Source organism: Oryctolagus cuniculus, chromosome 1 (assembly GCF_051225735.1).
Source record: "Oryctolagus cuniculus isolate XC-2025 breed Fujian yellow rabbit chromosome 1, ASM5122573v1, whole genome shotgun sequence".
Taxonomy (NCBI): domain Eukaryota; kingdom Metazoa; phylum Chordata; class Mammalia; order Lagomorpha; family Leporidae; genus Oryctolagus; species Oryctolagus cuniculus.
Window position 1 is genome coordinate 99,527,439 of NC_142867.1, and position 144,179 is coordinate 99,671,617.

The following is a 144,179-nucleotide window of genomic DNA, read 5'->3' on the forward strand; positions in this document are numbered from 1 at the left end:
GGAATTGGCTAATGGGCTATAGTTTGCCAACCCCTGGATACTCTTAACTCTGTAATTGAGAGCACATTCTCACAGTAAGGTTAAGATTGGCCCCACCCTCAAGTGTAAATGACATGTAAATTAATTTAGTAAGATTAACCAATACTACATTTTAAAGCCTTCAAATGTAGAGTTCCAGAAACTAGGGCAAAGAACAACATATTTAGAATTCCTTTACATTTATAATAAGAGAAACCTGGACTAATTCCTTAAATAAATATTTATTTTTCCTCAATTGGCAAGCCATCCAGACAAAGGCAATCACTGGCACTGGTTCTGCTGTTCAATGTAACAGTCCAAATGCTTTTCAGTTTCCTAATCCGGCTTCCTTGGTTTATTGACTTTTTATCCTCTTCTTGATGTCTCCCGGTTACAAGGTGGCTGCTACAATACCAGACATTTTGTCACTCTATTAACATTCCTACCTGAAAACAAAGGAGCACTGTCTTTTCATCCAAGAAATGAATTCCCAATGAACTTCCTCTCATGTTTTTTTTTTTTTTTTAGTATGTGTGTGTTTTGACTGTCCATAGATCACATATGATAATGGGCAGAATAATGGACCTCCAGGGATATCCACATTCTAACCCCTAGAACTTGTGAATTTGCAGATGTAATTAAGTTTGCAGACTTTAAAATAAATTATCTTAGGGACCAGCATTGTGGCATAGCAAGTAAAGCCACTGCCTACAATGCCTGAATCCCATATGAGAGTGGGTTTGAGTCCCAGCTGCTCCACTTCCAATCCCAGGTCGCTGATAATGGTCTGGGAAAAGCAGCAGACAATGGCACAACTGAATGGGACCCTGCTACCCATGTGGGAGGCCTGGAAGAAGCTCCTGTGCTGCTGGCTTTACCTGGCCCAGCCCCGGCCACTGGGACTATCGGGGAGCAAAACGGCTGATGAAAGATCTTCTCTGTCTCTACCTCTCTCTGTAACTCTTTTAAATAATACATACATAAATACATCTTTTTACCCAAATTGTCTCCAAGTGTGACAGATTTAACACTCTTGCTGGCTATGAGATGTAAGGATCCGCGTGCAAGGACTGGAGAGAGGCATTTGGTTAGCTAGAGGCACCCACAGCTGATAGCCAGCCAGGAAGTGGGGCCTTTTTCCTGCCAGCCACCTGAATAAGTTCAGATCCTCCACAGTGCATGTTGATTAACAGCCCAGCTGGCTAGTTTCTTAATTTTGTCTTGATGAAACTCAAAGAGAAGCCAACAAAACCAACTCAAACTTCTGACCTAAGCAACTTTTCAAAAAATGTTACATAGTTTTGAGCTGCTAAATTTGTGATAAAATGTTACTGCAGCAACCGAAAACAAATACACAGGCTTACTCCTGACTAGTTGGCTACCCAAGGAGAAAAGAGAGATGTTTGTTGGAGAGACAATTAATAGTGTGCTCCTTGAGGGCCATGAAAGGCTGAACACATATTTTTGGGCAGATTATCATAAGATAACCTATCTGAAAACCTAAGAGAAAGGGGTACTAGAAAGATGAGCAGTCTCATTAACTAATAAAGCATCCAAAGATAGACTACTAACAGCACTTGTATTCCTCAAGACTCTTGAATCACAAAAAATTAAAAGCTGCCCCAACAGTTCTTGAAAACTGTTCTATTTTTACTGTGGTTCCAAATTGTGGTATCTTTTACTATAGTTAAGAGGTTTCCAACCTCTCTTCTCTCTTTCCCAGCCTCCACTTGTTTTCTGGCTAACTTCTGGTTTTACTTCCATTTGTGCGGGGGGGGGGGGAAGCTTGGGGAATTTTCCTTCTGCTACTCATTGTATCCCTCCTGGGACACAAGTAGGTATCAAGTTTTCTTCCCAAACTGTGTTTTCGGTGCTGCTTCACCTATTGTTGGCTTCTTCACCACCTGCAATGCAGGCATCCCATATGGGCATCGGTTCTAGTCCTGGTTGCTCCACTTCCAATCCAGCTTTCTGCTGTGGCCTGGGAAAGCAGTGGAAGATGGCCCAAGTCCGTGGGCCGCTGCGCTCATGTGGTGGACCCAGAAGAAGCTCCTGGCTCCTGGCTTCAGATCAGCCAGCTCCAGCCGTTGTGGCCAGTGGATGGAAGACTTCTCAGTCTGCCTCTGCCTCTCTGTAACTCTGCCTTTTAAATAAATAAATAAATATTTAAAAAATGCATTATATAAAACCGTTTGATGTTCACTGTGACATTTCCAGACTGAATGCATTATTCATGCCATGTTAATAAAAATTCAATGAAAAGTTTGCAGTTTATAAGTCATATGGTGAAAATATTACCTGTGCAGTCATTAGAGACAAAAAAAAATCACACACACACACAGAAAAAGGGGGGAAAGGTCTAGTCTTTAATTCATAGTAATAAACGTAAAACTCAGCTTGGAGGATTGTGTTCTGGTTGTTTGCAAATGTAAGATTTTATCTGAGAAACATTAACCTCCCCAAATAGTTTGTTTATTCTTAAGGCTAAAGATCTCCTTGCTTTGCAGAATAATATTTTTCTGTGATGTATTTATCAAGCCAAAGAGAATAAAAGAGTAGCAGACAACTCAAGGTGCAGGGAAGTCTTTGGGGTGGCTGGAGGAAAGGGCTTCTGTCACTCCCCCTGTTCGTGGAGGAACGACACAGGACCCTGCGCTGTTCTTTTGTCTGCTCGGCCCTCCCCGGGTTGGCTACCGTCCTTCCACCTCCGTGGAAGGGCGGTTCCCCCTGCCACTTTCCCCACTTCCGCGGGGGAGCGGCACACCGCCGACCGGCTCTCTTGGGGGCTGCTCAGGTGTTCCTTCAGATAGATGTTCCTGGTGCATGTTGTCTCTCTCCTCCTTTATAGTCCTCTTCCACCAATCCCAACTCTGCTACCCACACGCCAAGTACGCTGCTCTCCTCCAATCAGGAGCAGGATCAGCTCCTGCAGCTCAGTCAATCAAATTGGCGAGAGGCAGCTGCGTAGAAGTTGTTACTCCCTTCTCAGCGCCATATTGTGGGAGAGCAGATGCATAGAATAAGTCTTAATTCCAGTAACTTAGTCTAGTCCGAGTTGCTCCCCACAGGCTTCATGCATTTTTTCCATTTTATTTGAAAAAAGGGGGGGGGACAGTGAGAGAAGGAAGAATAGAGAGGGAGAGATCTTTTAATCTGCTGATTTAATCCCCAAATGCCCACAACAGCCAGAGCTGAGCCTGGCTGAAGCCAAGAGCCTGGAACTCAGTCCAGGCCTCCTGTGTGGTTGGCAGGGACCCAAATACTTGAGCCATCACCTGCTGCCTCCCAGGGTGTACATCAGTAGTAAGCTAGAATTAGAAGCAAAGCTGAGGCTCCAATGCACTTATCAATGTAGGATCTAAGTGTCTCAAGTGGCATCTTAACCACTAAGCCAAGCACCCACCTCGGATTTGTATTATTTTAAATAAGATAAAATTATTTTTTAATGTTTTCCTTAACTCTATGGGAGAAAAGTATTCTTTAAAAATATGTGGGATCAGCACTGTCGTATAGTGGGTTAAGCCACCACCTGCAGTGCTGGTGTCCCATATGGGCACCAGTTTGAGTCCCAGATGCTCCACTTCCCACCCAGCTCCCTGCTAATGCACCTGAGGAAGCAGCAGAAGATGGCCCAAGTGCTTAGGTCCCTGCACCCACATGGGAGACCCCTGGAAGAAGCTCCTGGCTCCTGGCTTAGGTCTGGCCAAATCCTGGCAGTTGTGACCATTTGGGGGAGTGAACCAGCAGATGGAAGACCCCTCTCTCTGTCTCTGTCTCTGTCTCCCTCTCTGTAACTCTGCCTTTCAAATAAATAGATCTTTAAAAAATAAACAAATAAATATACACATACTTCCGTTTGAAAGGTCTTCATATGGCCATTAAATCTCTCAAAGCCCCACAGATGTTTGTCCAAAAGGGAAAGTGTGTTCATTAACTATACTGGATGTGAATTCACATTTCATGCAGCTTTTGTGATTGTTTCTAAATTTGGAAATTGTACTTCTTGTCAAATCTGATTAGATAGTCTTAGTGTAATTGCATTGTGACTAAGATCCCTTACTGAGAGCATCAGTTTTGCCATTTTCTGGGGGTTACTTGGATTTGAATGAGTACTTTTACCTTTGCTGTAGGGAATTTGGAGTTTTCTAACCCACTTGTCCATTTTACAAAGAGAGTGTTGGCATTATATAATCCAAATAGCCACTTAGCAGTCACAAAAGCCGTGTCTCACTTAGTGCAACAGTGAGTGCCAGAGGCAGCTCTCCTGCCTGTGTACTCCTGTCCCCTCTTCTTCTAGAGCAGCTCTCATGAAATCTGTGACATGGTGACAACACAACTTGCAGACCTAAGAAAGGATCCAATATATGAAATGCGAGTGGATATTTGTTTTAGATAAAACTGTAACATCCAATAAAGTCTTCCACATCCCTTAAGGCAAACACACTTCCTTTTGGGGCCACTGCACGAGGGCATGGTCCTCAGAGGGCAACTCCAGGATAACCTATGTCAGATTCACTGTAGTACTTGCTGAAAAATGTAGTCTGTGACTCCACCTGACATAATAGTCAACTAAAAGAAAATAGAAATTTTAGTAATTTCTCCAAACCCCAGTGGGTTATATAGTGTGTGCTCCAAAATCTCTTGGGCCAGGATCCAGTGATTTGCATGTCTAACAAGAAATCCTGCTGCTTTTGCAACTGTTCAACCATAGAAGAAAAACACTGTATATTATTCATTGACATAGATCCCTTCCAAGAATCTTCCCCAGAGTGACAAACATTTCAAGTGAAATACTGTAATTTTATAAGGTACAAATGATCAAGAAGGCAAATGATCCAAAGGTTAGATTATTAAATTATTAAAGAATCTATAAAACTTTATCTCAAAACAATTTTAATTACTGGCACCCTCATCTTATTTTACATATGTAGCAATGGAGGCTTAAAGACAAAATGTATGAGTTATTTAAGTGGGAGCCATTTTTAAAGAAACATTCATGTTGGTGTTTTCACAGGACTGAAAGAGATGAGTTCTGTGCATTAAAGCTAGATTTCTTTATCCACAATTATCTTTTATTAAGATATTGAGTACTAAGTTCCTAACACAGAGAATTATTGAATCCTTTAAAAGCCCACAAATTTTATTCTCACAATTTGACAAGTGAGATTTGAGTCTCAGAGGGGTTAAGCAACTTTCCCAAGATCACACAGTGAGGGAGAGTCCAAGCAAAAGTGCCTACATTATTGCTGAGGAACACCACTGCAGCAAAGATACTTTTTGATACTTTGTCCAAATACAGACATGACAGAAATGGAAAGTGCTCTAGGTGGGTACATTTGTTGTGCGGGCATATACAAAAGTAACTTTCACAGTATAACTAAAACCTTCACCAAAAACAGTGTACACAGAATCTTAGTTGAAAGTTTGGATGCTACGTCATTTCTTGGCCCAGCTTCAAAGTTAGATATAAGCCTGGATAATAGCATTATTAGCATTTTATCTCCTATTTAAAATATGACATAGGGGACCATGTGATCTGTGGAAAGGTAATAAGACCTAGAATTTACTTCTCAACATCTCCAGGAAGACTACTGACATTCTCGGGCTCAGGAATTAAAAGTTATCATTGATGATCGTGCTCTTGTTCATGAAACTCTTTTTTTTTTAATTTTTTTTTTGACAGACAGAGTGGATAGTGAGAGAGAGAGACAGAGAGAAAGGTCTTCCTTTTTGCCGTTGGTTCACCCTCCAATGGCCGCCACGGCTGGCGCGCTGCGGCTGGCGCATTGCGCTGATCCGATGGCAGGAGCCAGGTGCTTCTCCTGGTCTCCCATGGGGTGCAGGGCCCAAGCACTTGGGCCATCCTCCACTGCACTCCCTGGCCACAGCAGAGAGCTGGCCTGGAAGAGGGGCAACCGGGACAGAATCCGGCGCCCCGACCGGGACTAGAACCCGGTGTGCCGGCGCCGCTAGGTGGAGGATTAGCCTAGTGAGCTGCGGCACCGGCCTAGTTCATGAAACTTAACACATTGCTATGGTCTGAATGTTGGTGTCCCCCGAAACTTCATAAGGTGAAATTTAACCCTAAGGCAATCGCAAGAAGAAATGGGGCCTTTGAGAAAGTGGTTAAGTCATGAGAGAGATGTCTTTGTGAATAGAATTAGTGTCTGTTTTTTAAAGGAGGGGGAGGCCGTTCGGGGGCACATTTTCCCTCTTTGCTCTTCTGCCCCATAAGGACACACCAAGAAGGTGCCATCTCTGAGAATCAGACTGTCACCAAGCACCAAATCTACTGGTGTCTTTTTTTTTTTTTTAACGATTTATTTATTTGCAAGTCAGAGTTACACAGAGAGAGAAGGAGAGGCAGAGAGAGAGAGGCCGCAACAGTTGGAGCTGCACCAACCGAAAGCCAAGAGCCAGGAGCTTCTTCCAGGTCTCCCATGTGAGAGCAGGGGCCCAAGGAGTTAGGCCGTCTTCTACTGCTATCCCAGGCCACAGCAGAGAACTGGATCAGAAGAGGAACAGCTGGGACTCGAACTGGCACCCATCTAGGATGCCAGCACTGCAGGCAGCATCCTCATCTGCTACACCACAGCGCTGGCTCCATCTACTGGTATCTTAATCTTGGACTTCCCAGTCTGCAGAACTGTATGGAACAAACTTTTGATGCTTAGATTGGGTAATATATAAGGCATTTTGTTATAACAACAAGTTCAAGGTAGTCAGTGAGGTTCTTGACCTGGTTTATATAGGTAGACCATGATTTCATGTTGACAAGTGTTTTCCATTCCTGTGATTACTGTATGGAGCTCATAAGTCTGACTTATTTCTCATATCATCCCCTGTGTTACAGATTCTTCTGTAAATTTAAATGTTCTTTTAGTCCAGTCAATTTAAGTAGACATTATTGGCAACAATGGCTTCTTATTAACTGGTTCTGCTGTAACCTAGGGATATTGGAATGAGGTGGCTAGACAAGTCTTGGCTGAGAATTGAGGGAACAAAAGATTTTAGGGACCAGCTGTTAAAGACAGAATTATGTAGTCCCTAAGGAAATACAGGAAGCCCCTAGCTGTGCTCTGTTCCATGTAGCAGGCACCTTTGGCCAGGAGGTGGCAGCAAGGGGAAACAATCCTGGAAAATCAGGATCCTGTCTCAAGAGCTCTGGAATCATTAAAGGAGGCACATCTCTAAAGAGATCCAGGAGTCTCCTGTTCAGAGTCCAAAAGGGGAGGATAGGTACCAAAATCAAGGGTTAGGAATTTTGAGCAAATTTTATTTAGCTATAATTACAAAGTACCTCTCAAAAGTCAGCACAGTTTATATCAAGAAAAGTCAAATAGAAGGAACAGATACATCAGAGCGTCAAGAAGCAAAATGAGGAACTAGGAATTCAGCCATAAATCACAGAACATATCAAATCTGACCAAAAATGTTGGCACCAGTGTCAGTGATCTAGCCAGGCCTCTGGTTCCCTGGTCATTAAAGTAGTGTTGGGGAATGTAGGGCAGGCTTCCTGGGAATACAAGACCTGGGTATAGGGTGGTGCTTTGACAATGTAGAGACATCACCTAATTAGGGAGAGTGCAAATTTTTTTTTTTTTTTTGACAGGCAGAGTTAGACAGTGAGAGAGAGAGAGAGAGACAGAGAGAAAGGTCTTCCTTTCCGTTAGTTCACCCCCTAAATGGCCGCCACGGCCGGCGTGCTGCATCGATCCAAAGCCAGGAGCCCAGTCTTCATGCGGGTGCAGGGCCCAAGCACTTGGGCCATCCTCCACTGCACTCCCGGGCCATAGCAGAGAGCTGGACTGGAAGAGGAGCAACCGGGACAGAATCCGGCGCCCCGACTGGGACTACAACCCAGGGTACCGGCGCCGCAGGAAGAGGGTTAGCCTAGTGAGCTGTGGTGCCGGCCAGGGGTGTGCAATTTCATGGGCCATATGAGGTGACTGTGAGAACAGGTAAAATCTGGTAGCGTAGATCACAAGTGCCCCCCTTTTGTTAGCTGTTCAAGGAAATAGCAATTAGGAATAAAGAGTGTGGAAATTAGATTTTTAGAAGAACAATTGCAGGACCAGTGCTGTAGTTTAGAGTAAGACCACTGCCTGCAGTGCCAGAATCCCATATGGGCAGTTGTTTGAGTCCCCACCGCTCTACTTCTATCCAGCTCTCTGCTAATGCACCTGGGAAAGCAGTGGAAGACGGCCCAAGTCCTTGGGCCCCTGTACCCACATGGGAGACCCAGAGGAAGCTCTTGGCTCCTGGCTTTGGATTGGCCCAGCTCAGGCCATTGTGGTCATTTGGGGAGTGAACCAGTAGATGAAAGATTTCACTCTATGTCACTTAAAAAAAAAATTTGAGGGGCAGGTGTTTAGTGTAGCAGATAAGATGCAGAGATGCTGCCTGGGATGCCTACATCCCATACTGAAGTTAGTGGGTTTGAGTCCTTGCTCTTCTCCCAATTCCAGCTTCCTGCTAATGTGTATCCTGGGAGGTAGCAAGGGATGGCTCAAATTGTCGGGTCCCTGTTGACCACATGGGAGACCTAGATGGAGTTATTGGTTCCTGGGCATTTGGGGAGTAAACAAGAGATCTCTATCTCCTCTCCCCTCTCCTTTTCAAATAAAATTCAAAAAATGTTAAATGTAAAAAGCCAATGAGTAATTTTCCTAGCATCTTAAAGTGTTTGGGAAGAAGAGAGTGACATCAGCCCTCATCCCCACAAGGGGGCGAGATACTACTGTAAGAAGTGAACTTCTAGTACATTCTTGGTTGTGCTGGTTTATTAAGTATGGCTTGGCCTCAAAACCATCTAGATTTGTCCTTATTTCTTCTAGACAACTCTGTAACAGGGATGGTGGTTGGAACTGTAAGTATCTAGGGACATTGGAACTGGAGAAATGGGGTCAAGCTGTACTAAAGAAGAGCAGGGAACTTTTGTTTGGTGTTCCAAAACAACCAGCTGGGTTTGTAAGCTCCATTTGCTGAAGGAAAATGTGCTTTGGGAACATTGCTTCCATTAGCCACACTGTTTAGGTTTTATGAGCAGCGATGAGATCAACATGGATGGAGTTGTTCATCTGGAAGTGAGAATCAGTCGCCTATCCTCCTATTAAGCTCTAGGAAATGGTGGGAAAAAATGAGATAAACAGGGCAGGCTTAGGGCAGCTTTGCTAAGGCCAAACACCTCCTTCACATCAAGCACCAAGCTCACATTCTCCTTTCTAGGTGAGGTTTGGGACAAAATTAGAGTACTCCACAGCCAGAGCACACTGGTTTTGTTTACCATATAAATGGGACAAGAGAGCCTCCAAGGAGGTCTGATACATAGAAATCCCTGAAGGATTTGGGTTTCAAGCTCTGATTACCACAAATAGGTCTGCAGGCCATGGAATAAATGGCAGGAGTACCCTAACTCCTGAAGCAACAAGGGGAAGCTGCGCATGTTGTCCATATCTGATGAAATGCTGGTCTCCTTACTGTATGCTCAGAGACCACAAAAGTGACAGCCTTCAAAGGCAGGCTCAACTCTCAGGTGTACCCAATTAGAATTGAGCTATGCAAAGCTAAGTAAGGACTACTAAGACAGTTGCACACACCTGAGAAGCAAGGGCCTACCAGGTGAGGATCCTATATGGAACCTGGAGATCGAAGCGCCAATCAATAATCTATCACTACACAGATAACAAAGGTTGACAAAGATCCAGTTCTACCAAAAGAGAAAAACATAACTCACATCCCTTCAAGCAAGGTAGTTTCTATACCGAGCACTGACCAAGAAGCAGGGTTCCTGGTTATGTGCAGGTGTTGGAAGCAGACAATCTAGAGGAGACCAGACAGCAGAGGTCTGTCAGGCCTTTAATGTGGAGCTGTCCCATCTCCACCTTTGGTGTGCACTGTGACTAGAAGACTCTCGGTTCATCCAGCATGGATCTGCTCTCAACAGCTGGGGCTTGAGTTCCCTTCTGGCACGATGCACTTCAGTTTGCATTGGAGAAAGACGTGTAGCTTAGAATTAAGAAGCTGGATTACCATTGCTGTCTGCTCCCCCCAAGTTTGTGAGGGCTTATATAAAAATGTTCTCATAGAACAATCAATGGAGATTCTTCTACAACAAATTCCTTGCTCCTAAGACAGACCTTTAGCCTGATTTTCCTGTGGACAGTGGAAAGTCAATGACTAGATTCTTGGCCATAGAAAACCAGAGAAAAGCAAGTTCATACCAAATAGCTAGACAAACTTCTGAAACTTCCAAATGCATCCAGCATCCTCCAGCAACTGCTGCTCTGGGTGCCACAGAACCACAGTTTTACCAGGGTGAAAGGCACCGCTGTGACTGATCACCCATCCATGTTATTCTCTGCAGATTAGATCGTTGAAGACAACTCCCCAACCCCTTAAAGGAGATAAGGGCCTAAAGGGCACCGAGGTTAGCATAGGGTTTGTTAAGCTGGTTGTGTGGCAGCTAAGACCAGGAGAAGGCTCCAGCAGGACCTCTTAAGCCACTGTTTACAGTGAAACCTAAAGGTTAGATTCTGAACCACACGTGCAACTATATATCAGCTAATGAGGTTGGGAGGTTTTCTCCAGAAAACAGAATATCCAAAAAGCATGACACAGTCCTGTGGCAGGCAAGAAACATCATGTAACAGAGTCATCACAAACAACAAATCCAACAGACAGCAATTCTTGGAACTACCAGCAAGTATCTTCAGGAATGCGCTTTTGTAGGTAAAAAGGCTCAGTCACCAGAACTCAGGGTGGAGTTCACTCCCTAGGAGAAGAACTCCCAAAAACGAGGCAGGGCCTCACTTCTCAGGAACAGCAAGCTCCCATGCCATGGGCTCAGGAACATAATAACATGGGGTGGGAAGCCCTTCTGAGGACCCTACAAAGCAACAGAGACAGGTGCTACACAGGAGATTTCAATCACTTCTGTTTGGGTCAGGCCTCAGAATAGCAGCGAGTCAGGTTTGGTGGAGTGACTCCAGGGAGGCTCGCAAGGCTCCCACTGTGGGTCCAACCCAAGCCCCCAGGGAATAGAAATCAGGGGTGGCCTGACTTATATCACACCAACTGTGGTCACATACATACCACCTCCTGGTCTCCTTCAGCTGTTTAACTTTTACATGGCGATTCCATTCTCACTAAATAAGCTATAAACTTTTTGATGGCACAGCATGGGCTTTTGAGGCCTACAGTATAGTGTGCAGGATCAAGCATTGCATGCAGATAGTGCTCAATATGTAGTTTTGACTTTCTCTGTTCATTGATTTACAGGCAGAGTGATACAGCAGAGAGCACACTGCATGGGGACAGAAGAAAGAATTTGATGCTGGCAAATCCTATCAACTTTTCCACACCTCGTCAATTTCTCTGCAAAATGACATAGTTAGACCTAACCATTCATTTTCAAATTGTTCTCCTCTCCACCTTATTGGGGTTTCTTAGAGATGCTTCAGGTAGTCACCACACACAGTGGAGGGATTTAACGTTTTGGAGTTCATAGTAGGTAGTCATTTATAAGGATTCCGTGGCTAACATTTTACAAGAATACCTGACTCTGCCATTTTAAAGATCCCTTTCACTCTAATATTATCTGATTTTGTCATTTTGTTGACATTTAGGTGGGATAAGTGGTCCATCTGCATCTAAGAACCCAGTTTCCTCTTTCCTTCACCAGACCCTGGGACACCTCCCAGTTGTGCATAAATGTTGTTTATGTCTGACTCTTTTGTTCTGCTAGGCTTAGTCATGTCAAATGTGTAACCTCCTCCCTCCCCTCCAACCTTCCTGTGACACTAATTGCTGTCCTAATTGTTGGGAGAACAACATAGGGCACCTCGCTCCTTCTACTCAGAGTGGATCCCTTCCTGTTTTATTCTGTCTTTGTTCTCTATAAAATTTTTTTAAGCTTTATTTGTTTGAAAGGCAGAATTACAGAGAGGAAAGGCAGAAGGAGAGACAGAGAGTGCTCTTCCATCTGTTCTGGCTCACTCCCCAAATGGCTGCAACAGCCAGGGATGGACCAGGCCAAAGCCAGCAGCTTAATCTGGTTCTCCCACATGGATGCAAGAACTTTTCCAGGCTCATTAGCAGGGAGCTGGATTGGAAGTAGGACAGCCTGGACTCTGACCAGCGTCCATATGGCTCAGCCCACTGTGCCACAACACTTGCCCCATCCATAGCATTCTTAACTCATGCTTCTCACTCTTTCTCCTTTAGGTATACTGTTGCCTTTTTAACCCTCTCCGACTGCTTATAGCTGAGGATCTCCAAGAATCTGTAGACTAAGGGCCCAAGCAATGCAGAAGAGAAATGGGCAGGGGAACAATAAAGAGAAAAAAAATAAAAGGAGAGCAGAACAAGAAGAATGAAGTGGGGGCTGGGGAGGGTGCACATGGTGACAGCCACTCTTCCCTGTCCCTTCTCTAAAATACATCTTAATTTCCACTACGGATGGAGCTACTGTTGACTCACAAAATCTAATAAAAAGTAAGACCAGAATAAACAGAATTTGCAGTCTCCATTCTTTCTCATCAAATAGTAGTCAACTAATATAACCTTGAGAGACAATATCACGTGTAGTTCAAATAACAACCTGGAATCTTGCCTTCCCCATCTTAACTAGCTGTGTGAACTTGACCTCCCTATGCCTCCGGTTCTTTATCTGTATGTCAAATGGAGTTGTTAACAGAATCCACCTTTAAGACTGTTATGAGAGGGGCTGGCATGCTGTGGCCTAGCAATTTAAGCCGCCACCTGCAGCATTAGAATCTCATATTGGCACTGGATCAAGTCCTGGCTGTTCCACTTCCAATATGTCTCTCCACTAATGTGCTGGGGAAAGCAGTGGAGGATGGCCCAAGTACTTGGGCCTCTGCACCCACGTGGGAGACCAGAAGAAGCTCCTGGATCCTGGTTTCGGATTGGCCCACCTGTGGCCATTGTGGCCATGTGATTTAGAGAGTGAACCAGTGGATGGAAGATCTCTGTCTCTGTAACTCTGCCTTTCAAATAAATAAATAAATCTTTAAAAAACAAAAAGACTGTTATGAGAATGCAACAATAGAGGTAAAATGTTCTGAATAAGGCCTGGCACAAATCAAGGCCCAATAAATATTGGTGGCCATTCTAAAAAAAAACATGTTTTACTTTAAGAATATCCCCTCCCCATCTCTGCTACATCATGCTTCCTTGTAAACAAATTGGCCCCGTCCCTGATGGCCTTCCCCTGCCTACCACAGCCTAGTGAATGTTATGGTAAAGGATGGCAAGTTCTGGGGCTGTTGATGCTCTTGCCTCTCTCTCTCTCTCTGGAGTGCCTATTAAGGCCTCTCACTATTGGGTTAGTAATGCACTAGTTTCACTTAGGCAAAGAAAAATAAAAACCACATCAAAATCTAGGCACACAATAGCCTGTTTAGAATGTTCAGCCTGGGACAATATATAAATTTTACTAGTTTGTTATAAGAATATAATAAACAGTGAGCTTTAGTTGCTGCTCTTATAGGACTCAGCTCATCTCCTGTGTGGTTCTTAATCATCTGTGTGCATTAGAATCACCTGGGGAGTTTTCAAACCCTGGTAGCATGGGCCCCATCCCCAAGGATTCTGATTCATGATTCTTGATGTTCTGGCATGTTTATTTGGAAAATATTTACCCAAGAGATTCTGAGGCAGAACTATAATTGCAAGTATTCCTGGCCCTTCTTCTCCCATTCAGCAAAAACTCTACCTCAACAAGAACATAGAGCCCATCCACAATTTTGACAGCATTCTCCATATGAGCCTGTTGGGTATACCAGACATTTCTTATCAAATTCTCCGCTCACAGAAGAAAATGTCTTTGGTTCACGTTCAAAACATACCAGAAAGTTACAGATTATGTTCCACTAGGGTTGAACTACTAGCAACTCTTCCATTGGGTTTTCCTGCCATTTTAATGAGAACAACAACAACAAAAGCCTTGGTGGATAATTTGTTGACTCACTTCTGTTACCTCAAGCTGACTCTACACTGGGATATTGAAAGGATAACACTGCTGTTCCAATTTCTGTTTTTCTCTTGCATACTTTTCCCCCAATTTCGAGTCTACTTTCATATGAGAGGGACCTGAATCCCTCAGAACATTGTCTGGATCTGGAGATAAGAGTGGAATAGGTAACAGGGAAAATGTGATTGAACAAATGTTTTTCAGTTGCATAAAAATAATAAATGTTTTGAATAAAAAAGACATTGGTTCACCCACTGGTGGCTTCTGAGGCTCCAAATTTCTGTGATCATTGGCTGCCTCTCTGCCTTTCAAAATTTTGATGTTCTTGCCATCTGTAGTAGTCTTTTCCACACTGCCTCTGAAGGAACACTGGCTGAAATCATCTAGCAAATTTAAAAAAGGGATTTAAAAGGATGTCTTATTTCTTTGATATTCAACACAATTTCTCTTCTCCTTTGTTCTTAATTCCACATTTAATAGGAGACTCATGGGCTCTCTATGTCATTGTCATTGAGGTAATATGTAAAGTGCTTAGGATAGTACTTGGAACATAGTGAAAGCATTTGTGCTTTTTCTTATTATTTTTTTACTATCTTCAAGTAATTTAATTATCATCCTTAGGCTACAACAAATTTCTAGTACCTAAAAATATGGAATATTTTCTAGAAATATGCTTTATTTATAGTAGGTACTCAAGAAAAGATTGTTGAATTGAGGTGAAAGGAGTTAATGGGTTGTGGATTCATAAATAATATTTTTGGGGTCTGGCTCTGTGGCGTAGTGGGTAAAGCAGCCGCCTGCAGTGCTGGCTTCCCAAATGGGCACTGGTTTGAGTCCTGGCTGCTCCACTTCCAATCCAACTCTCTGCTATGACCTGGGAAAGCAGTAGAAGATGGCCAAGTCCTTGGGCCCCTGAACCCATGTGGGAGACCTGGAAGAAGCTCCTGGCTCCTGTCTTCGGCTTAGCCCAGCTCCAGCCATTGCAGCCATTTGGAGACTGAACTAGCAGATGGAAGACCTCTGTATCTCTCTCTGCCTCTGCTTCTCTGTGTAACTCTGACTTTCAAATAAATATATAAATCTTCCAAAAAATAAATAAATAATATTTTTGAGTTTCAGAGTTGCTTTATAGAAGAATTGCCCTTTCTACAACAACAAAAGAAAGAACAGGTACTCTGAGCACAGCTGTTATGTGGGATTTCAAGAACTGAAAAATCAGACTTTCAAAGACACATTACTCCAGGCTGCTCTTTCTTATGACTCATACATTTAAATACATGACACCATGAGATGTAAAGCCACAGGCATTTATATGACCTAAATACCTGCACTGCATGAGTAACAGGGTCCTGTTACCACATGCTACAAGCTAAAAGCAGGCATGCTCTTTGTTGAAGTGTTTTTATTATGTGTAGGAAATCCCGAGGCATATTACAGAAAGGTGGATCACAGGGACTCCTTCCAGTGGACTCCCATTAGAAAACTACCTGTATCTCTATCCCACCAGTTACTCCTTTGCATCAAGCTTATCAGTTTCCATGGCTTTTTCTACTAGAATACAACCATGTTGAGGGCAGAGTCCACATTATCTATCTTCCATCATCCGTGCTCACCAGAACCTAGTACATAGTGCTCAACAAATGTTGAATGGAGACAGGGTGTCACAGCAATCTTCATCTTTTCCAGCTTCATATTAAATTAGTAGGAGAAATGTCTTCTGGCATATGGTAACACATTTTATAAATAAAAAATTTAGACACATCTTCTGAAACACAAACTTGTAACAAGAGAAGACATTTGAAATCTAGATGGTCTCAGAAAATTCTGTGCAGATGAATGTCTTACCCAAGTGCTAATTATGTTCCTCCTTCATTCTTCCCACTCTCTTCATCTATCCACCCATTCATCTCCTTGTCTATCCCTCATCAATCCACCTATCCCTTATTCAAAGTCATAACCAGCTCATACTTCCAAAACTAGGGAACAAATGTTTTGCTTTGGACTTATTAAAATAATTACAGTGATAAGGATTACTTGTTCTTCTTAGTATAGAACTTTTTCATGATGCTCATACAATATGGGGTTTTATTTAAATTAATAAACATACTTTAAAATCTTTAACAAAATTTAAATAAAAACCTAAATCAAATTTTCCTTGACCACAAAAATAAACCTCATGGAAAAAAACACACGTTGTTGGGGACAGGGGAAGGTGGACATTTGTCCTAGCAGTTAAGACTGTGGGTTGGGAAAACTGCATTCCACAACAGAGTACCTGGGTTCAAACTCTGGCTTCTAACTCTGGCTTCCTGCTAATGGGCACCCTGAGAGGCAAGTGGCGATGACTCAAATTATTTGGGTTCCTGCACTGACAAACGGGGTTGGGTTTCTACCTCCTGGCTTTGGTCTGGCCCAGCCCAGTTACTGCACATATCTGGGGATGAACCAGCAGATGGGGAATCTCTCTCTCTCTTTTTCCCTGTCTTCCTTCACTCCCTCCCTATCTCTCAAATAAATATTTTTTGAAACACACTTTGCTACATTTTCCTGTCTTTCTACTATAAGCTGGTAGATTCTAAAGACAACTTGCTCTGTAGTGTTGTCTCATCTGGAAATGCATTAATTACACAGATTTTCAGAAGAATCAGAATTTCCTCAGTTTTGAAATAAAAATGAAAAACTTACATTCCACAGACAAAAGACTTTTTAAAATTTATTTATTTATTTGAAAGGCAAGGCTACAGGGAGGGAAAGGCAGAGGCAGAGGCAGAGAGAGAAGTCTTCCATCTGTTGGTTCACTCCCTAGATGGCTGCCAACAACCAGGGTTGGCAAGGCCAAAGCTAGGAGCCAGGAGCTTCATCAAGGCCTCCCACATGAGTGCAGGGTCCAAAGTATGTGGGCCATCGTCTGCTGTTTTTCCAGGCCAGTAACAGAGAGCTGGATTGTAAGTGGAGCAGCCGGGACACAAACCAGCAGCTGGGACACAAACCAGCAGCCATATGGGATGCTGGCACTGCCAATGTTGACTTAACCCACTATACCACAGTGCTTGTGCCAAGACTTTAGGTTCTATGTTTATTACAAGGTAAACAATGCATTCAAGATGAAGTCTAATGATAGGATACTTATGTGGGCAGCAAACTCATAGAATGACAATGCTTTAAATAGCACTCTGACCTCAGAATGAGCCCTTACTTAAGGCATATGGTCTGGCTGAAAAGCCCATGAGAGCATTTCAGGCATGGAAAGCCAAGACCCTGAGGTAAAAAAAATGTCGTACATGAAGGATCTTGCTGGGTGCGACCCCAGTGGAAAGAAATGGTCATCAAAGAAGGAGGTACTTTTTTCTGAAGGGAGGAGAGAACTTTCACTTTGCTTATGGCCTTATCTAAATACTGACAGAGTTTGGATTCAAAAGGCTTCCATAGCCTAGGTAGCTCATGTCAAGAGCCTCAGGTGATCACTGACTTCATACATAAGAATGCTAATTACTAAATTAACAACCAGAGTCACTGTGGGGGCCAGCGCTGTGGTTCAGTAGGTTGAGGCCCCGGCCTGCAGCACCGGCATCCCATATGGGCACTGGTTCGAGACCTGGCTGCTCCTCTTCCAATCCAGCTCTCTGCTATTGCCTGGGAAAGCAGTGGAAGATGGACCAAGTCCTTGGGCCCATGCACCTGCATGGGAGACCAGGGAGAAGCTCCAGGCTTTGGATCGGCCCAGCTCTGGCCATTGTGGCCATCTGGGGAGTGAACCAGCAGATGGAACACTTTTTTTTCTCTCTGCCTCTGCCTTTCAAATGAATAAATAAATCTTAAAAAGAAAAGTCACTGTGCACTAACTTCCCATGCAGGACCTCTGTCCTCAAAGAGTTGTATTATAATATATCTAAGTGCTCACAAAAGATGTATCTTTCTTGGGTGCTTCTTTAAAGTTAATTAAGTTTCTAAAAAAAAAGTGAAATTTTCAAGATGTAATGATTTTGAACAGTCCTGTCTGTACTGTTGAAGAACAGATTTTTTTGTTTTGCTTTTTGTTGTTGTTGTTGTTGTTGAACCCTTAATATAGAGTTGGTCTTCTGTGTATAAAATTAATTGAAAATGGATCTTAGTAGAGAATGGGACTGGGAATGGGAGAGGGAGGAGGAGGAGGGGTGGGAGAGTGGATGGGAGGGCGGATATGATAGGAAGAATCACTACATTCCTAAAGCTGTACTTATGAAATACATGAAGTCTGTATTCCTTAAATAAAAGGTTTCTTTGGGAGAAAAAATAAATAAATAAATGAATAAATGAATAAATAAAAGAATACTTATGTGGGGTATAAATGCGAATTTTGCAATAGAAAATACTTTGAAATAAAAACAGCCCACAAATTGACTATATGCATTGGAATAAGGCAGTTGTAGTGGTGGACATTGTGGTATAGCAGTTTAAGTCACCATTTAGAATGCCTGCAAACCATTATCAGAGTGCTGGTTTTAGTCCCAGCACTGGTCTGTTTTTGATCCAGCTTCCTACTAATGGGCCTAGGGAAATAGCAAATGATGGCTTGTACCCTGCCATCCATGTGAGAGATCAGGATGGAATTCCTGGTTCCTGGCTTCAGCTTGGCCCAGCCCCAGCTTTTGTAGCCATTTGGGGAGTGAACCAGTAGATAGACGATTTCTCTCTCTCTCTCTCTGTCTCTGCCTTTCAAATAAATATTTTTTTTAAAGATTTATTTTATTTATTTGAAAGAGTTACAGAGGTAGAGACAAAGAGAGAGGTCTTCCATCCGCCGGTTCACTTCCCAGATGGCTGCAACGGCCGGTCCGAAGCCAGGAGCCAGGAACTTTTCTTCCGGGTCTCCCACGTGGGTGCAGGGGCCCAAGGACTTGGGCCATCCTCCACTGCCATCCCAGGCCACAACACAGAGCTGGACCAGAAGAGGAGCAGCTGGGACCAGAACTGACACCCATATGGGATGTTGGCACTTCAGGCCAGGGCTTTAACCCACTGTGCCACAGCGCCAGCCCCTCAAATAAATAATTTTTTTAAGTGAATGTTTCAGTTGTGTTCTTTCAATAATTTAGTAAGACCAAGCCATCTGTTTTACATGTAATTTTGTCTGAGATTTTGGTCTCATTTTTTTATTATCTGAACAAATGTCCTGCAAAACTCTCTTAAATACATTATATTCAAATATTTCATCAAGTTCATTTTTTGGTCATATAGATAATGCCCAAAAGTCAGCAAAGTGCTTCTACTGACAGATTTACTATGATAAAGAACATAACATGAGAAAAGAGGCCATTGTTTTAATAAAGGCTACATGAAATCAGGACTGTTTATGCTTTCTTGGTATCTATTCCTGAAAAACAACAGATTCAAGATTTTTCATTATGGACCACTGACTGCTGGCCCTTTCCCTCTCTTTTCCTTCCCAAATGAATAACTATTTTTTTTCCAGGGACAAGCTCCATCCCTTTTCCTAAGCTGTAGATTTCTTTCCCCAGTAGATAAGGAAGAAGAAACCATTTCTTAGCCATGCTGGCCACAATCTTTTAAACTCCAGGTTGATGCAAGAAGCAATGGGGAGTTGAATGTTGTTGCGTACTTTCCAAGACCTCTAGACACAGATTTTTTTTCAACCTGAGCTGCAGAGAGGCCGTGAGGTTCAGTTCTCAGCAGTCTTTGATGATGCCATTGGCAGTCTTAGTTAAATTCACACAAATTGTATCTAAAACAATATTGAGGATGGCTTCGAACTTAGGAACAGAAATGAGCAATTTATATGTTTAGCAAAGCTGAACTTCCTGTATACCACTACTGAGATCTCAGAAGTTGGTGGGATTTTGGCTACTAGGGAAAAATGATGTCACAGAGAGCCACATCCAACCCAGCACCATTTACAGAATAAGTGCTGTGCCCACCCAGTTTTGTGTATTTTAAACTACATCTGGTTACTTCATTTCCAATAGATGCACTTTTAAACTTGTCCATGGCAAATATGTCTTTGGGTAGCTATCTCGTATTGTCCTCAAAGCTTATCTTGGCATCAAACTAGATAACTGTCACTCCAGAGTTTCACTGCACGTTCTCACTTCAAGCTATGTGACATCAATTTTCAGGAAGAAATAATACAGCTTCTTAATTCCATCTGTAGCCTAATTTTCTCCCACTCACTATGCCTGACTATTCTTCAATGCCTTAAAAATAAATTTTGGTGGAGAGGCTGCCGCCTAGCAATGTTAATGTCTCGCTTAAAAGCTGCCCCTCAGTAAAGGCCATGGCAGGAATTGCCCATTAAAATTTCCAAGCAGAAACATTGGCGTCAGTGTCAGTGCCAGGCACAAGATTTTAAAACTCTTACCATGCTGTCTCTCATCAAGTCTCGTTCTTAGATTCTTGCAGGAAAAACCACTTTTTAGAGATTAAACTCCCTTGTACTTGGCTTACAGGATTGGGGTTGGGTACCAGGACACACAGGAGTGTTTGGCTTGTATTGTCATACAGGAGAATGATATAAAAAACAAAAGCCAGACACAGAGAATACTGGCTGAGCAACTGAAATGAGATGAGAGAGTCTTAATACAGATCGAATTCTATGCTGGAAACAACCCTGAGAAAAAGTCCATATTGTTTGTGTGTGTGTGAGTGTATTAAAGATTTATTTATTTATTGGCCGGCGCCGCGGCTCAATAGGCTAATCCTCCGCCTAGCGGCGCCGGCACACCGGGGTTCTAGTCCCGGTTGGGGTGCCGGATTCTGTCCCGGTTGCCCCTCTTCCAGGCCAGCTCTCTGCTGTGGCCAGGGAGTGCAGTGGAGGATGGCCCAGGTGCTTGGGCCCTGCACCCCATGGGAGACCAGGAAAAGCACCTGGCTCCTGGCTCCTGCCATCGGATCAGCGCGGTGCGCCGGCCGCAGCGTGCTGGCCGCGGCGGCCATTGGAGGGTGAACCAACGGCAAAGGAAGACCTTTCTCTCTCTGTCTCTCTCTCTCTCACTGTCCACTCTGCCTGTCAAAAAAAAAAAAAAGATTTATTTATTTATTTGAAAGGCAGAATTACAGAGAGAGGGAGAGAGAGAGAGAGAGAGAGAGAGATCTTCCATCCACTGGCACTCTCCAAATAGCTACAACAGCTGGGGCTGGGCCAGGGCGAAGCCAGGAGCCAGGAGCTAGGAGCTTTGTCTGGGTCTCCCACATAGGTGCAGGGGCCCAAGCACTTAGGCCATCTTTCACTGTTTTCCAGCAGGGAGCTGGATCAGTAGTGGAGCAGCTGGGACTCAAACTGGTTTCCATACAGGATGCTGGAGCCAAAGGTGAAGGCTTGACCCAATACACGACAGGGCCATCACCAATGTGAGTATTTTTATGATTCTCTCCAGATATGGGTTCTTAAGGACCACAGACAATGGCATATCTATATTTGTATCCCCAGTATCGAATAGCATCTTATATATTCCAGTTGCTCAATAAATGATTATTAAGTGAATTATATTTTGGATTTATGCCACTGGGAATCCTCCTGTAGATCATGTTTTGAGAACTACTAGGATAGCAGCACATCTAAGAATCTTGGTTGGTTTTGCTTTTACAGAATTCTTGAACATGAAGATTATCTCTTATGTAGCTGGCCATGATTTTTCATTATAGATATTAATACATATGATGAGCCCAACTGCCATTTTATTTATTTCTGTACCCAGAACTCCATAGTCTCATAAAATCTACTCTATGGGAAAAGCATGGAGTGGTCTTCCATGAATTTCTAAACTCAACAATTAAACCAAATTGGACAAGGCTTAGTACTTTTTAAATCCAGAGGTTTCCTTTCTACTTGTATTACAAAGCAAATACGTCAAAGACAACTCCTCTACTCCGAATTTGTCTAGTCATGTTACTTAACACCAGAGCTAAATTAAAAATAAATAAATGGGCCATTAATTCTACTTCACCCACAGGATGATCCAGGCAGGAAATTCCTACTTGCCCATTGCTTAATCTAACCTTGCTAAATAAAGAAGTCTCTGGGTGGGGAAATTTTTAGTCAAATAAATTCCTAAGGATGATGTTCAGTAAGAGATCACCTGAGCAAGAAAGAACATCCACCTGTCCAGAAAAGCCCCAAACTCTGTCATCGTAATGGGATGATACGGAGTCCAAGCGGATGAGACAACCCAGCATTTCCTCTCTCTTCCCTATGGAACATTGGGCAGGCTTTCATGGCACAGCCTGTTAAAGAACTCTGTGAGTTCTTTACTCATTCCTTGTAAATATTTAGATCACATAATCTCAGTTTATCAACTATTTTCTCTGTTAATGGCATGTTAATCTGCTAAGCAAGTTTTTTTTTTTTAATCCAAAAACCATGTGAAAGCCCTAAGTGGAGAAATCTATGGATTTGTGCCTGGAGGGAAATTAATAGACTAGCAAAGGAAAACTTAAGTAAATCCTGGTGAATTGAGTCCAGGGTTAGTAGGAAGACCAGTTAGGAAAGAAAAAAATAAACTATAGTCTAAGGAATCAAATAGGATTAAGAATCTGCACAACTTATTCACTCACTTCTCAAACTGTCAATGAGGTTCACTTACATATTGGTCATCTGCTAACTTCTGTAATACAGCAACGAATGCGATCTTATCTTGGAGTAGCTCACATTAAACAGTGGCAAGGTTGTTGCTGAATGATATGAAACACATGCATACAAACATGCTTTGGAGAAATTGGTCTGAGTTGGTACCAAGTCTGTCTCACATTCAAACAATAAAAGCATCAGGGAAAAGCTTGTTGTTCAGACAGTAGGTAGATCCAACGAGGCAGACAATATAGGACAAAGTATAACTATTGAGAGACCAAAGGTAGTGAGATGGTTATGGCTTGAGAGTAGTGCAAGATCTTGAAAGAGATGTTTGGGAAGCAGGACATCTGGGAATCCAGATTGAGTCTGGTAGTTGGAGAAACATTGTTCCTTGAGGTAAGCGACAGGATATACACTACAGAAGAGATTAAATTCTCTGGCCCTCCCCTATCATTTTAGGATTGCACTTGCCCACCTAGAGTGTTTTAGGATTAGGACAGTTTTAGATGAGAGAATCAAGTGAAAGAACTATAAAATCACTGGTTGAGCAACAAACTGGAAGGGATCCATCCATCAGTTTGGTTGATCTGGGACTAACATTAATTTTTTTAAGATTTATTTATTTATTTGAAAGAGTTACACAGAGAGAGGAGAGGCAGAGAGAGAGAGAGAGAGAGAGAGAGAGAGGTCTTCCATCGATTGGTTCACTCCCCAATTGGCCGCAGTGGCCGGAGCTGTACCAATCTGAAGCCAGGAGCTATGACTTCTTCTGGGTCTCTCACATGGGTGCAGGGGCCCAAGCACCTGGGCCATCTTCCACTGCTTTCCTAGCCCATATCAGAGAGCTGGACTAGAACCAGCGCCCATATGGGATGCCGGCGCTTCAGGCCAGGGCTTTAACCCGCTGCACCACAGTGCCGGCCCCAAACATTAATTTTTTATTGATGTGCTTTTGAGAGGTAAATCAAGATTCTATAGATTGATTTGACAGATGAAATAAAGACAAAAAGTGCTTGACCTTGCTCCTTGTGATTATAGTTTGGGTGTTTGTTTCCTGTCTTTTCCAAATTGACTGTACGCTCCATGAGGCCAGGAACCTTGTCTATCTTGTTGGTTGTTATTTTCCCAGCACATAATTATGTCTGCACATAATAACTGTTCCGTAAAGAGTTTTTGTTGCTTAAACAGTAATAGACTGTGGGCCAGCACCATGGCTCACTAGGCTAATCCTCTGCCTGCGGCGCTGGTACTCAAGGTTCTAATCCCACTTGGGGCGTCAGATTCTGTCCCAGTTGCTCCTCTTCCAGTCCAGCTCTCTGCTGTGGCCCGGGAGGGCAGTGGAGGATGGCCCAAGTGCTTGGGCCCCTGCACCCGCATGGGAGACCAGGAGAAGCACCTGGCTCCTGGCTTCGGATCGGCGTGATGCTCGGGCCGCAATGTGCTGGCCATAGTGGTCATTTGGGGGGTGAACCATTGGAAGGAAGACCTTTCTCTGTCTTTCTCTCTCTCACTGTCTAACTCTGCCTGTCAAAAAAAAAAAAAAAAAAAAAACAAACCAGTAATAGACTGTGGTTAATACTGTGATGGCAGTACACACTGGTGCTCTGACAGCACAGCATTAACTCTGCCTGGGGATAATCCTTCAGGAAGGAGGGGTGTTTGAGCTGGAAGGCAGAGTAGAACTTCATGAAGTGGAACAGAAGGAGAAGGGTATTCCAGAAGGGTTAGAACATCATAAGTAAAGCAGAGTGTCAATGAAAAACTTGTTTTTTGAACACTGGTGTCTTAAAAAGTGGACAAACTTTCCCTCTCTCTCTCTGTCTGTCTAACTCTGCCTGTCAAAAAAGAAAAGAAGAGAAGAGAAGAGAAGAGAAGAGAAGAGAAGAGAAGAGAAGAGAAGAGAAGAGAAAAGAAAAGAAAAGAAAAGAAAAGAAAAGAAAAAGTGGACAAACTGAGTGAGGAGTAAATTTTCTTCTCTAGCTGCCATATATTGCTTCCTGCAGTTGCTGTGAAACAAGGACCACATGGGATACCAATGAAGACTATGGAGTGAAAATCTTTTGTCACATGGATAAACTTGTCCCTAATGAATCTCTCCAGAAACAACTTTTTCCCCCAAAGAGGACTCATATATAGCCTTGGACTATCTTTTTCTCAGAGGTTTATTCATGGGAGCATGAAGACACTGGAGAGTTAGACGGAAAGTAGATGGTGTCTGGTGTTTTTATTCATAATAAGTCAGAAAGGTTAGGGCTTCAAGGTCACTTAAGGTAAGCCAGGAACATGATAAATGTTTACCATTGAAGGATTATCACTGATGGAACATTTCATAAGGGCAAAAAATACAAGTGGAACCCAGACTTTAACTCTGTGAACATCAACTATGTGGCAGGTGCTTTGCTACAGGGCTACTCTCTGTTGCATTCTCTCAGCCACCTGCCCCACCATCCTCACAACTGCTAATGGGATCGGGGCATCATTGCTGTGTCTGCTGGGTTGGTACATGAAATCCAAATCAACACCTACCTGGAAGCCCATCCTCTTTTCCTGACCCCCATACTGCCTCCTAATACAAGAAGCTCTTTTGATTAGCAATCAAGCACGAAATTCAATCCTGAAGAACGGTAAGGGTAAGGGTGTGTGTGTGTGTGTGTGTGTGTGTGTGACCCCAACTAACCCCAGATCACAGTGTCTATATTTCACCCTCTTACGATTAACCCCGGGGTTAAGATATTATTTCTGAAGCCCTAGTTGAAATGTGGATAAGGACCTGGGAGGATTGACATGATCTCTCAATTACACCTAATTAAAGAGTTGGCTGTTTAAGAGCTTGACCCGACAGGTCCAGGAATGGGGTAGGGGGAGGGGCAGTCTCCAGGTACCGGGGGGGGGGGGGGGGGGGTGGTGTCTAGATTGAGGGAGTCCTTGGTGCCCAGCCAGATGCTGGAGGTTGGAGCGGGAGTGAAACCACGGGAGTGAAACCAAACTTTGACTTTTGGACAATTCTCCAGAAGGGGGTGGGAACACACCTTGCCCAGGACTCCTCAGGAATCCCATTGACAGGTGTGGACGTGGGCGAAATTAAACTGGGCCACTGCAACTCAACTTCCCGCTCTCGACCCACAGCAGCCGGGCCCGCAGAGTTAACCCTTTGTGCTCCCAGACTCCCGAGCTGCGGGCCACGATCCCTCCCCGGCACCGCGCCGGCGCCCCCGGCTCCCTGACTGGGCATGCTCAGTCGCCGCCCGCGTCGCGCTCCCCGGGAAACCTCTGCACGCCCTCGCCGCCAGCTCGCCGCCCGCCGCCCAGGGAACATCCCGGCTTGCTCCGCTCCACGCGACCCAGATTCCCGCCCCGCCTCCGCCCCTCCCGCGCCCGCAGCCGGTGCGGCAGCCCGGGCTGCCTCTGTCCAGCCTTGGCGCCAGGGACGACCGCGGCGACCGCCTTCGGGAAGCGCGCGGCCGGTGCGCCCGGGCCAGGCGGAGATGGAGACCGCAGGGGCGCGCGCCGGGAGCCGCTGAGCCTGCTGCGGCCGCCGGGGTCCAGGTGAGTAGCCACCCGACAGGCGCTGAGGGGCGAGGGGGGATGCCCTTGGTGAGGAGAGAGGCGGCCGCGAGGACGCGGGGCATCTGTGCGAGCCGAGAGATGCGAAGGGCCGGGGGCAGAGAGGGGACGTGAATGAAAGTACACACTACCTGGGTGCAGGGGCTCTGGGGTCACTCGGAACAGTAGTCCCCCTCCTCAGCCTGCCCTCCTCCCCCCAAAGCTAGCAGCCGCGGGGCTTGCAGCAGGTCTGCGCGAGAGGCCGTTTGCATCTCAGCCCGGGAGCTCCTAGCAACTGAACAGGGGAGGGCCCCACGGCAGAGGCCAAAATGGGAGGTGGGGACGGAGGGCTGCCTGGCTGGGGCGGCCTACGGGTCCGGGTCCCAGGGGACCCCCTGCCTTGCCGGCTTCCGGCGGTACGTGGCAGCCAGGTGGCGGGGGCGTGGGGCTGGGGGTCTTCTGTGCTTCTAGCCAGGAAGAGCGGTGTGAGGTGCTCCGCGCCTCCTCCAACTGCTGGGGAAACTCCGCACTGAGAGCCCCCGTCTTCCCGGGGCAGGTGGAATCGAAGAGACGCGTGCGGGAGCGACAGCTGACAGAGCTGTAAAAAGCAGCGCAGCGCAGCGCAGCGCAGTGTGGTGGTGGGATGTGCAGTTGTGGGTGCCTTTTTTTTTTTTTTTTTTTTTTTATCCAAGTGTGGGTACGGGTTGCCCCTACTCCTGGTGTTTCTGCTCAGCCTGCAAGTGGCGAGTCCGGTAACACACCTTATGAATATTTCAGGAACGACCTCACTGGCTCGCTTGCTTCAGATCAAGTTTAATGAATAGGTTTGTCAGCCTTTCTGCTCCGCGCAAGCAGGTAGAAGCCCCAGCGAGTGCCTTGGGCTTCCCAAATCACACCCCTTTCCCCCACCACCTAGGGAAAAGACGCTGCTAACTCCCAGTGAGCTTTGGAATGGTACCATAAATTGAGTCCGTCATTTGGAGAGACCGATTTTGGGCAGGCATCCAGGCATTGTTCTGCATCTCTGCAGTGTATGCGTGTTGTGCGGGTAGCTTGACAACCGTCCTTAAGTGGTGCTGCCAAAATGGTGGAAAGCAGGTAGTGTGTTTGTATGGGGATAAACGTCTTAATTCATTATCATCTTAATGACAACGGGTAGTTCCAGCAGACTTAATACAAGTTCTCTCAGAGGTCAATTCAATTGAAATTTTGGCAAACATACACTCTCGAATCCCTCTACACTGAGAGGTAGTTCTCTTTTTTTAATTTATTCCATGGAAATAAGAAATGAACATCTTCTCTGTAAGATATCACTGTCAAAAACAACGCAAGAACCAATTCATCTAGGGAACTTTGAGGCCTGGAGCCGGCTCTGGGCATCTTTTCCTACACTTTGGGCTGGAACTTCTATTGCACCATCACCAGTTCATCAGTAAACCCACACAACAGCTGTCAGTCCTCTAAAACGGTACTTTGTGCACAAAAAGCCTGCCCCCCCCCATTCCCTTGGCGCGATAGGTACCTAGTTTTCCTAAGGATTCCTCTGTTGACCAAATTCTCAAGTCTTCAGTACAGAATGGTGTAAGAGGCAACTCTTGCCAGCCCGTGCACAGTGACGCTGTGGCGCTTCTCTTTCCAGATGTTTCACGTTTAGGGAAGGCTCTTCCAACAAAGACTACTGCAGTTACATCACAGGCTCCACCCCCGCCTGCCAGGCTGCTTCTCCTGGCCTTCAGGAGGCAGGATGTGTTGCTGTGCTTGATTCCTGAGAAAGAGAGATCCCCAGAAGATTTTCCAATTTCCTCTTGGTGTTTTGCCAATTTATTTGCAGATATGGAATTTTCAAAAATTGTCCTTTATTATTGCAAGTAGCTAGGACTTAGCCATTGTAATAACTCTGTAAACATGAGCTTTTTAAGAGATATTGAGCAATATTATGTGGTATCCTTTATGATAAAATTATTGAGATGGTGTTAAAAGGCAATTCTATAAAATTAACAGAGTAAGTAAAAGCATTATGTAATAAGTAGCCTTTCCTAAAGCATCTCTCTGAGATGTTTGCAAGAAGAAATCCAACTGCATGAACAGACATAGAATCTGGCTGATTGAGAAGTTTGCAAAGCTTGGATGCAAACCACCAGGTGTCTTAAGGAATTGTAACCTGAGTCTGCTGAGAATTTTTTAAAAAGTCACTGGTAGGGTTGCCTCCCCTGTTAAATTTGAATTTCACATAAATAATGAATTGTTTTTAACTTAAATATGTGCCATATAACATTTGTACATACTGATGCTAAAAAAATTATTAGTGTGTATCTAAAATTAAATTGTGGCTGAAGAACTTTTTTTTCCCAACAACCCTAATTTTTTAGAAATGTTTCATTCCTCTTTTTTTTTGGGTCACTTAGAGGTTGAAAAAATAAAGTGGAGCAGAAATCATATGTGGTTCTGTAATCTGGGACAAGCTCAGTTCTGGTTCACGCTTTTGAAAATAACTTGTGCTTGGGAGTGAGTGATTTTCAACTCAACACAAATTTGTCATGTAGCTCTGCCTGCCAGGCTTTGTAGGAGACGCCGAGGATGCAAAGAAGAGAAGGGGAAGAGAGGTGGGAGTGGGGCCTACATCATGAGACGTGGAACTTGCTATGCCAGAAGTGCGTGTGTGTTGCAGTGTAGGAGCCTGGGAGAGAAACTGAACTCTGCTGGGCAGCTCCAGGCATGCAGTGAGATGCCCAGCAGTTTTGAGAGCTGACCTTGGGTAAGTGTGTGTGATCTTAACCTGGGACAGAAGGAGGAATGAAAGCCATCTGTAGATGGTGGGTGGAGCTGACAGTTGAAAGATTTTACCTGATGGTCTCAGTTAGTGTGCACAGTGGTCTGCTGAGAAAGAAGCCATAAGAAGGGGATTCTAAATGGATTTTCAATAGTTGCCAAGAAGGATGGAAGAAGAAAACTGCAAAGGGACAAGTGGGGCAGGTGTTTGGCACAGCATTTAAGATGCCACTTGGGATGCCCACATCCCATATTCAAGTGCCCGGTTCAAGTCCTAGCTCTGCTTCTTTCTCCCTCTCTCTCTTTCTGTGTCTACTTTTCAAATCTAATGAAAAGAAATGAAATGTTTATTTATTTTCATCTCCTTGAAAGGTAGAGAGACAGGGAGAAAACTTCCATCCATGGCTTCACTTCACAAATGCCTGCAACAGCCAGGGCTGGGCAAGACCAAAGCCTGGAGCCCAGAACTTTATCTGAGTCTCTTTGAACTCCAGTATGGCATGCAGGTGTCTCAAGTAGCTAAGCCATCATCACAACATCCACCCCTAAATTTTTTTTTTTAATAACAAAGCAATTGCTCTGCCCTTTAACTAATACTTGAAGTGCTTCTTCACTATTCCACTACCATCTCGGTTTCCTCAGATTAAAAAGTCATCATCACTTAATCTGGAATATACTTGTATTATTTAAAAGTTTTATTGTGTATAAAGGTAGATATTTAAATGTAATATTTGCAAGACTGATCAATATTCAGTTGCTTCTGGCCCAAATTCCTGAAGTAAGATAAGCAGATGTTTTGCTTTTAGCAAATCTGTTGCTTCAAGTAGGAAAAGCATTAAATTATAATCATTTTCTGATTTGGTTTCAGCTTTCTTTAAGGAAGCAGATTCTGATGCTGGGGAGACTGTACATTTTACAGAAATAGCCCCATATGGAAGTGAGCATAATTCCCATAGTATTAGAGAATACCTACTTTATGTGTTCCCTATGCAGTTAATTCTAAAAACATAGCACACCACATACATTTGTGTTTGTGAAGACCCAGCCGGTACTTTCACAATTAATCAGCATGGAAAGCATCCAGAGAAGTTGAAAATCAAACCAGTGCTTTCTTGGCAGAGAAGAATTGCTCATTTCCTGAAGATTCCAATTTGCAAAACTGATAGAGTGCCATGCTAGATTAAATCTAGTTATCATAGGGACTATTTTTTCAGAAAAGCCTCATGGATATGTTTGAGTATCCATATGTGTCATTAAGTTTCTACTTTGTATTTTACAATAAATTCATAAAGTCATAAAAATTACTCATACTTAACTATCATGGAATAGTTCATCAGAGTCTTTCTTATCAAATAATGATTCTTTAGAATAGAGTGAAAAGCAGTTCTATTTCAGGTATTTGTACTATTCCTTCCTGCAGTGTCTGCCAGACATGTCCTGCTTTAAAATTCTGATAATATGAGAAAACAAGTGATCAGGGACATAGTGAAGTTGCTAAAATTTCCAGGCAGTTAGACCACGGGTTTTATTTTCAGTGAGATTTCACACGGACGCGGCTTATTAAGGAAAGGCTTACGCAGTGATCTCTAGTGACGGCTTATGTGGACTATCACCCAGAAAAATCCTTGACTGAAACTGTGTGCTCAATTCACAGTAAATGCTCTGAATTTAAATATTCTGCAGACAGCATGGTCTTGTATCCTGGGAGCTTTTAACCTTCTAGCTCACTTAGCTGACCATGAGAAAGTCATAATTTACATCAGTTTTTATGCTGTAAAATGGATGATATGCACTTTTTTTTTAAAGCAGAGTATTGTGCTAACCTCAGTCTCAGCATCTATAAAATAAACATTGTATTGGTACAGTTTTAAGTGGTGAATAATTTTATTCTCAATATAATTAGACAATTTATGTCATGTCTGTGTACTCTCTATGATGTTTCAGAGGCCACTGAAACAATTCACAATTCGATTTTTTGCTTTTCTAGTGTAAAGCAAGATGATTGTGTTAAATGCCCAAAAAAGAGCTCATTAAGCTCTTTTTTAAAAACCAGTCTCAAGCAAGCTAATGACTATAGATTCAAAGGTTTTTACATAGCCTTTAAATGGAATTTCCATTTTAATTATTGGGATTACAATTTGGTTGATTAGAATACTTGGTATAAGAGCTTATTTCAGCTGCTAGAATTCACCTTCCTATTTTCTCCTGTACAAGTAGTTGATGAAAACCTGCAGTATGTTTTGAGGGTTTTATTCATGGCGAAATTAATAATTTATTTATCCCACTGCTGTCTTTTGGTTTAACAGACTTCATTAATGACATCATAAATTCAGTTCCCTAAATCTTTTTTACTTCAGCAGTTGGCATTATGAATATTTAAAGCACAAATCAATCTCTGGAATGAATTTACTACACAAGTACATTTCTCCCTTTTCCTTTTAAAGAAGAATAGGAATATTCTACTCTTCAGAATTTGGAAGCAATTCCTGAAGATTTTATATTCCATTAGAATATTTACATTTTAATTTCAGATATCTTTGGCCTTGGAATCCATTTAAATTAGCAAAACACTTAAACAATTGCAATTAGTTGAGAAAATTAATCATTCATTCCCTTAAAATGGCATTTATGAAAGCTTCTTTAATTAAAATACCTTTATTATAATACCTAACATAGAATTTTGATCTTCATATTCTGTCTCATGTATGTGTGCAGCTCAATATATGAATCCAATATATGAAAATCAAGACTTTCGAAACAGATGGATCATGTTTTTTTCTTTACAAAACAGTTCTATGCCATGCCAAAAATCTCCCTTACTCTTCCTTTAAATTGTAGATAACCTGGAGTATTTAAAATAAATCAGTCTCATTAAATTTTTACATATACACAGTCCATCTGGGACTCATGTAACAACTAGGCTCTTGAGCAATCTTTGTGGGTGAGAGGAAGAAAATGTGTCTGGGATATGGTCTCATAGCTACTTTGATCAGCTGTACCCAGAGCATGTTCATAGATGTAAGAAGCTGGCTTAGAAGGTGGTTTCTGTTGGCTTGTTTAGAGCTAATTATTTGGCAATGATATTTCTACAATTTTATCAATGACTGAAATATATGCATTGATCATGTTAAGCTCAAAGCAGTAGTAAATTTGTGTGACAATCAGGATTAAATTTGATGTCTTTTAGTTTAGAGGAAGTATTGAAACTAAGATTGTATCATATATTTAGGTTCCAAAATCAGATGCCAAGGACATAGTGTAGAATTCTTAGTTTGCCAACACTTTAGTTGTGAAAAATAATTTTATTTCATTTGAATATTAGCTAAGAGTAAAAAGAAATTAATGTGATATCTGGTTGGGTTCATAGATGAATAGTCTAGATCAAAAAATGTAAAAGAGTGACACATCTGAGGCCACCTGCCAGGGATTTAATAAGAGAGAATGCCCTTACTGGGCAGGACTTTCACCCAGCTGACTTTAAGCACCTCCGAAATCTCATCATGCAGTTGAAATTGAGTCCCAGTCACTTATGTAAGAATCTGCCAGTTCCTAACTTGGTTTAGAAACATTAATAACTGAGGTACTACTGTATGTCATTTCCTTGGTTTATGATGAATATATAGCCTTATCCTTTCCCACTTAATAATTATTCCTTAGGCAATTAATCAATTATAACTTAAAGTAAATGCATCTACTCTGTGACTACTGTTAGGTTAAATTAAAGAGGCTATTTCTAGTTATTCTGTAATTATCTAAGATCACACATGAAATTCATGGTTCAAAATGATAAGATATACTTTGAATAGCCATAAAATAGACATGTGTCCAAGATTTAAGATAAAATCTCACAGGATGCCTGATCAAATTAGACCAAAAGGAAAAGTGAACATGTGTTCACTCTGAGGGTACTGTGTGTGCTCTGTCATTACTCTGTGTTGTGTTTGGGCTTTCAATTGTATTTGTTTAGAGAGTGGACACTTGTCATTCCTTTTCAATGCTGCCATTTGAGGTCCATTTTTATATTAATGGCTGAGTTAGTTAAGGTTTCCCAGAGAAACAGACCAATAGGAGGTGTGTGTGTGTGTATGTGCGCGTGTGTGTAAAGAGATTTATTATGAAGAACTGGCCAACTCAGTTATAGAGGCTGACAAGTCCCACAATCTGTAAATTAGAGACCCAGGAAGCTAGTGGTACAATTCCAGTCTAAGGATAAGGAAAAAAAAAAAAAAAAAAAAAAAAAGATGAGTTTCCCAGCTCAGCAGGCAGGTAGGAAGCAAAAAGGGATTTATTCTGCATTCTTTAACCTTTTTGGACTATTCCTATTCTCAGTGGATTAGATGTTGCTCTCCCATGTTAGAGAGGGCAGTCAACTGAGGCCACCAGTTTAAATGCTGATCTCATTCAAGAACACACCCAGAAATGGTTCACCTGGGCACCCCTTGGCTTTGTCAAGGTGACACATAAAGTTAACCATCACAGAGGTTCTCCTCTATGATGAGATAGAGCCCGTTCCCACGGTAGGAGCTGAAAGTGCCAGATACTTCCCTCCCTTACACCATAAGCCAGTAACCCGGACTCTGCCCCAATGGCGGATGTCTCAGCAGGCAATGCCCCTTCACCAAGAACTGGAAGGTCAGAGGCACCAGTTCTGGTCTCTACCTGGTGGTGGCAGTAGCAGTGTCTTTTATTGGATTGGTTTGGTGTGGGGAGCAACTCGGACTAGACTAAGTTACTGGAATTAAGACTTATTCTATGCATCTGCTCTCCCACAATATGGCGCTGAGAACGGAGAAACAGCTTCTACACAGCTGCCTCCAGTTCAACCAATAAACTGTAGGACCTGCTCCTGATTGGAGGAGAGCAGTGTATTCGGCGTGTGGGTAGCAGAGTTGGGATTGGTGGAAGAGGACTATAAAGGAGGAGAGAGACAGCATGCACTAGGAACATCTAAGGGGAACATCTATGAGGAACACCTGAGCAGCCCCCGAGAGAGCCGGCCGGTGGTATGCCGCTCCCCCGCGGAAGTGGGGAAAGTGGCTAGGGGGAACCGCCCTTCCACGGAGGTGGAAGGGACAGTAGCCAACCCGGGAAGAACCAGCAGCAAACCCGGGGAGGGCAGGGTCCTGTGTCGTTCCTCCACGAAGACGGGGAGCGACAGTTTGGTGTCATCATTAAGCACTGGTATTTAAGTGCAAGCACACCACAACCACAACCATGGCAAATAAATGCCCTCACATGTCCTCCACTGCTTCTAGGGTTCCTTTCCACATTACAGGATATAGTTTGATGGATACTGTTGGGTCTCAGCCTATCTCTGAAAGTTTCTTTTATTAAAAATTTTGAAATTTAACTAATGTAACATCTACATGAGTTGCCTAGGCTATGGAAGCCTTATGAATCCAGGGACTCCATCAGTATTGAGACAAGGCCATAAGCAAAGGGGAAGTTCTCTCCTCCTTTTAGAGAAAAGTACCTCCTCCTTTCCACAGATGTCTCACTCACAGAGATCTTTCATGTAGAACATTTTTTGCCACAGTGTCTTGGCTTCCATGCCTGAAATTCTCTCACAGGCTTTTCAGCTGGACCAGGAAGCCTTAAGGGATGATTCTGAGACATGTATTTATGAACTACTGCCAGGGGAACAAGTGAGAGGAGATAATTTATTGATTTTTAGAGACTCTTAGTGTGACAATAAGAGGTGGGATAAGAAAGGATACTTTTCAGGAAAATAAATACCATATTTCATCAATTCCAATGGGTAGATTTTTCCTACAGTTTAACATTTATAAAGTTAGGAAGCATATGTCATATTTTAAATATCACTTTTTACTGCTCAACTCATCTATCATATTTCACTGGATCTTTGATGTCATTGTTGTATACAACTGTATTTTGCACCACTAAGAAAAAAACTCATCAAATAATTATTTAAAAACAATTATTCCTAATAGTTAATTAGAGGTTGTAGACTAGAGGATTCAAAGAGAACTAAATCAGTTATGAAAATGATGTGGGTTAAATATCAAATTGCTTCTTGTTGTTTCAGAGTTTCCCAAAGCTGTTAAAGAGGATTTACCTGGGACTTCTGTTATAAACAAATTTAGACACTAATCATCATAACCTTACTGGATTGTTAAAAAAATTCCTAGTATATTTATAGTGATTCTGAGTTTTGTGGATGGTACATTTTTAAAAATAGCTTTTTACTTGGAAAATTTCATATGTATACAAAAGTAGGCATGTATTTTTTAATAGCAGGTATTTTTAGTAGTATTTTTAAGATATTTTTAAATAGTAGGGTTTTTTAATACCAAGTATTAAAAATATCAACAATTCATGACCAAATGACCAGTAGTGTTTGATTTCTAGTCCTACTCTCTATCTTTTTTATTTTAAAGCAAATCTTAGATACTATATCTTGTCATTTATATATATTTCAGTATGTATCTAAAATACAATGTCTTTTATTTATTTTTTGTTTCAACCAGTTTTTATTTACACAATATAAATCTCTTCAAAAAGATACATTTCTTTATTTAGTCAATGGTAAAAAACCTTGTTAGAAAGAAACAAAGCCTAAACATCAACACTTGTATTTAAACAGAAATACAGATCATTAAAAGTATATGAATGGGGCTGGCGCTGTGGCACAGTGGATTAATCCTCCACCTGCAGCGCTGGCATCCCTTATGGGCACCGGCTGCTCTTCTTCCAATCCAGCTCTCTGCTATGGCCTGGGAAAGCAGTGGAAGATGGCCCAGGTGCTTGGGCCCCTGCACCTGCGTGGGAGACCCGGAGGAGGCGCCTGGCTCCTGGCTTTGGATCGGCTCCGCCCTGGCCGTTGTGGCCATTTGGGGAGTGAGTCAGAGGAAGGAAGACCTTTCTGTCTCTCCCTCTCATTGTCTGTAACTCTACCTCTCAAATAAAATCTATAAAAAAAAAAGTGTATGAACACAGAACATAAAATACAGTTTTTACTTAAGCAGTTGCATGAATGAGGCTGTTTTTAAGTTTCTTCAGTGACAACCTCATTTTAACCATTGAAAAAATTGTACTTAAATTAACAGTAGTAAAAATTCAAATTTAAACATGAAAATATGGAACAACAACAAAAGGACAGGAATTATCTTCATTACCAGATTAACAAATTTGTGGGTACTCAGATACTTTCTGAAGCATATCAAGACCCTACATCAAAGGTTGCATTCATTTGAGAAGTATCAATATGTGTTCAGTGCTGAGACTATTTGTAGCACTTACAGTATATACAAAAGAGCATTAGACTACTATGGTTCACATTTGAGAAACAGATTTAAGCTTTATGCTACAACTTGGCAATTTAACATTATAATTAATGCAGTAACAATTACTCATTTCATAAGTTTTCCTCTGAAACACAATAAGCATGTTATTATTTAAGCACATGGAATAATGCCATGTCTTCTTCCTTATAATACTAAATTTTAAAATCCAAATACTTTGTATCATGGAAACTTTACCTAGTTGTGCAAAGACTCCCAAATACAGTATAGTCATAACATTTCTTCTTTGTCGATTCCATTAATTTATAGTTATTTTAGCACAGAGATAGTTATTTTAGTACAGATTATTGGGCAACACAAATGTCAGTGTGTCACTACCTGTATTTAAGTACAAGTACACCACAACCACAACCATGGCAAGTAACTGCCCTCACAGGTCTTCTACTGCTTCTGGGGTTCCTTTCCACATCACAGATAATGGTTTATTGAATACTGTTGGGTCTCAACCTATCTCTGAAAGTTCCTTTATTAAAAAGTTTGAAATTTAACTAGTGTAACAACTATAGTCTCAGTAAGCTGGCCTTTTTTCTTACTCTTCACTAACTAGTTCAAATATAGTGTGTAATGTTTTAAATTTTTATTGACACCTTATTAAAATGATTAAAGGTATCTAAAATACCATTAGTGGGTAAAGTATTAACCAAAAAAAAAAAAAAAAACTCACTAAGAGTATTTTTGAGACTATTTTTTTTCCTAACTAGAAGAGCTATAGGATTCATAATAAACACAGATATAATGACACTTCACCTTGCTGTTTTACAACATCAGTAATAAGAGTAAATGCATGAAGCATAGAAAAGAAGAGCAGAATTTCAGGAGAAAAATGTAGTAAACACTTAAATTTTGGAAGCCTCAAACACAAAAGTGTCCATAGTACTTATAAGGACTTATCATTATTTTCATCCTGTAAGTAGTTCAAATCTTTATTTTACTTCTAATTTTATCCAGAAATAAAAACCTAATTCATTACATAATGTATCATCAATTTCAGTTTTCAGGTATTCAAGTAATGAAAACCCAAGTATTGTGGCAGCAACACACTTATGGACTGAGTTTCAAAGTCAGGGAAAAATTCATTTAAAATAACTGATAACATTGGCTGGCGCCGTGGCTCACTAGGCTAATCCTCCACCTGCGGCGCCAGTACTCAGGGTTCTAGTCCTGGTTGAGGCGCTGGTTCTGTCCCGGTTGCTCCTCTTCCAGTCCAGCTCTCTGCTGTGGCCCAGGAAGGCAGTGGAGGATGGCCCAGGTCCTTGGGCACTGCAACCGCATGGGAGACCAGGAGGAAGCACCTGGCTCCTGGCTTTGGATCGGCGCAGCACGCCGGCTGTAGCAGCCATCTCAGGGGTGAACCAATGGAAGGAAGACCTTTCTCTCTGTCTCTCTCACTGTCTCACTCTGCCTGTCAAAAAATAAATAATAAATAAATAAATAAATAAAATAACTGATACACTCTTCTGTCCAAAGATATAAGAACTAAAACTTAACACTGTAATCACACAAATGATATATACTAAGAGAAGGGAAAAAAAAAAAAAAGATGGTCCAATATAATCAATGTCTTCTTTCTAAAAAGATTCAAAAAAGATGGCCTTAGTGTGTGACTAGATTCCCAGTAACAGGATATTCTGAAATCTAAGGAACTACAGAAGAAAAAACCAGAGTAAGTTAAATTTCCCTGCTGTTTTTCCATAAATGTTCCTATTGTTTACTTGGGATTTCCTTTGTACTTTTACTGGGAGATTTTCTGCCTTCAACTTCTTTCATAGTGATGACCATGTTTCTGTATGTAGCACATCCTTAAGCATCTTTTGTAAGGCTGGACAAGTGGTGACAAATTCTTTCAATTTCTGTTTGTCATGGAAGGTCTTTATTTCACTTCCTTTCATAAATGAGAGCTTTGCAGGTACAGTATTCTATGTAGACAGTTCTTTTCTCTTAAGACTTGGATTGTATTTTGCCATTCTCTCCTAGCCTGTAGGGTTTTTGATGGGAAGTCAGCTGTGAGTCTAAGTGGAGATCCTCTGAAAGTAATCTGATGTTTCTCTTGTGCACATTTTAGAATCTTTTCTTTTGTTTTACTCTGGAGAGTTTTATTACAATGTGTAGTAGTGCAGATGTTTTCTGATCATGTCTATTAGGAGTTATATGTGCTTCCTCTATTTGAACATCCCTTTCTTTCTCCAAAGTGGGGAAGTTTTTCTGTAATTATTTCACTAATAGGCCTTCTAATCCTGTCTCTTTTTCCACGCCTTCAGGAACTTCTAAGACCCATATGTTGGGTTGTTTGTTGGTATCCCATAGATCTCCAACACTGCTTTTTAGTTTTCTAATTTCGTCTCTCTCTTTTTTTTTTTTTTTTTTTTTTTGGCCTGACTAAAATTTCCAGAGATTTGTCTTCTAACTCAGATATTCTTTCTTCTGCCTCACTGAGTCTGTTGTTAAGGCTTTCCACCGCATTTTTTAATTCAATCTATTGAATTCTTCATTTCCAGTATTTCATTTTGATTTCTCTTTGTCCCAGAGGGACAAATATCATATGTTCTCCCTGATTGGTGACAACTAACCGAGCATCAAAAAGGAAACCTGGTGAAGTGAAATGGACACTATGAGAAACAGTGATTTGATCAGCCCTTGTCATCAATGTTGATGTACAATTTAATGTTTTATCCCTTTTAGTATTTTTTTGTTCTACTTAATATTATTGGTTGAACTCTGTAATTAATACACAGTTATTCTTAGGTGTTTAAATTTAACTGAAAAGGGATCCCAGTTAAATATAAGAGTGGGAATAAGAGAGGCAAGAGATGTACAATTTGGGACATGCTCAAGCTGACTTGCCCCAAATGGTGGAGTTAGAAATGTGCCAGGGGATTCCAATTCAGTCCCATCAAGTGGCATGTACCAATGCCATCTCACTAGTCCAAGTGATCAATTTCAGTTCATAATTGATCACACTGATAGGTCTAAGAGTCAAAGGGATCACACAAACAAGACTAGTGTCTGCTAATACTAACTGATAGAATAAAAAAGGGAGAGAACGATCCAACATGGGAAGCAGGATACACAGCAGACTCAGAATGGCAGATGTCCTAAACAGCACTCTGGCCTCAGAATCAGCCCGTAAGGCATTTGGATCTGGCTGAAGAGCCTATGAGAGTATTTTAGGCATGGAAAGCCAAGACACTCTGGGGGAAAAAAAAAAAAAAAAAACCTAAATGAAAGATTTCTGTGAGTGAGATCCCAGTAGAAAGAACAGGGCCATCAAAGAAGGAGGTACCTTTCTCTGAAGCGGGGAGAGACCTTTTCTGAATAAGATTGAAGTCGGCAAACTCAAAAGGCTTCCATAGCCTTGGCAACTCATGACTAGAGCCTAGGGAGATTTCTGACGCCATAAACAAGAGTGTCAAATTGTTAAGTCAACAACAGGAGTCACTGTGTACTTACTCCTCCTGTGGGATCTCTGTCCTTAATGTGTTGTCCAATGTGAAGTAATGCTATAACTAGTACTGAAACAGTATTTTACACTTTGTGTTTCTGTGTGGGTGCAAACTGATGAAATCTTTACTTAATATATACTATATCAATCTTCTATATATAAAGATAATTGAAAATGAATCTTGATGTGAATGGGATGGGAGAGGGAGTGAGAGATGGGAGGGGTGCTAGTAGGAGGGAAATTATGGGGGGGGGGAGCCATTGTAATCCATAAACTGTACTTTGGAAATTTATATTTACTAAATACAAGTTAAAAAATTTAAAAATCTCAATTTCATAGAAAAAATATTTATTCATGTCATGTATAGATTTCTTTAAATCATGGATTTGCTTCTGATTATTCTAAGGAATCCTATGAGCAATTTTTTAAATTCCATTTCCAGCATTTCTTCAATCTCTTCATTTTTATATTCTAGTATTGAAGTATTGTTGTGTTCCTTTGGGGGCATCATGTTGTCTTCCTTATTCTTGTTTCTTGAGTTGCTGCATTTATTTTTGGGCATTTGTGGAAATGCTTGCTGGTCCCCCCCCGTGATGACTTTTGTCTTTAGTCTTTGCCTCTGTGGCTTAGTAGAATATCTGCTCTCTCTTTGAATACCCTAGAGTGTGTGCTGGGTGTGACCAGGGAGCTCTGTTCAGTACTCCAGGGTGAGGGGAGTATTTAAGATGACACTCAAATTGGGTGTGGGAAGATTCTTTTTTTTCTTTTTATCAGAGGGGAGGATTAATCTGTTCTGTTGGTGTAGTCTCACGCTCACTTCCTCTCCTCCAAGGAGACCAGTGCCTGATTGCTAGCCCCAGTGGGTATACTATTTGTTTGCAAAGACCCAGCCACACCCTGAGCCCTCCCATGCAGCCAGAGTTTTCACAGACCAGCACACAAGGCTCCCACAGTTTGAGCACCCAGCCCCTTGTCAATTCTCCCAGCCAGACTCAGGCTTCTCTGCTTGGCTGGCGCAGTTATTACATATGTCTAAAATGGTGCTTGCCCTCATGGCTAACTACAGGACACTGGTGCCAGGTGGTCAGGGAGAGAGAAATGTGCCACCCCCCCCCCTTAGATTGGCAAGAACACTGTCCCACACAGGACTCCAAGCTGTACTCACGCCAGGCTCTTCTCACAGCTTTATCTGCAGTGGCTTAGTCTGTTGCAGCCTGGTCTCACCTCACTCTCCAAAGCTGGTGCTGAGCCTCTCGGCTTCTGGGGTCCTGAGTTGTGCAGGTCTTCACCTTCCATGTAGGTCCACAGTGTCCCTTTAATTTGTGTGGCATTTCCTCTGCTGTTTTCTCCTTAACTCTTCCCTGAGATTGGGCTCGCTCCACTTTTTTTTTTTTTTTCCTATCTTCTCCTAGACTAGAGCATTAAGCTCCCTCCCTATTCCATCATCTTGGTATCTCTCTAAAATACAATGGCCTTTAAAAAGTACATAATTGCAACATCATTATTATACTCTTGGAAAAGCTACCTGTAATTAGTGGCAACTGTTTTTTAGTAAACAAAATTTTTATTCATTTTAGTTAGGCTTTAAGTTGCTTTTGTCTTTGGAGATTTTGAAAAAGAAAATTAAATCAGGGCCACTTTGATGTCCACTGATTTCTTCTGCTGAAAGTTGGATGATGCTGACAGATCATATCTCTGCTCTGCTCTGCAATAATATCAGTCTTGATTTTTCTTGCAGCTTTCTCTATTGCTATTGTTATTATTATTATTAAGACAGAGACAGAAAGACAGACAGAGATCCCATCTGCTAGTTCACTCACCACATGTCTGCAATGACTGGGGCTGGACCTGGGCTGCAACCAGGAGCCAAGCTGTAAACACAATCCAGATCTTCCACATGGGGGCAGGAACCCAATTACTTCCCACCTCTGCCTTCTGCATGAGCAAGAAGCTAGAAGCAGGAACCAGAACCAGGACTTGAACCCAGGTACTCCAGTATGGGATGCTAGTGTCATAACCACTAAGCCAATACTTGTGCCTGCAGCTTTCTTTTGAATATATGCTATAGTTCAGGATTTGTGTAAAGAAAGTTCTTACCGTGTTCAATGCAGTCTTCAGTAAGCCACATTTTCCTCTTTATTGTTTTGGTCCAAAAAGAAGAATTCACAATTAGTCTATCAAATAACTTGGATGTTCTCTTAGCTAATAAGCACACATCACACTGAACCATGTCAGAGTTTAACTCAGACTCTTCCATGTTCCTGTTAAATATTTTCCATGTTTCTTTGTGTCAAATCAAGCACATACCCACAATGTATGGTTGGTTGGATACCATTCTAGAAAGAGCTTGGGTTTTATGAATCCATCTGCTAGTTGCAAACCACTCTCTAATTCCTGAAGCGTTAATATTTTCATTATTTTTTGATGTATTTATTATTTGAAAGTCAGAGAATCTTCCTTCCATTGGTTCACTCTTCAAATAACTGCAATGGCTAGTGCTTGGCCACGTTAAAGTGAGGAACCAGGAGCTTCATCTGGGTCTCCCATGTAGGTGGCAGGGGACCAAGTGCCTGAGCCATCTTCCACTGCTTTTCCAAGGGCATTAGCAGGGAGCAGGATCAGAAGTGGAGCAGCGGGATTTGAACTGGCACCCATATGGGAATGCTGGCATCACAGACAGTGGCTTTACCCGTTATACCACAACGCTGGCCCCTTTTTTATTTTTTATTTTTTTGACAGGCAGAGAGGACAGTGAGAGAGAGAGAGAGACAAAGAGAAAGGTCTTCCTTTTCCGTTGGTTCATCCCCCAATGGCCGCTACGGCCAGCGCGCTGCTGCCAGCACACGGCACGATCCGAAGCCAGGAGCCAGGTGCTTCTCCTGGTCTCCCATGGGGTGCAGGGCCCAAGCACTTGGGCCATCCTCCACTGCCTTCCCGGGCCACAGCAGAGAGCTGGACTGGAAGAGGGGCAACCGGGACAGAATCTGGCACCCCAACCGGGACTAGAACCCAGGGTGCGGGCGCTGCAGGTGGAGGATTAGCCTAGTGAGCTGCTGTGCTGGCTGCCCCTTTAACTCAGGGTTTAATGGCACTGATTGTGAAGAAGTGACCAGGGCTTCTGCCTGGGCTGGAGGCCAAGAACACACAGTTCCATCTGAGTCTCCCATGTGTCAGGGATCAAGTACTTGAGCCCTCACTGCAGCATCCCAGGATGTACATTAGTGGAAGCTAAAACCTGAAGCAGAGCCAGGACTAGAACCCAAGCACTCTGATATGGGGTGCATACTAAGCACTGTGCCAAATGCTCACCCTCCATGGCATCTTTTTAAGTTTTAAGTTTTTTTTTTGTTGTTGTTTATATCAAAGTAACACATTTAAGACACTATAGTGCTATGAGACTTACAATGGAAAATCAGCAATTCTCAGGCCCTAATTCATCTCTACTCCAGACTTCTGTCTCTCAGGAATACCTGCTTAAAATTTGTTCAAACTATTTCTTCTGATATTTTCCACCGTACTCCTAAATAAGTGTTTATACTAACCACTGCTTTTCATTATTTTAGAAGTGCTAGGTATACTGATTTTCTACTGTATAAGTGAAGATAGAATATTCATACCTAATGCCTCTCCCCTTGTACACATACTCAGTTAACTCCTTAGTCTCCTCACTCAGTTCTCCCAATGTCACCATTTTTGATGTAATAAATATTTTTATTTTGACCATGGAATTCACTGAGGAAGCATCTGTCAAGCTGTGCATTGTCAGATCTAAAGTGAGCTTAAATCTCTGCTTGTACTAACAGTTGTTGCAGAAGCCACCCCGAATGGTCTACTTCTCAGAAGCCAGTGATGGCGCCTCTGCTGTGTGACCAGAATCAGCAGTGGCCATAGCGGCAGGGTACCCCACTTGCCTACAGGCCCTGGAAATGTCCTCATTGCCTTGGAGTTCCATGTTGAATGTCTCTTGATAAATGCCTTCATGATAGTCCCATTATATGAAAGCAAAAATTTTGCCAGAAGCATCTGGTTAAATTGACAAAACTGTATCCATTAAATTTGTTTAAAGATTTATTTTATTTATTTGAAAGACAGAGATACATGGGGGGGGGCGGAATATATAGAGTGAGATCTTCTGGTTCACTCCCCAAATGTCTGTAAGAGCTGGAGCTGAACCAGGCTGAACCCAGGAAACAGGGGCTTCTTCTGGGTCTCCCACATGGATGCAGGGGCACGCGGACTTGGGCCACCCTCCACTGCTTTCCCAGGCGCATCACCAGGGAGCTGGATCAGAAGTGGAGCAGCCAAGACTTGAACTGGTGCCCATGTTGGATGCTGGCATCTCAGGCAGTGGCTTAACCCATTACACCATGATGCTGGCCCTTATCCATTTATTTTTTAATGCAAACCTAAATTTCCCATTCTTTTATTGTGATTTTAATTTAGAAATTTAGTTTTTTTAAAACTAAAATATATCATTGAAAGTATACATCCATATTGAGCATTTTTGTGTCTAAACAAATTAACATTGGGTAGGGTATTATGGCACAGCCGGTCAGTCTGCTGTTTAGGACACCTGTATGCCATGTCGGGTGCTGGCACCTCTGCTTCCTTCTAATGCATCCTGGGAGGCAGCAGATGACCCAAGTGCAAGACCTGTATAGGCTTCTTGACTCCTAGCCTCAGTCTGGCCCAGCCCTGGTTATTATGAGCATTTGGGGAGTGCACCAGCAGGTGGAAGACCTTTGCCCCACCCTCCTCTGTGTGTGTGTATTTGTGTTGCTCTGCCTTTCAAGTAGATGAAAATTAATAAACATTTCAACATTTTAAAAATAGATTAATATTTATATTTTGAAATCTACTTACTCTATTGTAGATTAGAAAGAAACTTCATCCATCCTGCTTCCCCCACCCTACTTGCTGCCTCCACGCAAACAGTGCCTAAGATGTAGGTGACCACAGTGAAAGCCGGAAATCTCTCTGTTTTTGAAGCAGCTCATAAGTATATTTGCAGGCATCCTTGAATTCTGTGCCTGGCATGGACTTCTAGTGCTATAGATCACAAAAATAAACTCTGGATGAGTGCTTTATTCCTGAAGAAGGGGGTAAAAAACCCTTCCAAGTTGCGATTTTAGTAAGTGCCAGCCGAGCATTTTCAAGCAAATCACGGAAGGAGGAAAGGAAGGTTCCAGACTGTGGCCTTAGGGAGGTCATTATGCACAAGCAGTACACCTCAAAATGCTGTAGCAGAGAGCATGTGCTAAATGTAAATGCGTAATTTGAAAGATTGTTCATTTCTCCAGAATGGTGCTGTTTGCAATTGCTTGCTTCCTGTCCTCGGGCGCCTGCCTGTAGAAGACGGGCTGATGGAGGGATGTCAGCACTGAGGTTTCCTCACACTCTAGGAGGGCCGCGAGGATGTGCTGTTAGACCAGGCAATGTGGGCCTGTCGTTAGGAGTTAGGAGTTGCCAGGTACCTGCCGCAGGCTGCCTGGGCGCTGTTAAGTTTTGAGGTACGGATGTATATCCAGTCCTAGGTGATCCCCAGCTCGTAGTTTAAAGTGAACGCACCCTACATTCTTTTCACTCTTATATCAGTGAAGAATTTTACCTAAGTGGTTTCCAGAAGTAGCACAGGGGAGTGATGACTAAACTGCTTTAGGAGCCTGGCTGCAAGGGTTTGAGTCTTAGCTGTGCCACATACTCACTGTGTGACCTTGGAAGTTTCCGTAACCCTCTGTGCATCATTTTCTGCAGCTATAAAGCAGAGATAATAATTGTTATTCACTGAGGACCATGGCTAAGATTAAGTGCGTTAATCCATAAAACCCATTGAATTTTGTCTACATGTAGTAAACACTTTATAAATATTAGCTGTTATTAGTTTCACAAAAGCTTATGCTGAGATTTAATTTTAAAAATTGAAATTATAGTTTTAAACGTGGCTTAAGTAGTTTTTAAAATAATTTCTATAATCCTAGACAGGTTGTAACAATGAAACATTACTTACTTTATGGATTATCTTTCATCAATGTAGTCAGTTAAAATTTGAAGGGCTACACAGAAACTTTTTTTTTTTTTATCTCATATAGGAATTAAAATGTTAAAGAAAGGTGTTCTCTTCCCTCCAGTTGAGTCTCTAATTCCTCCCCTGGGGTGTGCATAGATAGATGGACTTCTGAGAGGTAGGGTTACCCCCAGGTACTTTTCAAAGAGCCTCAGGGGGCTGCTTGTTCAAGGGAGGCTGAGCCAGAGTGCTTGATCCTGCTGAGAGGATGAGTTTTCCGAAGCAGCGGACTGCATCCTGCCCCTTTCCTCCCAGCTGGGAAAAAGAAAATATTAAAAAGAGGTGGATCACCCCGCGGGCACTCTGAAGTGTCAGCTGATCCCTGGGGGTGTTTGATTCAGCAACTCCAATCATTTGATCCTTCCCTTTAGATGAGTTCAGGGCAAGGTCTCTGTACTCAGATACACTGATAGGGTTAGGGAACCCTGGACTATAAACATATTTTAGTTAAAAAAGAGATCTACAGATTTTTTTCCCAGGTGGGAGATTTGCAGTTTGTTTCCTTAGTGCTGTTACTGAATAATGCTGTTAAAGAAGTGCATTTCTCTGTAAGGGTGCAAAGTTTATTCCAGCCATTACAAAGTGAGTGCTCAGTGTGCCAGACATTGTCTCAGTCCAGAGCCCCATAGGGACATGTGATCCAGGGGCGAAGCAAACGTGAAACCAATGACTTCACAACCACATTAGAGATCAAGAAGACTGCAGGTAAATTTCTGTGTGACTCATTTGAAAGACAGAGAGATTTCCATCCATTAGTTCACTCCCCAATGCCCATAGTAACTCAGACCAGGAACTCCATCTGGGTCGCCCATGTGGGTGGCAGGGACCCAACCACTTGAGATATTACTTGCTGTCTTCCAAGGAGCAAATCCAATGTGGGATGGATACATCCCAAGCTCTGTCCTAACCACGAGACCAAATAAATACCTGTTCCAGCAGTTGATTCTGCTATCTACCCCAGGTTACAAACTCCTCTAGAGAGGAAATCATCAGGCCGGGACAGCGCAGAGTGGCTTTCATGTTCCCCTTGATTCCTGTGAAACAGGTGACATTAAAGTTAATGTCTGACCAAAAAGGGGTGAACTTGTCTATATGTAAGTAATACTTCAGTAAGCCTGATTAAACACACACATAGTTTATGTCTGCATGTTTTCAGTTAGAGAACCGGATACAAGCCACGCAAGTAACTTGTGTGTAAGAATTCTTGAGAACTCTGTGGTGGCCGCCTCTTTGTGAGAACTCTGTGCCTCTGAGAGGTGGATTCTCTTCCTCCTGAATCTTGCCAGCCACTTGGCTACAAAGCTGGACTAGTATAGAGGTGATAATGAACTCGGCACTCCTCATAGGAAAACAACACCCAGGACATTTCTTATCATGCCTGGCATACTGACTATGATGTCTTACAATGCAGATTACCTAATTAACAGTAAATAGGACATTAACATTCAAACTAGGCTAGACTTTTTCTATATAAAACATTTAATGAAGTTAATCTAATGAATACCCAGTGTGTGATGAATTAAATGGCATTTGCACAGGCAAATTTCTAATACCCAAAACCATTTTGGGTGTTTTTCCTCTTTGGGGGGATACATAATGACATCTAATTGTTATCTTTGTTTCCTGTTTGGAGGACAGATAACTACAACTAATGGTTATTTGCCTTTCCTTCATTTTCCCATCCCATTAGTAAGTCCAATTTATTCTACCTTCTAAATATTTTTTACTTTCTCCCATACCACTCTCACTGTCCCAGTTCAGGTCACATCAACTTGCCAGAATTTAACAGTCTCCATAGTGAATCTTTGCTTGACAAAATAATCTTTGCTTTAAAGGGGGATATAATAGGCCGGTGCTGCGGCTCAATAGGCTAATCCTCTGCCTATGGTGCAGGCACCCCGGGTTCTAGTCCTGGTTGGGGCACTGGATTCTGTCTCGGTTTCTCCTCTTCCAGGCCAGCTCTCTGCTGTGGCCCGAGAGTGCAGTGGAGGATGGTCCAAGTGCTTGGGCCTGCACCCAAATAGGAGACCAGGAGAAGCACCTGGCTCCTGGCTTCGGATCCCACGGTGTGCCGGCCGCAGCACGCCAGCCGTAGCAGCCATTGAGGGGGTGAACCAACAGCAAAGGAAGACCTTTCTCTCTGTATCTCTCTCTCTCTCTCACTGTCCACTCTGCCTGTCAAAAAAAAAAGGGGGGGGGGATATAATAAAAAGGATAAAATTAAAATATTAATAATGAGTATCACTCCCTGAATGCATATTCCTGTCACTGTGCTACTGTGCACCTTACTTGCTTTGGTTCATTTAATTTTTAGATTTTTAGATTAACTACATTACAATGTAGTTATAATTACTTCCTCACCCCCACTAAGCTCTACAGAGGTTAATCAGTTTGCTAGGGCTACCATTTGGCTAGTGGTGGAACCCAGTTCAGAACTCTCTGTGTTCGAAACACACTTTTAACTACCATGCACACTTATGCCATCCTTGCCAAATTTTGTTTCTTAAATGCTAAGCTTCCCTCACAGTATTAAACATCTTGTATTTCTCAATACAGTGATGGGTAGTTAAGCATTCAAGAAATTGCTTCAGTGGATAAATTCAGGAACCACTATGTAAAGAATAGATTTTGCATTGTGAAATGAGTTTTTTTGGAGAGGTAAACCAATTGTCTAACTGAAATTAAACCATTTAAGGGTAAAGTTCTTTAAAAAATCTAGGGAAATCTTTCTAAGCAGTAGTCCATACTTTAATATATTAGTAGTATGAGAATTCATATTTAATATTACCCTAATGACAAATAACTATTATGATGAACAGTGCTGTTTACTTAGTAATTCCTTGTGGGCTGTGATTTTTGTTAGTGCCTTTATGTCAAAGAACCCTAGATCTTTGCCTCCAACCTAGATTGTTCTCCTGACCTTTGTAACCTTATATCCCCACCCTACCGTCTGGCCCTAAAAACTCAAAAATGCCCCCAAAGACCTCTTGTATGCCCAGAATCCCTAAACTGCTACCTGAAAATTCCATATCTTAGTAGATAATTCCACTTTATATGTAATTGTAAACCATTAATGTGGACATAATATTTATCTCCTCCTTTTCTTTCACCAATCCTAGTGTCAATAAATAAGCAAAAGTCCTATCAATTCAACCTTCTGAATACCTCTCAAATTCTTCACACTTCTGTCTATCCATGGGCTTATCTTACCATGATTATTGTTGCTTGGATTATTTCAACAAGTTTTTCAATGGTATCTCTACCTGTAATTTCATCACAGGACAGTTTATTCTTTAGACTACAACCAGACTATACTTTCAAAACTGAACATCTGATCTTTTCGCCTCTGAGCTTGAAAACTTTCCATAGGTCCTCGCTGCTCATGGACTTAGTTTCTAACTTATTTAGCATCACTTTCTTTTTGTTTGTTTTTTTTTTAACTTTTATTTAATGAATATAAATTTCCAAAGTACAGCTTATGATTACAATGCCCCCCCATAACTTCCCTCCCACCCGCAACCCTCCCCTTTCCCGCTCCCTCTCCCCTTCCATTCACATCGATTCATTTTCAATTCTCTTTATATACAGAAGATCAGTTTAGCATATATTAAGTAAAGGTTTCAACAGTTTGCACCCACATAGAAACACAGAGTGAAAAATACTGTTTGAGTACTAGTTATAGCATTAAATCACAATGTACACCACATTAAGGACAGAGATCCTACATGAGGAGTAAGTGCACAGTGACTCCTGTTGTTGACTTAACAAATAGACACTCTTGTTTATGGCATCAGTAATCACCCTAGGCTCTTGTCAGGAGTTGCCAAGGCTATGGAAGCCTTTTGAATTCACTGACTCTGATCATATTTAGACAAGGTCATAGTCAAAGTGGAAGTTCTCTCCTCCCTTCAAAGAAAGGTACCTCCTTATTTTGTCGCTCCCCCTCTTCGTGGAGGAACGACACAGGACCCTGCGCTGTTCTTTCGTCTGCTCGGCCCTCCCCGGGTTTGCTGCTGGTTCTTCCCGGGTTGGCTACTATCCCTTCCACCTCCGTGGAAGGGCAGTTCCCCCTGGCCGCATTCCCCACTTCCGCAGGGGAGCGGCACACCGCCGGCCGGCTTTCTCGGGGGCTGCACGGGTTCCCTTAGATGTTCCCCATAGATGTTCCTCGTGCATGCCGTCTCTCTCCTCCTTTATAGTCCTCCTCCGCCAATCCCAACTTGGCTGCTCTCCAATCAGGAGCAAGTCCTACAGTTAATTGGTTGAACTGGAGGCAGCTGCGCGGAAGCTGTTCTCTCCCAGCGCCATATTGTGGGAGAGCAGATGCATAGAATAAGTCTTAATTCGAGTAACTTAGTCTAGTCCGGATTGCTCCCCACAGATCCCCCTTTCTTTTTATTTTTTAGCGTTGATACGCGCCTGTCTTCGGTGTCCCGCGGAACACACTCTGCTCTACTTGCTAGAGTTGCCACAGGCTCTTACAAGTCCTATCAATCAGGAAAACCGAATCCGGGTCCTCTCTTCGCCATTGTGAGGAGGTTTTTAGGCGCTGATGCGTGCCTGTGTTCGGTGCCCTGCAGCGCATACTCTGCTCTGCTAGAACTGCCTGCAGGTGTTTACAAAACCTATCAGGCAAACCGAATCCAAGCCTTCTCATTGCCTTATTGTGGGGGAGACTTATTAGTGTTGGTTCGTGCCTATCTTCGGTGACCTGCAGCTCATACTCTGGTCGAGCTTTGCTGGCGCTTACCGCCTTAAATCAGGCAGACCGAATCCAAGCCTTCTAATTGGCATGTTGAGGGGAGGCCTTATTTTTCTCTATTTCTCTATCTCCGGGCATTTCTATTTCTCCCATTTTACTTCTGTCTGCCAACATTCCTATTTCTCTTTTACTTCTAAACTTCTGTTTCTCTTATCCCCGCAGCTTTCCGGCACCTCGCCCCGCCGGCGGGTTCCCGGCTCTGCGCCGCTTCAGCCCGCGCGCCTCTCTGCGCGGCTTCCCGGCTTTGCGCGGTCCGCGGTCTCCACGCTTAACCCTTTCGCGTCTGAACCACGGCCTACGCCAGCGTTCCCTATCTATTCACGCCCCGTGCTCTCTCTGCACGCGGCGGCTTCCGCGAGTAACACAGCGTAGCTTGCGTCTCCGCCACTAGGATTCAATCTAAGTTCCCCGGGCTAGCCTGGCGAATTCAACCCAGCGTACGTCTCCGCCCCACGGTTTGGCTTCCCGTCCTTTGCTCCCCGGGCTAATCAGACGGATCCCAATCTGGCTTGCGTCTCAGCTTCTGGTTTCAACTTTTCGCCCCCTATTCCCGGGCTAACTTGAGAACCCCAAAGTGGCTTTCGTTTCCGCCTTGGCCTGCCCCCCGCGGCTTCAATTTCCCTAACAGTTTTCTCTACCCGGTATGTTTCCCCAAGCTTTCTTCCAACGATATTCCTCCCTCATTTCTCCTGGCCTCTCCCCACAGTCCGCGTCCGAGTCTGTTTGTTCTAGCTTTCACTTTCGACCTTAAAGATTTCTCCCAGCTTCCCCCCGTAGTCCGTATCTGAGTCTATGCCTAGGCTTAATAGCTTCTTCCGGCACCTTTTTCGTCCGGCTTTTCCCTAGGCTGTTTGCTAGTCTCTCTCTCCGGTATTTTCCCAATTCTTCCCGTTTCTTCCCGTTTCTTCCCTCCTAAGTTTGCTATCCGTCCTAGGTTTCCTATCCGAGTCACGGCACCATTATGTCGCTCCCCCTCTTCGTGGAGGAACGACACAGGACCCTGCGCTGTTCTTTCGTCTGCTCGGCCCTCCCCGGGTTTGCTGCTGGTTCTTCCCGGGTTGGCTACTATCCCTTCCACCTCCGTGGAAGGGCAGTTCCCCCTGGCCGCATTCCCCACTTCCGCAGGGGAGCGGCACACCGCCGGCCGGCTTTCTCGGGGGCTGCACGGGTTCCCTTAGATGTTCCCCATAGATGTTCCTCGTGCATGCCGTCTCTCTCCTCCTTTATAGTCCTCCTCCGCCAATCCCAACTTGGCTGCTCTCCAATCAGGAGCAAGTCCTACAGTTAATTGGTTGAACTGGAGGCAGCTGCGCGGAAGCTGTTCTCTCCCAGCGCCATATTGTGGGAGAGCAGATGCATAGAATAAGTCTTAATTCGAGTAACTTAGTCTAGTCCGGATTGCTCCCCACATATTTGATGACCTGTTCTTTCCATCTCACACGCGGAGATCTTTCATTTAGGTTTTGTGGTTTTGTTTGCTTGTTTTTTTGTTTTGTTTTGTTTTGCCAGAGTGTCTTGGCTTTCCATGCCTGAAATACTCTCATGGGCTTTTCAGCCGGATCCGCATGCCTTGAGGGCTGATTCTGAGGCCAGAATTTAGCATCACTTTCAAAAGCCTTCCAGGGTCAGACTCTTATTTGCTTTTCCATATCTTGCCATCATTGCTTTTACCTTCCCTTCTCACTAAGCGCCAACTGAAATCACTGTGAACCTTTTTCCCTATACACATTGTGCATTCTTTTGCTTTCAAGGTTTCATGTGTGCTATCTGAGGAATCCTCCCCCCATTGCATCTAAGAGAGAATCTCTCCTACTCACTGTCACATTGTCGATTTCCACTTCTCACTTGTGTTAAAGCCCCTATTCATTGTTCTGTATCATCCTGTCTCCTCTCATCCCTGGAGAATGTTGGGTGTGCAAGTTAGAACCAGACCTTCTTGGGCACCCTGCATCCCTATTACATTACTGTGTCTAGAGCATAGTAAGCATCAATGTATTTTAATGAACTTTTTATTTTAGAGTCATTGTAGAGTTACAAATTACAAAGATAGTACAGAGAGTTCCAATGTTCCAGTGCTATAGGAGTATATGCCTCAATTTTTATCCCAAGTCCTTGCCCCCACAGAGAAAGGAATTCAAAACAATTACATAAATATAGTACATACATGAGAACAGGATTTATTCAAAAGTAAGAGAATGAATATACATTCATGCATGAGTATGAGCAACTCCACACAAAGAGATTCCTGTGGAGTGGACCAGAGAGTTGCCTATGAAAGAGAATGTGGGAGGAGGCAGGAGAAGGAGCCAAAAGCAAAAGCCAGAAGCTAAAAAGCCGAAAAGGCCATTTCCACATAGAACAGTCACTTTAATGGAATAGAGGTGGTCCCTTAAATGGGATGGGGTCTGGGAGGGGTTTAGCATGTATGAGTTTTTTGGGAGTTTCATAGCACCTCTGCAGGGAACTTAACATCCATGTGGCTATAAAGGTGGCTCTTCCTTCTTGGTCCTGGATGAGACACTGGTGTATCATGGGAAAGTGGCATACTAGATTGACAGGTAAGGGGTGTACAATACAAGACTAAAGGCAGAAATTATTAGGAACCTCTTCCAGCTCATCTGTTCCTACCTAATCATCCTGCCTGGTTCTCCTATATCATTAGCACCTCCATTTCCCTTTTTGTTAAGATCTTACATTAATACACTACATTTGTCGCAGCTACTGAACCAATATTGATACTTTGTTATTCACTGAAGTCTATTGCTCTATTCAGATTTCCAAAGTTTTTACCCAATGTCCTTTTTGTGTCCCAAAATCTCATCTAGGATACCACATTGAGTTTTGTAGTCATAGCTCCTTGGCTGTGACAGTTTCTCAGCTTTCCTTGTTTTCATGATCTTGAGAGTTTTGAGGAGTGTTAGATTTTTCATGAAATGTTCTTCCATTGGAGTTTGATGCTTTTCTCACAAATAGACTGGGGTTATAGGTTTTTGATAGGAAGATCACCTGTGGCCTTCATATCCTATCAAGGTTGTGTGCAATCACCATGAAATTTCACTGGTGATTTTAGCCTTGATCACCTGGCTGAAGTCATGCTTCCCTGGGTTCTCTGCTCTTCGCCCCAATCTCCCACTTGGCACACTGTACCCAGGAAGACACTAAGTCCAGCCTACATTTAGGGACTAATGTTACACCTTCTTGAGGGCAGGATATCTACTTAGACTGTTTGGAATTCTTTTGCATGAGAGATTTATAGATTCCTCTTCATTGATTTATTTGTTTCTTCAGTGATTTACTTATATCAGCATAGAACCATGGATACTCACATTGTGCTTCAGGTTATAATCCAATGCCACTTTATTTTTGTTACTCACATTGACCCAACTTTGGCTTTTGGGAGCACTTTGTTGGCTACTGTGTTTATCTGACATATTGCTATTCCATTTGCCTTGAGCGCTTCCTGGCTTCCTGGGACTGCAAGATCCTTTAAGCTCACTTTTTCCTGCTCTGGCTCTGGCATCAACTCTTTCTCCAGGGATCTCTGTTTCTATTTTTTGTTGAATGTATTAGAAACCATGATCTAAAGACTGGGAGAACACTAACCAAATAGTTTATATTTTGTAAAGTATTTATTTTATTCATTTGAAATATATATACAGAAAGAAATAAATAGACAGATAGTCATATCCCATCTGCTGGTTCACTCCCCAAATGCCTGCAATGGGCCAGATAGAAGCCAGGAGCCTGGAACTCAATCCAGATCTCTTGCATGGGTGGCAGAGACCCAAGTACTTGAGCCTGCCTCCAAGGGTATGCATCAACTAGAATCTGGAATCAGAAGCAGAGCTGGGACTCAAATCCAGGTACTCCAATATAAGATGGGAGTTGGTGGGAGGGTGCCAAGTGATGCCTTAACCATTGTACTGCAAGTCTGTTCCCTTGGATTCAATTTCAAAAGCCACGAAAGTACAAAAAGTAACATGTTCCCACTTCCTGAAATGAAAATATGTTCTTTTCTCCTTTGTTTGGTTTCATATACATTTTAAGAAATAAAATACTTGTAAAGTTGAAGACCATTTTTCCCTCCCCACTCTTCAACCTGTCCCTCTCATCTCAGAATCAGCATCTTAGCCACTTGTCCATAGGCTCCCTTCCCCGGTTGCTCTTGCAGCTGGTGTCCTCTCCTGAGGTCACTTCTCTCTGCTGTTGCTTCCAGTGCCTTTCTCTTCTGTAGTCTCATCCTGGCTTGCTACTTTGTAGGCTACCCCTAGTGCCTATGAAAGGAAAGCAAATTGTAAGCTGAAAAGTGGTATACAACTATGAAATCTTTTTGCGCTTCACAGATGAAGCCTTGAATCAGACATTTAGCCTAGCAGTTAAGATGCCTGCATCCCATGTTGGAGTGCCTGGGTTCAAGTTCCTGCTCCGGCTCTCGATTCATTTCCTGCCAATGCAGATCCTGGGAGGCAAGAGTGATAGTTCAAGTAATGGGTTCCTGCCACCCACATGGGAGACCTGGATTGAGTTTCTGGCTTCTGCCTCTATTCTGGCCTAGTCTCAGCTTTTGTAGCATTTGGAGAATGAACCAACAAATAAATTTTAGAAAGGAAATGAGGTCTGAACCATTGTTTGTTTGGAGTACCTGGCTCTTTAACACTATTTTTGAGCTTAAAGACGTTACCAGTTGCTTCCAATTATTTTTAATTGTAGTTCTGGAGGGTTGAGTATTCTTTTTTAAGAATTATTTATTTCATTTGAAAGTCAGAGTTACACAGAGAAAGAGAGGCAGAGATAGAGAGGTCTTCCATCTGATGGTTCACTCCCCAATTGGCTGCAACAGCCAGAGCTGTGCCGATCCAAAGCCAGGAGCCAGGAGCTTCTTCCAGGTCTCCCGTGTGGGTGCAGGGGCCCAAAGACTTTGGCCATCTTCCATTGTGTTCCCAGGCCATAGCAGAGAGCTGGATGGGAAGTGGAGCAGTTGGGTCTTGAACTGGTGCCTATATGGGATACTGGCACTGCAGGTGGCGGCTTTACCCACTACGCCACAGTGCCGGCCCTGCTGAGCATTCTTAATTTAAGACCCCCAATTATTTGGAAATCAGGATAGTTAATTTTATGATTCTTCATTTTTATATTGTTTTAAATACTGTTCCTCAATTTGAGGAATAATACCCAAAAGTAAAGGAAAAATACTATTAAAGGGGTTGCCCATGAAACTAATAATTTCTCCAACAAGTGACTTAAAATGAAAGACTGAAAGACTAATTGTATAATTATAAATGAAAGACTATATCTGTCTCTAGCCATTCAAATGTGTTTCTGTATGGTCATTTCAGTTGATAATGTTCTGGGTGCATAGAATATTGTTTTCTTAATAGGTACAAATTTTTGGCTTGTGGTTTCAAACTCCCATATAGCAAATATATCTAATTTCTTTCCACAGCTTATACTTACTTTGACAAAGGCAAATTAGGAAGTAACTACTTCAGCACGGTTTGTGTAGCATCTGGACTATCAGCTCAAGCACCATGAAGCACTTCCTGCGGTAAGTATTTATAGTTCCCTGGCTGAGTGCTTTAATGTGGACAAACTTCCTTGCCAATTAAGGTAACATTTACCATCAGGTGACCAGGTTTGTTGACACTGCATTTGACTTAGAATAATTTGGTGTCCAGGTTTGTGGGCTAACTCCATGTACATGTTGATGTTAAGAGAGAATACTTGTAGAAGACAAGAGGTCATGGACACAAAAGCACAAATCTTTTAGACAATCCTGATGCCATGTGTCTCTAAAGAATAGTAGACCTGCAAGGAGTTAGCAGGCAATGAATCAGCAACTACAATTTGTGTAAAATCATTTTCCTGAAATAACTGATTCTAAATATACCTTAATTTAGATTTTGGTTTGCTGGCTAATCTGTACAAGGATTTTAAAATGTTCCTTTTTTGGTCAAAATATGTGTTCTAAGCTTCTTCTTGTGCTGTCTTAGTGATGTCTCTGAAATCTGTACTGATTATGAGTTCCCTGAAGATTATGCTGGACAGAGTATGTTATATATTATTTATCATCTTTGGGATGATCTTGTTTTTGTTCTGGAAGCCATTTGGTGAGACCGATAATTATAACTATTTTCAAGAGTATTTGTTGAAATTTCCCAGAAATTTCATAGCATATTAAAAATATGAAGAATGAAGTTAGTCCAGTCCTGAATGTTGGCAGAGTCAACACACTTTCCAGAAGATTGGTTCTTGTCCTCAAGAGAGGGACCTACCTCTGTCACACATTCCTGTCCTTTGTTTTGGCTTACTTTCACTAATCAAATAGCTAATGGGCTTGCTTCTTTTAGAAAATGATTTGGTTCTTTACGAGGATGCAATTTAAGATTTTCTTTTCCTGGTTGGTTTTGGTTCCATCATTGTTTCTAGAGCATCTAGATTCATTTGTACAAGATTCACTGTGCCTTGGTGCAGCTGCTGCTTTTCCTGGATCTTAGAATAGCTGAAAGCTCAGGCCACTATTAAACTGTTTATATTGCTTATTGGCATCAGAGTTTGTTTTCTTGTGTAGACTGCCCTCTAACCTGTTTATCTCAGCTGTGTACAAAGATGGAATTTGAAAAATCACTAAGACATTTGCCAGCTCAGTATTTGACCTGATATGTTTTTGGTTACCATGGTAATTAACTCATCTGTTCACACATTCCTAAAAAATTGGTATCTAAGAATGCCTCCTGAATGTCTACATGATGTCTTTTAGCTGTAGCATGATGTTAACAGGAAGCTTCAGTGTTGATGTAGCATCGACATCAGGAGCTCCCTTTGTGAAAGGGTGGTGGTGGTAGTGAGGTTTGTGCCAAGCCTTGTCCTTCTGACTTCTTCAATGTCTGTTGTTTTAGGAGAGCTTGAGTAGCCTCAGGACCAGTGATTTCAGGAGAAATAGTAGCCATTGCTTCTGTTAGTTTTATTGTCGAATTGCATAGGTGCAACAGTTTGCTTAGAAAAGATTATAATACTGTATTTTAAAATTAATTGGTAGGTGGTGATTAAAACTGGTTCAGTGAAAATGTACCACTGTAATTTTGCACAGAACCAGCACATCCCTATCAGTTATATGTTCTGATACAAGTATTTCTCTTTTAATTTGACATATGTTTTATAAATAATAGTTGGTATTGATTATGAGAAACCAGAGCTAGAATGACAGATTTACATATCAAGCAAAAAAACTTGATAAAATTTTTATTAAGATTTTTTTTTTTACTCACTTCAAAGGCAGAGAAACACAGATGTTCCAGTTGCTGGTTCACTCCCCAAATGGTTGCAGCAGCCATTCTGGGCCAGGCTGAAACTAGAACCAGGGACTCTAATCTTGTCTCCAATATGGGTGGCAGGAATCCAAGTACTTAGGCCATATTCCACTGTTTTTCCAGGAGCATTAGCAAGGAACTGAATGGAAAATAGGACATCCAGGACTCAAACCAGCACTCCAATATGGAATGCTGATCCCAATTTTTATGTTTCAGTTTGAAATTTAAAAATCAAACGATGTTGTGGGAAAGAATGAATTTTAGTCCACACTTAAGATGCATAATACCTATCTTAGTTTATTTTCTGTTTTATAGTAATCCCTGAGACTGATAATTTACATAAAAATATTTCTTAGCTTTCTTGAGGCTGGGAAGTCCAAGATCAAAAAGACCACATCTGGTAAGGGTCTTGTTGCTGGTGGGACACTTTCTAGTCTTGAGATGGTTCAGGGCATCACATAATGAGAAGGGACCCATGCAAGAGGCAGAACCAAACTGGCTTTAATAACAGACCATTAACCCATAAATCCATAAATGGATTAATCCATTATGAGCTCAGACCCCTCATGATCTAATCACCTCTTAAAGGTTCCATCCATACCTCACAATGAAGATTATATTTCAGCATGAGTTTTGAACGTGGGGACATTCAAAGTATAGAAATACCCAGCTGCTCCAGCTCACTGTTGCCATCTGAGATATTAATGGTGTAACTATTCAGAGCATAAACAAATGGGAAAAATATTTTATGTGTGTTTAAAAATTTCCATGAAATGTAAGAAATAGATTCTATTACGTTGGTATACAAAAATGCTACTGGATTGGTCTACCCAGCTAAAGAGTATGTTTTAAACAGTGTTGAAAAAAAGCTTAATATTGGGTAGTACCCTATAGTCACCCACCCAATCTGATGATAGTGTTGTCTGCTTGAAAAGAAAACAAGAGATAAAATGGATAAGAAAATGTGCCTATATGTGATTAGAAAAAGAGGGGTGCTTTTTGAGGTCTTCAAATAGCTAAAGCTTAGCATTTCATTTTTATAATATAAGCTATTAACTTTAATTCTGTTGGTGTACACTGCTGAAGGAGTCCAAGATTGCACTGAAATCTTTTCTTCCCCCATGCTAGGACTTAGCACACGATCCCATTCCATGCTGTAGATTTAGAACACTATTAACTTTTGGTAAATTCTAATAAAGGGAATTTTTGAAGTCACTTCATGTACATAATTACTTTCACCTGTTCCAGCCTCAGAATCTCAGTTTCTCAGCCATGGACCTCACTGAATATTTTCGTTCCTCAGGCAGAAAAGAGGATAACATCTGCCAAGCTCAGCTCCTGTAGGAGGAACTGAACAATGCCAATATAACAGACTTGTCCCTATGTCCTGGCTTAGAGTGACTGAGGGAAGAGAAGTCTTTTACTGTTACTATTACATAAATAAAAGGCTTGCAATTCATAAAAAAAAAAAACTAAGTTGATTTTAATTAGTCATTCACATTTGATCTTGGCCCACTGATTCATTTATTTATTTATTTATTTATTTTGACAGGCAGAGTAGACAGTGAGAGAGAGAGACAGAGAGAAAGGTCTTCCTTTGCCGTTGGTTCACCCTCCAATGGCAGCCGCGGCCGGCGCACCGCGCTGATCCGATGGCAGGAGCCAGGTGCTTTTCCTGGTCTCCCATGGGGTGCAGGGCCCAAGCACTTGGGCCATCCTCCACTACACTCCCGGGTCACAGCAGAGAGCTGGTTTGGAAGAGGGGCAACCGGGACAGAATCCGTTACCCCAACCGGGACTAGAACCCGGTGTGCCGGTGCCACTAGGCAGAGGATTAGCCTATTGAGCCGCGGCGCCGGCCCCACTGATTCATTTATTAAACATTTAGTGCTAGTGTTTTACCACTGATTTCAAAAAGACTTATTTAATTTGAAAGGCAGAGTTACAGAAAGAGAGAGATCTTCCATCCACTGGTTCACTTCCCAAATGGCCACAACAGCCATGGCTGGTTCTTGCTGAAGCTAAGAGCCTGGACCTCCATCCGGGTCTCCCACATGTGTGCAGGGGCCCAAGTACTTGGGCCATCTTCTGCTGCTTTCCCAGGCATGTTAGCAGGGAGTTGGATCTGAAGTGGAGCAGCCAGAATATGAACCAGCACCCATATGGGATGCTGACATTGCAGGCAGCAGCTTAACCTGCTGCGCCATAACACCTGTCCCAGTATTATACCACTTTTTATTTTCTCTTAATATCAATTGTAATAAAAAAGATTCAATGTGACATCTTATAGAGGACAAGGAGGCTTAGCAAATTAAGTAGCTTACTCAAAAGCATACACATATTTGAGTGCAGGCCTATCTGATCTCAAAGCTGTTTCCCATAATTTGTACAACTTGTTATCCCTTACTATAGGCCCACAGCAAGGCATTATAAGAAGTATAAAATAAATGTGAGGTAGTTTCTGTTCCAAAGTAATGTGGCACCTGCTAAGGAGATGCAGTGTATGCATACAAAACTCGGGAACAGGGAGGTGGTCAGTGGTAGGTTAAAGGATTTTGTGAAGGGATTATTCAGGGAAGTTTTCATTGAGGTGATGCTGAAAACGTGGGAGGGCTAAGATTTTTAACATTTAAAATAGGGACAGAGGATGCAGAGGTGGAAATGATGCTGTGAACATAGTATGACCAGGTACCACCAGCACAAGTGGTCCAAGTTTGTTGTTGGATGCAGACCCAGTTTACAGTGAATAGAAAAGATGCAACAACCACCTTGAGGCAGCTTTTGGACAACTTTGTAGGCATGGTGTAAAACAGCCCAGAAGCGTAGTAATATTTTCACCCCAGACTGTCCAGTCAAACTTTCCATTCAGTCCCAACCAATTTTCGATGCTTTTGAATGGCAGAAGGCACAAAGAAATGTTGTTTTCCCATATTTTTTAAAAAGATTTATTTATTTGAAAGGCAGCATTCATGGAGAGAGGGACAGAGAGACAGAGAGGCCATCAGTTCACTTCCCAGATGGCCACAGCAGCCAGGCCTCATCCAGGCTAAAGCCAGGAGCCAGGAACCCCATCCTATTTTCCCAAAGCGGTAGCAGGGGTCCAAGCACCTGGGCCTCCTCTGCTGCCTTCCCAGGTGCATTAGCAGGAAACTAGATTGAAAATGGATCAGCCAGGATTTGAAACAGTGCACTGATATAGGATGCCAGCTTTGTAAGCAATGGCTTCAGCTGCTGTACCACAATGCCAGCCCCAGAATTTGGTTATTGTAGCTTGAGATATTGACTGAGCTTATGAGATGCAGAACTAAGACCTAAAAGGAGGAAGGTTTATGGCCTGTGCATCCAAATACCTGTCCATAGACTGTACTTAGACTGGCACTTATAGCCACAATTTTCTCTCTTTTAGGAATCATACACATATAATATATATGATATGTGATACATACATATATACACTATACTTGTGTATACACACACACACAAATGTACATGTATCTATACACATATAGACTTTAAATTATTTTGATCCCTGCATTAAGACAAACAAAAATGTTTCCGCACTCCTGTTAAAATATGTTAACCTGCATATTTTTCTAGGCAGTTTTCTGTAGGTGACCTCCCCAGAGCCTGCCTGTTGCCATCACACTGCCCACGAGACCCTTGGAGATGGTCTGCAGGCACCTCTCCTGCCCTTTGTTTCCCCTTGGCTTTTTGGGGCCAACTCTTCGCCACCTTATTGTTTATCGGGCCTCCCTATGGAACATGGGCAGGATGAATGAAAGCCATGAGTACTCAGTAAATACTGCCTTGGATTTCATTCACTTATCTGTTGGAATTATCAGTTCTGAAGTGAGTAAGGATACTGATTTTCCCCTGCCCTGGCCTCATGTAGGATGAGCCAAGCATGGCTTTCCTCTCCAGTTTCAGAGGAAGGTATATATTTTCTCCCCTCTGCCTCCTAAACACCTGAGTATTTTCTTTAATAGAAATATCATACTGGTGTCCAACTTTTTGTTTTATTGTCATTTTTTCCTGCTAGACTGTCAGTCCCTCATGCACAGGGATGTCACAGAGCTTGTAGTACAATTAAATCCTTGGCTCATGTTCAGTTTTTCCAATGCCATAGTCCTCACTCTTTTTGTTTCTATACAACAAGGCCAGTCTCATGTGTTTATTCAGTTTCATTAAACTCTCTTTTAATTATCATTTTCCATTCTCCTACTCCAATTCATTTACAATCTCTTGCCTTCTACTCTTCCAGGTCTTTAACTCAACAGACATTAATTTGCTCATAATACTGTGAATATCCTTAAACCTGGTATGGTTTAAATTAAGATTATACTATTCAGTGAATCTGTAATAATAGCTAGCTCATCTCTTATCCCCTGTGGGAGACTTTTTAGGCCTATAATGGATGATGGGGCATTAATGATACCCTTTGATGACTTTGTTTATATATTTTTCTAATTTTGATTGTTTTAAAATATTTTTATTTACCAATACAAGTTTATATTTTAGATTACATTTAAACATGTTAAAGCATAATATGAACATAATGATATTTCCCATCCTACCCTCCCTCCCTATTGAGCTCCCACTCTCCCTAAAACTGTATATATAAAATGCATGAAATTTTTCCCTTTATATAAATAAATTTTAAAAGCATAATGTATTTGCCACTTCTCCCTACAAATAACTCAATAAAACTATTATGCAAAAAGCAAAAACAAATTTTTTAAAGCATCAGTTTTTAATTAAATGATATCTTTAATAAATTAAGATAAACCCATGTCTTCATTTCTTTTATCTTTTTTAAAAGATTTACTCATTTATTTGAAAGTCTGAGCCACAGAGAGAGGGAGAGGCAATGAGAGATCTTCCAACCATTGGTTCACTACCCAAATGGCCACAAAAGCTGGGGCTGGGCCAGGCCAAAGCCAGAAGCCTGGAACTTCGTTCACTTCTCCCACACGGGGCCATCTTCTGTTGCTTTCCCAGGCACGTTAGTAAAAGAATTGGATTGGAAATGGAACAGTTGAGACTTGAACTGGCGCCCATATGGAATGCTAGTGTCACAGATGGCAGCTCAACCTGCTGAGCCACAATGCCAGCTCCACCTTCTTTTCTTTTAAAAGAAATAGATGAACTATTAATTTATTATTTTAATTACCCCAAAATCAGTTATTGCTGTCTAAGCCCTCAGTTAGAGATTTTCTGGAGGTTAAAAACAGTACCCTTTGCTACAGCAGAATTTTTTTTTTTTTTTTTTTTTTTTTGGACAGGCAGAGTTAGAGAGAGAGACAGAGAGAAAGGTCTTCCTTCTGTTGGTTCACCCCCCAAATGGCCGCTAGGGCCGGCGCGCTGCGGCCGGTGCACTGCACCAATCCAAAGCCAAGAGCCAGGTGCTTCCTCCTGGTCTCCCATGCGGGTGCAGGGCCCTGCACTTCGGCCATCCTCCACTGCCTTCCCGGGCCACAGCAGAGAGCTGGACTGGAAGAGGAGCAACCAGGACAGAACCAGCGCCCCAGCCGGGACTAGAATCCGGGATGCCGGCGCACCAGGTGGAAGATTAGCCTAGTGAGCCGCAGTGCCGGCAGCTACAGCAGAATTTTTAATAACATTGATCCATGGTGGATACATACCCACCACCCTCCTTAATTTTTTCAAGAAGGCAGTGCTATCTCTTTAGATAAAGACTAATAGAAAGACCATGGCCCCCCGCTCTCCCTTCCTGGACATAGAGTCCGTTCTCAAGGCCTTTCCTTTCCTTTATGGGAGGGCAATGTGCTTATTTTTCTAGAGGCCCACAGATGATTTCTTTGTATGATTTCACATTTCCAATTCAGATCAGATCCTATACAGCCTCTCTTCCTAGGACACAGCTCATTTTAGAGACAGCCATATTTTCTAGGCAAAACACCTAGTGGTTGTTAATTCCTCCCCAGCTGCCAATGTCCCTAATGAGGAGCTTTGATGGAGCAACCAAAACTTATTAAATGTCACCCTAGAAAAGGTATGTCATGCTCCCAACATTGAGCAGCCTGCTCTTCTCTATCACCCTTTAGATGAAAATGGTTTCCTTTGGGCAACTGTGGTTTGAACCAAGAACTGTGATCATTTTGGTACCGAGCTTTCCTCACCAACAGGTGTACTTCTTGTTTATTACAGGATTTCTTCAAGCAAGAATTAACTTTCATTAGTACATGCATTGAAACTGTTCAAAATGAGCCACTTTTCTCTTAATGTTCCAAAAGAAGACATCAAAGTAACAAATTTAAGATGATGGAGTAGTGTTGCACCGCAGGTACCCACACCCTCTCCCCCTGCAGACAAGGGGCTCCTGGTTCTAGGCGCAGCTCTCCGTTCAGAAGCCCCGTCCCTGCTGAATGGATTCCCCTAGTAAAAGTGCCGCAGACAGGAGCTCACTTTTATTTGGTAGCAGAGATATGATCCCTTCTGAATAATTTACATGGGTGGCTACTCTGATTCAAGGTAGAGAATGAATGTTAAATAATAAATATAATCATGATCGCTTTAAGGAAGAACACTGCTGTGAACTCAGCCATAAACTTCACTCTGCAGCATATTAATACATGGTGGTAACAGAAAATATTGGAAATGGGATTCGTGTATTCCTCTAATTTTTATTGAATCAGGTTTTCATAATTATGCAAGGCACTCACACTAGGCAAGTTACAGTCACTTTTTGGGAATACTATCAAAAAAATCCATGATTAAAGAAACAAATAAATATAAAAACTGCTGCCTATATATCTACTGATTAAAAATATGAGATGGTGATCAGTATTTTCTCTTCTTAGTCTTGAGCATTTTATTGTTATTCCTACAAAATCTAACAAATCCTTTCAGGGGTGAGTTGGGAATTTTTGATCATAATGAAGAAAAGTAAGTCAAGTGTTACAGAAAAAGAGCAAATTTTCCCCTATGAAAACTAAACTTACTGACTCGCTGATTCCGTCTGAGAGGAAAAAGGAGCAGAGCTATAAACCTCGTGGAAAAAGGGCTCAGATAGTGGAGAGCATGGAGTTAGTGCATTTCAAGAGGAAGTAACTGAGATCTCAGGGTACTTTTGGGGTGCCTCCTCTTTTTTTAATATTTTTTTAATTTGACAGGCAGAGTTAGACAGTGATAGAGACAGAGAGAAAGGTCTTCCTTCCATTGGTTCACCCCACAAATGGCCGCTATGGCCAGCACGCTGCGCCGATCCGAAGCCAGGAGCCAGGCGCTTCCTCCTGGTCTCCTAAATGGGTGCAGGGCCCAAGCACTTGGGCCATCCTACACTGCCTTCCCGGGCCACAGCAGAGAGCTGGACTGGAAGAGGAGCAACCAGGACAGAACCGGCGCCCCAACCGGGACTAGAACCCGGGGTAGTGGCGCCACAGGTGGAGGATTAGCCTAGTGAGCCTAGTGGGCTGCGGCGCCGGCCAGAAGTGCCTCCTCTTAATTAAAGGAGAAAAAGGTGCAGGGAATCTCAAGGCTGTTAAATTCAGAAAAGAAACAGACCCACCCTTTCTTCCTTTCTTCTCCCTTCCCCCTTTCTTTCCTTCCTTCATTCCTTGCTTAACAAAACACTGATTAGCTCAAGATTGTTTACAGATCTCTCCCCTAATTTCTTCCTTTTCAGGGTTAATATGTCAAACCAATTTATTATTCTCTCAAAATACTTAAACATTTTTATTATTCTGCTTTTGACCCCTCAGCAGTTTTTCCATAAACTTTACGTTTTGAGGATGTGAAGATGGCCAAATAATTTAAGAAGTGAGCTCCTGGCAGTGAGAGTGTTGGGTGGTGAACAGCCATCCAGAGTCACTCCTGTTGGGGGTTTGCTGATCCTTTCATAAGGAGGGAAGTCATCCTAGGAAGGCTTCCACAGGGGTAACACTGAAGGTTCCATCTCTGAACATGCCTTACCTATACAGGTTCATGATCTAAATGTAAAATAAATTATGCCTGTCAACACATTGTTTGATCTGATGATCTGGATTGAAAAATAAATATATAGTACCTAGACTTTTTAATGAAATATTTGTGGGCATGGTGGCTCATTAGAAAAATAAACCAAAAATTAAAATATATTTGGATAATAAATATTAACAGGACTGTTGGTCTATTTATTACAAAAGAGTTAGCAGTATGTCAGTGTTATTTCATATTTGAAATGATTCTCTCACGATCTATGCTATTGCTCATGTGATTATGTGAGAAGGAGGTGAAGCATTTCAGAGTTGTGAGCTCTAAGAAATGATTCTTGGGATTGGTGTTTGTCACAGTGGTTAAAACACTGCTTGGGATGCCCACAGAACATATCAGAGTTCCTGGGTTCAAGTCCAAGCTCTTCCTTCAGTTCCAGCTTTGTGCTTATGTGCACCCTGGGGGGCAGCAGATGATGGTTCATGTACTTAGGTCCCTACCAAAAACATGGGAGACCCAGGTTGAGTTCCTAGCTCCTGACTTTGGCCTGAACCAGCCATAGCTGTTGTGAGCATTTGAGGAGTGAGCCAGGAGAGGGAAGGTCTATCTGTCTTTGTCTCTCCCTCTCTCCCTGCCTTTCAAAAAAAATACAATTTTTAAAAAAGAAATTAAGAGAATTGATTCTTCATACCATACTCCTACTGCAGATTTCTTTTGGGTTTCTCTATCTTGGGCAGTGTGAATATTGTCAGGAGAGTTTAAAAAAAACATAAAAGCAAGCAGAATGTGATATCTTTCTCTCCTTTTATATTAGCTTGTCTTGATGCCAAACAAAAACAGGTATTTTCTCATGTGCAGGGAGGCCAGGGAGAGAAATTACAGTTGGGCTGGAAGCTGCTCTACATTCGGATACTTCTGCCGTCCAGGATGGCATTTCTGGTCTCAAGCTGCATCTTTATGTAGACCTGATAAAGAAGGCACTGAGAAAACTTTCTCAGGATTTATTTAACTATAATCTGTTTAATGTCTTGTTCCTAAGTAGGGTAACTACAAAGATACTCCATAAACAATCACCGGAACCTTCCCTAGGCTGCGAGGGCCTGATTGGCAGATGCTTCCACCTACAATAGCGTCCTGACACTAAGACTAGAAAGGTGGCTTCATTGGAGGCAGGGGCCCACTCCTGAGGTCAGCTTCGCAGAAAGTTGTACATGAAGTAGCTATCATGGAATGCTTTTACACCTCGACTTAACACAGGAATAATGGCTCCCAGGAATTAATGTAATTACCATTTGGCTGGGGATCAGTTAATAAAGATAATGCTCAGTCTTTTTTTCTGGCATGGATTTCCAAAAGTTTGGAAGTGAAAACAAGAGAGCAAGTTGAGGTTTTATTATAAATTTTCTCACTTGTCTCATTAAAATGTTCCACTGAATTTATTTTTAGAGGATTTTTTTTTTTTTTTTGGTGGGGGTGGATGGAAGGCAGGGGCTGTTAACCTAAATCTCACAAATCCTAGAACATATTTGACTGGAACAGTTGAATGTCAGGCTTTACATTGTAGTAAATCCATTTTTTGTCTTTCAGGAGAACCTGGTTAATTTCATACTAACCAGCTACACATAGACATTTTATAAATACTTTTGGTAAGGTTTTGGTGCATTTTACACATTTTGATTTTTGCTATAAGTTTGATTTTTTTAAATAAAGTATATACTTATTATAGAAAAAGAAAACATACTTAATCAACAAAGAAAATAAAAGTTACTGGTGATCCTATTAGTAAAACAACTGTTAACATTTTTGTTGCGTATCTTGCCAATCCTTTTTTTCCTTGTTAATGTGTCACTATGAAAAATTTTTAAAGGAAAAGTATATCATCCCACACATAGTCCTTTGTAACTCTTTTCTATGTGATAAACATAGCCATTTTCATGTTATTAGATATTCTGGGACATAACTTTATTGACTGTAAACTAGTCAATGATGGGATCTTAATGAAGCAATTTAGTTGTTTGCACTGTTTCTTTCCATTCCTTTACATTTATAAGATATAGACCTCATCCCTTTGTACAAGTCAGACGGTTATAATTTTTATTTTTAACACAAGGCTGTTGAAGATATTTGAATGAGAAAATTTTGAGCAAAGTATTGGATCATTTTCAAGGATGGATCACGTTGTTAAGCCTATTAGTTAACTAATTTGTCCAAGTGACCCTGGGTCCATCCCCTGGATTCCCCTTGAGGGAATTAGTGAACATTTGAGAGAAAAATGAAAACAGACACCTTTAGAAATGACATTGATAGGAAGGACTATAAATAGTTCTTCCCCCAGGAATGCATAGTATAAAGAGAAGACAAGTTGAACATAAGCTCCTGGATGATAGACTCACGTTACATTTAAAGCTGGAATCACTCTGAGACTCTGAAATACCAGGAAGTAGTTGAAACTCATATTTTAAAAATCAGAAGTCAGCATTAAAAAGAAAAATTTACTTGTGAATAAGTACACAGTCAGTTACAATGGAGTTTATAATTTATTGAAGTATTACTGGAACAAAATAGACTTTATAGTGAAGAAAATTTTCTTTTGTGAGAGCCAGGAACGAACTTCTCGAGAGTTTTTGAAAAGTTTACATCAGAGAATGTTGTCATCTCCAAGGAGGCTCCATGGTCAATGGTGCTTGTCTAGTGGGTTGATGAAGAAGCATCCAGCAAGCCTAGGGAGTATTGGAATTGGTCAGCAGAGGAGGCAGTGGCTACACAACTAGTCCTCAAGGAAGAAACCAATGCCTAAGGAAAACGGAGGGAGGGAGGGCAGATAGGGAGCAAAGGAAGAATCCAAATACAGGTAGTGGCAAAAGAAAGAAAGAGAAAAGGCATTAAGGAGGGGCCGTAAATGAACAAGGAAGAGCTAAGAGGTTGTCCAGGCAGGCAGAAGAAGCAAGTATTTCTTTCCCCAAGTCTACAGGAATCAGACAAGTCCTAAACATGAGCAGTGTTACAGCATTGTTTTCCCCATTCTGATGTGTTGCCAACATGTTTTTAGGCAAAAATGGGAAAATAAAGGATCCAGTGTTTCATCCTCGACTTGTTGGAATGCCATATTGACTCGAATAGGACATTCTGGAGCTGCATCCAGTTGTAGCAATCATAGCTCCAGCAAATAAAGTAGTCTAGGATTAGCAACACACACTTGCAAACCCAGAAATCTAACCGCACATTTCCTTCCTCGCTTCCTTCCTTGCTGGTGGTGGTTGCTTTCTGTTCTCTTGCAGAGTTCTATTGGAAGGGTGCTGTCTTTTGTTTTTCACAGAATGTTGATCCAGGTGTGCCTGTATTTTTACTGTAAATTTTTGTGGCGCTGCCTGAAATTTGTAATGAGGAAGCTGACTGGAAGATGTGAACTGCAGCGGATCTGTTACAGCACCAAACCTGGAGCTTCCAGAACCATGAAAATTGGTAAGCATGAAATACACAAGGAAGCAAATGGTAGAAACAGTGGAATTGGGGATGCAGTGTTATTATTTGGGTGCAGTCATTTAAAACCATTTGCAAAGGATAATTTTTAATGACTTTTTGTTACTCTTTTTACAGAAACATCACTGAGGGATTCAAAAAGTAAGGTAAGTAAAATTGTTTCTTTTTCAGCAACTTTTTGCTTGGAGGCTTACTTCTAGTATAAAAAGCGAAAAAAAAAGAAAAACAGAAATAAATGGTTGGCTATGAAAATTTATGCAAACAGAATTGTTTGCCTCTCACAAACTACTACACTTTCTACATGAGGGCAGCCACTGTATGGGACTTTCTAGTCAGATTTGTGAAATGCTCTGACTTCGTTGCTGAATTACCCCTTTTTTATACCTCTTCCCAAGTCATAAACATTCCATGAAAATAGGAGCAGCGTCAGCTCTCTAGTATTTTCTCAGTAGCCAGATCATCTCACTTTATACCCAAGATGTTGTAACACAATCACAGAAGCTGCTGTGCCAGCTTTTACAGCGTGTAGCTGAGCATCCACGTACCCTAGTAGTTTTTCAAGATTCTTGATCATTTTATTTTATTATTTAATTCAGGCATCCTTAAGAGTGTATCCCCCTGGGCTTTCACTCTTAAGTGGTAGGCACAAAGCCCATCAACAATGGAGACTATGTTAGGTGAGGAAAAGAAAACATAACATTTCCGTATTCTGATAAGTAGCTTGAAACAGGTAAAAATGGTCTGAAAAACAACTTGTGTATTTCTGCTTTATGTTAATTACCTTGATCAGGAAAATTGCACTATCGCAATTATGAAGGTTTCAAAGTTCTTAGAATTCAAATACACTAGATCCGTGTTTGCTTGTAGCTTATATCTTCATGCAGAAGCTTAAACAATACCGGAAGCCCCCTCCTAGGTAGGCACTGATTAAGTCCCTGGTGGTGATGAAAAGGAACTGACTGAAACATGTTTTCCAGCTGTTGCAGACATCAGTGAGTGTTCACCCTGATGCTATTGAAAAAACTATAGAAGACATCATGGAACTGAAAAAAATTAACCCTGACATAAATCCACAGTAAGAATGTTTCTTGTCTGGGAAATTTAGAACACATCACATAGCCACATATTTAGTTTTCTCCCTCCCCTTCCTCTCTCCCTTTCTTCTTTCTTGCTTCTTCTCTTCCTAAAATAGTCATTTGCAATGTTTTAATTTGCAGTTGAAGAATAAAGAAAAAAAAGGTCTCTTTTCTTGCTTGTAACTGGCAGCCACTTTCTGTTCCTCCTGTGGTGTATGCTTGTGCTTCTGAAATGCAATGAATGTAAGAAATGTGGCAGAGGTCCCTGATACCAGCAGATGAGATAAAGGAAGCCCATTCCTCATCAGTCACTCTATGCGATGCCTGTTTTCACATTAGCAGTAAATGCTCAAATCATGAATGCGCCTGGGCTGATTTAACTCCAACTAGAATATTCTTCAGTTACTTCATGAATATTCCTTCTTGACAGGCTGGTAATCTCAGAGACAGTTCCTACCTGCTTGTCAAAAAGACAGGCGTGCGTGGGAGGGAGAGATGAGGAGTTTTTTCATGAAGACTTTAGAACTTTATAATTTATTCCTCTTGGAAGTATTAAAATGCATTTGGCAATTTTCGTGACATTTAAAATTAGCTCTATATTTTCCAATGAGAACAGCAATTTTTTAGTAAAATTTTGGGTTAAAGACATTGCGTAGAATAAACTTCAAATGCAGATATATTTAGAGACATTTTTAGGTTGGGAACAGTCAAACTGTCTTTTAGTTGTGCATAGAAAACTTCAGCTGTTCCCACGGAGAAGAGCTTTTCATTCCCAGAGACAGGGAGCTGTGGCTGGAAGGAATTTCTGGACACATTCTGCATATGTTGGGGGAATCTAGGTACAGCTATCCAGGGGCTCATCACAAAAACACCTGGTCCCTATGGCATTCGTCCGCAGCTGCTCCAGCTAATTAGTTGCCTTTTCCTTATTCAGCCATGAAGTGTTGGTTTAATTTTGTAGAGAAGGTATTTTTGAAATCTTCTGACATATATTTCATCCCTGTGGGGAGGTGATAAGGAAGCAATTCATTCTAAATTAGGTTGAACCAAAAATTTAAGACTACAGCTGGGCATGAGGGATCTATTAGTCTTATAATTATATTTAGAGATTAGATTAGATTAAATAGCAAATTTTTTTGAGGTCTGTTCTATGAAAGTTATAAAAGTTGCACTCAAAGCATTTCTTTTCCATTCATTCTTGATTTTCTTTTTAAAGTAAAAATAGCCTTATAGATAATAGGTTTTTTTTAACATCCCAATGTGGACTCTGCTGACTCGTTTTCAGTATTAGCAAATTCTGATATAAAATATGCTATACTTTTTTTTAAAAAAGATTTATTTATTTATTTGAAAGTCAGAGTTACACAGAGAGAGTAGGAGAAGCAGAAGGAGAGAGAGGTCTTCTATCCACTGGTTCACTCCCCAGTTGGCTGCAATGGCTGAAGCTGCGCCAATCCGAAGCAAGGAGACAGGAGCTTCCTCTGGGTCTCCCACCCAGGTGCAGGGGGCCAAGGACTTAAACCATTTTCTATTGCTTTCCCAGGCCATAACAGAGAGCTGGATCAGAAGTGAAGCAGCCGGGACTTGAACCAGCACCCTTATGGGGTTCTGGCACTGCAGGCAGTAGCCTTACCCACTACGCCAGAGCACTGGCCCCAAAAGTGATATACTTCTTTTTTTTTTTTTTTTTTTTTTTCCTTTTTTGACAGGCAGAGTGGACAGTGAGAGAGAGAGACAGAGAGAGAAAGGTCTTCCCTTGCCGCTGGTTCACCCTCCAATGGCCAGCGCACAGCGCTGACCTGAAGGCAGGAGGAGCCAGGCGCCTCTCCCGATCTCCCATGGGGTGCAGGGCCCAAGCACTTGGGCCTTCCCCCACTGCACTCCCTGGCCACAGCAGAGAGCTGGCCTGGAAGAGGGGCAACCAGGACAGAATCCGGTGCCCCGACCAGGACTAGAACCCGGTGTGCCGGTGCTGCAAGGTGGAGGATTAGCCTGTTGAGCCGCAGCACCAGCCCAAAAATGATATACTTCTATGAGGAAACAAAGAAATAGGTGGCTAAGGATGGGGAAAATATAGCTTACTCAGTTATTACTACTATTAATCTCATTTTATTTTAAATATATTTCTTAAATGCTGCTGATGGTGATACTAAAATTTACTGTAGAAAAGATTTAATTGACTTTTTTTGTTCCTTCCTTTTATTTCTCCATTCTATTCTTTCCCTCAAGATTAACTCTCTTCTCAATCCTACATTGGTTTTTTGGGTGACCAGTGCCATTGTGACCTTTGCTGAACTTAAATATTTGATTTAGTTTTTTTTTGGTGCTTTGGCAACAAGTAATTATAAGACATATAATGGCACATAAAATTTATTTAAGGTCAGTATTCCTGAGCTGTCTGACACTGCCCTCTGTTTTTGTAGTATGTATCCAGTCCTGAGACCTGTTGCCCCCAAGTCTGGATTTAAATTCAGTGATTTTTTTTTACCCTCAAAGAAGAAGATGACAAGGTCATTGTCATTGTGGTTATAATGGTCACAGCAGAAATGTTCCAAGTGAATGAACTAGGAAGAATAATATGTTGGACAGTATCATATGACATTTCCAATGTTCAGTCACAACCACACACACAAAAAACATGGCTGTAAAGAATTTAGCAAGGATAAATAAACATGAAGTAATGTCTTTAGATTTTAAAATACCATCAGATGAGTACAGAATAGAATATTTTATATGACAATAATTTATATGAAAAAAGAATCTTGATGATCAGTCACCTGGTTAAAAGACTTGACATGTTACATTGCTGCTTAGAAAGATCCTATTTTACCTTGTAAGTTATAAGAGGAGAAAATGGCAATCTGATTACAAAAGTGTGGGGCTCTGGGTGCTTTGCTAGCTAGACTGTGTTCTGGTCTGGGGATGTGTATTTAGGGGCTGTTAGGGGCATAATATGCATTCAGAGCAGACTGAGCCGCGTATCAGAGCATCTGGGAAGCTTTCCCACAAGAGGGCATTGAAAGCATGAATGATTTCCCACACCAACCCTGCCCTTGCCCGCACCAACCTCTGGAGATAGGACCAGAAGAAGGAATCACTATCTTAAAATATACAGGCACGACCGAGCAAGGCGGAACTAAACGGGTGCTCAGAGGACAGAATTGGAAGCACTTGAAAACAGGCCAGGCGGATTTTGTTTCAGCCCAAGACAAAGTGTTGAGGGTGTGGTGGGAAAGGACACAGTGGGGACTCTGCAACAGCTGTGGGCTCTCTTGGCACCGCCTAAGCTGTTGGGGAGATGCATAAGTACAGGGGGTTTTGTTTAGTTTCATCTCATTTCATTTTGAAATGTTTCCTTCCCTGAAGCCCCTGAGCTTAAGATGGATCTCTCTCTCTCTCTCTCACTTGCTCTCTCTCTCTCACTCCCTCTTCCCCTCCCTCCCCTTCTCCCTCTCTCCCCCTCTCCTCCTCTCCCCCCCTTCCTCCTTCCCTCCCTCCCTCTCCCTTCTTCTCTCTCCCTCCCTCTGTCTCCCTTCTCTCTCCCTCTTTCTCCCTTTCTCTCTCTGCCTCTCTCCCTCTCTCTCTCCCTCTCCCTCCCTCCTCCCCTCCCCCTGTCTCCCTCTTTCCCCTCTTCCTCTCTCTTTCTCTCCCTCTCTCTCTCTCTGCCCCTCTCCCTCCCTCTCTTCCTCTGTCTCCCTCTTCTCCTTCCCCCTTCCCTCCCTCCCTGCCCCTCTTCCTCCCCCACTCACCCTCTTGAGCACACCCTTCTGAAGTGATTCTGATGTACCCATCTAGGGGGCCTACATCATCCCTAGGAACTCATTACTACCTGTATTCTCTACATCTTCCTTTCAAGTCAGCCATGTAAAGAAATCCCTTGTGTTTTTTTTTTAAGCCACACGTTTGCAGTTTACCTTAAGATAAAACCAGGATTAGAGGTCAGTCTTAGCAAGGTTGTACTACTGTCTATGTGGAATTCCAGTAACAATTGTACTTCTATTACATAGATCACTTTGAGCCATTTCCTGAATATTATCTACATATGAAAAATTCCATCATGTATACATCAAAGAAACAAATGCCAAAAGCACGTGTTTTGTTCTCCCTCCTGTGTGTTTCTCTTGTTTTTGAACACCTTAGGCTGGGAATCTCGCTTCAGGCTTGCCTTCTGCAAATCGTTGGGTACAGAAACCTCATTGCAGATGTGGAAAAACTGCGCAGAGAGCCCTATGATTCTGATAATCCCCAACATGAAGAACTACTTTTGAAGGTTAGTTCTTGAACAGTTTCAGTCCTTAATTCGTTTGCTAAGGGCCTGCCTTGTGCCGGGCACTTCTCTGGATATCGGAGGTTCAAAGATTAAGAAGCTGTGTGTGCTGAACCTGGTTGGGAAGGCTGGGTTTTCCTGCTGGTTCAGGTGTTGAAGGTGAGTTTTCTATCAGAAAATTCATGTGAGAAGTTCAGAGGCAATTTTCGTTTGTCAGCTGAGAAAGCGTCAGAGGTGGTAGCTGTGGGCTCTCACATTTGGCTCCAGTTTAGGTGGTTTCACATATGTGGAAAGTCAATAGGAGAAACAGCACTTGTCAGAGGGTCCTGTGATCTTCATTATGACATTTCGAAGAAGATGAAATTGATTTCTCCTTCAGATGTCTTGGGAGATGACCCAAGATCCTAATGCTGACAGTTTGTTCATGTCACTTAGAGAGTATTAGAAGAGGAGGTAAAGGCGTTTCGGAACTGTTGGAAAAATAGTATGTTCTTGGCTGTCAAAAAAACCTTAAAATTTTTATTGGATCTTATGGTGTATTAAGAAACATCAATACAATTTTTCTTCAAAGTGTTGAATTTTCAGTTAAAGAAGTTAATATAAAAAAAACCTAGGGCCAGCCTTTAGAACAGTAGCAAAATTGGAAGAAAACATTTGTTTAGCTGCCTTAACTTTATTTTATTGAAGAATGTCAATAGAAGACATACTTGTTAAATGTATCCTGTTGTATATTTGTATGTGTAAATACTGAAGCAGGTGACTCATCTGTCTCTGCTAATTCATGCTGGATCTGATACGGATTATTAAAAATTAAAGAAGCCTCATTCTTCGCGATACTATTTTTCTTTCTCTAATTGTAATTTTATTTTACCTACCACTGAGTTCCCGCTTCACTTCTTGCCCTTTTTTTCCTTGACCATTTTCTGATGGAAGTATTCAAGGTCAACAAAACAAAGTATGGTAGGAAATAACAGGTGAATGAAAAGGAAAAAAGTAATATAATTAGCAGACTGGTCAGAAGCACCTGAGATGCCCTCAGAATCAATGAATGACGTATGCACCATCTTTAGCTGATCTAATGTATGTTTGCTGACACAAGGTTGATTTTCAACAAATGTGGGTGGATGCATTGAATTACTGTGGTTCATTAGCTACATGTAAGAATATTTAGGATACGATGTTTTAAATTTTATTTAATTAGCATATAATACTTGTACATATTTATGGGGTACAAAATGATAATTTGGTACCTGTATAAAATATGCAATGATCAAATCAGAGTAATTAGCATTTCCATGTTTTCAAATACTATCATTTCTGTGTGCCAGGAGTCTTCAAACCCTTCTACTTTAGTTATTTTGAAATGTGTAGTTAACTGTTGTAGCCTATAGTTGCCTTGTGGGGCTATATAATCCTAGAACTGCTCCCCCATCTCACTGGGTTTTGGTATCCATTATCCACCCTCTCTCTGCTCCCTCCCCAATCCTTACTGCCTCCTTGTGTCCTCTATTCTGCTCTCTACTTTTGTATGATCAAATTTTTTTTATGTTCCACAAATGAATAAGAACATGCATTGTCTGTCTTTCTGTGTCTGACTTATTTAAACTAATCTACTGCAGTTCCATTTAGTTGCCACAAATGACAGGATTTAATCATTTTTATGTCTGAGTAATATTCCAAAGTATATAAAAACCACATTTTCTTTTCTATGTATGACTTTTATCTATGGTTATTCTTTGAGTATGCCTGTGTTATCATTTGGGTTAACTAAACAAGATAGTAATTATTGTCTTTATTTTAGAAGAAAGCTATAAACCTTTTAGTCTAAGCTCTGATTCATACAACTACTAAATTATGAAACCAGGACTGTCCACTACTGTGTTAGGCACTTTGAGACAAAGCATCTTTTCTGTCCTCACATAAATTTCAATCTAATTGGGATATATTCTACATCTATAGAAATCACTAAATCATATCCACAAAGCACCCTCAAAATATCTCCCAAATGTATTCCATGCCCACTGCCTTATGTAGCCATCATCTTCAACTTGGGATATTACAGCCTTTTAATTCTGCCACTAAGCCTTAGATATTTTTTTTCTTCCATCTTCCAAAATACTGCTGGAGAGATTTTTCTAAAATATAGGTCTGTGATTCCGTAGATTAAAGACTTCAGGCTCCCCAGGTCCATCGTGGAAAGTCTGTGCATTCTCCCATGGCATTTTGGACGCTTTCCAGTGTTCACTGTTTCTCTAAGCTGCATCTCTTGCATCCACTTCATATACAGCACATTCGCCATTCACCATGAGCCAGAATAGGCCATGCCATACCATATGCCCAGGAATTTGCTCTTAGTGTTCTCGCTGCTATCCACTATTCTCACAGTGGAAGCCAGCTCATTTTTTTAAATTTTTTTTTAACTTTTATTTAATGAGAGCCGGCGCCGTGGCTCACTAGGCTAATCCTCCGCCTTGCGGCGCCAGCACACCGGGTTCTAGTCCCGGTCAGGGCACCGGATTCTGTCCCGGTTGCCCCTCTTCCAGGCCAGTTCTCTGCTGTGGCCAGGGAGTGCAGTGGAGGATGGCCCAAGTACTTGGGCCCTGCATCCCATGGGAGACCAGGATAAGTACCTGGCTCCTGCCATCGGATCGGATCGGCGAGGTGCGCTGGTTGCAGCGTGCCGGCTGTGGCGGCCATTGGAGGGTGAACCAATGGCAAAGAAAGACCTTTCTCTCTGTCTCTCTCTCTCACTGTCCACTCCTGCCTGTCAAAAAAAAAAAAAACAAAAAACAAAAAAAAAAACAACACTTTTATTTAATGAATATAAATTTCCAAAGTACAGCTTATGGAGCCAGCTCATTTTTAAAATCCTTACTGAATTTTAACATCTTCGCTAGCCTCCCCAGGGTAACTTAGGAGGGAGATCTTTATTCTCCTCTTCAATTTATTCAAATTTCAAGTATAATTATAAGAAAATCAGTAATAGAAAATATCTACTTAGTGTTTAATATGTACCAACTTTTACACTAAGTGTTTTATAGCATTATTTCATTCAGTTGGTCCAACTACCTTGTGGCACTGGTACTATTTCCATTTTTCAGATGAGGAAACAGACTGAGCAAGTAAGTGACTGCAAGCTCACATAGTTAGAAAGGGCTCTTAACCTACTACACAACACCGTGTCTCAGGAGAGAACCATGTGTTGTTCACATTTGGTTCTCAGAGGCTGACTCTTGGTTTGTGTTTGACTGCTTGAGTTTAGGCACTTTCGTATTTTAAATGAGTATTAACCCCTTTGATTCCCTACTACCCAAAATTTTGTGGAGCAAGAGTCAGCAAACCAAGACCTGTGGGCCCGATTTGGCCTGCCACTCATTTTTACAAGTAATGTTTTATTGGAACACAGCCACATACACTCATTTTCATGGATACTTCAAAATGTTCACAGGAAAATATAATTAAAAGATTGGGGGGTGGGGCTGGTGTTTTTTAGTCTTGCAAACTAAGCATTCTCCTAATGAGTGGGATTTGTAACCTATCTACAGAAAGGAAATGCTTGCTTTTGACAGTCTTTACCCAACTCACTGGATGATACCAAAGTTTTTTAATTGTGGAGGACCCTGGGATTACTTAAAATCATTTTTTTTTATTATTTTTCATTGTGGCAGTAACCAAATCAGTGCCTAGAGGATGTTTTGAACTTTTTCTGACTGATCACATGTCTTTCACTAGTCTCTTCCATGAACTCACACATTTTCTGTTTGAATGCAGGGCACTGGCAAACTCTTGTCTAGATTATATAAAAAGGGATATTTTATACTCAGGTTTTATATTTTGCTTTCAAGCATGATTTACCTTCATTCCTCTGAAGTCTTTTTCACTCATCCTTTGATAAAGTAAATCCATCTGTGTGACACTAACATAAAATACTATGTAATGTGAGTAATAAGTGATTTTTAGATTAGTGTTGAAATTAATACTAAAGTAGTATGAATTACAACTTTTTATTTGTTACTATTTTCTGTTATTGAATATTATGTTTTATAATGTGTCAGATTTGTGACAGTTCATTCTAAAGCAACGTAATTAATGTTCTGCTTTACTTTAAAATATATAGAACAGCAATTTATAAATTTACTTCTAAAATAATAGTAAAATTTGACACTTATATTTGTACCCTATCTATAATAAAGATAAAATATTAAATATTAACAGTCCCAAAAGTTTGCTTACATGTCTGTCTCTGTTAGTAAGAGCTCTGTAGTTTGACCGTTACATCTTTATACAACTGTACATCTCAATTTCTGTCTCCTCTTTAGTAATAAATGCAGTATCTTTCTTTCTACAGAAAACTTAGGAAAGTAGAACCAATTTATTATGCAGTAAAGAGCATAATATTTCGAATTTGTATTTGTCAATATATAGTTGATTTTAATTGAAATTCTTTTATTCAACTCTTTAAGATGATAATGTATGTTAAGTTTGTTCATGAATAGTACTGATGTTTCTTTTTCCAGACATGTTTATTCTCCCTCCTGTTAATGGGTAAGATCTAAGAAATAAAACTCAAGTCAGCCCACTTTTCTTTTTGCTAATAATGCTGTGAAAAGTCCTAATACAACATTAGGAAAACTTTTCTGATGAGTTGGATAATGGGTGGTCCCCAAATTTTCCTTGTTTTCACTTTCTCTGTATACACTTAAATATTTTTGAGAGCTCCAAAGAGCCTTTTGTGAGATTATCTACCTAGTTTCTGATTATAAATTCAAACAGAAGTCTTTATAAAAATAAAATATACAAATACACATTTTACTGCCTTCGGAGCAATGCATTCTGACATGCCATACATGGAGCTTCTGGAAAATCCCAGTGTACTACTCATGAGGGTGCCAAGGCAAATAACCTCTTATTTTTACTTAAAGTAGGTTTGGTTTGGTTTTGTCTCCCAGGCCCTCTGAAAAGGTCTTGGGTACCCCAAAGGAATGTTCAGACTATACTTTGAGAACTGCTATCACAGATAATTAAAATATCACATCTTTAATTGCAGTACATTTGCATATATTCAGCTTTCCAAATCCTTATAACAAAATCAGAGTCTATAGGAAAGTGAATTGTATGTGAATATCAACAGGGTAATTCTCTTTTTTGTCTCAAGTTATGGAAATTCTTGAAGCCCAATACTCCATTGGAATCTCGGATTTCTAAGCAGTGGTGTGAAATTGGTTTCCAAGGTGATGATCCTAAAACCGATTTTCGAGGAATGGGACTTCTGGGCCTGTATAATTTGCAGTAAGTAGAAGGAGGAGTAATTATATGTTACAGTGGTGTTCTGGTCTTCTCATTAAAATGTCAAAGTTATTAGTCCCAAAAGTCACTTGCAAGAAAACATTCAAATTCTCTGAGAGGAATTCAGGTACATAAAGCTTATACAAGCTACTAGCATCTTCCTTCTTTTAGATTTTATGGATTTTTTTAAGAAAATATCAGATTTTTACAAATTTTATTATGAAAAGTGTCAAGCAGTTGCAAAAAGAGGGGAAGATGGTAAAGAACTCTCCTACGGATTTAGAGATTGTTTAGGTTTTGAAATACTTCCAACACTTTGTTGGGCAAGAGTGTCATTGAAAGTCCTGTACTGCTTATAATTTCATGCCTCCTATTTCAATATGTAGCTCTAAAAAATGTCAGTGTTATCTTACATTAACTACAATGCTACTATGACACCAAAACAAAATTAATAATGATTGCTTAGTGTCATCTATTTCCAGTCCACATTCAAATTTCCCAGTTCTCATAAGAATGCCGTTTACAGCTGGTTGTTCTAATGCAAGTCTATATGAGATTTACACATTGTGCTTAGTTAATATGGCCCTGGGGTCTTTTTAAATTAGATCAGTCTCTCCCCTTCTGCCTCTCCTTTTGTCTACTTCCTCCTGTCATCCTTCCTGTAGAAGATTCTAGTCAGTTGTTCTGTAAAATGTGCCAGGAACTGGGTTTGTCTGTTTCCACTTGTTCGCATCCCCTGTATTTCCTGAACATTGGAGACATTTGGAAAGACCTGGGGAGATTCAGGTTGACAACACTGCTCTCAGTCTTAACACTGAGATGAGTCAGAGGGATCAGAACCTGGTGGCTCCATTGTGAAGTCCTTGATAGGCTTTCTTCCTTCCATGATCTTCCCAAAACTAATTAATTCACTGTGCAAAAAGTGCTTTTTAAAAATAAGTAAAGATTTATTTATTTATTTGAAAGTCAGAGTTAGAGAGAGGAGAGAGAGAAGGAGAAAGAGAGAGAGAAATTCTTCCATCTGCTGGTTCACTCCCCAAATGGCCACAACATCCAAGGCTGGGCCAGACCAAGCCAGGAGTCAGGAGCTTCATCCAGGCCTCCCACATGAATGCAGGGGCCCAAGCACTTGGGCCATCCTCTGATGCTATCCCAGGTGCATTAGCAGAACGCTGGAAGGGAAGTGGAGCGGCCGCACCTCAAACCTGCACTTGTGCTGCTGCCACAAGAAAAAATGCTTTTATAATTCTGTTATTCTTTCCATGAATTTTGGCTGGAATTCTGTAAACTGTTTCCTTTGTCAACTATAGTAATTTGTTTTCTGTAAAGTACAGGAAGGACAGATGCTCAGTTTTTCTATCTGGTTACCGGTTCTCAGGAGTAAGAAGTTGGGGTCCTAGTTCCCATGCTAGTGATCATAAACCTTTTATTTATTTATTTTTGTTTTATCTCTCTATTTTTCTAATTCTGTCAATTTCTGTGTTTTCGCATGTGTGACTCAACTAATTGTACTTTTTTTTCACACTCAAATTCAATCATTTGAAAAAAAAATTTTTTTTTTGAGCCAAAGAGAATCTTTGTTCTTATGTCCTTTGACAATATCTTGTTGGTTTTTAAAAGAAATGAAGCCTTAGTGATTTTGGGTGGCACCCTATCTTCCCCCTAGATCTTTCCCTTTATTTTAAACATAATCACACTTTATTTTATAAAATGTTTTAAATGTTATGATATCATGTGATATGAATGAATAGAAAGTCAAATTGATGACAAAGGTGGTGTTACAAATAAGTGGATAATGGCTGAGCTTTTAAATAACTGAAACTGGGACAACTGGCCTTCCATTTAGAAAAAAAGAAATAGAATTAAATGTCTTCCTCACTGTAATTCCCAAGCTAAGAGTCAAACGCATTCCTCCCAACTTTGAGGGACAAATCTTTTTTTAAAAGAGATTTATTTATTTACTTGAAAGAATTTCAGAGAGAGACGGAGAAGGGGAAAGAAGGAGATCGATCTTCCATCTACTGGTTCACTCCCCAGATGGCCACAACAGCCAGGCCAAAGCCAGGAGTTTCTTCCAGGGCTCCCATATGGATGGCAGGGGCCCAAAAACTTGGGCCATTTTCCACTGCTTTCCTAGGCACATTAGCAGAGAGCTGGATCAGAAGTGGAGCGGTAGCACCTTGAACCGGCACCCATATGGGCTGCCAGAGTCACAGGCAGCGGCTTTACCCACTGTGCCACAATGCCGGACCTTAGGAGAAAATCTTTAAGATATCTGAGTAAGGATCTCTTAAAGATACAGACAAATAACAAACAACAACAACAAAAACCACCTTCTACTGAAAAAGAAGAATCAATAAATTTCACACCTTAAAATTAAAAACTTTTATAAGATAAACCACCATTAACACAGGGAAATGAGACAAGACTGACACTGACTGAACTATAACAGATCCATAGCCAGGATATTATTTCATGTAGGGTTAGTTGTCTTATTTATTAAAGGATGTTTTTAGATACGCTGGACCAAGAAATATGAAAGGCATAAAAGAGGAAACAAGATAAGACAAAAGTATGAAATGAGACTCAATTACATTAATAATCATGGTCTGTATTGGAATTGCTTACTCTGGTTTGAAATTTTCTCAGTGGAAACTGAAGAGCTTGATTTACCCATTGGATTTATGCAGGAAATATATACACATCACATTAAAGAATACATACATGGTTTTTTTAAGATTTACTTTATGTATTTGCAAGGCAGAGTACACAGGCAATGGGAGAGAGAGAGATCTTCCATCTGCTGGTTCACTCCTTAGATGGCTGTAATGGCTGGAGCTGGGGCAGGCCAGAGCTGGGAGCCTGGAATTCCATCCTATTCTCCAACTTGGGTCATCCTCCCCTGCTTTCCCAGGCACATTAGAAGGGAGCTGGTTTGGAAGTTGAGCAGCCAGGACTTGAATTGGCACTCCAGTGTGGGATGCCAGCATTGCAGGTGGCAGCTTAACCCACTGTACCACAACACTGGCCCTAGTGCAATAGTTTTATAATGCTCTCTTTGAAGCCCTTTTTATGACTGTTTTTGAAGGCACGCAGCTTTGTACATTTGTGATAGGAAACTTCATTGCCTCTTTCCCATCAGAACAGAGTTGTATGTTTTTTTTAACTTCTCTAAGCTCTATATTTTCCATTCACCTAGAATTCAAATGCTCGATGAATATCCCCCAAGAAAAATACATCTTAAATGTGTCTTCCTCACCTACTGGAGTCTGTTTTATCTCTGCCCTTGGGCTGTCCTAGCCCCTCACCTTGACTGTTCTCTGGGCTTCCACCTTTTGGGGATTCTCAAATGCTGAGCTATTCAACTCCCTTATCTATAGTCATCTGGTTTTTATTTAAAATGTATTTGTTTATTTATTTGAAAGGCAGAATGACAGAAAGAGAGAGCAATCTTCTATTCACTGGTTCTAGTTCACTCCCCAAATACTCACAGTAGCTGGGGCTGGACCAAGCTGACATCATGATGGAGCCAGGAACTCCATCCAGATTTCCCACAAGGGTGACAGAAATGCAAGTCCGTGAACCATCGTCAGCTGTCTCCCAGAGTGTTCAGTAGCAGGAAGCTGGTTTGGAAGTGGACCCAGAACTCCATCCCAGACACTCAGATATGGGACGTGGGCTTCCCAAAGCAGCAGCTTGGCAAAGTACATAATTATGTTCCCAAATCCACTGGATGCATTCCTAAGTCTATGTGGGTTGTGAAACTACACTGCCACATCATTATATTTGGAAAATTTGAATATGAAAATCTTTTTCTGGAAGAGCTGAAGCAGGTGAATATCTTCTGACAGTATCCATCTCTAAATCCAAAATGGCCTCAAATTGGGCGAAAGTGGATCTGTTCTTCAGGGGTGGAGTCATGGCTTGCTTTCTCTCCATCTGCAGGTATTTTGCAGAACGGGATGCAGCAACAGCTCAGCAGGTCCTCTCTGACTCTCTCCATCCAAAATGCAGGTAATTGTTGAACAGGAAAGATTGGTTAGACTTGATGGATTCAGTAAAATTAACTTCTTCTCTTACGTGGGTCTGTTGCTGAGAGCCTTAGGAGAGTCATCCCACCATAAGTGAGGCTTAAAACTCTTTCAAACAAGCCCTTTTGACAAATGCCAAGAGAAGAGTTAGAACTTCAGGTACTTGTTCCAAGATTCGGGATGTAAAGTGGCACCGTTCACGTGAGATGTGAATTTAATGGCACTGCCAATGTCACTAGTGTCCAGGAAGGTGAAGAAGTAGGGTTGGAAGAAGGGAAGCTGTGGGACAGAGTTCAGAGACCAGCGAGAGTGATGGAGGGATAGAGGCAGAGTGGAAGTCAGGGACTAACTGAGGTCTGGAATTGTCAAGGCGGCTTTTGTTTTTGTTCAGTTTTGGTTTTTTGGTAAAAATCTAGATTCTACATTATTTACATTTTCATTTACCTTTCTGAATTTTTTTTCTTTGACTACATGAAGGGATATCACTAAAGAGGAAATAAGGTATTTTTTTCTTTGCTTTTGTGTGTTATTACTTTAATTTTACTGTAGACTAAGTCTGGGTAAGAAATATAATTTCATGAAAAATATTCAAAAAGGAAACATTTCCCAACTTTTTATCTAATATGGTTAATGATTGGTGGCTGTGTCTTAGTGAAACAGATTATATTAACCTGATGGAAAATATGAGAGCCTTTCTACAGCCATGACCATAACCTGACTGGAGGAACATTTTTTTATTTGCTGCATTTTTTTGTAATTTTATTTAAGTTATACAATTTTCATGTATTTCATGTACACAGATTTAGGAACACAGTGATGCTTCCCACCCCACCCTCCCTCCTGCCCATGCTCCAACCCTTCCTCCTCCCTCTCCCATTCCCACTGTTCATTTTTACAAAGATCTATTTTCAGTTTACTTACTGATCATAATGATTACTACACTAAGTAAAAGTTCAACAGACAGTATGAAGAAATAAGCCACTTCTGGAGGAACATTTTGAAAACTTCACCTAAAGCTTCTCCACACACCTGTGACTACCCCACCCCCAGGAGGACATTTTATGTGGGAATATTGTTGTGCAGAGTAATTTTCTCTTTAATTAATATTTCTAATATTATTATAAATAGTAGTTATGAGTGCTTATGCATGTTAGTCACATTTCATATAAGGAATTCCAATACTTTGTAATCAATATTTTGCATGTTTAGTTGCTAGTGTTCATCTTTGCTCAATAAATCCAAAATTTTATAACATTCTCAGAATTCAGGAGTAGGTTGACTTGGGTTTTTTCTACACCTTACTGTTTCGCTCATTCTAGCTTCAGTTGGCTAAAGTGCATTAAATTACATTACATTTCCCAAATTTGTAATATTTAATAAGATTAAAACACATTTTTTGGCATTCATTTTAAGAAAAACACTAAAACCACTAAGCTCTTTCTTTATATGTTACATGGCTATAATCAAGCTATTTTAATTTTTAACTACATTTTCTAAACAGCTTTTGTCTGCCATATGGAGACTCTGAACCCCCTCAGGTTAAATGGACTTAGGAGTCTGTGAGTACACTCAGGTGGAATGTCCTGGAGGAACATCAGGTGGAAAAAATGAATCCTTCAGGATCTTTTAAAAGTCGCAAGGAGCTTGAAGTATCTTTTGATTAACCATTGAAGGGGGCTTAATGTTGTCTATGAGCCATTCTCCAAAAAAGCTTTACAGTTCTGTCTCCTGTGAAAGGCATCAGAGAGCAAGTACTCCAGGGTTTGTATAGCTACTCTTAAGAAACTGACATTTGTGAGTGTGCTGTGTTGTGTGTGTGCATATAGATATAATTATTGTGCTTTATCTCTCAAGCTACAATGAAATTGAATAGATGAAACTCACATATGAATAACTTAAAGTTGGTAGAAAATGTCCCTGGAAACAAATCAGAATGCTTTGAAAGTGCCACTGCTGTTCTTTACCAATGTCTGAATAAGCATATTTTATTAATTATAATGTCAACTACATGAAAGAAGTGTATTACCAATTATGGTGTCAACATCAGTCTTATGTAAAAGAAGTACATATCACCAGTTATCATGTCAAAATAGTTACTGGTAGGGCCTGAATATTCCAGGTGTTGAACAGGGAGATGTCAATAAACACTAAAGAAAGCTCATTCCTGTCTGTCCTTCAGCAAGCGTGGTACACCACTGCTCTTGGACACATCCGTCCGTTGAGTCCTGAAGCAACTTGAAGGGTGAAAGTGGATTCAAGTTCAAGAGCAGAGTTTTGACTTGTGTGTGTGTGTGTGTGTGTGTGTGTGTGTGGTATGTTTTCATCTGTTTGAGCCAGGATATCCTATAAGTAACCAAATGAGTGCAGGTCATTTGGGCTTTTATATTTCCATTGCTGATACAGATTTAACTTAGCAAACTCTAGAGATAATGTATGTTTATAAAACTTTGCTGAAGAGAAAATAGCTGGTTATAAATTTTTATACAAAAAACTTCAATTTCACACAGAACTCATTTTTGTTTGGGTATGAGTCTTTTAAGGTAAAAATATTCTGATGTCTCTGGCTGTTTGGTTTATAAGTTAGAATTATACTTTAAAAACAGGTGTCACATTTGAACATGACTTCCAAGTAGCTCCTTTATAGCCACTTGTTTACAGAATAGGAACTACACATAGTTAAATATTAGTGTTGCATGATGTCTTTGTGGTTGTGTGTATTGTGTATCTGATGTTTGTCATGTAGAGAGCTCTCTCCTACTTAGATGGAGGCTAAGTGTCCATAATAGCTCCAGTCTTAAGTTTTTATTTAGCTCAAATGCTAACTGTAGTTTTTAGTGTAAACCACTGAATAAAGTTTACAGGAGTCGCAGATAAAGAATAGAACATGGTTTCTGCCTGTTGCGAGACATCAGCAGTGTGGAGGGGAGTGCAGATGGGACAGAGAGGTCAGTCTGCAAAGTAACAGAGGTGAGGCAGTGTTTTCAGAATGCTTTGTGACAGGACCCTTTTCTTCACATAGTCCTATTCAGAAGCTCAGGTTATAAAACAGATTAAAATGGGGCTGCTATGGCTTAGCTGACTCAGCTCATCCAGAGAAAATGCTGCAACACTTATTGGAACAGAATTTTTAAGAACTAGACTGTACATCTTCCCTCTCTTCCTTCCTCCTTCCTTCCTTCCTGCCTTCCACTAACCCAATCATTTATTTAGCAATAAACGTTTATTTAACATATGTGAATCAGGCATCACAAATAAAGCTAAGTAGGACAAACAGCATGAGATAAAACATAACAAAATTCAGTGGGGAACCATGAGACTGTGAAATAACATCTCATCAGAGGAAAGACAAAAGCCAGGCAAAGTTTCACAATGGAATTGCTGTTTGGTAATTGATGATAGTGTAGAAGCATATGTTCATGTTTGGCCTTTAGCACTGTCTCCCGCTGTGGTACTGAAGTGGATGGGGGTAAATAACTTGGCCTTAAATAATTCCACTTTTGAGCTCCATATAAATTATATTTTGACTTTTAAGATTATTGAATTTAAATTTATTAGTGTTGGATATCCAAGGTGTGGACATCTTTCCATATGGTTAGTGATTTTAACATAAGCATTAAAAGGGAGAAAGTACCAATTAGAGAATAAATATTATGTACTCATTCATTCATTCATTCATTCAGCAAATTCAGCAAAGCAGAATGGGAGAAGAAAAGGATGGATAAAGCAATTGGGTGAGTGTGAGATTTTGTATATAAAGATTGTCAGTCTGACCAGAGCCAGGACAAAAATACCCTACGAGTACTGGGGAAAAGATGATAAGGATGAAATTGTATTTGTCATAATGGAATATATTATCCCATTCAGTATTTAAAGGGATGCTGCTCTATGTTTTTGTCTCGTTTAGTAGGTTTTACTTAACAGATTTCTATCAGTGTTGGGCCTTTAGGTAAAACCTTACTTTAGATATTTTTATTATAACATCTATTTTTTCCAAAAATATTTATGAGCAGGAAACTCATTTTTTTTTTCTGTGCTAGGTTTATGTTAGCAGAGAGGATTTAAGTACTTCCTTCCTTTTGATTTTTTTTTTTTTTTTTTTTTTTTTGGACAGGCAGAGTGGACAGTGAGAGAGAGAGAGAGAGAGAGGAGAAAGGTCTTCCTTTGCCGTTGGTTCACCCTCCAATGGCCGCCATGGCTGGCACGCTGCGGCCGGCGCACCGCGCTGATCCGATGGCAGGAGCAGGTGCTTTTTCTGGTCTCCCATACGGGTGCAGGGCCCAAGCACTTGGGCCATCCTCCACTGCACTCCCGGGCCACAGCAGAGAGCTGGCCTGGAAGAGGGGCAACTGGGACAGAATCCGGTGCCCCGACCAGGACTAGAACCCGGTGTGCCGGCGCCGCAAAGCAGAGGATTAGCCTATTGAGCCACGGCGCCAGCCTTGATTTTTAATAGATACAAAAAAAAGGGATTGGGAAATATACTCTATGTTAAGATACTTCTTAAATTTTTTTCTCATTTTAAAAGTAATATACAGCTTCTTACAGAAAATAAATGAAACTCATTCCCATTGTATTAATCTAATATATCCATATTAATAGCTTGTGACATTTCATCCTATTCCTTATATACTAAAACTTGGCTTGCTTTGTTCATGTGTATTATATCCTACATAGATAACCCCTAGACTATAGTTTTAATCAGCTATCACATGTTATAAGAGATCACCCTGATTTATTTCTCTGATCATCTTTTTTTACAATGTTTGAATGATTTCTGTTTCCTTGCCATTATAAACAATGCTGTAAAGAATATCTTGTATATAAAGCTTTGAATTTTTTCCTATCATGTATTTGAGAATAGAATTACCAAGTCAAAGCATATAAGCTCTCAGTTCTCATGGTACACACTACCAAAATTTTCTGGACAATTTGCAAAAGTCAAGATTTTGATAGGGTAGAAGGGGAAGGGCAACTGCCACTCTGATAATTTGATAGGAATGTAAAAATCCATGCTATCATTTTTGAAGTGCTTATCTCCCATTTGTAACACACTGTTGGCTTTGTGCTTTGCACTTTACAGGTACTCATTTGCAATCGTGGGCATCAACATAACAGACCTGGCGTACAATCTACTGATCAGTGGAGCTCTGAAAACCCATTTCTATAACATTGCCCCAGAGGCTCCAACATTGTCTCACTTCCAACAAACATTCTGTAAGTGTCTTTTTCTGTAATTATCAATACAGTTTTTTTTTTTTTATAGAACATTCCAGGCAAGGATTGAACTTGAGTTCTTAGTCATTTGGCTGTTTGGGACCTTCAAACTTCTTCCTTTGGTTTTGATTTTTGTTTGTTTTCTCATTAAGGGGAAAAAAAAAAACTGCACTTACTGTTATCAGGGGTCATGGTTTTTTCTTTTTCCAAGCTCTTGCATAATATCAAGTGTGGTCTGACTTAAAGACATCATGGATGCCTATCTCCCTCTGATCTGGCATATATAATCCTTACAAACACAGATATATTTTAAAAGATCCATGAAATGTGCTGGCCCTAAGACAGCCTGAGTTGACTCTCAGATCTATGTTTTAGCAGAAATGAAGTCTCTGAGATTAGAAGATAAGGTAGAGAAAGTTCTCCCAGAAAGTAGAACAAAAAGGCAAATATGAAAAATAGAAAACAAAGGTTGAACAATCAAAGGACCATTCCAGGAAACCTTATATCTGAAGAATAGGAATGCCTGAAAATGAGAAAACGTAGGGGAGGGCATCAAAGAATAAATCAAGAAAAAAGATGTCAGAACTGAAGGATTACTTTTCTTTTTTAAAATATGCTCCAGGGGGCCGGCGCTGCGGTACAATGGGTTGATCCTCCGCCTGCGGTGCCAGCGTCCCATATGGGCGCTGGTTCTAGTCCTGGCTGCTCCTCTTCTAATCCAGCTCTCTGCTATGGCCTGGGGAGGGCAGTGGAGGATGGCCCAAGTCCTTGGTCCCCTGCACCCACATGGGAGACCAGGAGGAGGCACCTGGCTCCTGGCTTCAGATCGGTGCAGCTCCGGCCATTGCGGCCATTTGGGGGTGAACCAGCGGAGGGAGGACCTTTCTCTCTGTCTTACCACCTCACTGTCTGTAACTCTACCTATCAAAAAAATAAAATCTTTTAAAAATAAAATAAATAAAATAAAAAAGTATGCTGCGGCCGGCGCCGCGGCTCACTAGGCTAATCCTCCGCCTAGCGGCGCTGGCACACCGGGTTCTAGTCCCGGTTGGGGCGCCGGATTCTGTCCCGGTTGCCCCTCTTCCAGGCCAGCTCTTTGCTGTGGCCAGGGAGTGCAGTGGAGGATGGCCCAAGTCCTTGGGCCCTGCACTCCATGGGAGACCAGGAAAAGCACCTGGCTCCTGCCATCGGATCAGTGCGGTGCGCCGGCCGCGGCGCGCCGGCCGCGGCGGCCATTGGAGGGTGAACCAACGGCAAAGGAAGACCTTTCTCCTCTCTCTCTCTCTCTCTCTCACTGTCCACTCTGCCTGTCAAAAAATAAAAAAATAAATAAATAAAAAATAAAAAAGTATGCTGCAACAAAATAGATGAAAATTGACCCACACTAGGTCCATATCATTGTGAGATTCTGTGACACTGGGAACAGATACTCCTCAAGATATCCAAAGCTGCGTCATAAAGAATTGGGAATCAAGATAATATTGGACTTCTCCAAAGCAACATTCTATTCTAGAAAACAGTAGGATAATGTCTTCAGAAATGTAAGATAATAGTAAAGAAAAACCTAAGGTAATAGGATTTCCTTCTTAGAATTCTGTATCACATCTAACTTTTCATTTAAGTATGAGAAAAGAATAAAGACATTTTTTAAAAAAAGCAAGCTCTTAAGCATTTACCTCCCTGCACCTTTCTCAGGAAGCTCCTGAAGGATCTGTTTCCATAAGTCATTCTAAAAGGAATAACGGGATTCAGAAAAGAGGAAATATATCCCAGGAAAGAAGCATCGGGAAAGCCCAAGAGAATATCTGAGCAATAGGCTGCAAACAATCAGGCTAGATTTCAGCAGACCTGAGGTCCAAAAAGAGACTCTTTGAAGAGTGTGAAGTGATAGAGTGTCTACCATGGTTGAACATCTTAAGAGGACATTGACATACTTAGGGGATAGTTAAAGTTAAATGAATTAGAAAATTAAAGTAAATAAAGAAGGCCAGTAAAGAAAAGAATCGGTCAAGAAACCTTGTGTCTAGGATAGGTGAAAGGGAACTAAATCTTCATCTATAAAGAGAAGTAAAAAAAAAAAATAAAGCAGTTGAAAACACGTTATTTAGAGCTATGAAGATCAATAATCAAAATAACCAGCCGAAGGAGTTGAAATGCTGCTTTGGAGAAGCAGGAATTGGATCTGGAGATGCTGTTATTTGTTTTGTTTTGTTTTGTTGTTTTTGATTTTTTGTTTTTGTTTCTGTAACAAAAATTGTTAAGCTGTTTGAACTGTATGACCTAGTTAAAAATAAAAAATCCAGAAAACTGTGTATGGGCATTCTAATGGAAGGTTCTCGAGCTCTGAAGGGGCTTAAGCTACAGATTTGGGGTTGCTCAGCACTGAGGAGAAAATCAGAGTCACACAGTAGAGGAGTTCATCCAGGAATCAAAGGTAAAAGCCTGAAGCATTGACGTGGAAGGGGAGAAATGTCTGTTTTGTTCGGGGTCATATCCTCGGCACTGAGCCTGATTCAGACCAGGTGCTCGGTGACTATTGGATGGATAGGTGGATGGATGGGAGGATGGGAGGATGGGAGGATGGGTGGTTGGAAGGATGGATGGATGAACTGGAGGCCAAATGGATGATGTTCTTTGCAGGGGGAAGAGGAGTCTAGTTTCACTGGAAAAATTGAGACTTGGCCTAAATTGATAAGCTTCCAAAAGAATTCTAGCCCTGATGAATAAGCATGCAATAGGATTACTTATTTCCCAAGACTCTCAACACGTTTTGAAACTAGCAGCAATCCCCCAGTGAGTTGTGTCATAGGCAGAGGGACTCAGATATCTCTAGGGGAAGCAAATTGTGCCCTAGATTCACTATTCTGCCATTTAGTGTGATCAGTCCTGCACGTCTCCTCTGTAATATTCTTGCAATTACCTGTGTCCTTGCAAATGTCTCTGCTCCCTACTAACAGAATGCAATGAAGTAAAACCAAAACACATTTGCAGCAGCAAATGGGCTGCAGGCTTGAGTTGAAAAGCCAAATTAGTATTCCAAACAAGTATTTCATCTAGGTGGAAGAATATAAGAATGCAGTAGCTCTATCACTGTGATTTTACAGTGTTATTCATTGAACACTGAGCTGCCAAGACAGTATGTTAGAAAAATCACGTTCAATCTAAAGCTCTGTTGAACACACAGGCACATTGAAATGAAGTCAGGTTAGGTGTAGTGAGCAGAAGGCAAGTACAATGGTCAGGAAAGGAAAAGGAATTATCTTTTCTTTGACCTTCAAAAGAAGAAATTATTCAGTAAGATTAAGCACCGGAGGAGCAGAATGCACCGAATAAAGGCGCTTGTCGCAATTGGTGAAATGTCAGCAGGTTTCAGGTCCGGCTTCCAGCTTCCAGCTGTAATTGTGTAATTGTGCAGCATTCAAGCATCTTGCCTAAGCTCAACATCCTCCTCTGTAGTGGAGACAGAATATCTGCATTGCATACCCCCACAGATATAAGAATTAAATGAGAGACTATAAGCAATACCCTGGCCTGTTTTCTCCCTCTCCTTTAGCTTCCTTAGCTAATACATCCTCAGCTGAGGTTGCAAGCCTGCCTCCCTCTCCCTGAGGGTCCAAGAACTGAGGAGGCCAGGAGCTCCACCTGCTTCTGGAACTCAGTACCTAACACTGTCTCTGTTATAGATTTGTTAATTGGCAGGTAGTGAGTCAGTTAACCAACTGACCAAATGAATTTTTGAATTCTCTGTAATTTTATATAAATGAATGGAGTCTTATGATTGTAATATGTTCCTTGGAAGCCAAGCCACCATTTCTATTTCAGTTATGAAGATTGTGTTATTTTGTCTCTAATTATTTTACTGATGGTGCTGAGGAAAAGTCCCAGGGAATCAGTCTGCAATCTTTCAAGTTTGGCTTTTGTATTTTAAGGAAGGATCCTGAGAAAGGGGCAGAAAACAGACCACCTTCCCGTCAACGCTTACCATAGCCCATTGTTAGAGATGTTCTTCTTTAATTCCATGTAGGAAAGAATAATGGAGAAATTGAATGGATGTGCATTCTGCTAGAGACTGCACTACACGACATCACATTTAGAGTGAGTTGCCAATATCCCTGCACTTTGCGGAAAAGTGAATTCTTCATTACAGATTGTTCACAGAGCCTTTTATCATTGTCAGTAGGAGTAGAGAGCTGTCGCTCTTGGAGTACTAATGACATCATCATGGCTGATTTTAAGTAATAATACTAGAAACCTGACTTTCCTTCCAGAATAGCTCAAGTATGTTTATGTGAGCTTAGAAACCAATCAAGAAAGTTATGTATGTATTTTACATAGTAAGGAAATAAGAAATTATAAATTTTCATAAATTTCTTTTAGAACTACAAAAACTATAATATTTATAGGGAAGCCAAGGGCACCTAAAAAGATAGGATATTGTATGAGTTTGTCCAATCACCAAAATCAGATTATTTAATTCTTTTGCTGAAATAAGATACCAGCTTCAGAGGAAATGGGTTTCTGTCATTATATACTAAACAACAAAGGTGACAACAGACTCCAAATCATGGCTGGTGAGAAATGAGGATGCTTCACCTAGAAAAGAGATAAACGTGGGGCATAAAGAACACTTCACATAGTTGGGCTGTAGAAAGACTGGGTTTTTTCCACACTCAGCTTTTGGCTGAGTGTGAAGAACCTTTTAAGTGTCAGCTGAGATCCCGTGGAATACTCAGTGTTGTCACCAGACAAGTTCAAGCCTGGAATCCACCCACGGGAGACAGAGGAGAGGGCTCCTGGGGTGGTTGATGCCTCTGATCTGGAGCTTTGCTGATATGTGGTCAGGTTTCCCCTGTGTGTAGCCCAGAAGCTATTTGGGTGAAGACGGTGGTCACCCATCAGAAATGTGAAAAGCAGTCATATCAGTCATTGAGAGTCCAAAGACAAACTAGTCCTCAAAGAAATAGAACAATCACCTCAAATGTAAAATAAGTTTCTCTCCCCCCTTGTATCTATATTTGTAGGGAGACTCAATACTAAAGCTGTATAAGCATACTTAACAATGCAGTGAGACCAGGAATCAGGGGAGTGAATCTGTGGAAGCAGACCAACATCTGCCAATGTGTGTTGGTGGCAGTCACTTCTAATTTTGCATTATAGTGAGATGGGAATAGAGATTTCTAAAACTTGGAGTGTAGAAGCATGTTGAGGGGCTGGCGCTGTGGCACAGGGGTTAATGCCCTGGCTTGAAGCACCGGCATCCCATATGGGCGCCGGTTTGAGACCTGGCTGCTCCACTTCCAATCCAGCTCTCCGCTATGGCCTGGGATAGCAGTAGAAGATGGCCCAAGTCCTTGGGCCCCTGCACTCACATGGGAGACCCGGAAGAAGCTCCTGGCTCCTGGCTTTGGATCGGCTCAGCGCCGGTCGTTGCGGCCAATTGGGGAGTGAACCATCAGATGGAAGACCTCTCTCTCTCTCTGCCTCTCCTCTCTCTGTGTAACTCTTTCAAATAAATAAATAAAATCCTAAAAAAAAAAAAAAAAAAAAGAAGCATGTTGAAAGTATCCCTAAGCATAGCTAGTTACCAGAAAAAAAAAAAAAGGATTTTTTTTTTCCCAGTAGAACACTGATTGTCTTTGTTCCAAAGTCTTTTCCTGGGGCCCCCATCATCTCCGCTGCTCATTTTTCTCCATTTTTGTTTACACACAGAGGAGGAAGCACAAGGATTCAATCCAGGTTTCTGCCTCTGGAGTCCTGACTCCCATTTGCTACCACCTTCTTACATGAAGACAAAACCTTGCATAATCTTCATTTTTCTTTTTTTAAAATTAAGATTCTTTCCTTACTTTTGCTAATATATAAAGACATCTGAACTTTCAATGGATTTACTGCATTCACATACCTAGTACTATCCTTTTTAAAAAGTCGTATTTCAGTTTTAAATGTGGTTTAAAAAGAATGGCAGTAGAAGGAGGAAACACGGTGGGGAACAGATGTAATGAGTAGGTTCTTCAGTCGAATTCTAACATTTATTCCCCAAATCTCCCCAGTCCAAATCATTCCTAGGAAACATTTTTGAGATGCAAATGTATTTGACTATAAAACTATGCTTCAGAGCAAGGAAGTCTTATTAACAATTTCATAGAGTTTAAGGACCAGTCTGTGTTGTTCAGAGTTAATTTACAATCCTTACTGTCTCATAATAGATTGTCAGAATGCATTTGTTTGATTTGTCAGGGTAATTTAAAACTTTGAACCGAATATCAAGAGAAAAAAGGCGGAACAAAGTAATTTTGAAAAATCAGACCATTATGTTAATTCAATTAGGAGGCAGAGGATGAAGTGGCCTTGCGAATACATTTCTGATGTGATTCATGTTCACGAGATGGCAGAATTGATTTGTCTTCCTTCTTCCTGGAATCAAGAATCATTTCAGAACCAGTTTCAAAAATCGTTCCTATTGGTAGCTTCTCCTGTGCTGGTATTCAGAATCATTGCAAGCAGTCGTATTTGCTGACTGTTGATGTCTTCTGTGAACCCGTGTTTACTGTTGTTTTGCTCTAGTCTCTCCTTCAGCATTCAGGATGATTTTGAATGTGTTAAGATCTTTCTTCCCCCACGTTCTTATCACAACCTTATTCCAACAGGCTATTTGATGCACGAGTTTCATAAATTTTGGATTGAAGAGGACCCCATGGACATAATGGAATTCAATCGTGTGCGGGAGAAATTCCGCAAGAGGATCGTAAAACAGCTGCAAAACCCAGACATGGCACTCTGCCCACATTTTGCTGCCTCGGAAGGTTTAATCAACATGTAGTCGCCCACGCTGGTTTGAATGGATTCCCTGGAACACTGCCTCATTGTCGTGTTAGGTCTCTGCCTAGGTCACAGCTCACACACTGAATGCACACAGTGATTATATGCATGCCTTTTGGTACAGTATTTTCATCTCTTGGTCATAATTCCAAGATCCCCAGATACTACTGTTTCTGGAGTATCCACCCTCCAGTGACTGCTCATATTGTGGCATTATGCAGTGTTACATCTTGCCTTGACACCCAGGTATGGAGAGAGTTTTCTATTTTTTTAGATTGTTTTCCTCTCCCTCATAATTCAGCAATTCAGAATTGTTATTTCTCTAGCTGTATTTTGTATGTAATTCATTTAGCTGAATCTTGTTCTGTGAAAGCCTTTTAATTTATTGATAATGTTTCATGACTATTGCTGCTAGCTTTTCAAGCCAGGTTCATGCTTGGACCTCATTCTGATAAAATATAAGTCTTTAAAATAATACAGACAGATACATGATAAACCAAACTGTTAATGCAAACAGCCACGCTTCTCAAAAATGTAATGAGGCTTAGAAGAAGTAACTTTAGGTAGGAGCTGTTTTTGTTTGGAGTGACGCTGAATTATATTGTAACTTACCCCCAGTTGCAATTGTGTCAGTCATCTAGATATCACATTATTTTATTCCCGTAACTTCATGGGTGTGGATGCCTGTTTATGTTTAGGATGCCTAGAGCCTCAGACGTGAAGTCAGCATATATCAAAAGTTGCAAAAGGTTTTTCACCACCTGCCTCTTGCTGAACTCTGAATTACCCCTCTCAGCGCAGTTCAAATCCAGGTTTTTCGCTTGGGGAACTGAGTGCTGACTGGCTTGTTTTCCATGTGAAGGGGCAATGTTAAGAACAATCTGCAAGAATATGTGTCACAAGAGAGAAACCTAAGCTATGTCACTCTAATACTTCTTGAGAATAACGATCTTGTCTTGCATCAGTGGAAGAAGTAAATTGCTTGGAAGAAGAAAAGACAAATCATACTGACACTATTTAAATCATCTTAAAAGATCGTGATTTAGTTTGGAATTATGATTGTAGTCTGTTGAATAGTATTTACCATGGCATTTCATACCCATGGTATTTTATACTTTCTGACTATCAATTTTAGTATATATTAGATGTTTGTGGAATCACTTGCTTACTGAAATGAATTTTGAGTACTGCCTAACTGTCGGTTATATGAATAAATAACATGTCATTCTACTGTAACATAGAGTGGATTTCATTTAATATTTTTGTGCTCATATAGTTTCTGAAAATGCAAGTGTGTGAGCGGGTAGAATGTCAAAAACAGACAACCTGGAGCTGAGTGTAAATTGCGCCATCATCCACAGTTACCAGGTGCAAGTTAGAATGCATTATGTTTCAGAGACTTGAACTAATCTTAAGGCTTGATGGTGCTTTCATGAAAGAATAAGAACCAACTTTTTATACATAAATTTATTACAAACCTGGTTGGATGCTGCCAGACAGCAGAAAAAAAGGGGAAAAAAAGGTCAACTGCACATTGTTTCCTTGTGCATGCTGCTTCCTCTGGTTTTGTGCTAGCCCTTGCCTGTGGCAGTGTCCCAAGTGGCCTCATTTTGCCTTGTCTCTGTTACAGCCCTGTGCCCTGTCATAGAACAGGGAAGGGAAGGAGTTGGTTGACACATGGGATGTATCATGAGTGATGACAAGAACATACATTCCTTGCCAGGGTGAGAAATCGTGAGCCTGTCTGAATTCCCCACCACTGCTGCAGCGACTGGAGGTGAGGGTATTATTCCGTAGGCAGTACAGCCCTTGTCAGCCACGTGTATACATTGTCTCTTTCTATCCACTGTGGTCCGTGTCACCGACGTGGTCCGTGACACTGATGGCTTGACAGTATGTGGCACTTACAGCAGCTCACGTCTCTTCTGTTCAGGTAGAGATCGTTGATGTTAACAAAGCGAAGTGTTCCCTCCCAGCTCCTAGAATGCTTTCTTTCTGTTGGATCTTAACTTGGCTGCACAGTTTTAGGAAGAACGAGCTCTGCCACCCCCTTCTAGTTCTGAACGTTATCAGATTTCTCATTCACACCTCTCTGTGGAAGATGCAGTCTGCCCAGTAACACAGTGAGGTGAGAAAAAGAACAGGAGAAGGTTTCACAACCATCAAAAATGTGTGATGTCTGTGTGTGTTTCTCTTGGTTATTTTTAACTTGCTTATGTTTATGCCATCGAACTAGAATTGACCACATAAAATGTAAATTGTGTAGCAAGCTTCCTCAAAATTTTCCAAAACACTATTTGTGATGGTAAAGCACACACACACACACACACACACACACATTCTGGTTTGCACTACAGGAAGAAATTCCTTGGAGGCACTATTTCTGAAGCTTGAGACTTCAATCAGACTTCCCTTCTCGAAATTCTTGTTTTTCTACTCTGGTGAAAAAAATGCCTGATAACCCACCATCTTTTCTGCATTTGAAAAGAGGCTTACATATATTCCAATCCCAAGAGGTAAAGCGGTCTTACAATATATCTCCCATTCTAGGACACGTTTGAGACAGAAAAAATTATGTTAACAATTTCTCTCGGACAACAGGGTAATCTGGGACAGTTTGAGGGAACAGAGATATGAGGTGGCAAAGAGACAGACATCAGCAGGGATTGTCTCCTGTAATGCTAGGCAAATACAGCCCAGTGCCTTCACTTCCTAACCTCTGGCAGAAGTACATACGTCATGGAGCCATAGGAAGAAAGTGATGTCTGTCGGTTCTGGGCAATATCTAAAGACCGGGGAGGAATATTCATGCTTCTCACTTACCTTCTGCCATGGTGGCTCCACTCACCTGGGTCCCAGAGTGAGGGCAACTTGAGCCAGACACACCATGGAATGGTAATACAGCCAAAAATTAAATCTTTGTTGTTTTAAGCCAATAAGATACATGATGCTGTTTGTTACAGTAGCACAACTGTGTCCATCCTGACTGATGAAAGTCTCAGTTTCCTCATTTGCTAGATGGTGGTACAAATATAACATCCTTAAGAGGTTGTGGAGTTTAGAAAAGATAATTCATGTTACTTTAAAATTATTCATTGTTCATTTATTTTAGTTAAAAGTTGGTGGGGGGGGGGAGATCTTCCATCTGCTGTTTCATCTACCAAATGTCTAAAAGAGATGGGGCTGAGCTTGACTGATGCCTACAGCCGGAAACTCAATCTAGGTCTCTTATGTGGGTGGCAGGGATTCAAGAATTTGAACTATCTCCTGCTTCCTCCCAGGGTGCACATTAGCAAGAAGCTGGACCAAAAACAGAGGTAGGATTTGATCCCAAGCACTCTCATATGGGATGTATCCCAAGAGGCATGGTTACCACTGCACCTAATGCCTGTCCCAAATGGACATCTTGATATCTAGGATACCACCTACCTCAGATCTTAGAAACCCGTAGAGATGTGTACTTGGTCTGAGCTGAGAATTTCAATTACATAGACTGAGCCAAAGTTGCTGATAGAGAAATAAATCTGGCAATCAAGCTCCATGATGCAAAGTATCTTGATCCATCAGATACAATTTGGTCAAATACAAATTGAATGAGAGTAAGGAGGGGATAGAATGTGGGGACAGGAAATGAGAAATAATGGGGAGAAATGGAAAGGGACAGACAAAAACAAAAGTGTTAGCAAGCATTTCTAGGAAAGAAAAACATGCAAGACTTTGGGCATGCCGACCCTTCAGAAATAAAAGATTCTTTTTGCAGCTGAGGTTCTTATACTCCATGAATCTGACATAGCCTCCAGAATGCTACGTGGTAACAGGAATCTGTCATCTGTTAACATCCCTGGGATGCTTGGCAGAAACCTGACAGGTGGGGTTAGGACAAAGGACAAGGTGACAGCAATCTGTTGAAATTTATTAAGCTATTATTTAAATTTTATTTGGGCCGGTGCCGCGGCTCACTAGGCTAATCCTCCGCCTAGCGGCGCCGGCACACCGGGTTCTAGTCCCGGTCGGGGCGCCGGATTCTGTCCCGGTTGCCCCTCTTCCAGGCCAGCCCTCTGCTGTGGCCAGGGAGTGCAGTGGAGGATGGCCCAGGTGCTTGGGCCCTGCACCCCATGGGAGACCAGGAAAAGCACCTGGCTCCTGGCTCCTGCCATCGGATCAGCGCGGTGCGCCAGCCGCAACGCGCCGGCCGCGGCGGCCATTGGAGGGTGAACCAACGGCAAAAGGAAGACCTTTCTCTCTGTCTCTCTCTCTCACTGTCCACTCTGCCTGTCAAAAAATAAAAAAATAAAAAATAAAAAATAAAAAAATAAAATAAAAAAATAAAAAAAAAATAAATTTTATTTGAAGGGGCTGGCGCTGTGGCACAGCGGGTTAATGCCCTGGCGTGAGGCGCCGGCATTCCATATGGATGCCGGTTTGAGACCCGGCTGCTCCTCTTCCCATCCAGCTCTCTGCTGTGGCCTGGGATAGCAGTGGAAGATGGCCCAGGTCCTTGGGCCCCTGCACCCGCATGGGAGACCAGGAGGAAGCTCCCGGCTCCTAGCTTCGGAACGGCACAGTTCCAGCCATCGCAGCCAATTGGGAAGTGAACCAGTGGATGGAAGACCTCTCTCTCTCTCTCTTTCTCTCTCTGCCTCTCCTCTCTCTGTGTAACTCTGAATTTCAAATAAAAAATAAATAAATCTTTAAAAAAAATTTATTTGAAAAGCACAGAGACAGCAAGACAGACCAAGACTTCCTGTCTCCTAGTTCATTCTCCAGATGCGTGCAATAGCCAGGGCAGGGCCAGGATGAAGTCAGGAACCAGGAACTCAATTCATGTCTTCCACATGGGTGGCAGGGACCCAACCACTTGAGCCATCATCTGCTGCCTCCTAGAGTGTGCGTTACTAGGAATTTGGAATTGGGAGCAGAGCTAGAAGTCAAATCCAGACACTCTAATATGGGATGTTGGGATGCAGGCATCCCAAGCTGTACCTTAACTCCTGCACCAAATGCCATCCTATGACCTTTTTGAGAAAAATCTGTATGTATCTTGTACCATGTTTTGCTTTGGGAATCCCCACAGAAGAAAAGTTTCAGGTGAAGGAAAGTGCGACAAAGAGAAGAAAGCTGACATTAAACTTGTAAAGGCACAGTTAACCCCCTCTGCCATGCAAGAGAAGTGGTCCTTTTCTGAGAACCACATACACTACAAAGGCTCAGATGAACTCCACAGCACCACAAGGCATGGGTTTTGAAATAGCTTCCCCGGGGAAATTTATAAAGGCAGGAGCAGCAAGAAAGAGCATATGAGAGTTTCCCGTAGTCCCAAGGCACTCCAGGGCCTGAATGCTGCACCAGATATGAAGTAGGTCAGAGTTCAGGTGGAGAGAACCCCCATTCAATCCCCACCCTCATTCTTTTTCCAGAAAAAGCATGAAAGGCTAAGCAGAGGGGTGATAATCTGGTCAGACTACTTTCCAGCAAGGCAGTATGGTGCTACTTACCAACTGGCTTGGAGCAGAGAGCCCCAGCTGCCCTGTACCTGTGTCTTAGGGTCTGTAAGAAGCTGCCCTAGGGCAGAAATCTGTATTGATAGGGAATGCTTAGAGTTTGGATGCAGCCCCTCTGCTGAGAGAGAAGGAAGACTTCAGTTGCACTTGGTTTGCCCAAGCAGCCCAAAAAGAGATCATGAATTATTTTTTGACAAATTGTCACCTCACATCACTCCCATATATTTATTTCTGGCATATGAACTCTTTTGGACCAAATGTATAGCGATTATAGAGGGATAGGAATATCAAGAGCCTCAAGCTAAATGATGCTAAGAATTACATGAGCCACTTGGGGCCAAGTTTTTACTCTTTCTGCAGAGTAGAGCAGGAAAAAGCTAGCAGTTGGCCGTCTCATGTTCAGTGTATGTGCTGCTGGCCTTCCTTAGATCAATGATGTAACCTTTCTGCTTTGTCTCTTCCCACCCATAACATAAAAATAAGACAGACAGCTCCTCTTCTAAGGATTGTTGTTGAGAGTAAAAATCAAATAACTTTTTTTTAAGAAAGATTTATTTATTTGAAAGTCAGAGTTACAGAGAGGGAGAGATAGAAAGAGAGATCCTTGCTGGCGCCGCGGCTCACTAGGCTAATCCTCTGCCTACGGCGCTGGCATCCCGGGTTCTGGTCCTGGTTAGGGTGCCGGATTCTGTCCTGGCTGCTCCTCTTCCAGGCCAGCTCTCTGCTATGGCCAGGGAGTACAGTGGAGGATGGCCCAAGTGGTTGGGCCCTGCACTCCATGGGAGACCAGGAGAAGCACCTGGCTCCTGGCTTCGGCCCGGCATAGCGCGTGGGCCGCAACGCGCCGGCTGTAGAGGCCACTTAGGGGGTGAACCAATGGAAAAAGGGAGACCTTTCTCTCTGTCTTTCTCTCTCTCACTGTCTAACTCTGCCTGTCCAAAAAAAAAAAAAGAGAGAGAGAGAGAGAGGAGAGAGAGAGATCTTCTATCCATTAGTTTGCTCCCCTGATGGCTGCAATAAGCCAGGACAAAGCCATGAGCCAGGAGCTTCATCCAGGTCTCCTACATGGGTGACAGGGGCCCAAGCACTTGTGCCATCTTTTGCTGCTTTCCCAGGCCATTAGCAGAGAGCTGGATTGGACATGGAACAGCCAGGACACAAACATCAGATGCTGGTTTCACAGGCAGCAGCTTCACCTGCTACACCACAACACTATCCCCCCAAATAAGCTACTACTAACTTAAGGTGCTTAGGAAACTCCAGAGTACCAGTTAGACATATGATTAATTATGGTTTTATTTTTATCCATTTGGTTTGTGACTATTACTCTAACAGAAAATTAAACTACTAAATGTGTCCTTGTAGCCAGTGTCCCCATTAATTCAATTCAGCAAATATTTATTGAGAACCTCTTTTAGTGCCGGGCATCATGCCAATCCTGGGGATTGATGAGAAAGGAAGCAGTGGCCTTGGTGCATGGGAACTCGTAGTCCAAACGTAGGCTCTTGCTTCTCAAAAGTCTGGCCTTTGGGCCTCCAGCACAAGCATGGTTAGAAGCGCGTGATCTTAGCCCCCTCCCGAGGTCTACTGAAAAGATCTTCATTTAGCACTCTGTCCCGGTGATTTGTGCCTGCATTAAGTGGGAAAGCACTGCTCCAGGGGTATCGATCCAGCTGCTTTCCACTGAAACCTGACAAGGTTTAGTGTCAACTGTTAATGGCTTAGAAAAATCAAACATTTCCTTTGTTTTCCCTCAACTCATTCTGATAGTAAACTTGACCCTATGCCCACCTCTAACAAAGCACTACATGCTCTGTTGTCATTCACCCAGCAGTGCTGCAAACAGGAGTTCCCATGGCGAAGGAGGAAGGCCAGCACCCTGGAGAGTAGGACGGCCTGCCCTCCTACCCGTCTTGGGAAGCATCCTACAGTAGCCTACAGAAGCATCCTACACTACCCTGGGTGCAGACTCCCACTAACAGCCTTTTTCAGAGTTGCTGTTTCTCAAAATGTCTTTCAGAATGCTCAGCCTCCTACATGCCAGAGAAAGCAAATAAATGGACTTGACTTGTTAGCCAAAGGTTTCCCCTTACCAAACAGAAGCACCAAATTGCAACAAGATACCCTAGACTAGGGGGTGCAAACATTCCCACCATTCTGGAGGTTGGCCATCTGAGATCAGGGTGCCAGTTCGATTGAGTCCTGGTGAGGGCCTTCTTCCTGGCACACAAGTGGCTGCCTTCTCATCCTGTGCTCATGTGGCTTTCCTTGGTGTGTGCATGTTGGGGGGTGGGGAATTTTTCTCTAGACCACCACCCTATTAGATCAGGGTCCCACCCTTATGACCTCTTTAATTAAAATTAAAAAATATTTTATAAGTGGAATCATACAGCAGTGATTGCTTTTGGTTTGGCTTTTTTGCTCAGTATAATCCCCTTAAGAGCCATCCAAGTGTTTGCAGATATCCATAGTTCATTCCTTGCTATTGCTGAGTAGTAGTCCATGAAATGAACTCCTGGAGCTGACATTGTAACACAAAGCGTTAAGCTGCCACCTACAATGCTGGCATCCTATTTTGGAGTGCAAGTTCAAGTCCTAGCTGCTCCACTTCTGATCCAGATTCCTGCCAATGCACCTGAGAAAATAGCAGATGGTTCAAGTTCTTGGGCCCTTGCCACCCTAGTGGGAGACCAGGACTGAGTTCCTGGTGCCTGGTTTCAGTCTGGCCCAAACATGGCTGTTGTGGCCATTTGAGGAGTGAATCAGTAGATAAAACTCCTCTCTCTCTCTCTCTCTCTCTCTCTCTCTCTCTCTTCCTCCTTCCTCTCTCTGCCTTTCAAATAAATAAATTTTCTTTTCTTTTAAAAGAAAGAGATGTACATACCCCACTTTGTTTAAACGTTCATCTGTTGAGGAACATTTGGGTTGTCTTCAGTGTGGGTTCATTACAAATGAATTTGCTCTGAATATTTGATACATATTTTTGCAAACATAATTTTTCATACCTCAGGAGTGCAATTGCTGGGTCATATGAAAACTCACATTGGTTTCCTAAGAAATAGTCAATGTTCTTAAATGTGTATATATTAAATACATGAAATTTGTTTACCTTAAATTTAAAAAATTTTTTAAAAAGAAACAAAGTGTTTTCCAGAACAGTTTCTCCACATTTTCACCAGGATTTAATGCTATGACTAATTTTATTTTAGCTTTCTAATATACAGTGATCTCATTATGGTTTTAATTTACATTTTCCTAATTTTTAACATATTTTCATATGTTTATTTGCCATTTCATACCCTCTACAGTGAAATCATGTCTTTTCCCATTTTCTAATTAAATTGTCCATATAGTTTTAAGAGTTCTTTAAATATATGATATACTACTGCTTGTCAGCTATGTACATTGCAAGTATTTTTTCCCAATCCATAGTTTATATTTTCATCCTCTCACCAGAGACTCACAAAACAAAGAAATTTTGATGAGGCCCAATTTATTAACTTCCCTCCTATGGTCTGTGATTTTGGTGTCAAGTTGAGGACTCTTCACTAAGCCCCAGACCCCGAAGATTTTCCTCTATGATTTTTTTCTAGAAATTTTACAGTTTCACACTTTGTATTAAATTTTATGCTCAATTTTGAGTATATAAGTTGTGAGGCTCAGATGAGATTCATGTTTTTTGCCTATCAATGTTTCATTGCTCCTGTATCACTGTTGAAAAGGTTATGCTTACTCAATGGGATCACTTTTTAAAAATGTTTTTATTTCTTTAGGTTTTTTTTTTTTTTGAAAGCTAGAGAGAGAAAGAAATATTTGATTACTCCCCAAATGCCTGCAGTAGCCAGGACTGGACCAGGCCAAAGTCAGGAGCCCAGAACTCAATCTAGGTCTTTCACATGGGTGGCAGGGACCCAAGTTCTTGAGCCATCACCTGCTGCCATTCAGGGTGAACATTAACAGGGAGTTGAATCGGAGTGGAGGAGCTGGGACTTGAACTGTGCACTCCCACATGGGGCACAGACATCCCAACTGGTGTCTTAACCACTGAGCCAAGCGCCCACCCCTCCACTGAGTTGCTTTTTTTCTTTTGTAGAAAATCATCTGGATGTATTAATGTGGATGGTTTTTAAGAATCACCTTCAGTTTCTTGTCTGAAAAGTGATAATTCATTCAGAAAATAATGATTGATTATTATGAGGCAGAGAGTGTGCTAGGCATATGATCTTCAACCTTACATTTGATCAGTCTTGGAAGTGAATAAACAAAGAGATCACAGTGAGAGTTAAAACTGTGCTCACGGAGTTTTGAGAACGCTGGCTGAGGCTGAGGGTGCAGGAGCTCCCCAAGAAGAGCGCAGCTTAGCCCATGACTCAGCAGAGAAATAGAGGCCAGCAGTGGCCTGGAGACTGCTAGGCCTTCCGCCGTATCTGACCAGACCCTCTCTCATGGTAACAGAATCTTAATTTTAAGCTGGGGCACACAGATGCCCAGAATTACGACATCTATTTATTTTCTGGCTGCCCTTGCCGGAGATATGATCATTTGACTATTCTGGCAAAGAGTATGTAAATCAGAGTGCTGTTGGAAGCATCTGCCTCCTTTGTTCCTTGGTTCTTCCTGCTGCTAAAAATCAGATGCCATCTTGCACTGGAAATGCAAGAGCCACATGCTATGGATGTCAGAGTGATGGGCTGAAAGTGGCCTAGGTGCCTGAGGACACTGGCAAACCTATCAGCCCTGGACTGTCTTCCTCCAGACTCAACGTAAAACTGAAATAAAATTATCTTGTTTAAGTTACTATTTATTTAAATGCCTTGATCTAATTCCAATAAATATACCAGGTACAAGGGCATGGAGACATACATGGCACCTCCAGGGAGTACCACTAGCCCAGAACAGCTGGAGTACAGATGCGTGTTGGTCCCTAACTTGAAAGGATGCAGGAGCCAAAGACAAAGGCAGGGGCCAAGCCCTGGAAGCTGTGGTGCTGATGTTCAGACACAGATCGCATTCAAAATCTTGCCTGGAGGAAGATCCGGACTTGGCCACAACACCCTTCGGCCTGCTGCCCACTGTGGTTCTGCTGGGCAGCTCAGCCCTCCTGACGCCTTAGGTGACTCTTCAGCTGTGAGTCACACAGAGGCTGTGACAGGTGATCTGGGCTCCCCGGATTGCAGGTGCCTGCAGCAGCACTGCTTGTAGCTATAGCCTCTTCCAACATACTTAAGAAGACACTGCCTTAAGACTCTGGCCCAAACCCCTCTCCTCATCAGGGAGAACTGGAGACCAGACAGGAGCTCAGACACTATTCCACCCTCTTCACCCTTCTGCCCGAGCCACGGCACAGAACCCTGCCCCTCACCCTTACAATCCCCATACACACACACTCAGTCTCCCACACAGGCTGCATGAGCCTCTGCATGTGCGCACACGTCCAGCAGCCCTGCGACTATCACAGGGGTAGGATGTGGTCAGATCTGTGTTTCAGAAAGTCTCTGTTGCCCGTGTGAAGCATGATTTGGAAGGCAACTCAACAAACAGAACTCTGGTGCCTGAGCAAAAAAATCCTGAGGTCCTGCACCAAAGCAGAGCCTGAGAGAAGAGGGGGATTTGTGAAGGGCCTTCAAAAAGTTCATGGAAATGAGTATCATGAGAAACTATTCATGAGTTTTAATTCTTTGCATAAAAATAAACATCTTTTGATTCCATTTCCATGAGGATTTTGAAGTTCTCTCATATTTGAGTAGCACAAAGGAAGTAAAAAATCAACAGGATTGGGTAACTGGGTGAATGTAGGGGTGAGTTATGGGGAGGAGTGTAGAAAAACCTTTGGGACTATACGACTTAAATTATGAACAATACTGATCCCAGCAATAGCTACTTAAGACTGGCTACCTATTGCTTGAGTTGAGGGATTTACGTTTATTGTCTCTTTTAACCCTCAACTCTGGTAGATTGTATTTATCGATACTTTACAGACAAAGAAATTGAGGCAGCTTTGCTCAATATCTTCCAGTTAGAAACTGGCAAGAATGTGCTGCAAAACCCATTTTTCTGGCTTGGTGCAAGTCTTTATCACGTGGCCATTTGCTCTATACCATTAGTTCAACATTAAATTCTATATTCTTTAGAAGAAGAACTGAATGCAAATATACTAAAATTATATCTTTGGGAGATATGATTAAAGGTTATTTTATTTTATATGTGTTTTTCATATTTTCTTCCATGAGTACGTATGGTAATTATCTGAAGGATGTGATGCATGTTTCAATTTAAGTAATAAAATGACACTCTGAGAAAGAATGGCCCCAGGAGTCTGCGATTATGCATGGAAAGAGGAGACTGTCTTAAATAATCAGGCCCGGGTTGCCACTAGGAGCGAGAGCCAACTCTAACAAGGTTCCCAAGAAGCGTCTTGTCAGATAACCACCCCAGGGCTGCCACTCAGTTTGACTTAAGACCTTGAGAGTTTCTCGTCATCTCACTGGCTCTCAGAGAACACTGGATTTCAGCTTTTTAAAAAAAATTTTATTAGTAATAATTTCAGACACTGAAGCAAAAATCCCAAACAGTATATCCTCTGCCAAACACCTCACAACTCTCTGAATAATGACTCTATGAATATTTATGTCCTGTTATTATCGCTGCTGTAAGAAATGACAGTTTCAGCTCAAGTGACCATATTCATTTTCCAACTCACTGCTCAACCCTGAGTATTCTTTGTTTCCTCCCACTCATCAGCTGCACACACCTGGGGGCAGACTGCCTACAGGCCTGTTATATAGGCAGAATAACCCTTGAAGAAGTGTTCATTCTTCCTGTTCTTAAGCAGAGAACTGCAGTGTTTCATCCATTCATTGCCAGATTTTCATCAAGGCCATGCTGCATGCCAGCCCTTGTGCCAGGGGTCAGGGTACCAAGATGACTAAGACACGCTCATTGCCTCTTCAAGATGAGTTGGGCAATAGACATATAAACAATCTACTATACTACAGTGAGACGAGTGAAGTGGTTGACGCTAAGTGTTGGGTGCTGTGGGAGAAGCCGCTCCTGGAGACAATGTGAATGAAGGCACTAAGATGAGAAAGGGCTTGTCTGAGCAGTACACCCAGTTCACTGGTGTCAGCGCATAGGGAGCGTGGTTTAGAGATGGCATCTAGGGGCCTGCGTGGTGGCACAGTGGATTAAGCCTCTGCTTGCAATGCTGGCATCCCATATTTGAGAGCTGGTTCAAGTCCCAGCTGCTCGGCTTCTGATCCAGTTTCCTGCTAATGCACCTGGGAAAGCAACTGAAGATGGCCCAAGTGCTTGGGACCCGGTGCCCACATAGGAGACTCAGATGGAGTTTCAGGCTCCTGGCTTCAGCCTGGCCCAGCTGAAGTCATTTGGGGAGTGAACCAGTAGATGAAAGATTCTCTCTCTCTCTCTCTCTCTCTCTCTCTCTCTCTCTCTCTCTCTCTCTCTTTCTCTGCCTTTCAAACAAGTAAAATAATCTTTAAAAAATAATTAAAGAAGTGGTGTCTAGATTCTGAATAATGGCTCTGAGTGCTTTGTTGAAAGACTAGGAATTGAGGGTGAATCTGTGACAGCAAAAATAAGTCAACAAGATTTTTGAAAGATTGGTAATGTAGTCCAGGTGATAAATTCTGGAGCCCAAACTGGAGTTGTGGAGAAGGACATGTGGAAGAAGAAAGAAACATATTAGAAAATACTTGGAAGGTTAAATCAGGAGTAATGGTTTCAAGAAGAGGAAGAGCTGGGTAGGAGTATCAGATCTTCAAATCTTCTGGCCCCACAAAAACCTTCCATCATTTTCCTCAGCAGGGTCTTATTTACTTCTCACTGTGGATTGTGGGGTTTTTAAAAAATTTTTATTTGCTTCTCTAAATGGACTCTCTTTTTTTTTTTTTTTACTTTTTTTCTCTTTGTGCATAGCAGTTAGGATTCTTTTGGTTACAAATGACAGAAAATCGATTAAATTTTATAAACAAGTAATAGCACATATTAAGTGCTGTTATTGATAGACATTGATCTGAGCACTTTGTATGTATTACCTTTCAACTCATTTAAATAAAAAGATTTTTTGATTCATGACTGAAAAAGTAAGTTGTACATCTGGCTTCAGATACAGATGGATCCTGCAGCTCAAAAAACATCTCCAAGGCCGAGTTTATCTCCACCTCTTGGCTCCACAGCGGCAAGGTAACTGGAGCAGTTCTCATACCACACCCTTTTAGATTCAGGCCCTGCAGTAAGTTTGGTAGGAGAGGCTTCTTCACAGAAAGGCCTGGAATTGAGTCTCTTACTGCTCCAGCTTGAGCCACAAACCCTTACTCTTGCTAAGGGGAAGTGGTACTTCGGCTAAATGTGATCGTGTGCCGCTCTCCTGAAACTACATACGCTGAGGGAAGGGGAAGAATCACTTGACTCTAAAGAAATCAGGTACTTGTGTAAGAAGTAGTAGACATGGCCACTCCATTGGTACTCCATTAGTTACTACTATTACTTTGGACTGTAACTATACATACACATGTACTGTGTATATATACATACATTCCCAAACCAGCTTGGCTAGTTTTTAAAAATCCATTCATTTATTTATTCATTTGAAAGAGAGACAGACAGAGCTCCCATGCTCTGCTTCACTTCCCAAATGTGCACAATGACCAGGGCTTACGCAGGTCAAATCAGGGGGCTGCTAACTCTATTTAGGTCTCACCTGTGGGTGGCAGGAATCCAATTACTTGAATCATCACTGCTGTCTCCAAGGGTATACATGAGCAGGAAGCTGAAATCAGGAGTGGAGCCAGAACTTGAAACCAGGCACTCTGATTTGGGATGCGGGCATCCCAAACAACAGACTAACCACTAGGCCAAACATCCACCTTGGATAGCTGTAAAATGACTTCAATATTTTACACTCTGAATCTCATCTCATACCCTCCTCCCTGATGCTTGGGCTTGCCTTGATACTCACTTTTTGCCAATAGACAGTAACAAATTTGACATGAGCAAAGGCTTGGAAAATAACCTTTGAGTTTCCTCTTCTCCTCTATTTGAACTTGGCTACCACAATGAAAAAAAAAAAAAAATTGGGCCAGTCTTTGGAAGGACCAAAGAGCATGACCTCCAAAAGACCAAAGGCCTCCAAAGGTCAAGTGTCTTTGCCAAAGCTGTCCTAGACCAACCATCCCCCAACCAACCTGCCAACTGCCTGTAAATGCATGTGTAAGTCCAGTCAAGATTAGCCAAGCTCAGGGGCCAGCGCTGTGGAATAATAGGCAAAACCACTGCCTGCAGCACTGGCATCCCATATAGGCACCAGTTCAAGTCCCGGCTGCTCCACTTCCAGTCCAGCTCCCTGCTAATGAGCCTGGAAAAACAGTGGAAGATGGCCCAAGTTCTTAGGCCCCTGACCCATGTGGGAGACTCAGAAGAAGCTCCTAGCTCCTGGCTTCAGATAGGCCCAGCTCTAGCCATTGCAGCCATTTGGGGAATGAACAAGAGTAAGCCAGAGGATCTCTCTGTTTTCTTTCTCTCTCTCCCTCCCCCTTTCAAATAAATAAATAAATCCTAACAGCCAAGCTCAGACAAGATCAGAAAAACCATCCATCCACAGATTTATGAAAAATAAATAAATGTGATTTAAGCCACTAAATGTGGTGGTTTGTCATGCACAACAGATATCTGAAGTAGATATTCGCTAATGTATGCCTTATACTGTGGTCATCAAAGTTAACAATGCAACTAAGCAAGGATACTTAGTAGGCTAATGTTGACTTTGGCAGATAGCAGAAGAGAGATGGACACCCACAGAAGCCTAAGTTCGTTGGTACAGTGAGCACAGACAGCCTGAGGCCTCGGAGAGCAGGGCCAAAACTGCCACATGCAAAAGTTGCAAAACAAAGCTGAGGGCTGAGCCGGCACCACGGCTCACTAGGCTAATCCTCTGCCTTGGACACCGGCACACCGGGTTCTAGTCCTGGTCAGGACGCTGGATTCTGTCCCAGTTGCCCCTCTTCCAGGCCAGCTCTCTGCTGTGGCCCGGGAGTGCAGTGGAGGATGGCCCAAGTGCTTGGGCCCTGCACCCCATGGGAGATCGGGAGAGGCGCCTGGCTCCTCCTGCCTTCAGATCAGCGCTGTGCGCCGGCCGCAGCACGCCGGCCGCGGCGGCCATTGGAGGGTGAACCAACAGCAAAGGAAGACCTTTCTCTCTGTCTCTCTCTCTCACTGTCCACTCTGCCTGTCAAAAAATTAAATTAAATTAAATTAAATTTAAAAAAGCTGAGGGCCGGTACTGTGGTGCAGCAAGTTGAGCTTTGGCTTGCGACACCAGCATCTCATGTTGGTGTCTCATTTCAAATCCCGGATGTTCTGCTTCTGCCCCAGCTTCCTGCTAGTATTTCTAGGAAGACAATGGATGACAGCCCCAAGGGCCCCTGCCACCACCTATGTGGGAGACCAAAATGGAATTCCTAGCTCCTGGCTTCAGCCTGCCGCAGAAGTGGCTGTTGCACCTATTTAGGGAGTGAACCAGTGGACAAAAGAGATCTCGCTCTTTCTTTCAAATAAATAAATATTTTTTTAAAAACCCACAGTTGATTGGCCCATCAAACCAATCAACCTACAAGTTTCCATTCATACACTTATTAAAATACTGTTGGGTGGGACAGTGTTTCTAGGCAAAGAGAGAAGAGCCAAGGAGAAGATACTAACTCAGGAACTAGGCAGAGCGTGTTCCTTGTGATAGCATCAAGTACACACCAATGGGATGCAGGAGCTGAATGTGGTAGAAACTGGAGAAGGAAGACAGTGTTGGGGTACAGGAGAACTGAAGGAGAGAAGCTGAGCCAGATTTTCTGTGCTATGGGAAGAATATAATCCGTGGAAATTTGGAAACAGAGAGAATTTACTGGAGGAGCTAAATCATGTTGCAAATCACACACACACACACACACACAAATCTGGGAAAAAAATAATTTCAGGGGAGTAGGCATTTAGCTGAGTGGTTAAGATACCCACATCACACAGCTGAGTACCTGGCTCGATTCTGGCTCTAGCTCCTGACTCCAAGTTTCCTGCCAATGGAGATGACAGCAGGCAGCAGCAATGGCTCAACTAACTGGGCTCCTGCCACCCACGTGGGAGACGTAGGCTGAGTTCCCAGCTCCTGCTTTGGCTCTGGCCTAAGACCTCTATCATCTCTTTTTCTTTCTCTCTCCCTCTCTCTTTCTCTTCCTCATGAATAAACACAACTTTTAGAAAGTTATTTCATGGGCTATGTGCCAGGATTAAAAAATAGGGAGAGTTGAGATCAAGAGAGACCTGACATTTATTTCTGTTTGAGCTGGGGCTGGCCGCAAAAAGTCTTTGGATCTTAATTTCCTCATCTGCAAAAGGAAGACATTAGGTAATCACTGACATTTCCCCCACTTCTAAAATTCTCCAGCTCCCCCTATGAAAGAAGCAGCAGCCATTAAACAGAATATGTTCATTTCTGGGATATTTCAACTACTTTACTTTTGATTGAAGAGCCAGCTCTTCACCAGGGAGCTGTAAGGAAAGAGAAAAAAATCTGAAACTGTCAGCCATTTCAAAGCTGAGTGTGAAAGAACTGTATACATTAGGCTTCAAGGCTTCAAGTATATGATGAAAAAGAATAATCTTTTTGCTATTATTTTTTGCCAGAAATGTTTCATCTCTTCCTAGAGTAATGAGGCCTGTGTCTACCTTGTTTTGTTTGTTTGACAGTGTGAATAATGATCAGATTTTCCATGCTATGGGAAGAATATATTCCGTGGAAATTTGGAAACTGAGAGAATTTACTGGAGATCAAAATATGATCAGATAATGATCTTTTGCTCCTTGGAACACAAAGCCTCGGCATTCAAATACATACCTGTCTGATGGTGGAGGGAACAATACCTCAATTTTGGCCCTCATTGCTGTCTTAATAGATGTAATGGACTGAGTCATTGCTGGGTTTTCCAGTCCACTCCCACGTTGACAGTATTCCAGTTCTGGAGGAGGGAAATGATTCTTTTCTTCAGTGCAGTCTCAGAGAGCAGATAATTCTTGGAAACCATTTCCTATACCAGAAGATGAAAGAGACCCTCCTTCTTCTGGCCTTTATGCACATTCCACTTTCTGAGGACTTTGAACTTGAGCCATCTGGGGTGGGGCCATTGGATGTTACTCTTCCTAAGTGTTGCTCACCAAACTGTGCCTTCTTCACAATGCCTTCTGGGGTTTCCAGGGGCTTGCTTTCTTTCTTTCTTTCTTTCTTTCTTTCTTTCTTTCTTTTTTTATTTGACAGATAGAGTTAGACAGTGAGAGAGAGAGACAAAGAGAAAGGTCTTACTTTCATTGGTTCACACTCCCCACCCCAAATGGCTGCTATAACTGGAGCTACGCCAATCCAAAGCCAGGAGCCAGGTGCCTCCTCCTGGTCTCCTAAGTGGGTGCAGGGGTCCAAGCACTTGGGCCATCCTCCACTGCCCTCCCAGGCCACAGCAGAGAGTTGGACTGGAAGAGGAGCAACCGGGACTAGAACCGGCGTTCATATGGGATGCCAGCGCCATAGGCGGAGGATTAACCAAGTGAGCCACAGCGCCAGCCCTCCATGGACTTTCTGTGTTTCTGAAGCCTGATCTTTCAACCTCACATGTATTATGGGAGCCCCATCATGTCACCAACAAGTTCCCTTTAACTTAAGCTGTTCTAATTCAATTTCTATTATTGATAACTGAAAGCCCTGATTCATAAAACAATATTCGACCAGACTCAGGCTTATGCATAAGCCATTATGTTATGCTGTGTCTTACTTCCCGTGCTTTAACAAACTGTATCACGTGCTTTTTCTTTATTATTAACTCACTATTTTTTGCCCTTATTATTGAAACTCATAGGGTAGAACTTAAAAGCATGGGCTATGGATATCAGTTTATTCACTCTAAACACCGTAGCAAGCAGTCAGTTAACACTTTTGACTTCAGTTCTTTGAGTCTAACGGGAACAGCCATATTACAGAGCTGTTATGAGGATCCAGTGAGTTATATGGCCTGGGAATTGCCTGAGAAATTCAGTAATCATTGAAAGAGAATAATTCTTGGCCTTTGGCAGTGCCGCGTTCATTTCTGGGATATTTCAACTACTTTACTTCATGTACCAAGTACTTTACAATTTGCTGTGACTTTCACAACTTTTGGAAATCATCCTGGTCTTATATATGAGGAAACTGAGGCTCAGGGAGGGTTGAAACTTTCCTGAGGTCCCACATAGTAAGTGCAATGCCAGAGTCAATGTCATGTCAGTGTCATGCTACCTTCTTCTGCCTGCCTCCAGTTGTTTCTCCTCCTGAGAGCCTTGACATCCAAGCCCTGGTTTGGAGAACTCCATGCTGCTCCCTCCGCTCAGTTCAAGTCCTGTCCTGCTGCAATGGCATCAGCGACTTGCAGCCATGCCTCTGGACTCCACGCTTCAGGGCCTGGGTTTTCTCTGCCGGCACTGTTCCCAACACAGTACCTGCTACACAGCAGGTTCTCCGCGGAGGAATGCAGAAATCAACAGAGGAGAGTACACAAAGAGAATACAAGAGGGATGATGGAGGAACCTAAACCACATTCACCTTCATCTCAGCTTTGCCTAAAGCCAGGCCTGAATTTCCTTGGTTCAGATCACACAGAGTGGTATGGAGATCTGTGACTGGTCGGCTTAATATATGTGCCCAGGAAAAGTCAGATCACAAGGTCACTGAGCCAAAAAAATGTTTGTAACTTTTAATCATGTAGTTTGTCTTCTTGGACTCAGTTCTTTAGACGTGATTTGAAATAGATCCCATACGAGTGCAGGTTCATGTCCTACCTGCTCCGCTTCCGATCTAGCTCCTTGCTAATGTGCCTGGGAAAGCAGTGGAAGATGGCCCAAGAGCTGATGCCCTTGCCATCCGTGTGGGAGACTGAGATGGAGTTTCAGGTATCTGACTTCAGCCTGGCCCAGCCCTGGCCTTTGCAGCCATTTGGGGAGTTAACCAGCAGATGGAAGATTTTCTCTCTGTCTCCCCCCAACCCCCGACCCTGTAACTCTTCCTTTCAAATGATAAATAAATTTTTTTTTTCAAAATGTGTTAACTTACCCCTCATAACAAGGCTATCTCCTTTTCTAAATTAATTAATTTTTAAAAGATTTATTTATCTGTTTGAAAGGCAGAGTTACAGAGAGGCAAAGGCAGAGAGAGAGACGTCAGGAACCAGGAGCTTCTTCCAAGTCTCCCAGGTGGGTGCAGGGGCCCAAGGACTTGGGCCATCTTCTAGAGCTGGATCAGAAGTGGAGCAGCAGGGTCTTGAACCTGCGCCCATATGGGATGCCGGCACTGCAGGAAGCAGCTTTATCCACTATGCCACAGTGCTGGCCCACATCTCCTTTTGTACAGATGAGAAAACAGACACAGAGGTTTACTTGGGATCACATAGCCAGTTAGGGGCAATAATGAAGAACAGATACTACTATGGGAAAAAAAAAATCTTATACTACAATTTATATGAGAAAGGCAATGTTATTCAGTCATCAAAATGCTGTGAAACAAACAGTAATCACACACACAGAAAGGCAGAGGAAGGAGGTTAGAGAAAGAAGGCAATTCTCCCAAATGTTCCACTAGGGCAAGAGGGGGCTTTGAGCAATGTTCTCCACTTTTCCCTTTTGAACCAAGAATGCATGGTGAGGGCAGCGATTTCCATGTCCTTTCAGTTTTGACTGAATCCCTGTGCCTAGAATTTGCATTAGCAATAACATTTAATATTTATGAAACATGACCTAGGAGACATAACTGATCAGATGAAAGAAGTTCTCTCCAATCTTAGCAGAACCCCCTGCAGATCCATTTGTCCTTTCCCACTCCCAGGGTCATTTCCGGACCTAGTAAGTACATAAACTCTTTTCTATGGTCCCCAAACAGTTCCCCAAATCAATCTATCCTACTCTTTTTTTTTTTTTTTTTTTTTTTTTTTTTTTGACAGGCAGAGTGGACAGTGAGAGAGAGAGACAGAGAGAAAGGTCTTCTTTTTGCCGTTGGTTCACCCTCCAATGGCCACCGCGGCCAGTGCACTGCGGCCGGCACACCACGCTGATCCGATGGCAGGAGCCAGGTGCTTCTCCTGGTCTCCCATGGGGTGCAGGGCCCAAGCTCTTGGGCCATCCTCCACTGCACTCCCTGGCCACAGCAGAGAGCTGGCCTGGAAGAGGGACAACCGGGACAGAATCCGGTGCCCCGACCGGGACTAGAACCCAGTGTGCCGGCGCCGCAAGGCAGAGGATTAGCCTAGTGAGCCGCGGCGCCGGCCTAATCTATCCTACTCTTCAATGAGAAATTGAGCTTCCCAAAGGTACCTCTGACCACAGTTTTTCTCCTGCTCAAAAATCTTCCTTGATTCCTCACAATCTGTATTTCTTTTATATAAGGAAATAATTCTAGACACTATTTCATTCTCAAGACACTTGAAACAACCATAGACAAGCCTCTTAATATAGTGAAGACGTTTGGAGGCTCTCTAAATTAACTTCTAGACCATATGTTTGAACTCACTTCTTAAAATCTCTGTGCAAAGTAAATTAGTACGAGCAGATAATAGAAGAAATCTTGATATAACTTGGCAGATAGAGTAAACTAACGTCACAGGTTCTTTTCAAACTCACTTCTTCGTTAGCTTCTTCAAAGGTACTTCGTCTTCAAGCTCTCCTCTTCCAAATTTCCCATCTTGTCACTACCAGAGATATCTTTCTAAAACCCAAAACTATGCTATGCTTTAAGGAGCTTCCTGTTCTTTTTTTTTTTTTTTTAAGATTTATTTATTTGAAAGAGGAAAGAGGTACAGAGAAATTAGACAGAGACAGAGAGATAGACCTTCTATCGCTGGTTCAGTCCCCTGATGGCTGCAAGGGCCAGGGCTGGGCCAGGCTGAAGCCAAGAACCAGGAGCTTCCTCTGGGTCTCCTACGTGGCTGGCTGAGGAACCAAGCACTCGGGCCATCTTTCCCTCCTTTTCCAAGGCCATTAGCAGGCAAGTGCATTGGAAGTGAAACAGCCAGGACATGAGTTGGCATCCACATGGGATGCTAGCACAAGAGGTGGTGGCTTTACCTGCTACACCATAATTTTGCCCCCACCCATTCTTTATAAAATGTTTTTTATTTATTTTCATCTTTAATTTGAAAGGCATAGAGAAAGAGAAACAAAGACAGACACAGAGAGACCCTTCATTCACTGGTTCATTCCCCCAAATTCTTGCAACAGCCAGATCATGGCTGGGTTGAAGGCAAGAGCCCCAAACTCCATCCAGGTCTCCCATGTGGGTGGCAAGGACTCACGTACTTGAGCCATCATTCACTGCCTCCAGGGATGTGCATTCACAAATAGCTGGATTGGAGTACTGTAGCCAGAACTCAAACCAGGCACTCCAATATAGAATGAAGGTGTCCCAAGCAGAGACTTTGCTACTCCACATACCTGCCCTAAGGGCTTCCCATTCTTGCAAAATAAAGTACATACCTGGAATTCAGATGGTGATAACCCTCAGGTATCTGATCTCAACTGAACTGCTTGAGTGCAAACAGATCTCAATTCTTTACCCCTCCCTGTATCCCCACTGTTGTCAACTTTACTAGCTCCTCCTACCAAGAAATGGGGTCTATTTTCCTTTTCTGAATTTAGGCTGGGGTTGTGACTTTCTTTGGCTAATAGAAGGTGGTAGAAATGTTGGAGCACCCATTTCAAGCTTAGGTCTTAAGGGGCCTTGCCCACTTCTGCTTGCTTTCATGAATCCCTGGCACTGCCATGTGAACAAACACAGGCAGCTTATAAAATGGTGAGTGACACATGGCTCAGGCAGCTCTGTCCACCCAGCCAACATCCAACCAACAACCATACAACCTGGGCAAGCCAGCCCACAGCCTTCCCAGCAGTCACCGCGCTTTTATGATCAGGCCCAGCAGAAATCAGCCAAATCTGGCCCAGATCAGCAGAATCCCCCAACTGACAAGCCTACACACTCATTAGCAGTAATAAATGCTGTGTGAAAGGCACTTTGTTTGCGGTGACTTGTTACACAGAATTGCTGAGACAGCAACCTGCCTTCCAGTTTCTCCTCCCACTTCCCACCATTGCGCGAATCTTCATTCACCCCAGACTAGTCAGTTCCCCCTGAGTATCTTACAATCAGGTCTCAGTATTTTTGTTGTGCTGCAGCCTCTGTCTGAGTGTCCCTTTTCTACTTCCTATCTTATAAGAATCTACTCAGCATTCAAGGTCAAGCTCAAACATCACTCATTCATCAGTTACTTATTGAAGACCAGTCCTGAAGCTTCCAAATCAAACCAGACAGCCTACGCTCCATGCCATCTCATAGCAGAGCAAAAGACAAGTCTATAGTTAATGTCTTTCTTCTCTCTTTGTCTAACTCTCTTAGGTGGATTTAGCCTCTCTGATTTCTTCCCAAGTACTCTCATCATCTATTACAGCACTTCTCACAGTGTGATGCCAGCCACTATAAGAGTACATATGTTGTAGAACCCTTATGAAGAATAGATGAGAGCCGGCACCGTGGCTCACTAGGCTAATCCTCCGCCTTGCAGCACCGGCACACCGGGTTCTAGTCCCGGTCGGGGCACCAGATTCTGTCCTGGTTGCCCCTCTTCCAGGCCAGCTCTCTGCTGTGGCCCGGGAGTGCAGTGGAGGATGGCCCAAGTGCTTGGGTCCTGCACCCCATGGGAGACCAGGAGAAGCACCTGGCTCCTGCATTTGGATCAGCACGGTGCGCCGGCCTCAGCGCGCCGGCCACGGCGGCCATTGGGGGGTGAACTAACGGCAAAGGAAGACCTTTCTCTCTGTCTCTCTCTCTCACAAAAAAAGAATAGATGAGATTATCAAAGCAAAGTCCTTAGCAAGGTGCCTAAAACATAACTGGAAAAAAAAAATGCTAACTATTTTTTTTTTGGCTACAGACATTCATCTCCCCTACTTGACTGTGTGTAAGCTTCTTGAGAGTCGGAACTGAACCAAATTCATCTTTGTGTCAGAAGTGTGTAATGCACATGTGAGCCTGGCGTGCAATAAACGCTCACCAGATGTTTGTTGAGCAAATCACCAGAAGTGTGAGGCTGAGCAAAGCCCGGTGATCTGAGAGATGGCCCATGGCCCTGGGGCTCTTGTGTTGTACTGGGGCGCCCTCTGCTGTGTATGTATCCGTTCACACATCTGGGTATGAAGGGAACACCCTGAGGGAGCCCAAAGGGAAATTCCCAGGGAGGCTGTCTGGGTGACACTGCTCCTCTCGCTAGTGCTACACCTGGGCTCAGCTTATTTTGTAGTTACAACCACCCACCCCAATGTCATTTCTTTTTTTAATCAACAAGATGCTTTGGCTCTGGTTCTGTATTTTATTTCAAACATAAATAAGCCCTTCAGGAGTAAATAAGGAACAACTGAATAAAGAGAGCTGGTAGGACAGAGGAAGGATAGATCATAGAACTCCATTTCCTGTTGTGCTTTAAATCCCTTGGAGTAGAGAGGAAGCAGCTACGTACGCAGGACAAGACCATCATTGAAATTTTAGCCAAAGACATCTGGATGTACTGTACCTCAACTTTTAAATGAATTCTGAGGAACAATCATGTAAATCAAATTTTTTATAAATCAGATTATATGCCATGATTATTTAATCATAAGAAAACTTTTAAACAGATGATATTTTTATTGTCACTAATCCTATAGCAGATTATTTAGAATGCTATGTTTTCCTGCAGAAATAGATAATCTCCACATTGGCAGAGACTGCTGTGCCCTATGGTGAGGAGGCAGGGGTGAGCAGGGAGATAATTTTTGATTTTTGTAAAGATGGTTTTTTTCATAAAAGAAAATATATTCAAAGGAAGTTGCTCTGAATAACAGCTTTCAGTACGCCATAAACACTGGCACTATACTAGTTTTTTTTTTTTTAATTGAATTCCACATCCCGTATATAAAAGATTGTTTAAGTTGAGACCTAGAATTACATCATCTTTTCCTTTGTTTTGCAGGCTGCTGTGATGCAGGCAGTCTTGGGTCACCACAATCCAGCCAGGGATGTAAATCATTCAAGTCTCAATCTTAAGGGCTCTGGCTTTGGCTAAAATGAATAAACTTGTTCTGCCACACCTCTTGTCAAAGCTGACAGAACAACCATTCTCACTCTGACTTTTTCATTTTTCCACCTTTGCATTCTAACTTAGACTCTAGACCCTACGAGCTCCAAGACAGACCCTTGTTTCTATTCTGGGGATAGAGAGGGAGCCCTGCAGGTTAGTGAGTGTGGAGAGAATCCTCATATTTTTTTTTTTCCTTTCACTAATCTCTTGGCCCTGCCCTGTGGCAGGCCGTGAAGTTACGCTTCGGCAACAGCAGTGTGGTGGGCTCGCAGGCACCTCAAACTCAGAGAAAACTCCTTCTTTGTTACCAGAGGCACTGAGAAAAGGAGTCCCTGTGATCTGGAGAATCTTAGGGAATTCGTAATCACTTTTCTTTCTCTTTTCTCTCCACCTTCTACTCCTGAGGCAGACCCAGTTACGAGAAATACACAGCAGCACGGAGAGGCTGAAAGCCTATCCTCGATGCAGAAGACAGTGAAGGGGGCCCTTGAGAGCTGGAGAGTATTGGAGAAATCGTAGGGCAGAGAGCACTGGAGATATGGATTCCTTAAATCTGTGTATGAAGTAACTTATGAGTTCTTTATAGGTGGAACTGATATGAAGGCAGCATAGCAGATGCTATGAAAATGAAATTGTGGTGTAGACTCACTGCTCATATCCCAAAGCAGCCTCTGGGTGAAACATACATGGAGCCCACCAAAATACGGCTGCGCTCCTGACAAGAGCCTCCAGTGATTACTGATGTCACAAATAAGAGTGTCAATTGTTAAATCAACAACGGAAGTCATTGTGCACCTGCTCCCCATGTAGGACCTCTGTCCTTAATGTGTTATACTATGCAAATTAACAGTAAAACTAGTACTCAAACAGTACTCTGTACTTTGTGTGTCTGTGTGGGTGCAGTCTGTTGAAATCTTTACTTAGTATATATTAAGTTGATCTTCTGTATATAAAGATAATTGAAAACGAATCGTGAGGAAGAATGTGATGGGAGAGGAAGTGGGAGATGGGATGGTTGCAGGTGGGAGGGAGGTTATGAGGGGAAAAGCTGCTATAGTTCAAAAGTTGTACTTCGGAAATTTATATTTATTAAATAAAAGTTGAAAAAAAAATACTGCTGCAACTTTGAAAACTAGACTGACATTGGAACCACAGAACAGAGAAGGCAGATTGGGAGTGGTAATTTTAAGCTAAGCAGCTGGATCACTTACTAAAAATAAAGATCAAATATCCAGAAGATAGTAAAAGTCCAAATAACATGATATTCAAAATGTCCAGGAAGCAATTAAAATTATTCAACATATAAAGAATAAGAAAATTCTCAACAACTGTCCATAGGAAAGATAATCAACAGATAACATGTTGAAATTGTTGGACAAAAACTTTAATGCATCTATCCTGTTTCATGAAGTAAAAGAAACATTTTGAAATGAATGAAAAGATGACTTCCTGACAAAGAAGTAGACTATGGAAAAGGAGCTAAACGTAAATTTTAGAACTGAAAGGTAAAGTTTAAAAACATACTGGTGGGCTCAGTAGCATAAGGGAGATGATGGAGGAGTCATTGAGCCCAAACATAGGTCATTAGAAATAATTAAATCTGAGCACAAAAAAAATTTTCAGTTTTTAAAGCCTGACCAGAGCATTGTGTAAGTATAGGATGATATTAAAGATCTAACATTCATTTCACTAAGGTCGAAGAAGAGGATACTCTAATTGAAGCAGGAAAAAAAATAATGACCAAAACCAATCCAAATTTGTTGAAGAATATGGGTTTGCAGATTCAAAAGCTCAGTGAGCCTCAAAGAATGTACACTCAAAGAAAACCACAGCCAGACACATCATGACTAAACTGCTCAAAACCACAGGGAAAAGGAAAATCTCGCAAGAAGCCCCAGACAAATCAGGTATTATCAAGAGGGTACGGCAAAGGGTTGCAGAAAAGAAACAAGGATGGTCAGAAGACAGCACAGCGATGTTTTTGAAGTCTGAAAGAAAACAATGGCCAATCCAGAATTCTTTTTTGGGGGAAAAAATCCTTTAAGAATGAAGACAGATAACGACCTTCTGAGATGAAGGAAAAGTAAGGGAGTTTGTTGGCAATAGTCCAATCCTTTTAAAAATGCTAAAGAAAGTTTTTTTAGGTAGAAGAAAAATAATACCAGAGAAAAACTTGAAATGAATAAAGGGAACTAAAAATGATGCCTGTATGAATAGGCTGTTTTAGCTCTTAAGTTCTCTAAACGATTTTTGACTGTTGAAAGCAAAATTATAACATTATCAGGGGGTCATTTTATATGCACACAATATATACGACATCCTCAATATAAAGACGGTGTGGTGTAAAGGGACCTCCCTTTACATTTCACTGAAGTGGTAAAATACAAACTCCAAGTAGATTATCTAAAGTGTATGTTGCAATCTCCAGAGCCACCCCAATGCAATTATTCAAAGATACGTAGTCATTTTGAGGGCTTTTGTGGAGGCGGTACACAGTGAGAGATAGGGTTCTAGTTTTATTCTACTGTGTGTAAATATCCAATTTTTCTAGCACCATTTATTAAAAAGACTGTCCTGAGCCGGTGCCGTGGCTCAATAGGCTAATCCTCCACCTAGCGGCACCGGCACACCGGGTTCTAGTCCCGGTCGGGGCACCAGATTCTGTCCCGGTTGCCCCTCTTCCAGGCCAGCTCTCTGCTGTGGCCTGGGAGTGCAGTGGAGGATGGCCCAGGTGCTTGGGCCCTGCACCCCATGGGAGACCAGGAGAAGTACCTGGCTCCTGCCTTTGGATCAGCGCAATCGCCGGCCGCAGCACAACGGCCGTGCCGGCCATTGGAGGGTGAACCAATGGCAAAGGAAGACCTTTCTCTCTGTCTCTCTCTCACTATCCACTCTACCTGTAAAAAAAAAAAAAAAAAAAAAAAAAAAAGACTGTCCTTTATTCAATCATGTCCTTAGACCCTTTCTCAAGGATCAGTTTTTGAAGATGCATGGATTTACTTTAGTGTCTCTATTCTGTCCCATTGGTCTATGAATCTGTTCTTATGCTAATTCCATGCTCTTTCAATTATTGTAGCTTTGTAAGGTATTTTAAAGTCAGGTAGTAGAATGTCTCCCATTCTGTTCTTTTTGTCTAAAATTGCTTTGGTTATTTTAGCAATTTCACTACTGGATATATATTCAGGGGAATATAATCAGTCACTAAAGAAACATCTGCACTCCCATGTTTATTGCAGCAATATTCACAATAGTCAAGAAATGGAGACAACCTAAGTTGTTCTGGTTCAACCTTATTCTTAGGGTAATATTTGAGGGTCTACCAAAGCTTGGCAAGCTTGCCATTATTCCCCTTCTTATAGGATTTCGAATTTAAATGTTTATTCACTTAGTTCCTAAGTCTAAAGCACTGCTCACCTTCTACTAGAGTTTGGATATGGTTTTTTCCCCCAAAAGGATCATATGCTAGAAGCCCCAAATGTAATGGTATTGAGAGGTAGTGGAACCTTTAAAAGGTGGAACACATAGAAGCACCACCCTTGGAAGTTGTTAATGCCCGTCTCCCAGAAGTGGGTGAAGTCCATGGGACTTGCATTTAGCCTCTTCCGCACATGCTTCTCAGCTCTCCTTCACACCCTCCCGCCCACGTGACGTCATTCACCATGTATGGAGTAGCAGGAGGCCCTCACCAGATGCACCCCCACCCCCACCCCAAGCTTGGTCTTCTAAGCCTCAAAAACAAAGAGCCAGAATAAACTTCTTTTCTTTACAAATGCATGACACAGCTTAAGGTATTTGTTACAGTAACACAAATGGACTAAGATGCCCTTTTAGTCACTTCTTCAGAATCTAAAAACAAATTAGAAAAAAAAAACAGTCCCAGATACTGCACACTTCCTGGACTTGCTTTTCTCCATGATCTTGGTCTTATCATTCTTCACTCCCCAAAGCCCCAAATATTTTTTTAAAATATTTTTCTCAGTTTCTCTAGTTTTCTTTTTTTCTATTTCAGAAGAAATATTGAACTGAATTGCCTACCTCTTGTATACTTGAAACCCTAAAATCAATGAAAGATTTTTTTTTTTGACAGGCAGAGTGGACAGTGAGAGAGAGAGACAGAGAGAAAGGTCTTCCTTTTCCGTTGGATCACCCCCCAATGGTTGCAGCGGCTGGTGTGCTGCGGCCGGTGCACCGCGCTGATCCGATGGCAGAAGCCAGGCGCCTTTTCCTGGTCTCCCATGGGGTGCAGGGCCCAAGGCCCTGGGCCATCCTCCACTGCCCTCCCGGGCCACAGCAGAGAGCTGGCCTGGAAGAGGAGCAACCGGGACAGAATCCAGCGCCCCGACCGGGATTAGAACCCGGGGTGCCAGCGCCACAGGCGGAGGATTAACCTATTGAGCCGCAGCACCGGCTCAATGAAAGATTTTTAAGAAAAGAACAAAAATTGTCCAGGTTGACTCAGGAAGTGGAATATTTAGCTAATTCAAAAATACATGAGAAATTGAATAGTCTACGATCTATCCCTAATGAATTTTACCAATGAGCTCTATCAAATGATCAAGAAAAGATCATTTCACCAGCTCCCTGCTATGGCCTGGGAAAGCAGTAGAAGATGGCCCAAGTCTTTGGGCCTCTGCACTCACATGGGAGACCCAGAAGAAGCTCCTGGCTCCTGGCTTTGGATCGGCACAGCTCCGGCCATTACGGCCATCTGGGGAGTGAACCAGCAGATGGAAGACTCTCTCTCTCTCTCTCTCTCTCTCTCTCTCTTTCTCTGCCTCAGCCTCTCTGTAACTCTGTCTTTCAAATAAAATAAATAAATCTTTAAAAAATTAAAATAAGTAAATAAAAATTAAAAACATGTATGTGTGTGTTATGACCAGGAAGGGTATACTCCATGAATTTAAGTTGCTTAATTACTTACCAGTTTAAATGAGAAGACATTTCATGGGGATCCCACTAGATACCAACAAAATTTGATAAATCTAAAACCATATCCTGATTTTTTAAATTTAACAAGTTCAGAATAGAAGAGAAACTTTCTTTACCAGCTAAAAAGTATCTACCGAAAACTTACATCAAGTAGGATATCCAATATGAAAAATGTAAAAGTATTCTCTGTAGAATAAGGAAATTTTTCAAGAATGTTCTCTCCATCCCTATCAATCAACATATTATTAGAGAACCTAGCCAATGCAACCTGAATTAAGAAGACACAAGGAATGCAAATTTGAGAGGAAGAAACAAGATGTCACTATTTGCCTAATGTGTGATTATCCAACTGGAAATTCCTTAGCAGCAACAGCAACAGCTGTCAAACTACTGGAATTAACAAAGAGTTTAGCCATGTGACTGTATTTGAAATTACATTACTTTTACATATTATCATTATTTTTATTAAACTCCATATGGTAAAATTAATATATAAAATATTTTTTACTTCCATCAGGAAGATGTTTACTTCCTAGCATTTCATTTCCATATCAGCAGCTATTTTTTAAAGTTTTATTTTATTTATTTGAAAGTCAGAGTTACAAAGAGGCAGAGGCAGAGAGAGAGATAAAGAGAGGGAGAGAGAGAAAGAGAGAGAGAGAGAGGTCTTCCATCCGCTGATTTACTCCCCAGATGGCCACAACAGCCGGAGCTGTGCCAATCTGAAGCCAGGAGCTAGGACTTCTGGGTCTCCCGCGTGGGTGCAGGGGCCCAAGCAGTTCCATCTTCTACTGCTTTCCTAGGCCATAGCAGAGAGCTGGGTTGGAAGTGGAGAGGCCAGGACTCGAACCAGTGCCAGCAGTGCAGGCGGCAGCTTTACCTGCTAGGCCACAGCGCTGGTCCTGCAGCAGCTATTTTGACTGTCCCCTTATCAGAAAAAAGGAATCACAAGGATGCTTCTGTTCACATTTTTAACAAGGATGTATTGATGTATTATTTTTTATTTTAAAAGAAATGTTTTTAAGGTAAACAGTGAATAAAGGAATGAAAAGAGAAAGGTGGAAAAGAATGCTAAAATTTTAGTAAAAAGACCAGGCACTATCTTTTTTCTGTCTCCTCTCATCCAGCTCCCTAGCCCCAACACAACATGCATTGGTCAGTGTACAAGGCTTGGAAGGGGAATAGACTCTCAAAAGTTTATCACATATAGGAAATTGCTGCTCCATTTTGGTGGCCAGATGTAACTTAAAAATAATAACCACCAATTATAATTTATCTAGAATCTGCTATACTTTGGTACTTTATGTGTACTTTTAAATCCACAATTTTTTTTGTGCTACTTTCTGGAGTAGGTAATATCTCCATTTTTAGTTGAGAAACTGACTCAGAGAGTTTAATTTATTTGTCTTAGGTCAATCACTAAGTGACTGAGTCAGGATTAAAATTCAAATCTAACTGTTGCCAAAGCTCATGCTTTTTCCACTTAGCCCTATTACCTCTCTTCTGAGGAAGAATCTATGGAAAGAATTCGCCTGGCACCACTCAGGGAATAGGATCCTCTGTCACTAGGAAGATTTTTTAGCCAAGCTCTTGATGCCCATGATGATTCATATTTAGATCATGTTCCTTGAGAGTAGGAAAAGATATGAAAGATATCTGTAAGCAGCTGGTCTTAACATCTGAGAGCTGTAAATAACATTTTCAAGGAAACCACCCAATGATATTGTAGGGAATCTCAGAGGTCAGGGGAGTGGTTTATGCCTCTCCACAGCTAACATTTCAACCCTTGCTGAAATTTCCTTTTCATTTTCAGCTTTAATGAGAGCTAAAGTGTTTATCTTAAGTAGCCGTAAGAAAGATTCACGGAGATTCAGAAGGGTCCGTCTCAAATAACTGCACTTCCAGAAGTGGAATCATCAGTAGAGAGGCCTGAATATCCAGCCAGGCCATGTGTCAACACGTTTTCCAGCCCATGGTAAGGGAAACTTGCTCGTGGGTAGCCACATGTTTACACACTTCCAGTTGTATAAGTGTGCATAGGACACAGTCCTTGGGCCACCACCTAAAGCAACAAGATTTTGTCCTATTTTCCCAACCTGTGAACTGTAAGGACAGATTACAGTAGAGGAATCTAATTATTGAAAGTTGCCAGTCGGAAAATGTTCTGGCTTCTCAGCCCCAGCATTGTCACTAACAATCATGGTGAGTAGTTGTGGAGCTTATCTAAGGTCTTCCAGCTATAAAATTCAGAATGAGTGGGGATGGAGGGAGGGAGGGAAGGAAGTATGGATATCTTCTGAGAATTTTATCTATGAAATACAGGAATTCTGTTCTCTTTATATTAATAATAATAAAGTTTCAGTGTTGACCCAATAACCTTGTAATATCTTCTAGCTGAAATATTTCAGAAACTGTATTAGAGGTTTAATGGTGAGGAGATAATTATTCCCTGTATAAATAATTTAAAAGTAACCTCAAGGGCTGATTCTGAGGCCAGAGTGCTATTTAGGACATCTGCCATTCTATGAGTCTGCTGTGTATCCCACTTCCCATGTTGGATCGTTCTCTCCCTTTTTTATTCTATCAGTTAGTATTAGCAGACACTAGTCTTGTTTGTGTGATCCCTTTGATTCTTAGACTTATCAGTGTGATCAATTGTGAACTGAAGTTGATCACTTGGACCAGTGAGAGGGCATTGGTACATGCCACCTTGCTGGGATTGTATTGGAATCCCCCTGGCACGTTTCTAACTCCACCATTTGGGGCAAGTCTGATTGAGCATGTCCCAAATTGTACATCTCCTCCCTCTCTTATTCCCACTCTTATATTTAACAGGGATCACTTTCCAGTTAAAATTTAAACACCTAAGAATAATTGTGTGTTAATTGCAGAGTTCAACCAATAGTACTAGAACAAAAAAAATACTAAAATGGATAAAGTATTACATTGTACATCAACAGTCAGGACAAGGGCTGATCAAGTCACTGTTTCTCATAGTGTCCATTTCACTTCAACAGGTTTCCCCTTTGGTGCTCAGCTAGTAGGCATTCAGATCTGGCTGAAGAGCCCAAGAGAGTATTTTAAGCATGGAAAGCCAAGACACTCTGGAAAAAAAAAAAAGAAGAAGAAGAAGAAGAAGACCTAAATGAAAGATCTCTGCAAGTGAGATCCCAGTAGAAAGAACGGGGCCATCAAAGAAGGAGGTATCTTTCTCTGAAGAGAGGAGAGAACTTCCACTTTGACTATGACCCTGTCGGAATAAGATTGAAGTTGGCAAACTCAAAAGGCTTCCATAGCCTTGGCAACTCATGACTAGAGCCTAGGGAGATTACTGATGCCATAAACAAGAGTGTCAAATTGTTAAGTCAACAACAGGAGTCACTGTGTACTTACTTCTCATGTGGGATCTGTCCTTAGTGTGTTGTCCAATGTGAAGTAATGCTATAACTAGTACTGAAACAGTATTTTACACTTTGTGTTTCTGTGTGGGTGCAAACTGATGAAATCTTTACTTAATATATACTGAATCAATCTTCTGTATATAAAGAGAATTGAAAATGAATCTTGATGTGAATGGAATTGGAGAGGTAGCGGGAGATGGGAGGGGTGTGAGTGGGAGGGAAATTATGGGGGGGGGGAAGCCATTGTAATCCATAAACTGTACTTTGGAAATTTATATTTACTAAATAAAAAAAAGTAACCTCAAATTATTACCAGTGTATCTCTCCTACCTCTCAATTGAAACTGTGCCTGCATTACGTGGTAGAGTTTAAGTACAATGGCAGGGTGCTATGCAATGTGAGCATTCATTTGAAAGGATTTCATAGTTTGTGTAAGTCAAAGGGTTCTACTATATTAAAATGGACAATAATGACTGCTCTCATTCTCCTCTTGCGTCTCTGTTCCCTGGTGAATCTTAACCACACACATATGGCTATGGAGTCCTTCACCTCATTTTATAGTCACAGAATCTTAAAGCTAAAAGCTATGAAACAGTCATGAAGTTTTTGTTGATGAAAAGGGTAAGAAAGAATGATGTGAGGTAGGCATTGTAGCAGAAGGGGTTAAGCCACCACTATGGATGCCTACATCCCATATCAGGGTGCCTGATTCAAGCCCCAGATTCTCCCCATCTTATCTAGCTTCTTGCTGATCTGGGCAGCAGCAGATAATGGTTCAAGTACTTGAGTGCTTGCTACCACATGGGAGACCTGGATGGAATTCCTGGCTCCTGGCTTTGGCCTGGTCTACACCTTACTTTTGTTGGCATTTGTGTAGTGAACCAGTGGATGGAAGATTTCCCTGTCACTCTGCCTTTCAAATAAATAATTAAATCTTTCTTTAAAGAAAGGCTGGACTGGCACTGTGGCACAGCTGGTTAAGCTATTGCCTGCAGTGCCAGCATCCAGTATTGGCACCGGGTCAAAGTCCCAGCTGCTCCACTTCCAACCCAGCTCCCTGCTAATGTCCCTGAGAATATGGCCCAAGTGCTTGGGCCTGTGCCAGCCGTGTGGGAGATCTGGAAGAAGCTTCTGACTCCTGGCTTCAGCCTGGTCCAGCCCCAGCTGTTGCCTCTATTTGGGGAGTGAAACAGAGTATGGAACATCTCTGTCTCTGTCTCTCCTCCTCTTCCTCTGTAACTCTATTTTTCAAATAAATAATCTTGCATTAAAAGCTGTGCATAGATTTCAAAATAATTTTTAAAAGAAAAGAAACATTTAATAAATATGACTAGAATTTAATCTTAGCCAGACTCTTAACAGCTTCAAGGAAAGTCAAGCCAAACAAAATTTGAATAAATTTGTCTCTTTCCAGAAAATATGACATTATACTGAAGAATTACAGTCACTTTAAATTAAAATCGTGTAAGAACAGAACAACTCATATTTCAGGGCTGAGTTTTTTTTATGGCAACCAGATGGGGAAAAATTATGAGATCTTTTATTTTAACTCTATGTACTTCTTTTTTTATTTAGTGGAGAGGCAGAGAGGCAGTTGGACAGATAGACAGTTCTCATTCGGCTGGTTCACTCTTCAAATGCCCAAAACAGCCAAGTCTCCACCAGGGTGGAAGCTAGGAGTCAGTAACTCAATCCAGACCCCCATGTGAGTGGCTGGAACCCAATTCCTTGAGCCATCACCTAATGCCTGCAAGGGCAAACATTAGCAGAAAGCTTCCACGGGGAGCAGAGCTGCAACTCTAACCCAAGCATTCTGATATGAGACATAGACATCCCAAATGACATCTTAACCACTAGGCCAAACACCCTCCCCTGGTATCTTTTTTCAAATCATAAGTAAGATTCAGAAGAACCTAGTCTATTTCTGAAGTTAATATAAAAATGGTACTTATTAAAATATATGCCTGCTGTCAGGTACTTATAGGTCATTTCCTCCCAGCAGAGATACTCCTTCATTCTCATTGGCTGGGCATTGCCTAAAATCTCATTACAATATGGCGCCTGGCAGATGTTCGAGGGGTGTGTTTGCAGCTGCTGCAGTTAAGCTACATAAGATCAGACCACCAGCAGGGATAGGTCCGCTTTACTTCCGGACATGTAGACAGTGAGTGATCCTTATACTTTGCTTAAGGTGCTCCTATGCGTGGTCCACCCATGCCTGCATGACCTTTTCACTGATTGGCTCCCCTACTGCGCATGTCTTTCGTAAGCTTTATAAGCCTGTATACTCCTCAATAAAGTAGTTCCTACTTTGACAGAACTCACGGGTGCTTGCAGTGTGCCTGACCTGTCAACTTTACCTTTCCCGTTCGCCTTGTCAGGGAGTGCCTGTACTTCCCCTGCTGGTCAGGGGCTAGCCACAGGCTTAAGACCCCAACACTCATCCTCATAGAAGGAGTGGTCATATGGTTTGATTATTGGGCTTGCTTTACCTCATCACCATAGATAGAGAATATATCCTTTTATTTTGGAAAATTGATTTGTGGATTAAATACAGCCTCACCTAAAAGTCCCTATTAACCACTATGGTATCAGAATAAACATACCTGGGACACTAAAAATAGCAGGAAATGGGGGTGGGGGTGAGGAGAGAGAATCAAGTACAAAAGCATTCAAGGGAAATACGTTTCACTGTACACGTCCTTCTGATGAGCAGAATGCTTTATGGTTCAGAGACTAATCATCAATCATAGTAAATGTCAGAGATGTGATCTTTCATAAGTGACATTCAGACTGAACTGGCCCAAACCACACTTAAAATCAGTGACATATGGTATAATGGATAATGAACTTTGTGTTGGCAGTCTCTCAAATTGCATGTGGCTGTCTCATTTCCAAAGTCCAGATTCGACGATATTATCACAGGTGACCACATGAAATCGTCTAAGTTCACCTTTCTGCTTATTCTTGTGGCCCACATTATAAATGTGACTCCAGTCGTGTGACAGAGTGGGGGTGGGAGTGGGAACTTACAAAAAGGGCTTAGCAATGTCACCTGTGTAGCTCCTCCACTCTCGGATTCCAGGTGTCACTTTCTACTCAACAGAGAAAGTTCAAAATTGATTGAAGACACGGTGAATGCCTTTGCAAACGAGTGGAATGGCAAGCTCAGTGGGGATTCAGCAAAGGACAGAAGCAGCTTTCATACTGAATTGTCAGACCACCACCATGAACCTCTGGGCTTCTGAAACACTTGCCGTTGTGAAGACAAATTAGCTTGGACTTGGCAGGGTGCCTGTGATTGTATAGGTGGTGGGTTTCACTACCCCTGTCATCTTTGTAGACACAGCATGTAATGAAAATAGGTTCATTTTCTCTATGTCCTTTCTGAAGCAGTGTCAGGGGAATATGACACGGGTGAGTGGCTGGAAAAGAGGCCGCTCTCAGCTGGATCTGAGTCAGGCAATGCTGTGGGAGCCTATGAACGCTGCCCCAGACCACTCTCATATCATGCAGGCCTGGAGAGAATTGCTGCTTCTGAGAAAACTCATTTTCACTTTACTTACCCAAGAAGGAAGCAACAAAGTTCGGAATTTTTAAAATTTGAGGTCTAAAATGAAGACTGCTTTATCCCGATTTGTTATTCCTTGGGTACACTGTGATGCCAGGAAAAATGTGAGGCTCAAAATGAGACATAATTTGGAAAGACTTATTGACGTTTAATATTTCTAAAGCTGTCGCTCCCCGTCTTCGTGGAGGAACGACACGGGACCCTGCGCTGTTCTTTCGTCTGCTCGGCCCTCCCCGGGTTTGCTGCTGGTTCTTCCCGGGTTGGCTACCGACCCTTCCACCTCCGTGGAAGGGCAGTTCCCCCTGCCACCTTCCCCACTTCTGCGGGGGAGCGGCACACCGCCGGCCGGCTCTCTCGGGGGCTGCACAGGTGTTATTCGGATAGATGTTCCCCCTAGATGTTCCTGGTGCATGTTGTCTCTCTCCTCCTTTATAGTCCTCTTCCGCCAATCCCAACTTGGCTGCCCACACGCCGAGTACGCTGCTTTCCTCCAATCAGGAGCGGCTCTTGCAGCTTGTCAAGTTGGTGAGAGGCAGCTGGGTAGAAGCTGTACGCTCCTCTCCCAGCGCCACATTGTGGGAGAGCAGATGCATAGAATAAGTCTTAATTCCAGTAACAGTATAGTCCGAGTTGCTCCCAGTTGCTCCCCACATAAAGCTATTAAAAATTTGAAAGACAGTTCCAGCATCTTCTCTGAAAATAGAACACTTGCATACAAGGTTACACCTTATATAACCTCGGAGTCTTAAAAATTAACTTTTATTCCATTGTCCTAATCTATTTGCTGTTGCTCTAACAGACTGCATGGGACTAGGTGATTCATACAGAAAAGTGGTTTATTTCATTGACGATTCTGGAGGTTGGGAAGTTCCAGATGGGGGTTGCTGCTTCTGGAGAGGCCTCATGCAGAAAGTGCAAGAGTGAGCAGGAACAGGTAGGTGAGAGGCAAGAGGCAGTGAGTAAGCAGAGCTCCATTCACAACCTGCTCTCGCGTAACCAGCCCAGTCCCGCGAGAGCCAGAGCTCGCTCACTCCTGCGAGAAGACGTTCATCTATTCATGAGGTCTCTGCACCCAAGACCCAGACACTGCCCCCTAGACCGCACCTCCAAGCTCTGCCACATTGAAGAATTAAGCTTCAACATGGGTTTTGGTGAGAACAAAACATACTCAAGGGGCCAGTGCTGTGGCACAGGGGGTTAAAACCCTGGCCTGCAGTGCTGGCATCCCATATGGGTGCTGGTCTGAGACCCGGATGCTCCACTTCTGATCCAGCTCTCTGCCATGGCCTGGAAAAGCAGTAGAAGATGGCCCAAGTCCTTGGGCCCCTGCACCCCCATGGGAGACCCGGAGAAAGCTCTTGGCTCCTGGCTTCGGTGTTGTTCCAGCCATTGCAGCCAACTGGGGAGTGACTCATCAGATGGAAGAATCTCTCTCTCTCTCTCTCTCTCTCTCTCTCTGCCTCTCCTCTGTGTAACTCTGACTTTCAAATAAATAAATGAATCTTTAAAAAAAGAACATACTCAAAGCATAGCATAAGCAGAGCTGTAGACAGAAGTACAAAGAGGCAAACTTGTTTGGGAAAGAATTTACAGAACTAGTATGGTAGCTGAGTTGGAACTGGGTGGAGGAATTGGAAGTGGAGGGTGCAAGGACAGCTTTCCTTGGAGAAATGGGGAGGAAGGAAGAAAAATAGGAGGACAAAGAGGAGAAAGAGAGTTTGTAGTTCAAGGGAATAGAGAATCAGGCATTTAGTCTAGTGGTTAGGTCACCCATATCCCATATTGGAATGTCTGGATTTGATTCCTGGCTCCAACTAATGATTCCAGCTTCCTGCTAATGCAAGCGCTGGGATCCAGCAACAATGGCTCATGAAACTGCATTCCTGTCACCCCTGGAATGTGGAAGACCTGGATTATATTCTAGACTTCAGCACTGGAGCTTGGCTCCAGCTGTTGCAAGCATTTGGGGAGTGAACCAGTGAATGGAATTGGCTATCTGTTTCTCAGCCTCTCAAATAAATATAAAGAAAAATAAAATTTAAAACTTCTTTTTTTTTTTTTTTTTGACAGGCAGAGTTAGACAGTGAGAGAGAAAGAGACAGAGAGAAAGGTCTTCCTTCCATTGGTTCACCCGCAATGGCCGCTACGGCCGGCGCTGCGCCGATCCAAAGCCAGGAGCCAGGTGCTTCCTCCTGGTCTCCCATGCGGGTGCAGGGCCCAAGCCCTTGGGCCACCCTCCACTGCCTTCCCAGGCCACAGCAGAGAGCTGGACTGGAAGAGGAGCAACAGGGACAGAACCAGCGCCCCAACCGGGGCTAGAACCCGGAGTGCCAGCGCCGCAGGCGGAGGATTAGCCAAGTGAGCCATGGCGCCGGCCAAAACTTCTTTGATCTTAAGACAGAAGAAATGTGTGAACTTCTCAGTCCTACCAGAACTTGAATCCTTTCTGTTAGAAATGCAAATGAGAGCTAGTGTGTAAGAATGTCGTGGATTAGTGGTTCTCAGACTTCAGTGAGTTTAAGAATCATGTGGGGAGCTGGTTTAAAATGTAGTGAGCCAGATTCCCATCTTAGAGATTGCCTCTCAACAATGTCTTGTGTTGGCACAGGAATTAGCAATTGAACAGTCAGGTATTATAATTCCAGTAGTTCTTGCATTTTGAAAAATATGTTGTACCTTTCAGAAGCAAAGACATATTCAATTCACTTATCTCCTTCTCCTGCTTAAAAAAGTGTGTGCGTGGCACAGGGTCGGGATGGTGTATTTGGCACAGTGGTTAAGACATCACTTGAGATTCCTATATCAGAGTACCTGGGATTTGCTTCCAGTTTCAGCTTACTAAAATTGCACACTCTGGTAGGTAGCAGGTGGTGGCTCAAGTGCTTGGGTCTCTGCCACCCATGTGGGAGACTTGGATTGAGTTCCAGCTCATGGCTTCAGCCTGGCTGAACCGCAGCTTGTGGGCATCTGGAGAATGAACCACTGGATGGAAGATTGTGTGTGTGTGTGTGTGTGTGTGTGTGAAATAAACAAAAAGTAAAAAAAAATGGTTTTAAGCATGAATATCTAACTTTTACAAGAGTTTTATAAGGCCTCATCACCAATTCCTAACACAATTTTAGGGAATACTTTGTACCAAGTATACATTTTGCTTATGTTGTAATAAGATTAACCATTAATTTTTGAGCACCTACTAATTGCCAAGTATTGCGCTAAGAATTTGATAATTATTATCTGATTTAGCAGTGATCCTTCAAAGGTATTATCCTCTATTTTTATAAATAAGGCAATTAAGATTCACAAAAATTCAGTAACTCATCAGAGTCCACATTTTCATAAGTGAAATACAATCTATGAATTCAAAGGTCATGCTTTCTTAAATGCTTTACTTCCAAATGTTCTAACAAATAGGAGATGAAAATTACCATGTGACAAATTCCTTCAAGTGTGTATAACCAGCTGATGCCGTAGATGGAGCTGTCATTTCCACTTAATCCCTACAAGTAACTCTGACACATTGAAAGCAGCTAATCAACCATCAATATTCTCCTCTCTTATTATCTACTGCTCAGTTAACAGACAAAGAAAAGATGATACTAGGGCTTATTTCAGATTCATGGGAAACAGAGAATTGTATAAGTTGCACACCCCGTGTGACTGAGCTATAGGCACCATACTCTTAGCACCTTTATCCAGAGTAAGACAATGTGGCTCATGCCCTATAACCATTTACCTGATGCTGTAGAGGAGCAGCTGTAGCGATTGGGAAGAGCCCTGTCTGCCTGATCTCAGAGTTGGAGAGAACTGGATTTGCTCTGTATTTTAGGGTTTGTGACTTGTCTCTTCCGAGTCTCAGTCTTCTGGCGGTTAAGGTCTGAATAAAGATAAATACCTCATAAGAAAAAAGGAAATTAAATAGAAGTGATGAAAGTTCCTACACATGGTAGGTATGCAATAAAGTTTGTTTAAATATTCTGTTTATACAGGAATTCTGACCCCAACATTATGCAGTGTGAAAAAATGGAAATTTCTCCAGTACCACCCTGTTTGTAGATGAATTTGAAAATATGCTCAACACTTTGGGCTTTGATGAGTAATTCATAAACATCGTCAAATTGTTCAGGATGTTGATAGAGACAGATCAAAAGAAACAAGCATTATGAATATTTCATATAGAAGCAAACTGCCTTTGGAAAAACTGTTTCAATTGCCTAAAGTTTAAAAAGAAGTTTGGTTTGCTCATTAATGTATTGAAACTTTTGGTACTAGAACTTTTTTCATGCCTCTTTTAAAATTGTACTTCAGTGAACATAAACCATGCACTTGGTCACAGAAGTGAGTACATGTCTAGTTCAAAGATTTTTATACCTACCCAAACAGTAAATGGTGTGTTCAACTGATACTTATCCAATGGTGATGATGATGGGTTAGCTAGGGACAACAATCAAGCATATGGGAGAATGCTATTAGACAAGAAACACACATGAGAAAGATGTGCAACGCAATGTGATAAGTGCTGTGAATGTGGTTAGGCATGAGGCCCAGAGAGGGAATTATCTGGTGTAATTTCAAAAGAGTAATAACACTGGATGGCGATCTTAAACCAATGAGCAGGACTTGATTAGGGCATTCAGATAAAAGGAATAGCTGTGCAAGGTCACTGCGGTGGAGGAGAGCTTAGACGGCTTGGAAATTACAGATGGCAGGAAGTGGTTGGGAATGAGAATGGAAGGAAGGCCTGTGGGACAGGGAAACGGGAGAATCTACAGGCAGATCAGCTAAGAAGGGTCTTCTCGATCACAAAAAATTTTAAATATTTTGAAAATGGAAAAATTATAAAATATACCTGAGAGCATACCAGAGGGAAAGGGATCAGAACTAATTTATTTTGTTGCTAAGTACTTTCTGGGGTATTCTAGGCGTTAGAGACAGGATTCTAAGTAGTGGGATTTCCAGGTAGAAACAGATATACTCTGCCCAATGAAGAAGGCGTTGGGAAATCCCATATAAGTATGGGGTGGCTGGGGGCTGAGTGTGGCACCCTAAGACTTATGGCAAAAGGGACAGTGAAGACATCCCCTTGATATGTCCTCTACATTGATTGAGAGCCCCAAATTAAATTAGAAAACAATGGAAGAACTACAATTTCATGACCATTTTCACACACTCCTGCCTAGGTCAATGGAGCAAACATAGAAACATGATTAGGGGAGCTGATCAGGTTGGCGTACCTTGGAGCTCTTCTCTTAGAGCCATGTGCTTGGGCCATGGATTATCTGGAAAATTTCTTGTGTCTTATGAAGCCATTATTTTGTAGCCCCAGGGAGGGGAGATAGAGACTAGATAAGATGTTGGGACTATCAGAAACCCATAAAAGCCTGTGTGTTTATTTCAACATAATAGTTATACAAAATGGTACATTCCAGAAAATATCCAATTTAGTGATTTTAGAGAACACTAGATTGAAAAATCTAAACCAGAACTGTAAAATGTATTTTTTGATTCAAATGATTGGCATTAAATGTGGGCAGCTCAACCACAAGATACCCTAAGATTTATGGCAAGAAGAGGGAAACATCACCCAACAGAGAGCTGCTCAACAGGGTGACATGGTAAGTAGAGAGAACTGACCTGGCTGTAACTGTGTGACCCAAGACCCATTGTCCAAGCTCTGTGTGACCACAGACATAGTTTCAAATAATTTTTGGTGGCAGGAGGTCCCTCCCAGTGACTGAAGCCTGATGGACAGGGATCCCAGAAATGCTCCAACTTGGAAGTCAAAGTGACATGGTCAGAATCACCAGATTTGGCCTTCTGTGCCATAACTAGTGCCAGTGGTTGGAGAGACCCTCTCTGCTTCAACCATGCAGATACTTTCAATATCCTAAATTCATCATGTTCTCTGACCTTTGAGTCATTGTTTGTGATGTCCCTTTTGCCTCGAATCTCCCCCACAGCACTCCAATACTTGTCTCCCCCACAAATCACAGCCTTCCTGTGAATGGGTTTTATCTATTTTTTTGTTTTATCCCTAATGTCTAGTACAATGCCCAACACATGTCAGTTTCAAAATAAGAAGTTGCTGAAGGAGTGAATGGACTAAAGAGAAAGAAGCTAGTGTAAGGTCAAGGTGATGGGCTGGTTTTTGAAATAACAACTGGGCTTCAGCGCTCTGGTTCTGGTTCCAGAGAATTAGCATATATTTGAGGTGGCCAGGCAGGCTTTGAGTGGATGTGGATAACATTGACAGTACTATGATGATTCAGGAGACCCAAGGTCCCGGGCAAGGTTATACATACAAGGAGTCTCATGAGTCAGGGATTTAGCCCTCATGACTAGGCATTCCAAGTGTGAAAGACATAGACGTAACTCGTAACCCCACAAGTGACATCATTAGTGAGTATCTTACCCCTACAAAGGTGGAACATTATGTGGTTTGCATTTGGGACCTATCTGTAGATCCAGTCACAGGAAGTTGGGGAAATAGCAGACGTGAAAATTGGCAGAGAAATTACACGGAGAATTACAATTGTCAACTTTATCTAATTAGGTTGGTAGTTTAGAAGACTGGAGAATCTGGGGGCAAAACTTAAAAGATAATCAAATGGTTTGGAAATCAGAAATCTACAATGAAGCATGATTTGCATGCAGTCCCCAACAGAGATTAAGATGATACTGGGTCCAGGCTGGCACCGCGGCTCACTAGGCTAATCCTCTGCCTTGCGGCGCTGGCACACCGGGTTCTAGTCCCGGTCGGGGCGCCGGATTCTGTCCCAGTTGCCCCTCTTCCAGGCCAGCTCTCTGCTGTGGCCAGGAAGTGCAGTGGAGGATGGCCCAAGTCCTTGGGCCCTGCACCCCATGGGAGACCAGGAGGAAGGACCTAGCTCCTGGCTTCGGATCAGTGCGGTGCGCTGGCCACAGCAGCCATTGGAGGGTGAACCAATGGCAAAGGAAGACCTTTCTCTCTGTCTCTCTCTCTCACTGTCCACTCTGCCTGTCAAAAAAAAAAAAAAAAAAAAAAAAAAAAAAAAAAAAGATGATACTGGGTCCAGTGCTTTGGCGTAGTGGGTAAAGCCGCTACCTATAGTGCTGACATCCCATAAGGGTGCTGGTTTGAATCCTGGCTGCTCTACTTCTGATCCAGCTCTCTGCTATGGCCTGGGAAAGCAGTAGAAGATGGCCCAACTGCTTGGGCCCCTGCCCCTGCATTAGATACCCAGAAGCAGCTCCTGGCTCCTGGCTTTGGATCAGCGCAGCTCTGGCCATTACAGCCAACTAGGGAGTGAACCAGCAGATGAAAGATCTCTCCTCTCTCTGCCTCTCCTCTCTCTGTGTAACTCTGACTCTCAAATAAATAAATAAATCTTTTTTTTTTTTAAAGATGATACTGTGGTCATCCTAATTTTACCTCTTACACCTGATTAATGAGGGCTCTGCTCCTTAGCTCCCACATATGCTAAGGATATAATGTATGGAAAGTGCCTAGCACAGGCCTTTACATACAGCAGACCCAATAAATGGCACGTGCTCTAAGTGTGGGAACCAGGGCACAGACTTTAGTGAGAGGCCAGAGCCTGAAGGACTGTTGTGTCATTTCTTCTACTATTTCCCTCCTATCACCACATGCACATGTTCTCAAACCCGCAAATACTGGTAGAGCCTCTGATGCTTTCTTTAAGTAATGGAAAGACTGCTAACAATCTGCCAAAGGCCCTAGACATGCCCATGAGTAGGCGTGCTGCCTACCGAGTCATTAGCAGTTGCACGTGCATATGTGTTCTCTAACTCTGTAATTAGGGACAGAATATTGAGGACCATACATTGCTATTTCCCAACTTTTGTTGGGAATTTCTTGCAAAGTACAGTTTCGTTTCATTAAATAAGATTCTTAATCCTGGCTACACATTAGAATCACCTGGAGTCCTTCTAAGGCCTATTGAAGTAGCAGCTTCTAGAAATAGGCTGAAGCTTGGTGTTTTTCTAGGAGTTTCCAGGTAATCCTAATGTGCTAATCCAAGTGTAGCCATTTGTGGAACTGACATCACTTAGAAGCTTGTCTGAAATGTAGACTCTCGGGCCCCACCCGGGGATTGAATCAGATTCAGAACTGAATTGTAATTTGCATTTAAATAGGACTTTGGGTGATTCACAGTCACATCAGTACTTGAGAAGTAAGCGCTGGTATCAGTGAGTCTCAACTCTGGCTACCCCATGTAATCCTCTACAGGACCTCAGGTGCTTAGGTCCTACCCCCTGACATTTTTATTTAATTGGCCTGAAGCAGATCCAGTACCAGGATTTTGAAAAATCACCCCTGACTTAAAATTGACTTTCTTTGGGTGCAGCCAGGCTGAGAATCACAATGCTGTGTGGGCAAAGCCTCAGTGACAGATTGGACTCTGGGCAAGGAATGCCTTCATGAAAGGTGCAGTGAAGGAGGAGGCTTAATGATATTTCCCCTTCTCCATGGTCACATCAGAACTAGCACAGTAACAGATTTGTTCTCTCATGGAATATTCTAGCAACATGCTTAAGAAATGTCTATTTCATATGTCTCCTTTATAGCATATATGTAAGGTTGTATTTTCTATTTTTCTCTCTTCATAACTGTAGCTTATTAATGATGAGCTCATTTTACATAATGACAACAATCAAACGTTAAAGACATGACTCTCGTTTGAGTTCTGCTCAGTGGTAAATAATTCTAAATATTTGTATTAAAGTAATCATGAAGATAATATAGGGTAACAGAAAGAGTTCTTGTGAATTCTAAAAATAAATCACAAGACTTCAAAGAAATTTTGCATTTTTAACAGAAGCTTCAGGCTAGGCCCTAGACCCCCGAGTAGAATTGATTTATTCTCCTGCTGCCCTTGAGACCAGTTCAGGAGGAAAGTCTAGGGAGCACTGAACCATCGGACTTATTTGAAATGTGACACTCTTAGTTGACTGGGCTTCAAATCCTCTGCAGTTGGCTTATCTCAAATGCTAGAAATACTGAGGCATTTGTCACTTCAATCCCAGCCAAGGGTCAGACACTGTGCCACACACGGAAGCTAAAATAAATTCTAAAAGTAGTTTTTGTGGTTGACTTAACTTTATTCACATGATAGCTATAAGGGCTGACAAAGACTTCCTGTAACATTTCTTCTGCTGGGTTGAACTAGAGTTTGGTTGTAGACAGTGTGGATTGAAGGGCTGTGAGGTGAGACAGATCAGGGGCTTGTTACAATTCTATATCATTACGAATCCAGTTTAATTTTAACCTTGTGGCATGTCTAACACATTTGCAGTAAGAGTTGGGGAATAAATCTGACACTCACTGGCAAACACTTGGCAGCCCTTGAGAGCCGCATCTTAAAAGAACACACAATCAACCCTAGCAGTAGGGCATGTCAGACATTGCGAGTGCAGATCAGAGGTGCCCGTGGGTGCCAAGAATGGCATCCCATGACAATGACAGCAGCGGGACTGCAGGGCATACAGCAGGCAGCTCCAGAGTCTCAGTCAATCCCAAGAGGGTGTCATGGCCTCTCAGTACTGGTAGGACCTCACAAGGAGCCAAATAAGGATCACTGTAATAAGGACAACAGTGAAGTTGAGACACAGCTCCCGGGTGGATCGCTCCATTCTCAGCGTGGCTCAGTGAGAACTTGTGGCAGGCTTCCGAGGGCACAGCAAAGGCCTCTGGCTCGTCCTCACCTCCTGACAAGGACAAAGAAGACACGGGAGATGAGTGAGCATCCTGTGAGACAACTCTAGTTCTTTCCTCAAAGGAAAAAAAACATGCTGTGGAAAAGGAGACTGTTTGGGGGCTGGATTGTGTCTCTCTAAAATGCCATATGTTGTGGCTGGTGCTGTGGCACAGAGGCTAAGCCACCATTATTTGCAGTCCCAGCATCCCTTATGCGCACTGGTTTGAATCCCACTCCTGATTTAGCTCCCTGCTAATGCTCCTGGGAAAGCTGTGAAAGATGGCCCAAGTGCCTGGGCCCATGCACCCACATGGGAGACCTGTAAGAAGTGCCTGGCTTCTGGCTTTGGCCCGACCCAGCCCTGGCCATTGCAGCCATCTAGGGAGTGAATTAGCAGATGGAAGACCTCTCTCTCTCTCTCTCCCTACACTCTGTAATTCTGATCTATAACTAAATAATTTTTTAAAAATTGATTAATTAAAATGTCATGCTGAAGTCCTAAAGCCCAATACTTCTGAGTGTGACTTCATTTAGAAATAAGGCTTTTCAAGAGATAATTAAACTGAGGTCACTAAGATGGGTCCTACTCCAATGACAGCTGTCCTTGTAACAAGTGGGGATTAGGACACAGACACATAGAGAGAGAAGGCCATAGGTCCATTCACAAGCCAAAGAGAGGCCTCGGAAGAAACCCAACATGCCAGCACCTCAATCACAAATCATATTTGGACCAGAGCTGCAAGTCCTAACTGAGTCTCTCTCCACTCAGCCAGTGTGCCCTGAAGATTTTGGGCTTGCCAGCCCCCACAACCTTTAAATACACACACACACACACACACACTCACTCTGACAAATAAACAGAGCCTGGCTTTTCTGCTGAATGTCATGAAAACTAACTCGTTCATTGTATGGATGCTTTGGATAACATACAAAATAGTACATTTTTCTCTCTCAGATTAATGTGTGTGTGTATGTGTGTCCTCTTTGCTAACTTAAAGGATCACCATACAAGGCACCAAAACAGAAAAATGTTCCGGTCCAGTGTTGTTCCTGCCTTGACTTCCCATATAGGCATGGGAGATCATAATATTCTAGTTTCAGGCTGCTTTAAGTCTTCATCCAACCTTGGTGAAAGCACAAAGCAGTTTCAACAGCTGCGTGGCTTCTGACAAGCCCTGCACAGGGCACAGAGCCTACTAGGGTCAATCAAAAGTCCCTCACACAACAGATACTCAGTCCAAAGAGCAAGTGTTAACCTCATGGGTACTTCTATTTCAAAAAGGGATTGCGCCAGCTATTTTTAGTCCAGTCCAGGATGTGCCTAGATTGTAAACACTTCAAAGAGCAGGGATGGTATCCTCTTAGGGTGTACAGATTGTACATGCAGGGAATCATACTTTGAGAATGCATGTACTACAGTCAATCTATTACTTTAGTGATGAGATATAACTGGCATTTTGCTATGTGGTCTAAATGAAAGACTTGGATATGTTAGGTACTTTAGATTCTTAGATATCTATACTTTAGATATTTACAACAAAAGTCTACTGTGGAGTGAAAAGTTTTAAAGAAGAAAGCTGTTTGTTAAGGGTGGGAGCTCCAGGAACTGAAAGGGTTGCTAGCAAATTATTGGCTTATGATAAATTATTAATTATAACTACTATATTTATTACTTATGAATGGCCAAATTATTAATTGCATGAATACCATATGAATAGTCATTGTTCATGTTGCATACTTGTTGGTAGAGCAGATTAAGTCAGATGATAGCAACCTCTAGGTTATTGAATCTTGGTTCAAAATATGGTGAATGAGACTGGTTAATGTTTCATTTCCCTCTTAATTCTTATCCATCGTTTGGCCCTCAGCATGAAGGAAGTACTACATTGCTAATGAAAATCTTTACAGACATTTGCTTGGAGGAGAAAATGAACGAAGAAAATTAACACATAAAGGAGGAGAGCAAGTGCAAGAAGGCAACAGGAGGGCAGTGAGTCCAGTCAAGGAGCAAAGGCA

The 144,179-nt window shown here is 42.1% G+C and overlaps 2 protein-coding genes and 1 long non-coding RNA gene across 12 annotated transcripts in view; 2 read left to right on the forward strand and 1 right to left on the reverse strand.

Annotated features, from left to right (window-relative positions):
• The first annotated feature begins 25,915 nt into the window (after positions 1–25,915).
• On the forward strand, positions 25,916–97,124 carry ELMOD1 (ELMO domain containing 1). Of its 9 annotated transcripts, XM_089333456.1 has the most exons (13): positions 25,995–26,123; positions 55,920–56,021; positions 63,952–64,087; positions 68,994–69,177; positions 69,313–69,341; positions 70,173–70,270; positions 74,412–74,541; positions 79,694–79,827; positions 83,770–83,838; positions 84,333–84,356; positions 87,536–87,586; positions 88,936–89,069; positions 95,717–97,124. In XM_089333456.1, the coding sequence occupies exons 4-13, from the start codon at positions 69,033–69,035 to the stop codon at positions 95,887–95,889; spliced, it is 987 nt and encodes a 328-aa protein (XP_089189582.1). In that variant the 5' UTR covers positions 25,995–26,123; positions 55,920–56,021; positions 63,952–64,087; positions 68,994–69,032; the 3' UTR covers positions 95,890–97,124. The 9 variants fall into 9 exon arrangements, with proteins under 9 accessions (XP_089189602.1, XP_089189599.1, XP_002708458.3 ...); XM_089333473.1 differs by lacking the exon at positions 84,333–84,356 and having other exon boundaries at positions 25,951–26,123; XM_002708412.6 differs by lacking the exon at positions 63,952–64,087 and having other exon boundaries at positions 25,982–26,123; positions 69,032–69,177.
• A 30,049-nt stretch (positions 97,125–127,173) lies between these two features.
• LOC138850557 (uncharacterized) lies at positions 127,174–129,206 on the forward strand. 2 transcript variants are annotated; one of them, XR_011390487.2, is made up of 2 exons: positions 127,174–127,698; positions 128,514–129,206. It is a non-coding gene; the product is annotated as an uncharacterized LOC138850557 (long non-coding RNA). The 2 variants fall into 2 exon arrangements; XR_016234394.1 differs by having other exon boundaries at positions 127,178–127,471.
• A 12,345-nt stretch (positions 129,207–141,551) lies between these two features.
• The window catches only part of SLN (sarcolipin), a 4,423-nt gene continuing 1,795 nt past the window's right edge, over positions 141,552–144,179 (reverse strand). The window contains exon 2 of the mRNA NM_001082387.1: positions 141,552–142,173. Coding sequence (NP_001075856.1) covers positions 142,003–142,098 — 96 coding nt within the window. The 5' untranslated portion in view covers positions 142,099–142,173 and the 3' untranslated portion in view covers positions 141,552–142,002. The remainder of the gene's footprint in view (positions 142,174–144,179) is intronic.

What these genes read in the sequence shown, in the direction of transcription:
- ELMOD1 (XM_002708412.6), top strand. An exon ending in ATCACTAAAGAGGAAATAAG is followed by an intron (nt 84,357 to 87,535) that starts GTATTTTTTTCT and finishes TCATTCATTCAG; the next exon opens with CAAATTCAGCAAAGCAGAAT. An exon ending in AGGATGGATAAAGCAATTGG is followed by an intron (nt 87,587 to 88,935) that starts GTGAGTGTGAGA and finishes TGCACTTTACAG; the next exon opens with GTACTCATTTGCAATCGTGG.